Source organism: Mesoplodon densirostris, chromosome 12 (genome assembly GCF_025265405.1).
Source record: "Mesoplodon densirostris isolate mMesDen1 chromosome 12, mMesDen1 primary haplotype, whole genome shotgun sequence".
In the NCBI taxonomy this organism is placed as follows: domain Eukaryota; kingdom Metazoa; phylum Chordata; class Mammalia; order Artiodactyla; family Ziphiidae; genus Mesoplodon; species Mesoplodon densirostris.
The window spans coordinates 36147570-36291748 of NC_082672.1; the positions used below are offsets into that span (position 1 = coordinate 36147570).

At 35.6% G+C, this 144179-nt stretch overlaps 1 pseudogene; it reads left to right on the forward strand.

Moving 5' to 3' along the window:
• The first annotated feature begins 3311 nt into the window (after positions 1-3311).
• Positions 3312-113545, forward strand: LOC132499830 (vimentin-like; annotated as a pseudogene).
• Positions 113546-144179: the final 30634 nt, after the last annotated feature.

The window sequence follows — 144179 nt, forward strand, 5'->3', positions numbered from 1 at the left end:
GGCTTTGGACTGAGGCAAACTTTTTAGGTTAATAAAGGGCACAAACGTACATGTATAAACAGAGAAAAGGCAAAGCAGACAGAGAGAGAGGGAACTGCCTGCCTTTCTGTTCCCATCTCTATTGCTTCCTAGTTACATCCCCACCCCTTTCCTCTAAAACAGCAGGAAGTGATCAGATATCATTGTTTACATTTTGACTGAGCTTGATTCACACTGAGGTGTTATCTCTCTTAGGAGGTTGCATTACAACATTGATGTGTTACCTCCCTTACTTATTTGGCATTTGATCTCCATTTAAAAGGATTAGTTACTTTAAAGTGAAGCCACGGATAGATCTGCTTCAGCATTTTGGAGTGTCAAAGTGTTAATTCAGAAGGGACTTCAGAGGTACCTGGGGCGAGGGAGGCAGAGTGTCAGTTCCTTCTCCCCCTCTTCACACTCCTATCCTTTGGTCTTAATGTCTCTGAATATTCTGGCCACACACTTCCTCTGTGCTCAAAGTCAGATCCTTTCTTCTGATGTTCTCTCCCCTGGGCTCACCTTCCTGCTTGGTGTACTCCTCCCTATAGGATAAATGGCTCCCACTTCTGGCTCAATGTTTCTGCTAATGAAAATCACCAGAACTTATGGCACCCACCTCCGAATGAGCCTATGGAGGCAACAGCCCTCTTATTCTGGAGGATGAGAACCTGAAACAGGATTGCATAAGGGGTAGGAGAGGACAGAGGCATTTATTGGCAAGATTAGAGTTCATGGGGGTCTCAGGCTTGGAAAAGAGAGCAGGTGGCAAAATTGTGATAATGTGATGACGTACGTTTAGTTTGGTACTACGTGATACTGTGATAAGAAAAAGTACTGAACATCTTGAAATTGCCTCTAATACTTAGCCTCATAATGGTGTTGGGGTATTGAGGTGAGGTGCTCTATACTTGGTGGCTTATTCTCACCAGCAAGTGTACATACATAACCCATAACCTTAGGGGCAATGTCTACGTTGAATCAGTTTATGCTTCTGAAGAGGAAATATCAAATTGCTGGGAGTGCAATGCCTAGTGCTGATAGTGTGCTGGCTGAGATGAGGGAAACAAGTTCATGATGACCTGCTGTGAAAATAAGTCCTCTGCTGTACAAAGAAACTGATTGCCCCCCTCTGTCTTTAGTAACAGAGATTTCATGTAACTTGAATGAAAGACATGACTGTAGCATCTCTAAAAAGAAGTGATCAGGATCTTTCTAATAGCTAGCCCCTCTACTCACCAAGAATGCCACACAGGGCAGTCCGCAGTTCTCTTTTTTTATTTGTTTGTTATTGGTTGGTTGGTTAGTTTGTTGGTTGGTTGGTTGGTTTGAGTGGACTTTTTTCTCTTTATTTTTCTAAATTTTTTAGACCATTAGTATGTTGAGAGTTTTTGCCTAGTTGGGATTTGTGTTGTTTCTTCACTCTTGTTTTTACTGTTTGGTTGTTTTCTTTGTTCTAAGTTTCTGTGTGTTTATTTGATTTCATATCACACATCTTTCATTTATAAATGGAAATGGAAAGTAGTAGTCAGGAGAAGGCCACCTCCTGACTTCTAGGGTCAGAGGATAGATACTTGTTTTTCCCTTGGTGCCACCTTTCAGATGCCTAGTACTGACCTTAAAGGAGGCTTTCAATCTTTAATCAGTAAGCAAGGAAAAATGAACAGTGTTTGCTAAAGATCATGGATTTTAGAACTCAGAACAAATCAAGGTCAAATTACCAATGAAGAAAATCAATATGATTATCTCCAAAAGTAAATTTAAGAGAATCAGTTTTTCTTGCAAGATAACTAGGGGCTTCAATGAGAGAATACATAGTCCCCAGTACATACATTTCTTAATACTCTTCCTAAGGGATGACATACTAGTAGTTTAACCAATATGTTTGAGTGCAGTATATCAAGTTTAATGTTCAAGAAAAAGCAGCTTAGCTTGAAAAGGGTAAGATTAGCCAGGACATTTATATTCACCTCTTTTCCTTATTCACGTTTAAGACATTCAAAAAAGTAAGATAAATTGCCCGAGGCCTGATAACTAATAAATAAGAATTGGATCCGGTGTCAAAACTTGGCCTATATAATTCTAAAGCAATGCTCTTTCTGCCTTGATTCTGGTAGAAGAAGGTCTTGTAAATCTCTTTAAATCCCTGCTTTAAGAAGAACAAGGTACCATTAAGGCAGATTGGAAATTATTGATTTAAAGCTCTTGTGTTAATTTACCCACTTTCACTAAGCAATCTTCCAACCCATTGTTTAATAGACTACCCAACAAATAACTCTGTTCCATTGATCATCCCTATCTGATTGAACTTCCTAATATTAGGATTAGAAATAGTGTCAGATGCCTCTTGTGCTTCACTTCAGATCCCTTTAGCCTCACCTCTTGTTCCAGCCACTCTAGTCCACCATTACAGCACAGACTTTTCATCAGCTTCACAGGGGGCTTCCAGACACTTGCCTCATACAAAGCCTCCAGCTTCATGTTTCCTACACTCAGCGTATAACCAGACCTAAAGTAATTCTAGTGGCACATGTTCTCTTTCTTGATGGGATGGGCTACTTAGCCCCACTCTACAGTTGAGTGAAATTTAATCTTGTCAGCAGTATCTGGATTAGAATTATATCAGTGTATCACAGAAATCTATTCAAATTATAAACAATACAAGTAAAAATATTGAGGACTAACTGGTAAGATAAAAACCTGAATATTTTGTACAAATTTTAATCACTGTTTAAACGATTTTTCCTTTATGCTTTCTTCCTTGGCAATAAGAACAATGCATATCATTAAATGTGCATCACTTTAACTTAGTAATAAATTTTGTTGGTTTCAACAATAGATTCCATAATGTATATAATACTTTATGCTGAGAGGGCACTACCAGAGAATTATATGAAAAAAGTCAAGGGCTGAAAATACCTTCATTTGTCTATATAATTTCTTCTAATTTTCCAGTGTTTCAGTGACTATTGCTGTATAACAAACCACCTAAATCTGATGAAAAAGAGTCATTATGTTATGCTCACAAATTCTGTGGGTTAGAAATTCAGACTGGGAATAGCAGGAATGGCTGATCTTTGCTCCACAATGTTTGAGATCTCAGCTGGGTAGGCTTTAAGGCTGAAGTGATTCAATAGCTGGGACTAAGATCATCTGAAGGCATCTTCACTCACATGTCAGGTGGTTGGAGCTGGCTGTTGGTTGGAACCTCAGCTTGGCTGAGGACCAGAGTATCTCCATGTGGCTTCTTCATGTAATCTCTCTCTATGAGCTAGTGGGGGCTTCCTCACGGAATGGCGGTTGCTATGTCCCAAGAGAGCAAAGGGCAGGTGCGTGGCACTTTTATGATGTAGGCTCAAAATCACTTAGCGTCATTTCCCCCATACTCTATTAGTTGAGGCAGTCCAAAGGTCTGCCCAGTACAGGGAGAGGAAACATGAACTTCACCATTCAATGGGAAGAGTATCAAGGTTTTGAGGGCAGTTAGAAATGTGATCTGACTTTTGTCTGACTGCCATTGTGAGGAGAGCATGCAGGCCATCTTTGGAAAATACAGTATGTCACAGTCCAACCTCTGGCCATAAAATTTCACATCCCTCCTACGCTCGCACATGGCAGATGCACTCATCTCTTCCCTGAGACTTCTTAGTCTCATTCTATTTTGGCATCTGCTTAAAATCTAGTATTTCCTCATCTAAATCAGGTCCAGGTGCAAATGAGGCTCCTTGGGTGCAATTCCTCAAGTATAGCTTCATCACTAACACTCATCTTGACCTGAAGACTTGAGAATGAAAGAGTTGTGTTATCTGCTTCCCAAATACCCAATACTCAATAATGAGACAAATAAAGGATGGCCTTTTCTTCACACTCCCATTCAAAAAGGGGGAAACCAGGAGGCACACAGCAATTATAGATCCACAGATATTATTCTCACTTTACCTCTCCCCAACAGTTTCACCTGTACAAATACTGTAACAGTATTAATTTAGTAATATACTAATATTATATGAACATTTTTCACTTAAATACTAGCATTTGATCAAAGAAGCCAGAAATTAAATGCAGTAAACAATTTCTGTATTCTTCAATTATTGTATCAGATAGTCACTATGTTAGCCTGCAATGCTTCATTGTGCTACCCCTAAAATATCTTTCCCATAGATTCCATCAATTGTAAAATCATGTGACTTAATAATATACTCAAAAATTTGAGTATATACCCTCTGGATACATTCCTTCTTAATCTAATGTGATTTAAAAAATAGTGGAATAACTTTAGCTATCTCAATGTGGCAGGCTAAAATCTATGAGGGCCCCCAAGATTCCTGCTCTAATTACTAGGACTATGAAAAAAATGGATTTTACTCTAGTGATTAGGTTATATCATGTGGTGTGGTTGAATTTAAGAAAGGGAGACTATCTAAATGAGCCTTTACCAAATCATGTGAGCCTTTTAAAAACAGGGAGTGCTCTCTGGCTGGTAGAAGAGGAAAGAGACAAGCTGTGACTGGTCTGGCAAAAAGGAAACATCCATGTTGTGAACCATCTCTGGAGGCCATGTGTAAAGAACCTGAGAGGGACCTTGAGAAGCTGAGAGCAACCAGCACGGAAATGGGGACATCAGTCCTCCAACTGCAAGGGACTGAATTCTGCCAACAACATAAATAAACAGAAGGGGGCTTTTCCTGGAGCCTCCAGATAAGAATTCAGCATGGCCAGCACTTTGATTTCAGACTTGCAATACTCCAAGTAGGGAACCCAACCATGCCCTGCAAACTTCTGATCAACACAACTGTAAGCTAATAAATGGGTACTCTTTTAAGCTGTTAAGTTTATGGTAATTTGTTCTGAAGCAATGGAAACTAATACAGTCATCCAGGAAATGGGAGTCTTAACTGAACAAGGAGTTGAGGATGAGCTTGAGATAAGTAAAGGAGGTGATATGGGATAAAGCAGAACTCACACTGAACTAACTGTCCTTCCCTGCCCCTCTCTCCTCTTACATGTACAGGCAAATTCCTTCATAATGTCATCAGTGGAGCAGCGTGGGCTGTACTGAGCAGGATATTCATGGGCTTGGTTCTGTCAGACCTGGTGTCAAATGATGGCTTTTCCATGTGACCTCAAGTTAGTTACTTGACCTCTCTGGACCTCCATTTCTCCAAGTGTAAATGGAGAAAGCATCTCCTTAAAGGTGTATTTGGAGGGAATAAATCAGGTAACATGTGATAAACATTCAAATATTTATTTACTTAAAGGCATTCTGTGGAAGTTTCAACCATACAGCATTTAACACAAAAGAGATGCTTAGGGAGACCAGGATTCCCAAGCCATTTGGGGAGCAGCACTGTTGTGCCGCCTTCCTCCATTTTTATTTCCTAGGATTCCACTTGCTTAAAACATTGTGGAACGACAGGGAGAAAGTCTTCCCAATGAGCCAACATGTAGTAATAAGATTAAGCTCCTGGGAGAAGGGACCCATGTTTGTTGGGCAGTTAGAAATGTTATCTTTTATTTGACCTGAGTGAAGTGCCTAACACTAGATTTTTAAGAATCAAGTACAATTTCAGACGTTTATTAGTTCACCTGTTTTTAACAAGGAATTTTTGTTGTTGATGTTGGTGGTGGTAGTTGTACTTTGTATTTTAAATAAACATGACATTCTGTGTTACAACTCTCCCTTCATATACTAACTGTTAAAGAAGAGCTTATAATTCAGATAAAGAAGAGACCATCAATAGAAGGAAAATGCTAAACTTTGTCTGACTATGTCCTCTAGTTTAGATTATCTTATCTGTTAGAGTGAAAATTATATCCCTTGGCAAAAAAAAAAAAAAAGTAGAAGAAGAAGAGAAACATAAAAAGTGTAAATTGAACTTTTGCCTTGAGTTACATCTCTGCTGTTTACCAAAATCAATTTATTTCTGTTTGTTTTACTGTCTATCTGCTGAAAACATATCTGAATCCAACAAAATGTGAAACATGTGATTTAAAATAGTTTGAGAAAGGAAAAAGGAAGCATCCTGTTAAATGTTAAAAATGGGTTCTGTGGTAAATTGTATACATGCACCACATCAAAACTAAATCGAAGTTAAAATAAATAATGTTACACTGAAAGTTGAAAGAATATAGCAAATCATAAAGATGCTTGTATACTAATTGAGAGTATTTTAATTGTTAAAAGATTTAGAGGAATAAACATCTTAGATGGGAACACAGTGCTGAAAGATCAGTGCCGGTTCTGGTTTTCCTTTCTAGTGGCTTGGCACGGCAACTGTGCTGAGCTCCAGCCTTGCCTTCAGAAACAGAAGCAATGCTGTTCAAAGGATTAATCAGTGGCCCAGCCATAGGAGGCCTGGGGATATCCACATCCACAGTCCCAAAAACTGTTACAGAAAACTTGTGCCCTCAGCCCTTGCTGAGTTGCCTTTCCGTCAAGGCAGCAGTTCCTGGAAGGCGTGCCCTTTGGGGTTAGGCTTGGTTTGTTTCTGTCTCCCATGCCTGCAGTGCTATTGACCTCGTCAACTCCTCTGTTCCTCTCTTGTTTCTGTTGCTATGAGTCACAATGTAATACAGCAGTATGACATTCTCCAAACTGGTCTCTTTTCTTACTCATGCTGATCTATATTACATGGCTAACATGGCTCAAGAAAAAAATGTTGTCTTCAGGAAAGAAAGCATTTAGTTGTATATCCCTTTCTCCATTCTGTTGAATTCATATCAATTGAATTGAAGTGCATTTTGCAATATAATTTACTAATTTTTGAAGTATGTATAAAACTCTCCTGGGATTCAATGTAGATATATTAACATTGGTCAGGCTTTGGGTATTCTGGGAAACAAAAATATTTGGGTGTGTGTGTTTTCCAAATTTATATCATATTAATTTTGAATTCACATTCATTTTTTTCTTTCTTCAAAATTTATCTCATCTTCACCTTCAAGGGTCACGTTAATTGTTAAGTATAGTCAACTAAGACACCAGATCGAGAAAAAAGTCAAGTATTTGTTATATAAGTGGATAATCTATTAAATAAATAAACACCAACGGACATTTCTAACATCCACCTATGGTATGTCAAGAATTTCTCTAGGGTTTGCATATAATACCGTATTCAGTCCTTGAAGTAACACTATAAGATAAATACTAGTATCTCTATTTTATAAATTAAAAAATTAACTTTAGATGTATTAGTTCATTCGCTCATTTTTTTCCCCTAAAATATACGTTTTGAATATCTACTCTATGCCACACACTGGGCAAAGATTTGGGGATAAAATTGTAAGCAAAAATCCTCATGGTTCATTCTCTCATTGGATTTTCAAAACAAAGCAATAATAGTGTTACAGTTATTAGGTAGAAAATCTAATATTCAAGTCTAGTTCCTCTTGATGCCAGACCCAGGGATTCACCAGCTTTTCCTTATCAGCCTTTCTCACTAAAGGAGAATAAAACTGGTGTCAGAAGCAAATCAGGCATTTTACATATGACCCCCAGTTGTTCCAGATACAGTAGATCCCAAGAGGACAAAGAATGCTTTTTCCTCACTTAGGATCTAGTCCTAGATTCTTAGGAGCATGGGTTTAATATCATCTTCAATGGTCCCATTATCCAATGGAGTGGTTGTTTCAGTTCCAGTAATATCTTTAGTCAACCATTTAGTTACCAAGTAAATAGGTCCAACAGTATAGATTCTCAATGCACTCTGTAATTAAGGATACTGCTAACGAAAACACTTGTTAGGGTTAGTTTTTATATAAACAATTATTTTAGTTGTAGTTTCTTTTTTGGTCTGTTGACTACATTTTAAAAGATTGTTTACGAAAAGGATGGATTTTTTAAATAGGATCGTAAATCTAGAACTTTAGTGTGACCTGAGTCCTCTTCTGCACTTATTTTCCTGCCAAATAAATCAATAATCAATGTCAAACATAAGTCTAAGTCTAATTTAACAACATACCTTAAGAACTATTTTATCAGTTCTTCTGCACTCCACAACAAGTTCAGGATAGGGAAATAATTCCATCCCAGTTGTGGCACACACTGGTCAAAAGTCAGGAAACTCATATATTTTGGGGTGATATGATCATTTAGTCACCTATTCACAAGTAGGTTTAAAAAAACACACACAGCTAATAGCAAGTGACAAAGAGAAACCAGAAGGACCCAACTTTGATTATCAGAACCTACTTATTTTCTGTTCCTAATAAAGAATATGTCAATGCTTGCTAGAGGCCCTGATGACCACACCTCATTGGTTCAGGGATGATTGATTAGTGCAGTGTCTTGCTAACCCAACCCCCTACAAAGGAATACCTACCTTCCATTGATAATAGCCACCCTTAAATTTCCTTGGAGGTAAGCTGAAAACAGCACTGAAGGAACTTAGAAAATATTTATGCATGCAGTCTTTTGATTCCAGAGCTTGAATGGTTTTGTCTGGTTATTGAAAAGACCAAACATTCTGGAATGAAATTTTGGTGGTTACATGCATGTCAACTTACTTGCTGCAAATAAACCAAGCATATATTATAAGAGCTGTACATATCACGTACTGGTTCAGCTTGCTTTCCTTCCCAGAATTTCAAGAAATGCTGCTCCAGTCTCCACTGGTGCTCTGTTAGTGTAGTTGCAAGACTGAGAGCTACCCTCTCCCTCCAAGCCATGTCAATTACATCAACCTGTACCAGTAGATATGGCACCCCTGAGTGGTACAAAATGCCGCAGTGCTCTGAGAGTGCGTTTACAGCCAGGTTTGAACACATCATGAAATATACGCCTCTCCTCACTAATGAAAATGGAGCCACATTTGCCTGTTCCTTCAGCCAGATGGGGTTATGATTGGTGTGTGCTTGCCTTTTACATTAATATTTGATTCCATAATAAGAACCACATGAGACAATTTCAGTTTATTAGTTCTTAAGTTGCCAAAATGGCTTTTGTACAAGTAATAAAATAAATAAAAATATTTCCCCTATGTTTTTTCTTATAAAATACACTTGTTATGTAAAGGATAAGCACATACCAGTCAAAACCTGATCTGGCACAAGCAATATTGTCTTGCTTTTTCTTATTTAATAGAAAACAAAGGAGACATATTTATTAGTTTCCTAATAGCATGGTTGGCTCACACTGGCCTATATGTACACATCAGATATTGGAGGCATTTATTTAGAAAGAAATGGTTTATGCTGACATCTTGGTAAAAATTTCAAAACCTAGTTACTAATAAAAATACATTTCCAGGGAAAGCATAAAATGAAGGAAGTGAAAAAAGTGAAAAACTGCTTGTTCTCTTGGTAATTCAGCCACTATCTCCTTCAGGGTTCAACCCCTAAAAAAACATTGCTGGTGCTGGGCCTTCTCTGCTGCACCGAGAAGTCCAAAGTGAACAATGCTAGCATGCCTAAGGCCAGTGGTCTGCCATTCATTGAGCCTAGACTCAGATTTTAAGTTGAAATGCCCTCTTTTGAGTACAACTTGAACATAAGTCACACCACCCTCAAACTTGTCATTAGTCATCAGTTTACATAAGTCTTTCTTACTTGGAATATTTAAGAACCAATTCATAAATATTCCCCTTTAAAATATGAGTGCTCAACAGAGCAATAACATAGGAACAGATCTGTAATTGAAGCTGGTTGGCCATCTTCTTGGCCATCTTTCTGAGGAAGTACCTGTGAGCAAATGATATAAATGGGGAACCACTTACCTCTGCTAAGACATCACACTTCCATGAGCTGATATTGATCTTCCACCAAGCTTATGAAATCTATCACAGGTCTTGCTCCTTCATTTCTTATTTTCAGTATTCAGAGACCCTGACAAAGAGAGGGTTACAGGGAGTCTTCTGTAGTAAGGTTGGGCTTACTAAAGAAAACAAATGAGTGTTTGAGAAATGACTCTTTCCCCAAAACTGTTCGTTCTTGCAAAGAGGTTACACTACATAAGACTTGAATTATACTGCATAAGAATTGAATTTAATTAAATGGTTGCAAGAAATACTTTATAAAGCTAAACTTTACCCATCATTTTTAAAAGAATAAAACCTGTCCATGTTGTTTCAATAAATTTTGGTAAAGAAAATTCCGTTTGCTTAAACTCTTCCATTCCCTGGTTTGATCACTTTCTATCATTCTATGCTGACAAATACAGAAATATTTTGAAAACAAAAGCATTCTTCTACCTGGACCTTATAAAACCTAAATATCGTATAAGCATGAACATCTGTCTTAAAGGAAAAAAATAAGGATATGTACTCTTTAAAGAAGCCCAATAGATACTTTTATCATCATTGTCAGATTTGTAACTGGAAAGATATGGAATATATGAAAAATGATTAAGCAATGTAAGGGAAATGCAGTTTGTTGGCCTAACAAATATATTGCTTTAGCTTCAGTGTTTTGTGTTATGTACATACAAATATATATATATATATATAAATGCACACATATTTACATATGTATTTATTTGTTTATTTATTATTTAATGAGAATAGTGCAAGAGGTGGAAAAGATAGAGTGTACCTGAGTGAAATATCTTAGAAGAAAAGAGTTCTTTCCAATAGGTTTCAAGATTGAATAGAAGGGATAGAATTGATCTGAGTCATTTTCCCACTGCTTCATGGAGCAGACTCATAAAATGAGTTTGATGGGCACTGAGGATTAACTTTGACCTCTCCATGGCTTCAGAGAGTCCAGGTCAACTTGGAGAGACTAGAAGTGTTACTATGCAGGGGAGAGCAATGCGATACAGCCCCAGTGCTCCGTCTCACGCAGCCAGCCAACAACAGCCTTTCACAGTTATGTTGCTTCTCTTTCTATGTCAGGGTTAAGGTCATTTTTAGGGCATGGTGAGGAAATGTGGAGGCCGGGGCTGTCTGCACCACACCTGCGCTGTGAGAAACAGGAGGTTTCAATTTCCAGCCTCTGGATACCACACAGCCTAACCTTTACCTGCCTGTCCTCACCCCAGTACACAACAAATATAAAAATAAAATCAGACATTTCAGAGTAGTGCATTAGCAAGATCAAGGGTGGACATTCCTGAAACACAGTAAGGCTTTCAGAAAGAGGTAAGCAATAAAGGCAGAGCTTTTTTATTTAGCTACAGTCACGGTCTCCTATGTTTAGTTATTTTGGGGGGTGAGGGAGGGTTGGGGGTGAATGTGTAGAAACTGAATTTCAATTATTATTTTGGTACACATGGGGGCTGAAATATTGAGCTATTTACAAATATAAAAGTTACTGGGGACTGAATCTGCAAATATAAGCAGTTTCATATCAACTGTAGCTTATTCATGTTTTTTCCTTTATGAACGGCTCAGTCACTCTCCTGGAATACAAGATAGAAGCAATAAAACTGACATTGGAAGGGAAGTAAACAGAAGCAAGTATTTTACTTTAGGATTCTGGGCCTAGTGAACTCATTTCAGAGAACAGAAACCTAATAATCGAAATCACAGTTATGAAAATAGCATTAATAAAAGTTAGTGTTGACTGAACAGTTATTCTGTGCTGTGAGCTGCTTTTATGCTTTACATATAGTAGCTTGTCAATCTTCATTGCACACCTATGAGTCATTATTATTATTATTATTATTATTGCCATTTTAATATGATGAGAAAATTGAGATGGTTTTTTCATACTTCATATGATTTTCCTACACTTCACCCACAAAGTGGCTGAATATTCCTAAAGTGTTCATGGGGTTCGATAATAGCACGTGTTATTGCCCCTTTTACAATGAAGGGAATATGTTACTAGTGGTGTTTGTGAGACCATTGGACTTCTCTGAGATTTTGTAAATGTAAGTTCTTAGATTTACCATGCTATGCTAATGCAGAAGTCTATTTTTTTTTTTTTTTTTTTTTTTTTTTTTGTAGTACGTGGGCCTCTCACTATTGTGGCCTCTCCGTTGCGGCGCACAGGCTCCAGACGCGCAGGCTCAGCGGCCATGTTTCACGGGCCTAGCCGCTCTGCCGCATGTGGGATCTTCCCGGACCAGGGCACGAACCCGTGTCCCCTGCATCGGCAGGCAGACTCTCAACCACTGTGCCACCAGGGAAGCCCTCAGAAGTCTTTTGATTGGAAATAATAGAGAAGAACTAATTACCCTTTAGAAATACTCCATAGATTGGTGAGATCCATGCCACGTATAGGATAAGAAGACAGCTATCAATAAGGCATGGTTTCAGGGGCACTGGAAGGTTTGCTTACACTCAGAGATCTTCCTTCCAGAGCAAAGAGCTTAAGCTTTCAAATCAGACAAAGCTAGAATCAAACACTAATTTTATCATAGTTACTGTGACCCTGAGCTGAAGTTTCTTAATTCATCCAGGAGTTGTCATGAGGATGAAACAAGGCAATGAGTATCAGTGCTTTGAATGTGACGAGACTAATACATTTTGTTTTCCTTTGTCTTCCCCTTTCTTCTTTCTCTTTCCTATAATTTAACACGTTAGGAAGGTATTCTCATACTCTGAGTGAAAAAATATATGAAAGTCTTAGAAACTGCCCTTGAGGAACTCACAATCTAAAGTTATATTTTGTGACCTAGTAGAAAAGGCAATGTGAGCTCTGAAACATTTTGAGTATTTTTCCTGGATAACAATAGAAATAAAAACCTCAGGAATTGATACAAATATTTAACTTATACAAAATGGCACCTCATTTCACATTGTTTTAGAAAGGAGAAATTGCAATATCATAATATCAGTCGATGGTGTTTATTATCTCTTGGTCTTTTCCTGTTTCTCACCATGTTCTTATAAAGTTTCTGATAGTTAAAGAAAATTTGGAGTCTTAGAAACTGACTTTCATTTATAACCTGCTGATTCACCTAGATCAGGTTACTGGGAAGAAATCCAAGTTAGACCTCCTGACCTACCCGAAACAGCATGAAGTATGTCCTGCCACTAAATCCTGATTCCTGTGTACCTCACCCTGTCACTAAATATGATTTAGAGGAACCTTTAGAAAGTCAGGTATAAGGATTTAGTGCTTTACATGTAAGTTACAGCTGCTGGACTGGCTTTTATAGTAATGTAAGTAAGTAATTTATTAAATGGTTCAGTCATTAGATATACCAGACCTTGAAAACATTCTTGTGAGGGAGGCTACTTTGGGTAGTGAGAAGATTAGCATTTCTCAGCAGCAAGTATTTGTGACAAGATTAATGAGGCACAGGGCAGATGGATTTGTTTCCCTCTTTGTGTCTGCTCTCCTGGTTTCCTTGCCCTTTATTTGTCTTTTCCTCTGTGGCACCTGCTGTCAGTGACATGGATGAGATGCCAGAACAGCATTCCTTTACTTCAACACTCTTCACACCTTTTTCTCCCCTCTTCTTTCTCCATGGGAGGTATTCCTTTCTCCTCATCTGGGATTGGAAAAGGACATTATTTCAGTTTCTACAAGAAATGTCTGGCAGGCATTTTCACTTTAAAAGGAATCATAGAATTATGAACAAGATCAGAAACACTCTCAATGGTTTCTTTTATATAAGAAAAAGTTATGTTGGAGATCATTTAAAAATTACACATCTCTTCTAACGCAGCCTGTATTTTCCTTCAGAACTAACACCACCCTTATTGTGTCCATTTTGTCTTTTAGGAGGATATAACTTGCTTCACGTACTGACCATTTGATAGAATGTTTATGTTCCCATTTTCTTTTTCATGTTCTCAGGCTTGAGACAGACACTGTCTGCTTTGTGAGCTTACTTCTCTTCAAAAATATTTATATCATGTAGACTAATAACAAGTGTACTTTCTTTTAACAAAGCCTCCAACTTTGCTTCTGTTTGTTCTTCTTCCAGCTCAATTTCCCCTGATGTCTTCCAATAAGTTGCCATCCTTTTTATCCACAGAAGTCTCCTAAGTGTGTCCTTTACTTTGATAAAACACACTTTTCACATCTTATAAAAACTAATGCAACAGAATTTCCCATTTGTGTTTTTAGAATCTGCCAACAAATTTTTATGATGATCCCAAGCACTAGTTATTTTTAGGTCTAAAGTAATGGCCAAGATATTTAAGGGCTAAAGAGATGGCAAGATATGTGGCTGTCCAGTGGGCATTCCTGTGCCGGAGGAGGGCCTGGGAGTCTGGAGAGTTGGGAGATCAGCAAAAGGCACAGAAAATACCAGATTTCTACAGTTAATGAGGATGTTTAATGTATATTTTTACAATCTTCTAATTTTATAATTTTGAGTTAAAAATTTTTTACTGACTTTATCATTCTTGATTTGACTATAAGCCTTTTAATATAAGCAAAATTTATAAGTAAGAACCATGAATTCAAAGGAATAAGTTATTTAACTGTAGCAATTATGCAAAAAAAATCCAGTTTCTTAGAAAATTTCTTATTTACTAGGTACATCTATGTACCTCAAAGCATCTGCAGATGGGGTCATTCAGGGGGTGTTCAATTAGTACTTGGCTAAAACCACAAATGGGATTTGTTTACATGGTTATAGACTCAAGAATAGGAAAAAAAATAGCAAATAGATCAAGTAAAGTAAAAGTGGAGTTTTCTCATTTAAAATTACCAATGGGATGGGCTTCCCTGGTGGCTCAGCGGTTGAGAGTCCTCCTGACGATGCAGGGGACATGGGTTTGTGCCCCAGTCCAGGGGGATCCCACATGCCGCGGAGCAGCTGGGCCCGTGAGCCATGGGAACTGAGCCTGCGCGTCTGGAGCCTGTGCCCCGCAATGGGAGAGGCCACAACAGTGAGAGGCCCGCGTATCGAAAAAATAAAAATAAAAATAAAATTACCAATGGGGCCAAGGTGGTAAAAAGGGAAAGGTTCTAAAAGTTACAGAATTATCACTGCAATATATTGAATAATAAAGCCAGCACTGGAGTCAAATTTTGTAGCTAAATTGCTAGTCCTCTCAGATTTCTCCATCTCTAACTAATAGTATGAATCACTTTGTAAGGCTATTATAAATGTTGAATGAAATGATGTAGCTAAATCTCTTGGAACAATGATCGATAATAGTTAAATCATTAGCTATTATAATTAACTTAAAAACACTGATTTCTTTCTCAAGGAATATTTTACATGGATAAACATAACAAACACAAGAAAGGTAAATAATCACAGATAAGCAGAAGAGCAGGAAAATAATAGTGTTGGTAAGAATAAAGCCTGGAATGGGCTGAAAATCAGAAGAATGGAAGCACTTTAGAGCTACTGGGGCTCAAGGATTAAGAAAAGAAAGGAATAGACCGTTTGATTGAGATAGGAGGGTATGGTGTTTAAGAAATTGTGAGAAAACCAAAATTCTCAACTCCTATTTCACTCTGCCTTCCCTATGAAGGGAAGAATTTTTAGAATTATTATTCCTCATTTAAGAATTATTCTTAAATGAGAAAAGGAAGAATAAACATATTTAAGAGGAGGTGGAAATTCAAGATAAGTTAGAAGATTGGAAAAGATCCCCTAGCTGATTTTATGTTAATAAAACCTCTGGGTTCGTTCAAGATTTATATAAAAAATTTTATAATATACCTGACCCTTTCTCCTAACACAACTTGCTTCTCACACAGCTATGCCTTACACAGTATTTTGATTCACCTGGAATGCCTTTCCTTAATTTTTCATTTGGAAAATGCTATTGTTTTGACAAGAATTTCCCAGTTTCCCTTGGCAGATCTAATCACTCCCTGGCCACCATCCTGTCTGTGCATGTTTCTAACATCTGTGAGAATGTATTGCGGTGATAAGTTATACGTCGCTCAGTTCCTGCTGTCCCATTGGGATCTTCCTAAAATACAGACTGTTGAACCTTGTGTTCTAAGATCCTACCAGAGTATGGCTCATAGTCAGTATTCAGTATATGTTAATTTGACTTGATTTAACTTAAAGAAAAGGAACAGTTGCAAGAGCTAAGGACTCTTGATGAGAGAAGACTTTCAGGAATGGGATGGAATAATAACTATCTTCAATAAATAACAGGTCTTACATGAAAGGAGTAACTTTGGAGGACAGAACCATGATTAATGGGTCAAAGTTAAAATGAAATAACTTTTGACCCAGTATGAGGCTGAACTTCCTATCAGAGTTCTCAATCGGAAAGGGTTATCTTGTATGGTAGTGAGTCATCTGCTAGGAAATATGCTTGGGGTGGAAACTGAGTAATCTGTTTGGGACATGGTACAGCTAGTTCTTGCAGAAGATTAAGGTTGGATTTGAAAATCTTTAAGTTTCCTTATATAACGCTAAGATTCTATGATTAGCTTCATATTTATTAATGTCTCAGTTGGAGAGTCAGATATTGTAATAAAATTCTTCTTTCCCAGAGACTCTGCTTATCTCAGCAGTCACCTTCTCCCAGGTAATAATCTCTTCTACAAGTTTGTGAAACTTGTTCTTCACTGCAGGCCCTATTTTTATTAATGTTTCCCTCTCAAAAAAACCTGCCACACCACAGGTACCCGCTATGCAGACTCAGAAACTTGGCACCTCTGAAACCCTATTGCAAAGTTTCCCCTGCTTTGTTTTGCAGTCTTAGCTTAGCTGAAAAAAAAAAAAACTAATATGTTTAGAAGACTATTTGTATAAACCTGAATAATCAGAAAGGGGCTCAGTTCTGTAGACAACAATAATAATAATTAAAGTTGGCTTCTTTAGTGTCTGGAATTCCAACTGGGACAAGCTCAAAGCTTTGGTTTATCATCACAAAAGAGCCACAGAGCCCTCAAGAGCCCTTTCTGGGATTCCAAAGAAAATCTACCAAGGCAGAAACTTTTTCTTCAAGTTTTTTTTTTTATTAAAAACAACTAAAGGCAAACACAAACACATTCCAATACAGAAGCACTTCTGAAGAGCCACAAATCCACAAGGTTCCAAGCCTCTGGCTAGTCCAATCCGTTGCTGTAAAATGCTAGACATAATTTCAGCTAGCGTGGGTCTGCCCCATGCAATAATCAAAGAAGGAAACACTACCACAAAAATCAGGCTCTCTTCTACATTACCACCTACCTTTGTTTATGTCTGCAGAGTTTGTATTTTCTCCTTTGTAAAAATATTTTTTTATTGTTTCTTGCATGTTTCTTGTTAGATTTTTGAAGTTAATATTTTTATTCTATCTTCAGCTCTGAACTATAGCACATATGCTTTGTTTATCTGTATGGTGGCAAGACAATTTCATGATTTGCCCACAGCTTACAAACTGATCACTGGGGTCTGTCTCCATGGTGCCGTGACTAATGGACATCTGGAATTGTCAGTTGTGCCTTTGTGAGGTTGAGCCGTGACTTGAACTAAAGCTACAATGTGAGCAGTCATTTGAACTTCCCTGCCACTTGCTGGATAAAAAGGCAAGAAGGAGAGGATAATCTGTAGTATGAAGAAAATTTTCCATTCTATTAGCTTACATATCCCATCATCTGATGTAACGCTTTTACCAATTTTATGCATCTAGTAATGTAGGACATTATTATAATTAATTGCTTGAGTTATGTATTGTGCTGTATTCCAAGGTTTCTTCTGTTTTGTTGTAGTCTGGAAAATCATCAGAGTAAACTTTAAAGTGAATGTAGTAATACAACATAATTAATTATAGCAGTTTCTCTTCAAAGCATTATGTGTGTCTTTAAAAGAAATGGTATCAGAATACACTAACTCGAGGTAATATTAAGACAAGCAAATTTATCCACATGTATTTCTTTTTTGGAACTAATGTGACAGAATTAATAATGATAATATCTGACATGTATATTTACCATATACAGCACTATTACTTACTCATAATATATTAACCCATTTAATTTACACATGAAGTAAGTTCCACTACCATCCCATTTTATATATAAATAAACTGAGGTCTAGAGAGATTAAGTAATTTGCCCAGGAATAACTCAAATGAACTGGAGTCTGGATGTTTGGGTACTATTTTCATATCCAAAACTTCCTAACAAATGAAAGTAAGGATTCAGCTTGAGTTACACATGGGCTTCTACTACCAACTGCTGGGCTTCAGATATACCTGTCAAGCAATGAAACAGGCCTGTTGGAAATATAGTTGTACCCTCTGGAAAAAAATTCATACCTAATCTGTTGCTGTAGTTCAGACATACCAGTGGGTAGTATTGGTGGAGTGGCTTTCTCAAAGACTTAACACAAGATCCTGAGTAAGTTCCCTGGAAAGGATTCCCCCTGAGAGAAAGTCAGGCATGATGAACTTGACCCAGTGACTCATTTCAGTCACAGGAGAATAGACTTGTGAGTCTATCATGGGGGCTGATATTTGAACCCAAACAGAAGACACAAGGGCCCCTAATAACGCTGCTTTGGACCACATCAGAGATAAACACAAAGGAGAAAGGGCAGTTTTCCCAATTTGGCACCTACTGCCAGGTGGGCTCTGAAGAGGGGCCAGCAGAGAACTGTAGCATCTGAAAGAGCAGGTAGGAATAGGCTGCCCAGCACAGTAAGGTGGAGACTCTACAGTACTTTTTAGGTTTGGTGTGACAGCGCCTCAGATTTGTTGGGGATGGAATTGCTGGAAACACACTGGGGCCCCCAAGAATTGACAGGTAAGACTTTGATAGGATGTGATGGTTCTGCTCAAGCAGGTCTAGAGAAAGTGAGAAATCCTGTGTGAAAGGAGCTCAGGAAACACACTGGGTAGTGACCAGCCAGAAAGAGCCATGTTAGGAATTTGGAATTTCACATTTTAATAAAATAAAACAAATTTAATAAAATTAATCTGGAAACAAAAGTGTAGTACATATATAACCTCAAGATAAAGGATATCCTTTAAATTAAAATTTTAAATTAAAAATGTGAAAAACCTATTCCTTATGTCCTTATTTTACTGAAGACTGGTGAACACTTCATCACAGGCTTGTATAAGTTCACTGAGAGATGTTTGGAAGCAACTAATGTGATGGTAGTTCTGCTGGATCATTAGGTCCACCACAGTGAAACTTCAAAAGCTCATTATTACCAATGCCAAGGGATTATCAGATTTTGAGAGAATGAATCATGTTAAATTTAATACATGTAAGACTGGGGTGGATATCAAAATGCTGGTGTATCATTGCAGAACTCCGAGTCCTTTAGAGGGAGAAGGCATGCTTCCCTTTGTACAACTGTACAGATGAGAAATCTTTCCTGAAGCCCACCAGCAGACTGCCTTTATATCTCACATGCCAGGATTGCTTCTGGTCTAAAGAAGCCACTGCCAAGGGGAATGGGAATCAGTGACCAATGTAGACAGGATTCACTCCTTGCTTGGAGGCTGCTTCCAGCCTCTGAGAAGCTCATGATCACAAGCAAGAAGATAGATGCCTGAAAAAAATGTGGGGTATTATTAGGGAGGCAGTTGAGCAAAAGTGACTAAAACAGAAAGCTAAATAATGATCAGATATAATTTTATTGAATTCCCAGGTGCAACATTTGTAACAGGAATAAGAAATGTTTAATATGAGTGTGATCTCCCTGCACATTTCTATTAGACAGACACTTGCTTGGTGAACATGGGTATAAGCAATGTATTGTTTCATGGCTTCAGATTAAGCTAGGTAGATATGTCCATCTCACAGTGAGGATGGTATTGACAATGGGACCTAAAATCTGTTACAACTACCTACATTCATCTGAATCTTTAAAATATCTCTGCCATTAGAAATGGAAATATTCCAGGTAGAATAGCCAACTTCCATTTCCTTGGACTATCTTTGGATAGATGTTGCCAACATATACATCTGACACTCACCTCTTTCCTATGTGTCCAGGAGTGACAAATTCCTCTTTCTGAAATGTTCACTCTTTCCTTAGACATATTACCATATTCAGATAGGTTACCAGAGACTCTTACTTCACCTGACATACTTTTTGTACATTCTGTTGATTTGATAGTTTAATTCCGACAAATTTTTAAAATTCAGTTCCAAGCTCTTGAAGCTCACCTAATAAGATCCCAAGTTTTATTGTAGTCTCCTACAGTGGTAGACAATAGAAAAATATTGTAGAAACTTACAGAGAGTATTGTGATTATGATTATGGCAGGCAGGAATTGATAGGATGTTTGAGAAGAAACAGCAGAGCCAGGTAAAAGGCTCTTGTAATTCAAGTCATGAACCAATGAGAGTTTTGAATATGGAGGCATGAGTAATAATAAAAAGAGAAAAAAGGAAACACAAGGGAACACAGTGTCTATAAGGCTAAAAGTAGCTGCATAATAAAGATATTTCTTTTATAGATTTATACTAAATATCAGGAGTCACTGTTGTTCATTAGTTAGGATCCAAGGTCTCAGAATGGAGGACACACCAGTCAGAAACGTACCCCTCAAACACACAAGTTGGTATACAACTGACTAATAACCTACGTGGATGTAGTGCATTCCAGGATTCTCTGTACTATCAGGCATCCTCTAAGCCTATAGGAGCACCACCATAGGTTTCTGGAATGGATATATGTATTCCGGGGCAATCAGCAATATCCAGAAACTGGCTTAGGTGGGACGTGAAGAGAATGAAGAACATTCTTTCTTCACTAAGCTTAACTGTAGATTCTAGAATATTGCTCCTCATATAATGTCTATAGATGTCCAAAAGTTAGACTATGAACACTAACATTCACTACATATTTCAGAAGATCATAGCAGCCTAATAGTACAACAGTACCAAACAGCAGTGTTGAACACTTGCACAATCCAAACATTGGCAAAAGAATATTCTAAATGTGATCTCTTAATTTCTATCTCTTTTATGATAAGGTCAAATTTGTTCTCTAATTTGTTACAGTTTTGTCAAAATCCTCTAGTAGGAAGAAGAGGTTCTATTCCATTTTTTTGTACTAAAATGCTTACCAATCTGGTCCCATTATATGAAAATTAAAATTTTTCATTTTTAATGAAATTTTAACAAGGTCAGTTTTATTGAGGCTAAGAGTGGTTAATTGCTTTTATTCATTCATTCCCTCCTTTGACAAGTATTTGTTCACATCATACACCACATACAGTTCTTGCTCCAACTCACTCAGCTAGTGAATGCCTAAGTCAGATCTGCCTGACTCAAAAACCCATGCTCTTTCCATTCTACCATGTTATATTAAAATGGCACCTTTTAAAAAAATATAAAGTAGCACAATCAACTAAGTAAAACAGTAAAACGACTTACTATTTAAAAGAATGATATTCTCACAAAACCACATGCAAACAAAGTCCTGTTTGCCATACATTTATTTTACTCTCCTGCTGGCCAACACCACAGTCCTTCAGATTAGAAGATTTGGCTGCACTACAGAATACACACTGGAAGTCAAGCAACCCCAAGGCTCCATTAAGGTCATTATTCTTGTGGATTTCTTTTCCTCCCCCAGGGACAGGCATATCAATTTTTCTATATGTTTTGAAGAGCTTAGCCACATGATTTTAATCATTTCTCCCAGGTGGCTCTTAGAACTTGCATGGTGGCCCTATATATTATCCAACCAAGGACAGGTTCCAGTGCGGTTTGACGAATGAGCAGGAGACCAAAATCAGAGATCTGAAATTCTCTTCCCCAAGGAGTAATAGTTTTACCTTCTACTGCTTGGGGATCCTAGGAAACCTGAATATTGGTAAACAGTGTAATTTAAGGTTTTGAGCTGGGCCACAATTTGAGATCATCTAATATTTTTTAGCTATTTTTTTTACAAATGTTCTTGTTTGGGTAAAACCTAAGCTATGTTTTTCTAAGTATCTTTCCCTTCAATTTTTAAATATTCATATATTTTAATGGAAAGTTATATTAATTTGTTTACAGTAAACTCATCAAAGTGTATTTAGAAACATATTTCCCAATTGGCTTTACAATAATTTTTATAAACTTTAGAATGAATACACACACACACACACACACTCTCACGCATGACATGTTCTCTTCCCAGGAAACAAAACAAAAAGAAAACACACAGCACCAAAAAGTTCAGGTTGGGTTCAGATCTCAAAAGCCGCAGGTTCCAAATAATTCTAAACTTGGATGATGGTTTCTTCCATCCAAGAATGTGTCCCACATGTTATTGAATGGTGCAACCACATTAACCACAAGTTTAACCTAGTTCTCTTGTACTTTTTAATTGACTTCAGCCCCAAACTTTTCAAAGTGTAGACTTAATTGAACTTCTCTAAAATATTGCAATTAAAGGGCTTTTTTTTTTTCATCTAACCACTGGCATGGGAGGCAATGTCAATCATCTTTCCTGGGTATCGAAAAATCTCTCTGTCTTCCTATTCATTTCCAGGCAATAGAGCTAGGTGATTTTATTCTGGAATAATATTCTCTTATCTTTTCTAATAGATCTTCCTATCAGCACACTTTGATCACTACATATGTTACTTATCAAATATCTATTAAGCCCCTGTTAGAAGTAGAATGCTTATTTTAACAAAAGTTAATTCTACAAATACATACAAATTGTCTACTGTCTGCCAGCAAAGATAATTCACTGAATGATATGAAAGCAATTATAATGTCAAAGTTGAAAATCTGTGGTATTCATAATGCTGCATCTCCCTCCATGGCCATGATAGACATTTTTAATCAATCAGGTACACTTTCTTGTTGATCTTGTGCATGACATCTGAATTTTCCTCAACAGTGTTCCAGAAAGCCACCACTAAACTACTGGGGTTGGTACTGCAAATATAAACCTATCTCATCCTACATGCAATTACTCTGAGTGCTCTTCATCTCTTACCTGTGTGTGTATTGCTGGAGTGCAGTGATAATAATCCATATGAAATTATTTGTACTGTCTGGATGTTCCCATCATATACCTATACAGTCCTTCTCTTTGGTACATATTTCCTAAAAACTGTCATTGGCTGTACCCACCACTGCTTTTTTCTAGAGTTTCTTTTTCTCATTGTTAAGATTAGGAAAAGAAGAAACGGAAACAATACCTATCCAACGAAGTGAAAGTTTAAATCTGTCATATTTATATAAATAAAGAAAAACAGATGAGTATGAAAGACTATATATGAATATAGAAAGACTAAGGCATTAGGAGCCAGGAGATAAGTATCACTTACCCCTAATTCTCCACGTGTCGCCAGCTCTCTGACCTTCACTGAACCATTTTTCATTTGCTCATTCATCAGACTAATATTCAGAAGAAATCACTATGTGTCAGGCACTCTTCAAAGCCCTTTGTTGACTCATCTGAAAAATGAGGAACATACACTTCTCTCAGCTTAAGATGTAGACCAGACCAAGACTATTATAGTAGTTCTGCTTCTTGGTTCTTTGGAGGGGTTATTGTTTGGCACTGATCTAGAACCAGCAGATTAAGCCAATTAGGGAATTAGTCTTCATTATACTCCCAGGAATGTTTTGTAGTGATGATCTAAGGGAACATTCTGACCTTTTCAGTATTCAGTTCCTACTTTTTTTTTTCCTATTCTGTTTTAACATCCTCTTCTCACATTTGGATTTATTTCTCCTCTCCTGTGCTAACCTGGACTAAACTTCAGAAACACCAGGTCCTCTCCAATATTTTTCATCTTTTTTCCCCCCTCACCTATAAATAATTTATCATCTCTATTGTTCAAATTAACAAATCCTGTCAGCTAAACAGATTTGCATTGAGCTACATGATACCTCTCAGACTGCCAGTTATTGAGAGAAAAAAAATAAAGATCATATGTGCCCACAAGGCAAATTTCAGTGAATTAACAACTCAAAGATGATATCAAAGCTGAGTTACAGTAAAATCTACAGTTAATGAAATATGACATTTCAGAATACATGAGATATAGAAAAAGTAGTTAAGTACTTCTTACAATAATAAATAAAAAAAGAACAGAAATTAATGAATCAAGAATTTTGTTAAATAAAAATAGAAGAGTAACAAAAAATACTGGCCTATAAAATTTGAAAGAAAAATATACAGTAGGTTGAACACATCAATGAATGAATTAGAATAAAGAACATATCATGCCTAAAGTTAAAACACTAGAACTACACTGTCCAATATAGTACACTAGCCACATGTGGTTATTTAAATTAGTTAAAATTCAATACAATTAAATACTTAGTTTCCTCAGTCTCACTAGCCACATTTCAGGTACACAGTGGTTACATGTAGCTAGTGGCTACCATATTGTGCAGTACAAAATATGGAACATCTCCATCATTGCAGGAAGTTTTATGACAGTGCTGTTCTAAAATTTTAAAAAAGTGCAAAAGCACTTACTAACACAAGCATTAACTGTGTTCTGATCAATGAAATTAGAAAAGAAAAATAAAGAATATAAATTTTTTTCAGAAGTGAAATTGTATTGCATTAAGATATAAGGTCATAACTGAAAATTTCAAGACATTCACTCAGGAAACTATAACCAACAATAAGAGAATTCAGTAAGTTGGCTGAGTATAATATCAATATAACAAAATCAATAACCATCTTACATAAAAACAACTCTTTTATTATGCAAAACATAATAAAAGAGAAAAGAACCCACCATTATAAATGACAACAGAAAAGATGTAACACACTAAGAATAAACTTAGGAAGAAATGTGTAAGAAGAAGGGCTTCCCTGGTGGCGCAGTGGTTAAGAATCCACCTGCTAATGCAGGGTACATGGGTTCAAGCCCTGGCCCGGGAAGATTCCCACATGCCGTGGAGCAGCTAAGCCCCTGCACCACAACTACTGAGCCTGCACTCTAGAGTCTGCGAGCCACAACTACTGAAGCCTGTGTGCCACAACTACTGATGCCCACGTGCCCTAGAGCCCGTGCTCCGCAACAAGAGAAGCCACCTCAGTGAGAGGCTCGTGCACCACAACAAAGAGTAGCCTCTGCTTGCCACAGGTAGAGAAAGCCCGCACGCAGCAACAAAGACCCAACGCAGCCAAAAGAATAACCAAATAAATAAATTAATAAAAAACATAAAAAATAGAAGTATAAGAAGAAAACCTAAAATATTACTAAAGAAAAGTGTAAATATGTGTTCTGTTCTTTGATAGGGAGACCTTAAATGTGTATAAAATGTTTATACTTCCCCAAAAAAGTACCAAATTGATTATTTTAAATACATTTAAAAATTTATTTTCAAAAATGAATCTAAGTGATTCTACAGTTTTTAATGGCAAAATAAACAGGCAAAAATAGGTGGGTAATGTCTGACAGAGGAGAAATAAAGGCACAATGCTTTATCAGATAACAAACTATAATGGAAAGCTTTATTAATTAAAGTAGGATTCATACTGAAATATCAATATACATATCAATGTAATAGAATAGTGTGTCTTGATGTAGACCCAAATTTGTGTTGGCATTTCTAAAATGACATAGATGGTATTCACAATCTGTGGTCAGAAATGAATCATTGGGGGGAGGAATAGATTGGGAGTTTGGGATTGACATGTACACACTGCTATATTTAAAATAGATAGCCAATAGAGACCTACTGTATAGCACAGAGAACTCTGCTCAATATTCTGTAATAACTTAAATGGGAAAAGAATTTGCAAAAGAACAGATACATGTGTATGTATAACTGAATCACTTTGCTGCACACCTGAAACTAACACAACATTGTTAATCAATGATACTCCAAGATAAAATAAAAATTTAAAAAGAAATGTATCACTGAATCAATTTAGCTGGGAAAAATAGAAGCTATTGTAAGATACAATTATTCACTACCTCAAACCTTATGACAAATAAATTTCAGATGAATCCAGGAATTAAGCATAAAATTTGAAACTATAAAACTATTAGGTGTTGGGCTTCCCTGGTGGCGCAGTGGTTGAGAGTCCACCTGCCGATGCAGGGGACACGGGTTCGTGCCCCGGTCCGGGAAGATCCCACATGCCGTGGAGCGGCTGGGCCCGTGAGCCATGGCCACTGAGCCTGCGCGTCCGGAGCCTGTGCTCCGCAACGGGAGAGGTCACAACAGTGAGAGGCCCACGTACCGTGAAAACAAACAAACAAACAAAAAAACTATTAGGTCTCAATATGAGACTGATATCTCTAGTTGATATCCAACATACAGAATCCATAGATAAAAATATTGATGATTTATTTACATAAATTTAAAAAATACTGCATGAAATAAATGTGATACTAAAAGCAAAAGAAAAATGATGAACTGGGAAATATATGAAACATGCATAAGAGATAAAGGGCAGTTTACTTAGTATATAAATATATTCTATCATCAATAAAGTAAGACCCAATAATCCAATGGAAAATTAGGCAAAGTACCTGTGATGGTCAGTTTTATGTGTCAACTTGGCTAAAATCCCCAGTTATTCAGACACTAATCTGTGTTGCTGTAATGGTATATTGTAAATGTGATTAACATCTGCAACTAGCTGACTTTAAGTAAAGAAGATTACCCTCAATAGTCTAGGAGGGCCAGATCCAATCATTGGGAAGGCCTCCAGAGTAGAACTGAGGTTTTCCTGAGGAAGAAGAAATTCCACTTGTGGACTGAGGCTTCAACTTCTGCCCAAGAATTTCTAGCTTACCCTGCCTTATGGATTTTGGACTTGCCTAGTCAGCCCTTATAATCACATAAGCCAATATATAAACAAACAAACAAAAGGCAGGGGAATGGATGTGTCTCTTTTTCCTCCAAGTTTTGTTACTTTGATAGAATCCTGACTGATACATACTTACGAGTGGAATTTCTTGGTTGCAGGATATAATGTAGTTCAACTTCACTAACAGCACTGACTGTTTTCCACAGTAGTTCTTTCTATGTATTTGAAAAATTGGATAGTTTATAAAAATTATTTTAGGAGATTTTATATTTTAGATAATACTCCTTTGCTGGCAATGTGTGTTGTAACTATCTGTTTACATACTGTGCCTTTTTAACTTTTAGAGGTTTTGATCTAAAGGTCATAAGTTTACTATGGTCTGCCGTATCCATCTTTTCTTTTGTAGCTAGCACATTTAATACTTTGCTTAGGAAATTTTTCCCTATAGTGATGTTATAAAGACACTTTCCCTACACTTTCCTTAAAATTAAAAAAAAATTATCTCTTTAGTCAATCAGAAATTGATATTTGTGTATGGTTTGGGGTAGCATTCCGGTTTAATGCTTTCCATACGGATAATCAGCTATTCCAGCACTGGTATTTTTTTTAATTAATTAATTAATTAATTAATTAATTAATTAACTTTTGGCTGCATTGGGTCTTTGTTGCTGCACGCGGGCTTTCTCTAGTTGCAGCGAGCTGGGGCTACTCTTCGTCGAGGTGCGTGGGCTTCTCACTGTGGTGGCTTCTCTTGTTGTGGAGCATGGGCTCTAGGTGCGTGGGCTTCAGTAGTTGTGGCACGCTGTGGCACCCGGGCTCAGTAGTTGTGGCTTGCGGGCTCTAGAGCGCAGGCTCAGTAATTGTGGTGCACAGGTTTAATTGCTCCATGGCCTGTGGGATCTTCCCGGACCAGGGATCGAACCTGTGTCCCCTGCATTGGCAGGTGGATTCTTAACCACTGCACCACCAGGGAAGTCCCCAGCACTGGTATTTCATAGTCCCTCCTTTCCCCTGTCATTTGCAATGATGTCTCTGATATATATTCTTTTCCATATGTTAATGGGTCTATGTCTGGGGTCTTAATGCTAATTTATTCATCTTTTTTTTTTTTTTTTTTTTTTTTTTTTTTGTGGTACGCAGGCCTCTCACTGTTGTGGCTTCTCCCGTTGCGGAGCACAGGCTCCAGACGCGCAGGCTCAGTGGCCATGGCTCATGGGCCCAGCCGCTCCACAGCATGTGGGATCTTCCCGGACCGGGGCACGAACCCGCATCCCCTGCATCGGCAGGCGGACTCTCAACCACTGCACCACCAGGGAAGACCTATTCGTCATTTTAAAGCTTATTCCAATTCATGAGAATAAATCTTAATAGCTGGTTAGACAATTCCCCCAACATGATTACTCTGTTTCAGATATATCCTGACTATTCTTGGACCCTTGAACTTCTTCATAAGTTTTAAAATCTGTATGTCAAATTCTTCAAAAAAAAAAAAAAGAAAAAATCCAGTTTGGATTTTCTTCATAACTGCATTGACCACATGTACCAATTTGGGGAGGGCTGATATTTTTCAAGATGTTGAGTCTTTCTACTTATAAACATGGTAAAATTAGCTACTGATTTAAGTCCTCTTTAACATCTTAATCCTCACTGCTTGCTTTTTCTTTTGCCCTTGCTAATTTCCATTTTTTAGTGAGAAAATCCATAATTAAAAATTGTGTTTGTTATAATTAATGCAGTCTCTAGTTGCAGATAGGTTGGAAGGAACTTCAGAGTACCTAGTCTACTGTATCGCTGGAATAGAAAGTACAATTCTTATCTATCAGATTAACTCAAAAATCATGATCATTTGTTAGTAAATTTTTCTTTTAAAAATGGGAGGAAAGTGCTCCATGCCTTGACCTAGGACTTAATGATTAAAAACAAAAAATAAATAAATAAAAATAAGCATATCAGGCCCTGAAACAAAAGAACTGTGGAGAGGAATGAAACCTTCTAAGAAAAGCAAGGAGTCCTCCAGTTTAACCTCCCAATTGATATAATAATTCTTTTGACAGCATACTATAGATAGCCTTCCAACACTCCAAAAACATTTTACAGTGATGTTCAGTTTGAGTTCTAGAACCATATTGAAAAGGTTTTTTAAAAAATATTTGAACCATATTCCTTTTCCTGGTAAATTTATTGATGTAATCCAATTTTCCAAAATAAGTGAAAACACAACTGAACATTTGCCTGAACCTTCAGTACTACAATAATGATGACACCATAGAGATACCATGCCAACACAGTATATCATTTAAAAATCAGAGTACAACTGCATCTTATTTAAAAATTGGAAGATGCTTTCACATTTTTAGAAGTTATGTTTCAAATCAATCAACATATGAACAGTATACTTGGGACAAGCAACAGTCCTGAGCCTACTCTTCTTAGAGAACACTGCTTAGACCATAGAGAAATATAAACAAAAATAAATCTCTGATTTGGAAATGACTTGATATATTTTATATTAGGTGAGAAGAAATGGAAGTCCGAATTAGAAATGACATCTGTTTATTTAATAGTCTACATGAAGGGGAACTATGGACATACGTCTGGTGTTCCAGTGGCTGTATAATAATCAGTGTATCCTGACTCAGAAGAGAAACTGAAATTACAAACTTGAAAGAATAATATGATCCCTATTCTATCAACTAAACATCTCAGGCTTACAACCCTTCTGAAAGTGGTATGCTTGAGGAGCATTGCGGACTCTCTGATGCTCAACCAAATTCCATCTGCTTCCCATATTTCTTAGCCCCCTTTCAGTTCAGCACTAGCATGTGACCAGGCTTGAAATGAAAGAGAAAGAGAATGAAAGGAAATGAAAGAGAAAGGCATATATATATATATATATATATATATATATATATATATATATATATATATAAAGAGAAAGAGAAAGGTGTATATATATATATAATGAAAGAGAAAGAGAAAGGTGTGTGTATATATATATATATATATATAATGAAAGAGAAAGAGAAAGGTATATATATATATATATATCACTTTCAGGTGGAGGAGATGAAAACCCCATGAATGATTTTCCTGTATTTCTTTCCCTTCCCCAACAATAAACACCTGTATGTTTCAGAAGGTGCTGCTACAAAATGGGGGAGCCTCTGTAAACCTGGCATACTAAGTAAACCTATGCAGACTACAGTTCTGTTTATGTGAGTAACCATAAGATAAAGCACTGGGATTTGGGATTAATTTGTTATAATAGCAAAATCTAGCCTATTCTGATTAATATTGAACAACTACTAGATCCAATATTATTTTTTACAAATTAAAAAAGTTTTCAAAATTTATGGTGAGTCCCATAATGAGAAAAATACTTGAACTTTTTTCCTTTAAATATTTTTTCAAGGTGGATATAATTCTACATTACATAAAAAGGATTGAATTCTAATTTATGTGCTTTAATTCCACCAATGCTCAGATCCTCATTTAGTCTATTACATCTGCAAAATGGATATGGTAACTATTATTATTTGAGAATTATTGACTCATTGGGGAGCCAAAGACCCAAGTACGTAGCACAGTGAGCAAGGCAAGACAGAGGGGGGTCCTTGGGTGGAATGGTCCTTGGCAGTGCTCAGAGAAACTGAGAGGCAGTTTTTCTGTGCTGCTCTAGACTCTGCCCTGATGGTCTTATCCCTTTCACCTCTGCAGCTTCCCCTCTGACCCCTCTGGCTGTAGTCCCCATGTCCACACTTCCCCAGCCACTGTGGAATTTGGCACAGTCATTGCACTTAAGCCACAAAGGGACAATGTACACCTGTTACTGTAAGCCACTGCCCACTCATGAACGTCTTAGGAAAGATAAGGGGAGCCTGGAATAGTTATAGGCCTCAAAAAACAGGAGCCAATATAATTTTTAATATCAGAAACCCCAAATCAGAATACAAATAAGTGGAAATCAGCAAATATCAAGTGCAGCCATTCCTTCAACTAATACTAACTGAACATCCACAATATGCTAAACACCATGCTCAGCACTGAATATAAAGTAATAAACAAGACTGAATTGTTTATCATTCTCTGCTCTCCTAGAGGGCCTCAGAATCTAGTGGGCACAAAACAAACCAGAGATGAAGAGAAAAGAGAAAAGTTAAACAATCCATGTTGTCCTTCAGGGTAAATATTTATATTAATAGAAATGAATCATACCACTCTGTTAACTAAAATCTTTCAATGGCTTCTCATTGTACAAAAACAAAAGATGAATTATTTACCCCAAACTGTAAGTCACTTTGTGATTCAGTCCCTACCTATTTAACCTCTCTAAGCATCTGTTTCTTCATCTGTAACATGTTGATTATAGTATTTACTTCATAGAATTTTTGAGAGGATCAAGTGAGATAATCTATGCATTGTGTCTGGCAATAGAAAGCACACAATAAATGTTAGTCGATAATATTGTTATTATCTCTCCTACCTTATCCCATGACTTCCTTTCCTCTCACTGTACTTCACCCACACTGGCCTCTGAAAACTGTTAGACTAGGTCAAGTTCTTGTCTACATATGGACTTGACTTCTAGTCTCTGCCTGGCTCTTGGTCTGACAGGCTTCTTCTCATCCTTTACATTTCAACTTAAATTGTCACTTTCAAGACTCCACCTAAAGTGTTCTCCTGCCCCTGCTTGTCTCCATCATAGTACCCTGTTTATTTCATTGGACATTTAATTAACTGAATTTATTTCATTTATTTGAGAACTTACTCGCTTTATTGCATGTCTTGCCCAGTAAAATTAGGCTCCAAGAGGCAGGGAGCATTTGCCCTGACTTGTCTGTTGCTGTATCAAATATGCTTAGAGTAATGTCTTACACATAGAAGTTCTTTAGCAAATATTTACTGAATGAATTAATAAATTCACAAATAAATCAGAAGTTCTAATTAGAATAAGGTCTAGGAAGATGTTTTTAAAAGAGCTGAATTCCAAAAAAAGTACATAAATAGATAAAGCAACCTCAAAGTTTTGCCTTTCTCACTAAAGGATTGGTCAAGAAGTGGATCACACAAGGGTAATAGAACTTCTGCTGTCACTTGAACAAAATCTCACCCATAATATCCAGGTTCTGATTTGAGGTTTCAAATCATTAATATTAGTAGATACTTAAGTAATTATTTCTTACAGGTCAATTTAATAGGTACTGAGACTATGAAGAAGAATGAGAAATCACAAGGGGATTCTGATATAATAGAAAAGAAAAATATTTATTATAAAATCAGTAAAAGTATAGGGTGTTAAAATATAAGGTAGTCCTGTCTTAGGCAGTGAAGTACAGCGACGTGGAGATTGCAAGCTGAAAGATTTGACTTTTGCACGAACACTGAGTACTGAGGAAATGCAAAGGCTGGGCAGGACCCAGAAGGACATGTGCCTTTGTATGTGGAGAGAGAAAGAAGAGGCTGGGAGAAGAATGTGAGCAACCTGGGCATCCATATGATACATGAGGGATTATCAGTAGACAAATTAACCAATCTATCTGGTGTTAAAGCTGCACTGATTAAACACTTCCTATTAGACAGGAAGCACCCAAAACACCAGGGCACTTCAGTTGACATTACCTAATAAAATTGGTAATTCTTTTCATCAGGTATTTATTGAGTACATACTACATAAAATATTCTATGATTAAAATTGAATAATGTGCCATAGTTTTTAAAGTATTTTCATATCAATTATCTTAACTCACAATATACAGTTAAGAAGATCATCATTTTCTAGGTAGAAAAGCTAAGTCATTTTTCATTTCTCAAGGTCATCAGTTAGTAAATTGCAGACTTATGAGTGATCTAGGATATCATACTTTATCTAGTTCAGTGCTCTTTTGCTGTTTCATATCTGTCTCTCAATTGCAGTAAATATTTATTCCACTTCAAATACTGTAAGTACCTGTGTGCAGAATGAATGTATCAGTCACAGTATTTGCTTACACGATTTAAGTTTATATTTTCCAACCAGTTAAGCTGTTATTATAGCAGAAACATTGCCCTAAATCTTTACTAAATTTCTTAACTTAAGGAGTATGAAAGAAAAAAATATTTAACTTCAGCAGAAATATTTGTGATCAAAGGTTGAATTGCTAGAAATTAGGCGTTTCAGTTTTCACTAATTAAAAAAAGTACAAGGGGGGACTTCCCTGGTGGTCCAGTGGTTAAGAATCCGTCTTGCAATGCAGTGGACGCCGGTTCGATCCCTGGTCGGGGAACTAAGATCCCACATGCAAATGGGGCAACTAAGCCCATGCGCCACAACTACAGAGCCCATACATTCTGGAGCCCACATGCCGCAACTACTGAGCCAGCACACCACAGCTAGAAAGAAGCCTGTGCACTGCAATGAAGAGCCTGTGCGCCGCTATGAAAGATCCCACATCCCACAACTCAGACCCAACACAGCCAATAGATAAATAAATAAATTAATTAAATTAAATAAATTTAAAAAGTAAATAAATTTAAAAGGGTATGAATGCTAAACAACTGTGAATTTAATGAGGATAAGTAACTTAGGAATGTCATGTTACAAAGTTAGCCTATAAGAAACTGATTTGATGTCAAAAGTATAATTATACTAATTATACTAATACAAATGTATTATGCTATTTAGATTTTTTTTTAAGAAAAACTCAAGAGTTTAGAATTTCTACTGTTTTAGTTTTATTTTTGTTTTTATCACCCTGGACATTTACACATTCAATTTTACCAAATTTTCACTTGTATCCATCTTAAGGGTCATATTTTGCTCAATATTTTACTATTTGACATATGTATTATTATTAAGTCAAATCCCCTTATTTCCCATAGAAATCTATAAAATCAAGCAATTTTGAAGATTTTTAAACACAGGAAAATATAACAAATGGTAATTTCTATCAGTCACGATATGAAGATACAAAATAATTACAAATAGATACTGCTTTAATTGAATAGGGAGTTATCACAAATATTTATATTCCTGGTGACATTTACTCCCTAACAGTTTTCTAAAAATTATTACAGTGTCTTTTGTCCCAAAATTGGAAAAAACTGAAAAATTGACACATGCAAATTTCTTTATTGACTACTATTTTAATGCCAATGTGAACATTTTGTTTTATGCACAGCACTTTTCTTTAGGGTGCATTTAAAAAAAAAACTGAAGGATTCTGTATCTGTTTCACTGGTGATGACAAGTATGTTAATTGCTTGCAGATAACATCTGTTCTAGTGAAATCAAGATGCAGAAGCTGGGTTGGATCTGTGGTGCTAGCAGCTTTCTAAAGCTTTGTCTGGGAGACCCACTGCATGCATTTCACAGACTCTCCAGGCAGCTGGAGGGCTTTTGAGTTTTTTTGAGAAACTTCCAGCAATTGAAATAAAATCTGCCAGGAATCTTGGGTCATCGAAATGTCTCTCTTTGAGCAGTGGACTCACCTTTGAAGGTTCAAGATATCCACTGACCATGACGCCTAAGTGTGCTCTGGCTAAAGCAAGTTCAGGGTGAGCTGCCAACCTCCTGCATGCAAGAGCGGGCCTCTGACTTCCTTCTCTGTTTACAGAGCAGAGTGAAGGGCCCCTCTAGAGGGAATAGCAAGAGCCTAGTCAATATAATGTCAGATATAAAGGACCCTTATGCTCAACAGGCCACATTTACCATTTTACAGGGTTCATGGACTATAATTGCTTACCAGATGTGCCTATGGAGTTGCTAACCATGGCAACATAATGGCTCTGGTCCCAACCTTTTCCGGGCCCTGCATGTTTGCTTCTACTCTAAGCTCTGAGTTTGTGTAGACTCTGATGTACTATTACTAGAAAAGCCAATGATACTCACCAATGGATCAGACAGTCATGCTGCCTTGTGCTTTGCTGGAGACACATAGGGTCAGGCCTGGAATATCCTTTTCAGTATGCGCAGACCCAGAAGACTGTATCAACCAAAGCTATGAGGTTAGGGATCTCACTGGGTCTGCAGGTAGACTTATGGTGGTGTAGTTCAAGAAATTTTTAAAAATTTGTTACCGGTTATAGAGTTTAGAAAAAGGAGACTAGAGACATGGATGGAAAAACTGAAGAAAGTAAGCACATGAGACACCTGAGAAAGAGAATAGAGACAAAATCACAGGAGTAATAAAAGTGAATGCAATGAGAACAGAGATATTAAGAATATGATATGTTTACACTATGGTGGAAAAATTTATTTTAAAAATTTACTTCTAACATGGAATTCCTTATTGCCAATACAAGTTTTAAAAATATATTTTCAGTGTGCTTTAACACATCCCATTTGTATAAAAGTTAATGATGTAATAACTTAAGATAAATGCATTCTGACTTTGTAATCTAGGAGAAATAAGCTCTTTCCTCTAGTTCATTTGAGGAGCCTTCCCATGTAATAAGCAATAGAACAGCAAATTCATGGTGCAAAGTACATTTCCTCACAGGTAGAAACACTTCACTCTTGCATGTTTTCCTGTCATTGCTCTGAACTCCTTCAATGGATAAATAAAAGCAATCATTTTTACAAACTTAGTGACACTGAATAAGACATACCTATCTGTTAAAAGAAATATAGACATGAACATCAATATGGTTACCAATAGTGTTCTCAGGACTGTAGTTCCAGAACACTTACTACAGAACAAATTAAATTCATTGACTGGGAGGTGGCATAAAGGGTTTTTGTCTCTGCAGATGGAAGTGAAGGAGTCAGCTTTTGTTGGCTGTTTTGGCAGCCTACATTCTAGACTTCTACATCAAAAGTAAGCTTTATTCTTTCAAATAAATCCAGCATCAAACAATAAATTTTCAGCAATCGAATACTGTATTCATAAGAATTAACAGGAAGTTTGTTTTTTTAAATGAGTAATTTTTAAAAACTTCAGGCATTTATTTAAATTTAGAATTTTAAAACACTTCAGAAACCTAATTATAAATGTATCTGTTTTTACAAAAATATAGATTATATATGAACAAACACACACATACATGGTCATAGAATTTTATCTTTTGATTCTGGTTGGGTGATAGCAATCTCACATAAAACAGTTGTTAGTTTTTTAAAGAATATATTTATTTGTATTTTTCTAGATAAAATGCTTCAAAATGAGAAGGTTCAAAATAGGCATCAACGTTGCACCTAGCAAGAGAGATTGAAGCACTTGGAATTCTTGCCTTCATTATTCTATACTGCTTATTATCATTTCTCTACTTTGCTCATATAGTCAAGAGAAATTATTAAGTTTTTCAGGATGGTCATTTTCAATAGCAGAAGAGAAATTATGTGGTCTGTTTGTGCTATCATTTACTGATGACTCTTCAGTGGTTATACAGATAATATTCTTGTTCACTTCCTATCAATCACCAATTTTTTCTGACATTTTACTACTTATTTAGAAAGAGAATAAGAGCAGGAATAATTTGATAGCAATTTAAAATAGGTATATTTATGAAATATTACACATTGCAGTAATTGGATAATACAAGTTATTTTCTTTATAGCTAGATAAAATCATACTTGTTTTTCTTATCAACATAAATGAGTAAAAGCTTAGTGTTGGTATTTTTGTGAATTAGGGAGTGACTTTAAAGAAAAAGCAAAATTGCCAAAAATTTTAGACCAACAAACTAAATTGAAGCATAAAAATTAAAAAAGGAAAAGATAAATATTGACAATTATCATTGTCATTGAAATTATTCAGCAAGGATAGAGATGTTTTAAACTTAACAGAAATAGATTAAGTTGGGAAGCCCATATTACTGAAACCAAAACAGTTACAGATATTTATTTATCTCTAAAAAAATTACTAAGAAAAAAATCTTAATGTGTATGAGTATAAATCCAGTTTATAGTCTGATTTTTTAAAACCTTTAAGTTTTTTTGACAATTAGATTATTGTTCACAGCTCCTTAAACTGAGCCAATTGAAATGACTTTTAAGAAATCATCCATTTCAGACTTTTAAAATTAAAAATATTTTGAAAAGATAGTTTCATTTTAAAGATGGTCCATATAAACATAATTCATTTTTTTAAAAATAAAAGTTATAACCTTTTGTCCTCTAGAATTATGTAGGTCAGCAGGACTCACCAGGCATGTTAATCCTGCCAAGGTAGCTCTTACTTCTCCTTTGTAGAATTTATCCCTCTTCTAAGTAATAAACTATTTGCTCAGTAAGTGCTTTCCTAGTAGACAGTGAGCAGCATGAGGATAGGGACCTGGGGTGTTAATGAGTAAGTTCCTGGTCCAGAGTAGATATTCAACTACTATTTATTAAGGAGAGGAGAGATGGAGAGGGAGAAAGAGGTAGAAGCAGAGGAAAACAGATAGCCTGTGAATATTGTGTGTTAGATCAGTTTGGTATCAGGGATGCTCAGTCATCCATCGAGAGAAGAAAAGGGGAGAAGTGCCATTTTCCTTTGAAATCTGATGTGAAAGGCAATTCATTAAGACAGGAGAGAGAGGGAAAAAAAGATTCAGGGCATAACACCCTACAAAAGGAAAACTGGGCTGAAACACTTTAAAGGAAGAAACACGAAGGTTAGAACAGGTAAGACTCAACAGTAGGCAGACTGTGTACTACCATCAAGGCGAGAATGAATGTAGGAAAGAAGTAAAGAGTCACTTAGATCACTGGTCCATAGGCTAGTTCAGGCCCACATTTCTACCTCTCCATGAGGTAAGCACAGAATGTGAAAGTAAGCATTTATAAATGTTTATACAATTTGATGGAATAATTTTGTGCTTGTTGAATTCAGTGAAGACAGACTTGGGTTTATATCTGTACATTTTCTATTTGATTTTAGGGGAACTAATTTTAATTGTATGTTTAAAACCTGAAATGGTAAGTTGAAAATGTACAAAATAAATGTTTAAAAATAAAAAATTATAAAACATTTAAAATTTAACAGCTAGTCTTCACCAAAGACAGCCTGAGAAGCACTGACATAGACAAAATATTGGATTTTACTGCTTCTTTCCATTTTCTTTGAGGTTGTACTATTCTACTGTCTTAGAGCAAGTATTCTCACCATGAAAAAATAATCTTAAACATACTAATTGGGAATTATTTTAAAGAGCTTTCTAATTTGTGGCATGTGACAATATATGAAACTTCAAGTAGAATAAATACAGAGGTTTTTGGTTTAGTTTCAATACACAAAGTTGGGGCATTGTCACCACGTGGGCTTAAAACTCTTTTCTGCTCAATTGTTTCTATAAATATTTACATAGAACTATACCACTTTTCAAGCACTTGCAAACAGTGGCTTGCTATGTTATAGGTACATGAAATGTTTCTTTCAGAAAAAAACTTGCAAGCAGAAATATTGAGCTTTAAAAATCTACTTAAAGTTCTTTTCCAATTTTCCCCTTCTGTAACAGCACTCTGTATAATAAGTCCAGTTACACCCTTTATTTCCTTAAAAAACTTATAACATATTTCAGACAAGCAAAAATATATTAAGAATGGCATAATAAGCATCAATATATGTAATACTGAGCTGAATGAATTAAAGTTACAAGTGGAGTTTTGAAAGGGCCCAATAAGCAACATCCTTTCCCCCAGCTGAGTGCAGAGCCAAGTAAAAGACAAACACAGAAGTCAGACAGAAGCAGATGAAAAGGCCACCAGCTTTTGATCACTCCCCTGACTGGAACTTCTGACAAAAACAGAACCTGCTCCAACCAACTTACCTTGTGAAGGAGAGCAAACGGTCATTCTTTCTGAGACAGATCTTAAGAGAAAGGAGAGAGAGAGACTGAGCAAAGCAAGTACAACTCTCTCTTCTCAAATCACCAATCATATAACTAACTCCTATTCCCTTTGGGGAAAATGTGTGAGCAGGTAGAGAAAAGCAAGCAGTCAGCCTTACTCTAGAGGCCCCTAGACTTGAAATCTTAATGCCTGGGAATGGAAATTTCTCTTCAACATAAACAATGGCCCCCAAATTTTCTTCTACTTTTACTCTATACATAAGTATACCTAAGAAATATTGTGTACTGTCTTTGCACTTTTAAATTTATTTAATTTTAAACTATGTAAATTTAATAACTTAAATTGAAATACACACAATGGATTATGTATTTTATTTTGTTTTTTTCTGGCCACGCCACATGACATGCAGGATCTTAGTTCCCCGAACAGGGATTGAACCTGTGCCCCCTGCAGTGGAAGCACAGAGTCTTAACCACTGGATCGCTAGGGAAGTCCCTGGATTACGTATTTTTTACAGTGGGGTTCTGATACTGATTTCTTGTTTTTTTCTCACAGAAGAACTAAGAAAGTTTTCTTAGTTCTGGCCAAAATAATATTGTGAAGTGTGGTTTGTTTAGTGGTGCTCTCTTTTTGAATTTCCCAGTTTTAGCTCATTCATTTCTCTGTACCTTCCTCTATTTAAAAAAAATTAGCTTTGTTAAGATATAGTTCACATACCATATATTTCACCCACTTAAAGTGTATGATTTAATGGTTTTTAGTATATTCACAGATATGTACAGTCATCACCACGGTCAACTTGAGAACACTTTCATCACATCAGAAAGAAACACTGTACCCTTTACATATCATGTCCCTATTTCTCCACCCCACTCCCATTCCTAAGCAACCACTAATCTACTTTCTATCTCTGTAGATATCCCTATTCTGGATATTTCTTATAGATGGACTTATACAATATGTGTTTTTGGGGGCACCAGCTTCTTTCACTTAGCATATGTTTTTAAGGTTCATCCATGTTGTAGCACAGATCAGTAGTTCATTCTTTTTATGCTGAAAAATGCTTCATTGAATGGACATAACACATATTATATATCCATTTGTCAGTTAATAGATATGTAGGTTTTTTCTAGCATTTGACTGTTACGAATAATGCTGCTATAAACATTCATGTCTAAAATGTGTCTCCTACAAAGAATATATCATTGAATCTTGTTTTTTAAATTCAGTCGGACAATCTCTGGATTTTGATTCGTTTAATCCATTCACATTTAATGTTATTATTGATATAATTGGATTTACATCTGGCATTGTACTTTTGGTTTTCTATGTGTCTCATGTCTCATATTCCTTTGTTTCTCCTTTATTTCTTTCTTTTGTATTCAGTATATATTTTCTGATGAAACATTTAAATTTATTTACTGATGATTTTTAAATTACAGACACACATGTATATACACACACATACACACACATATTAGTGGTTGCTCTAGGACTTACCACATATATCTTAACTTACAGAATCAGCTTTAGCTTTATACTGGCTTGATTCTATGTCTTGAGATATAGAAATACATAACTCCTATATAATTCTATTCTCTTTCTTCCTTTTTTGTGGTATTATCATTAAGTCTATTAATGTTATATATTACATTGATTAATATTACAAACCCAGGGCTTCCCTGGCAGCGCAGTGGTTGAGAGTCCGCCTGCCGATGCAAGGGATGTGGGTTTGTGCCCCGGTCCGGGAAGATCCCACATGCCGCAGAGCAGCTGGGCCCGTGAGCCATGGCCACTGAGCCTGTGCGTCCGGAGCCTGTGCTCTGCAACAGGAGAGGCCACAACAGTGAGAGGCCCACGTACCACAAAAAAAAAAAAAAAAAAAAAGAATTACAAACCCAATAATACACTAAGCCAAATACAGCTTTGTTCCTATCCACCTCCTTTATGCTGTTATTGGCAAATATATTACATTTTTATATGTTATAGGTCCAACATTACATTATACACATATTATTTTATTTTTATTTTATTTTATTATTATTATTTTTGGCTGTGCTGCATGGCTTAGAGGATCTTAGTTCCCTGACCAGGGATTGAATCCAGGCTCCAGCAATGAAAGCACCAAGTCCTAACCACTGGACGGCCAGGGAATTTCCTATACATATTATTTTATACAATTGCTCTTTAAATCTGTTAAGAAAAGAAAGGAGAAAAATATGCCTTTATCCTGGCTTTAGTAATTACATAATTACCTTTACTGGTGTTCTTTGTTTTTTTGTGTGCGTGTAGATTGAAATTACCATCTAGAGTCACTTGCTTTTAGTCCAAAGAATTTTGTTATTTCCAGAAAGGCAGATCTATTAGTAACAAATTTTCTCAGTTTTTACATATCTGGGAATGTCTTTGACTTTTATTTTTGAAAGATAGCTTTGCTGGATATAGAATTCTTGGTTGACAGTTTTTCTTTGAGCGTTTTGAATATGTTATCCCACTGCCTTCTATCCTCCATTATTTCTGCTGAGAAGTCAGTATTAATCTTATCAGGGTTCCCTTTTAAATAGGGTGCAATTTTTCACTTGCTGCTTTCAAGATTTTCTCCTTGTGTTTGACATTCAGCACTTTTACTATGATGTGTTTGTTCGTGGATCTCTTTGAATTCAATCTATTTGGACTTCAGTGAGTTCCAGGATATGTAGGTTAGTATTTTTTTTTTTTTTTTTGATAAATTTGGGAAGATTTCAGCTGTATTTCTTCAAATATATTTTTCTGCTTCTTTTCATCTTTCCTCTCCTTCAGGTCCTCCCATTATATATATGTCAGTGTGGTTACCGGTAACCCACATTTTTCTGAGGCTCTGTTTATTTTTCTTCATTCTTTTTTCCTTTCTGTTCTTTTTCTGTTCTGTTCTGTCAATGTATACTCAAGTTCACAAATTCTTTATTCTGCCAATTCAAATCTACTTTTAAGCTCTTCCAGTGAATTATTCAGTCCAGTTCTTTTATTTTTCAACCCTAGAATTTCTCTTTGGTTCTTGTTTCCATTTGGTTCTTATATTTTCTATTTGATGCAACATTGTAAACATACCTTTTTTTTACATCTTTGATTGTGATTTTTTTTAGTTATTTGAGTATATTTGTAATGTCTACTTTGAAGTCTTTTCCTGTTATATTTGCTTTGTCAAAATTTCTCGGGGCTTGTGTCTTTTTTTTTTTTTTGGTTGGAAACTGGACATTTAAGATAATACATTGTAGCAACTCTGGATACTGTCACTCCACCTCCTGGTTATTAATATTTGGTTTTTTATTTGTTTAGTGACTGGCTGGATTATTTTAATGAAGTCTATTTCTTCCTTCACTGTGTCAAGTCTCTGTTGGTCCTCCTGAGGAAAGCACAGCTTTGGATATGTCCACAGCAATCCTCACATGACAGTGGTTTTTTCAGAGTTCATTTTCTCTTTTTCCCTGGCCACATCCAGATGTTTAGCTCTAGTAATTGTTGGCTGACTACTCTATTGTTTTCAACAATGCCCCGGGGCATAAATTGCTCTATATATGATTCCAGTCAAATATTTTTCTCCTCAGAAGGAGCAGTTTCCAAGGTCAGTCAGTGTGGAGATTTGTTCTGACTCCAGAAAGTTTCCTCTCTGTTCTCTTTCTCCAGTTTTTCTTTCCAGAAAATTGGCCAGGCTATAGTTTAGCCTGCATCTTCATTGAATCCATGAATCTCCTCCCAGTTGACTTTCACCACAAATGCCACTGTTTTTCAGAGCACCCTAAGGCTTGAACTTCTCCATGCTCTATTGCAAATGAAGTCAGTTTTTTGGGAAGAGATTATGAGCTACCTCTTGATTCTCCACCTCCCTCCAGGTAAAATCTCTGAGCCGGGCTTCTGGAGGTAGGGACAGTAGCACACTTCTCTCTGAATGATATCTCCCTTCTAAGAACTGAGAACTTGGAGATGGTGGGTGTTGTAGCCGCCTGCCTTGGCTTGCCTCTTCCAACATGGAACCATCACCTTATGGACCAAGGGAAGGTTGACTGGGGCTCCAGTATTCTCAGTGATATTTGGCCCACTCTGTTTCATGACTGGGGGCTGAGTAGAAGAAGGGAGCCCTTCCCTCTTAACCACACTGACCTGGAATTAAGCTTTAGCAATAGGATGACACATGCTGATGTCTTACCCCTCCTGGGAAAAAGTCCTCCATTTGGAAGCTGGTGGAAGAGGGAGCCCTGTGTTCTTGGCTGCACCAGTCTGGAGTGGAGTTTCTACCTCTCTGAGTTGAAATAGGGGAGGAAGAGATCAGTCTCAGTTCAAATACCACAGACTCTAGATTTTCTTAACAAATGTTTGTAGATTGCCTTGAATAGATGTTTCATTTGCTGTAAGCTCTTAGGAACATTTTCAGAAGCTGTAAATGGCTGTTTTGTTTTCTAATAATTCTCATCAGTGTCACTGGGGAGTGTGCTGCCAAACTCCTCATGTATGCCACTCCATTTTTAAACATTTTAATAATAGTATTATACTGTATGTATGCTTTCACAAGCAGATTTGTATCTTAATATTTTGTTTGATAGATTCACCCACATTGATTTTTGTTGCTTCATTTTAGTCATTATGATATTCCATTGAATGATTATAATACCACTGACTTATCTATTTTCCTTTTGATAGATGTTTAGGCTATTTCTATTTTCATGATTACAAACCATTCTGCAATTAACATTCTTGAACACATTTCCTTGTAATTTATATTAAAGTCTTATGATGCATATAACTAAGATTACAGTTTTGGGGTTTTAGAGAATATGTATACAGATATCACCAAACTGCTTTCTAAAACATTTATATCAATTCGCCCTTTCACCAGTAGTGATATTAGTTTTCATTTCTCCACATTCTCACTATCCCTTGGTGTCTTCAGAATTACAATTCTCATGTGAGTGAACTAATAATTCACTGTGGTTTTAATATTCATTTACCTGATTTCTAGTAAGGCTGAACATATTTTCATATTTTATTGACCATTTATGTTTCTTTTTTTGTATAACACATAATTTTTTATTGCTTAGCATATTAACTATATTGAAAACATTTTATGTGGACTTGAAAAATAAATGTGTATTTTGTTTTTGTTGGGGGTATGTCCTATATATGTTAGTTAGGTCAAGTTGGTTAATCAAATCTTCTATATCTTTCCTGAATTTCTGTATTATTATCATTATATAAATTACTAAGAGCAGATATTGAAATATTATCCAACTTTGCAATTCTGACAACCTTTAATTAATCATTGTTCTAGAATGCAGTTATTTGGAATAAGATTACTTCTTTTGAGACTTGCTTTCTAGCTTTGTTAAGTCAGATGTAAAAAAGCCTTAATCTATAGCTAATTTAGCCCAACTTCTGAGGTAAGATTCTTCTGAGGACTCCAGCTGATATCTTGTGTATCATGAAGTCTTTTCACTCTGATGAGTGGGAATAGAAACTATTCCCAGCCCTGTATGTGGTTGAGGATTGTTCTACTTCTCTCAGGCCATTCTTTGCATGAGCTCTATGTTTTCCCCACTGTAGCAAAACAGTACTCAGCCAAAGACTCAACGGGACCCTTTTGCAGTGCCCTGGAGTTCTCTTTCTCTCTGTCTGGATCTCTCTCTCTCTGATATTTTACCCTACAATTGCTAGCCACCTTGTCCTGCCTTTACTAAACTCTGTCTCCTCAATTCATTGAGACTCCTGAGTTCTCTTTGGGTTCCCATTCCTGCACAACTCCCTGGAAATATTCTACATAGTAATCTGAGATATTCATAGGATCCATCTTATTTGTTTGCCTGTTGTACAATGTCTGAGAAGCGTTGTATCATATCTGTTCCATTTGTCTTCCTTGTTAAGTTGGGAAGATAAATCTGGTTCCAGTTATTCTATTATAGCCAGAAATAGAAATCTCTTAAGTATCTCATTCTTAAATATACATGGAAAAGTATGAATTTGCAGACATCTAAAGAAAGTCTATAACATGAAAGAAAAATATAAAGAGAACAAAAAATAAAGACCTAGGAGTAAGCAGAATTAATGCAGGGTGAAAAACTTCAGAAAAAAATTATAAATCAATATACTTAGAATAATAAGGAAATGTAATGCACCTATAAAATATCTGAGAAAAAGGTAAAATGATCTAATTTAAAACATGCTAGTTTTTTTAAACTTTAGTACAAGAGTTAAAAAATAAAATCAGGGACTTCCCTGGTGGCACAGTGGTTAAGAATCCACCTGCCAGTGCAGGGGACACATGTTTGAGCCCTGGTCTGGGAAGATGCCACATGCTGCAGAACAACTAAGCCTGTGCACCACAACTACTGAGCCTGAGCTCTAGAGCCTGCGAGCCCCAAATACTGAGACCGCATGCTGCAACTACTGAAGCCCACGTGCCTAGAGCCCATGCTCTGCAACAAGAGAAGCCACCGCAATGAGAAGCCTGCACACCACAATGAAGAGTAGCCTCCACCCACCGCAACTAGAGAAAGCCTGCCCACAGCAACGAAGACCTAATGCAGCCAAAAATAAATAATAAAAATAAATTTAAAAAATAAAATAAAATAAACTACATTTTCCAGAAAACAAAGCAAACAAAGAGATAGGAAATTGGATGAAAATGGTAAAATATTTAGAAAAATCAATCCAGGATATCCACTATCAGGATAGTAGGTGTTCTAGAAAGGAAAAAGAGAAAATATAAGGAAGATAATTTCAAACATACAGAAAAAAATTCATATATGAGGGAAGTGATTACCCAATTTCTAATGACTTAGCTCAGTAAATGCAAAAAAAGTACCAAACTAATGCACATTTTTATGCAATATCACAAGACCAGTGATAAAGAGAAGGTCCAATAACTTCTGGAGAGAATAATGTGTTTCATATGAAGGACATATCAGAATGACATTTTTCCAGAACAAAACTTGGTACTATAGGATAATGAAGGATCTAAGGGAGTATTTGGAAACACTTAGGAATAGAAAAAGTTATATAAGTTAAACTTTTATGAATAGAAGAAAGTTATATAAGTTAAAAAATGAGACAATTATTAACTTTAGAGAAAAGAGGTCACAAGAGAGAAAATTCAATCATAGTATACTATGAGTTTACATATGCACAGTTATGAAACTACATTATTAACTAATAATTATGATATGCTATATTAGGAGGTGAGAATCAGCATGAAAGAGATTTAAATTCTTTTTCAAAATAATGAGAAATTTATGTCGGATGTTAAAGTTGATAAATCAAGGAAAAGAAGTACAGTAATGTTATTTAGGTTTTGAAAAATGGAGAAATAAAGGCTAATATCAAAAGATATAACTAAAAGAATTATTACCCCTTGTAGGTAGTCTATGGGAGGGCAATCCTGAGGACACTGATTTCAAAAAAATCCTCTGGTACTAAGTATGTGCATGAATTACTTTGAATAAAAATTAAGACATACATAATTTCAATAAAATATTTAAAAATATTGACTCTGTATCCTGTGTCTTTGGGGCAGATTTAATCCTCTCTGGAGATTTTAGCCAAGCCAATTCATGTACAATTCCTTGTCATTTTTTGTTCAGGGATTTATCTTTTGCTTTTAGCAGAGCTACTAAGAGATGAGACAATGTGTCTCCATATTCATTTTATTTATGGTGCTCTTAAAATACCAACTAAAGAAAGTATAGACACATGCCACACCCAAGATATTTTCAAGCATGCATTTTGTTGTTCACTTTTATTCACCACCCAACTCTCATCACCTCTACTCAATATCCCTTCCAAATTTCCTGGTTGCTCTCTTGAGATTGTATTAGTCAAGCCATTCCATTACTAGTTGCTGCACTCCTCGGTGTGAACAGGGCTCTGTGTCCAGTGCAATCAGGGCTTGTAACTAAAGAGCTCATTTGGACTCTGCTTCACTTGGTCCCCTTCCAGCTATGTTCTTGGCTTACTTTACTTTGGTGGTTGAGAAATTACAGGGACCATAACATTTATCTTTTCTTATCTTACCTGAATCTTCATATATCTTACTGACTAAGACATGTTCTTCTGATTTAGTACATCTTATTGCTATTAAAATAACAAAAAAATTTCCAAATATACCTAATCACATTATTATAACTTTCCTTCACACAATCTCTAACCAAACATATTTTATAAAAGTATTGCAAAACAAAATATAGTTTACTTTTGGCCAATATTATACATCACTAAGTAGTATGATAAATGAATAATTATCATCATCACAATATTATTATACAACATTTTTCATGGTTTAAATGCTTTCTATAGACCAGTTAAGAAATTTCTTTCTCTATGTTAACTAATTCATAAGCATTCTCACAATAGCCCTGTAATGTAAGTACTGTTCCTATCTTATAGATGAGAAAACTGAGATTTAGGGATATTAAATATCTTCCAAAGGTTACAGAGTAAGTCAGAGGTATAGCCAGGAGGTACAAATTCCTGTGGAATCATACAGACAGGAAAGAAAACCTATTCTGTCTGTTAGGAATAAACGTTTTGAAAACGAGTCCTTAAAAAAGGTGATACCTGAACTGAGTCCTGAAAATAAAGGTTGAATAAAATAATAAAATAAATAAAGAATAAATAAAGATTGGGAAGATAATGTGTGCCAGAAAAAGAGAACAGCAAGAGCCAACATGTAGAATATGGCAACTTAGGGAAGCCACAAAGAGATCAATATGACAAAAATATAGACTGTGTTGACAAAAGGGTGAAGTTTCATTGGAACCAGCCATACCTATTTGTTATGTGCTGTTCATGGCTGCTTTAACACTATAAAGGCAAAGTTGATTAATTGCAACAAAGTCCATTTGGCCCACAAAGCTAAAAAGTGTTTACTATCTGATCCTTTACAGAAAAAGTTTGCCAACCCCTATTTCAGAGAATCAGTTAAGTTTTAGAGCAATTAAAAGTAAGAAAAAAAATTATTTTTACCCTCCTTTCTCACTTTTACAGCAGCCTTTATTTATTTGTGTAGATCCAATTTTGATTGTCATATTCCTTCTGTCTGAAGATTTCTTTTAAGATTTCTTATAGTGCAGGTCTAGTAGAAGATCACTACTCTCCAGTGATGAGCTGGGTTACCAAAATGAGCACAGTCTCACCTGAACACCATGACTAAGGCTACCTCTGTTTGCTTTTATATACCTCTTATATCATAGCTCTCCAAAGTTTTTGCATGCCGTTTTAAAAAAACTTTTATTAAAAAATATTTAAACCTGCAAAGAAAGTTTAATAATAATACAATGAACTCTCATGTACACTCACCTACAGTGACCATTGTTAATATTATTTTGCCACACCTTCTTCTCTCTACACACAGACACACACACACGTTAAGTATCAGCTGAAACTTTTGAGAGCGTCACATATCATGACCTTTCACCCCAAAATAAAAAACAAATAGGACATTTTCTTACATAAATCATGGCACTAAGTTCAGAAAATTAAACATTAATACAAAATTATTTTACCTATTGTCTCAATGAAGTCCTTTATAGCATATTGTTTTTCTGATCAAGTATTCCAGTGCAGAATTATGCATGTGTTTACTTGTTATGTCTTTAATCTCCTTTAATCTACAAGTCCTCAGTCTTTCTTTGTGTAGTGCAAATGTCTGACATTAAGCTTTTGATTGCTGAGGCTTTCATTTCAAAGACATCCATCTTGAATAAACTATTGCCAGCTCTATGATGCAGCTATTAGCAAACACGTCTAGGTAAGGAATGAGGTTGATCCTATCCATGAACTTCCCCCTCTATAGAGTCCTGAGAAAGACAGATCATTGACGGCTTAAAGCCATCCCACTTTTTCCTTCTTGTGTCCTAATTTCCACTCTTATGCTTTAAATTCAGCAATAAAGAGCGAACCCATGAAACCCTAGCCACTCCATCCTTGCGACCCTAACACAGGCAGAGCCCCAGGTCCGTGTGCCCTCCCTCTCTCTCTGCCTGTGACCTCTCTGTGTGGCCCTCAGGCATGCCATGTACCCTCCAGGACCTGAGAGTAATAAATCTTGTTATTTAAAGTTCCCTGGTAGCTTTGCTGAGATGTGTCCTGTGGTCATAATAAGAAACACAAGGGCTAGTTCAGCCACAACACTGGCCTTGGTGGTGGGGGGCGGGTAATGTTTGTGGGACTTGCTAGAGTAAATACAGGGCCCGGGTGAGAGACTCAGGATTCCTAGCCAAGAACATCACTATCAACAGACTAGGAATGACACAACACTATGCCTTTCATAAAATGACTTTTTTAATGAATACATGCCAGATATTTTGTAGAAAGTTCCTCAATTTGAATTGTCTGATAGTTTTTTCATGATTAGATTCAGATTATGACTATTCTGGCAGGAATACTATATAAGTGATGCTGTGTCCTTCTTAACATATCATTTCAAGAGGCACACACTATTCATTTGCCCTGTTGTCGATGTTAATTTTAGTCACTTTGTTAAGATGGAGCCTGTCACATTTTTTTCACCATAGAGATATCCTTTTCCCTTTGTACCTACTAAACAATATGCGGGGAGATTTTTTTTGAGACTACTCCTCAAATATATTCATCTAATGATGAATGATCTATGAGAGACCTGGTTTCTGAACTTTTTGCCATACTCAGAACTGGTTAGCAAAAAGTGGCTGTAAATCCTCAGTGCCAATACACCATACTCTCTAAGGCTTTTGTTTCTTGCCTTTTCTGTCTTCAAGTCTGATTCCTAAGTCCCCTGAGACTACAATAGATTTCACACTGAATTTCAAAAGATTTTAGTTTAGATTTCAGCCTCTTACATAGTCTTAGAATATAGCAAATGTCTTTTGTGGAAAATGGTTATGTATCTGTGGACTTCAAACCTTCAATTTTGTCTCTCTATCCCCAAGTGACTTCTAAAGGCTACATTGGTTTCTCCTTCTTTTAACGGTTGCTCTCTGTCTGAGCCAAACCACAAACTTCAGCTCACACCAAGAACTGGCATATTCCCCCATATAAAAAATCAGCTGCTATTTATCTACTCACCTCTGAATGTTTTTCCTCTCTATATAATTTAGGACCATTTAGTCCTCATAGCTTCCACAGTTCCATGATGCATTTTCAAAAGTATTTATTGTAATTTATCCTTTTTCCTTGTTATGAACTGTGTGAGTATAGGCTTGACATAACTTTTAAATCCTACTGAGAAGTCCAAGAACAGTCAATTCTTACTTGCATCTGATAACTCCAATATCTGCATCTCCTGTGGTTCTGTTTCTATTGGCTGTTTTTCCTCTTTGTTCTTTTGTCATGTTTTCTGTCTTTATTTCTCCTTAGTAATATTTTGACTAAATGACAGACATTTTAAATAAAAAATTGTAGGGATAATTGGAAGTTCTAGATGATGTTGTCTTCTCCAAGAGAGGATTCATTTTGTTTTAGGCAAACAGGCTGAAGGCAGGTAACTTTAATAAGGAATTAAATCTTTTCTAAATTGGGCCTTATTCTTTAGGAGGGTTGGTCTAGTCTGTTTCTCCCTTACTTTTAGAGTACAGCCCAGTAGGAGTCTCATCTGGCAGCTTGGATTATATGTCAGATCCTTCTCTTTGGAAGGTCCTAAAGTCCAATTTTTGTTTCCACATTCTGAAAGGACTGCTGGAGACTGCTCAGTTTCTCAGTCTCTCAGCTGCAGCTCACAAACTGACAAATGTCAAGAGGAAAGGTAGTGTTTTTTTCTGTTATTCGACCCTTGAAAAATATTTTTTTCTGTCTTTATCACCCTTGTCCCTGGTATCTTTGACTCTCCCTGAGATCTTTATGCTTAGCTCCCTAGTATCTCAAAACAGGTTGGATACGTGTGTGTGTATGTGTGTGTATGTAATTCTTGCTCTTAACATTTATGCTCAAAGCAAAGATTGTTCTGTTACAAGCTACATTGCCATTTCTGATGGCATGAAATCCTTGCTTTTGTTTGTTTGCACTTGCCTGATATATATTGCCTATTTGCACACCTTTTATTTACATTTCTTTTAGCTTTTAGGTGTGTCTCATATACATAGCACAGAGTTAGGTTTTGCTTTGTGAACCAATCTAAAAGTCTTTTAAAAAATACTTTGTCTTTTCTTTTAAATTGTTTATATGTAATAGTTTGAATATATGTCTAGCCTTAGTTCTGACTGTACTTTGTTATTTTTTTCTATTTTTATAGTTTTTAAAAGGTCTTACAAAATGTAATCATTTTTCTTTGTGTGGTGTGTATATTTGTAATTACTAAAATACTAATTTTTTTTACATTATTATGTGGGTTACTTTTATAGCTTTATATCTTACTTTCAGCCCTGTATTTTTTTTTTTTATTTTACAAATTTAATCAGTTATACATATACATATGTTCCCATATCCCCTCCCTTTTGCGTCTCCCTCCCACCCTCCCTATCCCACCCCTCCAGGCGGTCACAAAGAACCGAGCTGATCTCCCTGTGCTATGCGGCTGCTTCCCACTAGCTCTCTACCTTACATTTGGTAGTGTATATATGTCCATGCCGCTCTTTCACTTTGTCACAGCTTACCCTTCCCCCTCCCCATATCCTCAAGTCCATGCTCTAGTAGGTCTGTGTCTTTATTCCTGTCTTACCCCTATGTTCTTGATGACATTTTTTTCTTAAATTCCATATATATGTGTCAGCATACAGTATTTGTCTTTCTCTTTCTGACTTACTTCACTCTGTATGACAGACTCTAGGTCCATCCACCTCATTACAAATAGCTCAATTTCATTTCTTTTTATTCAGCCCTGTATTTTTTTTAAATTTTTTATTTACCTATTTGCCTGCATTGCTTCTTCATTGCTGTGCATGGGCTTTCCCTAGTTGTGGGAGTGGGGGCTACTCTTCATTGCAGTGCACAGGCTTCTCATTGCGGTGGCTTCTCTTGTTACAGAGCACGGGCTCTAGGCACATGGGCTTCAGTAGATGTGGCTCACAGGCTCTAGAGCTCAGGCTTGGTAGTTGTGGTTCATGGGCTTATTTGCTCCATAGCATGTGGGATCTTCCTGGACCAGGGATTGAACCTATGTCCCCTGCATTGGCAGGTGGATTCTTAACCACTTCACCACCAAGGAAGTCCCTCAGCCCTGTATTTCAAAAATTGTGTGCATTGTACCCCATCACAATCAATATAACATTATCCTATTTCTTTTTCTTACCATCCCCTCATTCCATCATTCAAATTTAATCAATAAAGTTATCTTTCTTAGTGTTTACTTTTATATGGTTAAATCAATTTATGCTTCTGTTACTTGATTTATTCCAGTTTGAAATGAAGTCATTTGCTCCCCAGTATTTACATGAAGTAAACCTCAAACTTTCTCTAAGCCCCACTTTTAAATTATGAGGCTTATGTGTATATTGTGAAGGCATACCATATTTACATTTTCATTGTAATCCCAATACCTGCAATTAATATTTGTCAAGAATTTAGAACAGTGTCTGAGTACTGCAAAAGTGTTTTGCTATGTATTTTCATGGTAGTTCAACATTTAACTATATATAGTACATGGATTTTTTTGCTATAGTTTCTTTATTCATCATGTGGTGGGATGAACTTCACCCTCTAGTAGTTTTCTCAAAAAAACTCAAAAGAAATTTTGCATGTAAATAATTGTATGTTTTTTTGGTTTGTTTTTCTTTTTTACTACTTGAAGGATAGTTTGACTGGATATGAAATCTTTAGGTAAAATTTTATTTTATTGAATTTCCTAGATTTTATTCAACTGAATGTCATTGAATGTTGTGGGGGAAATCTGGGACAGTCTGATGCTTCCCCTATTACAGGTGATTTTTATTTCTTTTACTGCTGTGTAAAGGATTCTTTCTTTCTCTTTCACGTCCAATAATGTCTTAGCGTTGACCATTCTGGATCTTTTTTTTTTTTCACATGCATTGTTCATTTTAAATATTTAGTTTCAAGTATTCCTTTATTTCTTAAAATAAAACTATATTTAATTATAATTTTAATCATGGTCCTCTTTCTAAATTTTAGTTTTCTTTATTGAGGATCCCAACTCTGAATAGGTTGTGTCTCTTTGCTTTCTAAGTTTATCATGCTTTCTCTAACCCATTTTCTCTTTATTTTCCTTTTCTTTATGTAGCTCTACCTCACTGTTTCTTTGTAATTATAAATAAAAATTAAAATCCTTGTTAAGATAGCAAATGCTCTATAATTTAAAAAATTTTAAACTTCATAATTATATTTATGGTCAAAGTCACTGTATTTGCAAACTGATATATATATATATATATATATATATATATATATTTCAACTCAAGTCTTAATGGAATAAACCTGTGCAACCTGAGAAACATCAGGAAAACACTACATTTAATAAGTATAAATAAATATAAAAGGTGATGACATTTCATTTACCTATAATTTACGATATGTGAACACAAGAAGTAAAACCTAAGGAAGTCTATTAATTTGTCATGTCCGATTCATGTAGTAATTTCATTGTATTTATAGAGATTCAGATATACAAAACTAAGAGGAACCACCTATTGCACTTTCCTAATTTCATAGAAAAAAATTCTGGTATTCAGAGATCAGGTGACCTTTTCAAGACTTTACCAAAGAAAAATCTAAGTTCTCATAGTTTTCTAATACTGGCCATAAAAAAACAACACCTGATGTTGTTTCAACATCCCTACTATGACTTGTATTTTTCCTCTGACCTTTTAATTAGCTAAAAGTATTTGTGAAGATAAAGAGATGAAGTCTATAAATCGTATCATCTCATTGTCTTGGGGCTTTAAAAGCCCAGTGCAGGTACTCATTTTCAATTTCTACTTTGTATAGACTATGAACCAAATAAAAGTGAGATGTTAACAGTTTTGATCACTAGCATAGGCAGTAACTTCACTTAGAAACAGATATTCTTCACCAGCTTGCTTCAGGTGCCAACACAAATATTGAAGAGAAACTCTTCAGCAAAGGGCTGAAACTTACTGCCACAAAGCTCCCCACTTATGTGGAAAAGAAAAAATAATAATAACCACCCTTAGCCTTATTAATGTCATATACAAAGTGACCTGTTCAGTGTGTGGTAAATGATAGATCCATTATATGTAACTGTTAGTGTAAATTTACAGATTCAGAAACCAAGTCTCAGAGATAATAAGTGAACTTCTTAAGGTCAGTTAGTAGGAGGCAGAACTAAGATTCAAATACAGCTCTGTCCACTCTACCTCTCTCTGAAAATTTTTTCTATAATGATCTGGAATCTTCTTCAACACATTTGTCCCAGCTATAGCTTTCAAAACACTAAAAATATGTATAATCTCTCTTTAACATAACAGTTTAAAATATTTGAAGGTGGTTACCATATATCACAATAGTCTTTCCTTCTCTAAATTAATATTCTCTTTCTGGTAGTTCATCTTTAATATGACATGTGGCTGATTTTACAGTCCACTCATCAATCTGATTATTCCTTCTGGACATGTTCCCAATTGTCCATGCCTCCTTCTAAAATGTAACATCTAGAAATTATCAAAACAGTCCAGTTATGTTGTCAGTACTGAGTACAAAGTAGACCATTTAGAGGTCTAACTATTAACTGGGGATGATGAGGAATTGCTGTATCTTGGCTGAACTCAAGTACCAGGAAGAGAAAAAAAAAACTTAGAAAAAATATCTCCTTTCAGTTGGGTCATAATATTCTGCTTCTGACAGAAAATGGTCCAAAATAACCACCACTTTTACTGAATTCTGAAGATATAAATATGTTGGTTATTCTGCAAGAAGGCACCAATGTTGAACCCAGGAAGTTCATGGGACAGTCACTATGGAGAGCTTTTTTCTTGAATTTACAAATAAACCCGTTACTTCTACTAGGGACCCAGAATTACCTGCTGCATGCCTCCTATAGGTTAAGCACAAGTTACGCTATTTAATCCTAAACACAGTCCTAAGAGTTATGGATGATTGTGCCATTTTATGTATGTCGAACTGAGGGATGGTAGAGTATCTTAGTATACATTTATTTATCCTCAGAACAGAAATTGGAGATTTGCCCAAATTCATGCAGCTAGTAAGGTGTAGAGCCCAGATCCCACCTTAAGTCTGAGGGACTGTCCCTTGAATCCATGTGTTTTCCTACACGTCAGATTACTTCACAAGATGTGGTGTGTATTCTCTAAGATGCTCTCCAATGATTTTCTGCCTCCTGATATTTGTATTTGTGTTAAATTTCCTCCTTTTGGGTAGGGGCTGGCCCTTGAAAGGAATAGAAAATGGCAAAAGTGATGGAAAGTTAGTTCCAAAATTAAGTAATAAAGAGACAGTGTCTTCCATCTGGGGTACTCCTGCTCTTGCTCATTTAATCACACACTCTGAGGAAAGCTAACTGCCCTATTGTGAGTAGCCCTGTGGAAAGGCCCATGTGGCAAGGAGCTGATGTCTCAATGAAGAGCCAGTAAGGACTTGAGGCTAGCCAACAGCCATGTGAATGAGCTTGAAAGCAGATTCTCTCTCAGGGAACCTTTGAAATGAGTGTGGTCCCAGCCAACACTTTGACTGTAGCCTGTGAAAGGGGCTGAGCCAGAGATCTCCAACAAAGCCATGGCTTGATTCTGGACTCATTGGAATTATGAGATAATAAATGTTTGTTGCTTTAAGCTACTAAGTTTGGGGGTAATTTGTTACACAGCAATAGGTAACTAAGATACCATACTAAAGCAAAGAGAGTCAGTGGGAAAGAAGCAGAATTGCATGAAATCACTGACACCTGTCTTTCACCCACCAGGCATGGAGTATGCTCTAAACATTGTCCCAACTTTGTGATTCTTTCATAGCTGCTCTAACTACATTCCCAATGGAGTTGGGGCCCACTCTATATATGCATTAAGTTGTGCTGGTTCTAAAAGTTTTTTTTTTCTTAAACCTGATACCAAGGATAAACTTCTCATACTCTCTCGTTGCTATCGTTTACAAATATGGCTGTTAAAATGTAAATGTATTGTCTTAGTGACTATGGATTTTTCGATGCCTGTTTTATAAGAGAAAAAACGCTTGGATCACAAGCATTTTGAAGGCTGTTGTCATGGCTTTTATTCACCAATGTATTTCCAGTCCAGCTCACATGGTAAACACCTATGAATATTTACATAGAACACTATCTTACTGACAACTTAATTGTGTTTAGGATTAAAATTAATAAATATGAACCACAATCCAATTGTACTTTTCCTGTTCTTTCTTCTTGGAAGCAATGCTGCAAGAAATTGATGCATTCAGTTTGGCCAAAAGACTTGTCATAAGTATTCATGTGCCCTTGCCTCCACGAAACGGAGGTCTCCTCCCAAATTTCATGTACTAATACACAGTTTTCACATAGTACTTACAACTCTTCTTATGAAGAATAAACAAAAGAGAAGCAAATTAAAAATAGGCTAAATTTAGAATTTGATAAAAACTTAAGATGCTGTAATTAACTACAGAGGTAAATATTTTGAGTTGGAAAATGCGTGTGCTAGTTGAAATCTCATTTAGAAAACTTCATTGTAATGTATGAGATAAGCTGTTAACAAATTATGAATGACTATTAAACATGCCTAAAAACTCAGAAAGTTTTGACTGAGAATAACTTCCTCCCAGGGAATGTAAAGCTAACATAATTCCAATATACCAGCAAATTTAGAACAGTTATTTTTATCTTCAAAGAACAATGATGAGCATTATAAACAAACATGTTCTCCATTTAAACAAAAAATTCTAGCCTTTCCTTATTGGGAAACATACTGCTATTTGTCCCCCAATATCCATAGTCTCTTTATTCCTTGGAATCTCAATCCTTTACTGGGCCCATGGTTATTTGGAGAAACGGTAACATTTCTTAGCCTTTCTTGCAACATGGTGCAACCCTCAGTTTTGGCCAATGGGTTGTAAAGAGAAAGTTCAAACAATTAGGGAGTGTTCACCACTTTCTCCTTGCTTCTGATGGATAGAAAGGGTGTAGTTTCAAGAACCATCTTGAAACACGAGGGAAACGTTCTAGTTATTAGGATCTTTGGTACTGATTTTGTAGAACCCTGGACATGTAAGTAACATATTCTTCATTGCCACCACATCCAACACTAACCTCCCTCCAGTGAGTCTTGGGGAAGTGTGTCCATGGGAACTCTGCCTCTAATCCCCTGTGTCTATCTGCTGCTGTGCCACACTCCAAAATTGCTTTCCTAAAGGCCTGAAAGATAGTAAGTAACCAATTTACCCACTTACTGGGTGGATCTGAATTAGTAGATACTCATTTCAGTTTACCTGGGCACATGAGGTCAATATTCTAATCAAAGATTTGAACAGGATAGCAGAATAGCTTGGGAAAAACTCCCTAATATGTGAAAAGAAAAAAGAAACTTTAAATATATAAAATGGAGGGCTTCTCTGGGTAATAACATTTGAACTAAAGTGTAGTCAAACTCCTCAGCATGAAGATGAAAGTTTTGTGGGGTTTTTTTTCATGGTATTCAACTTGAGAAAGATGAACATAATTTTCCAGGGGCTTTTTAAGGCTTTTAAACAGTAATAGTTTATGACATAGTGTAAATACAGAGATAACTAAATAATAATTTCGTCTAATTTTGCTGAAAGTTTCTCCCAAAATTTTGAAGTGTTCTTAGAAAAAACCACATTATGTTTTCCTTTTTCAATATCTAAAGATTAAATATATGTTGATGGTTCTGTTTATTAAGCTTTATATTACCTTTAATATCCTTTCCATAAATCTCTTGTTGTATACTTATCTTCCATTTACACAAAATTGGACCTGGTTTTGTCCTTATTTTTTCTCTTATTTTTTTCATGTATCTGGAAATTATATAACAGCCCCATCCCAGGCAGCAAATCCTTCTGTCCTCTGGTAGAGACTGTGGCATTGCTTATGGGACTACTGAGCTAGTCTGTGTGTCTCCTGATATTATTCATCATAGAGCTTTGTGCCAGTTTTTGTCTCCTAGGCCTTTTCAGTTTACATTCCTCATTCAAAGAGATGCCAAAAAAACAGCAAGAAAGCATTTATTAAGTTGGACAGTGAGACATTACAGAAATGAAGGAACTGGATGGATGAGTATTTATCTTTACGAGGCCCCAGCAGCAAAGCTTGTTAGATGCCGGCAATTGCTTGGTTTCATTTGGTGTTCACACCACTTTCTTCCCCCTTCAGTGTGTTGCAATCCTCAGAGAACTAAAGAAAAGACTGTGAATGTATTATACACATGTAACCATTTCTGGGAATGAGTAAGTAGAGACAAAGTCATGCATTTTTTAAACTAAAATCATGACACAAATCTATGGAAGGAAGAAAAGAAAGTGCATTCTTGAATGTTTAGTAAATCAAAATTCATGGTTTACTAGAATATTTGGGTTTAATTCCTTACCACAAGTTGAGAACTGTATAAAAAATATTTCACATGGCTTCTGTAGCAGGGATGGAAGTAGAGCAGCAGTGTTAATGTTTCATGGTTTTGGTGGGCTTCCATGGCTCAGCTTCTTCTGATCCTCATCTGCCTGAGAAGCCAGAAGTCCCTTCTCATTGATATAGTAAATTCCAGGCTTCTGACACTGTCAGTAACTTCTTACTGGTTCACATTAGGAACAAAGTCATATTTTTTAAATTATAAAATGCAAATCTGTGTATCTTCAGCTATACTGAAGCTCCTGCACGTGGAAAGCAAAAGCTTCTTGGACTTTGAGATCTTTGACATCATTTCTGCTTTTCTAGTCCAAGCACATTAGCTGCCTGGAAAGCTAAAGTTAAGGAGCTCAGACAAGGAAATATATGGAGACAGGTGAAGAATGCTGCTTTTTTATCCTCTGACTTTTGTATATCTCCTGGGGCCACTGGGGAGGGATGTTTGATTTTTAAAAATATTTTGGTTGGTAATTTTGGGATTTCTTTGCAATGCTTACACTCAATCTCATTTCTGTAGTCAGGTAATTTGCAGACCTTGTGTACTTTGGCCTCAGGGAACTTGAGGGAAAATATCTTTAATTGGTACTGGCAGAAATTTCTGGCATGAGATTTCTTTAGTGTCAAAATTGAAGTATTTCCCAGGAACTCACAACTAGATTGAAAGCTGATGGAAGACAAGGGCTGAGTCTAATATAGTCTTATGTTACTCAAAATGTTTAGTATGTGCCTGGGTACGTTAGTTACTCATGAAATATGAGCCATATATGAGAAATTTATTGATAAAACATTATAACCAGAGTTTTTTTAAAGGGTAAAAAAATTTGCTTATTACTTGAGCATTCCTACTCAGAGCTGGTTCATCATTCATTCATTCAACAAAAATGTATTAACATCTTCTGATGTAAAAACAAAACAAAATTTTAAAGTGAGTATTAATTTAGAGAATGTCAGTTTAAAGAAGATAAGACATAGCCTCACTCTACACAGTTTTTAATTCCGTTAAAAGGTGACTATTTGGGTAAAATAGAAATTATATAAATACTGTAAAGCCTTGTGATCTATCAAAAAATTCTACTGGAAAAGATAAATAGCAGATAGTAGTCACAAATTTCCTACATCTAAATGATATTGGAACTATAAGTGCATACCAACCACAAGTTGTAAAATATTGATGTTTGGGATTAAATTTCCAATTGGAGTTGATTAAATAAGCCTTTGGCCTGATTTCAATGAGATGACTTCATGTGGAGCAATAGGGGTTAATTTTGAATAACAAATGTAACAAAAACCTGAAGAGAGAAAGAAAAAAATAAAAATTGGATACGTACAACTACAAGAGCTAAGGATTCCTCACAAAAGATAGAGATGGCGAGGCACCAGTTTTCAAGAGTTGAGCACCTTCATTGATCTGAAGCTAGTGAGCCCCACTGCCCATCTCTCCCTCCAGTGTGTTAGTGAAGAAGGCCCACACTTATGCACAGCCTCAAAGAGGTGGAAGTTAGACCCGAGGAAAGCTAGCACATTCCTTTTTTGAGGTTGTGGACACGACCCCAACTTTAATGGTTTTGGGGTCCAGTAGCTAATGAATATTTTCTGCCCTAACTGTGGGGGGGGGGCGGAAATGAGATTAATTATGAAAGAATAACAATTGATTCTTCCTCTTTTCTCCTTCTTTCTTTTACTGGCCTTTATCTTCTTTCACAGTGCAGTTCTTGCAGGCAGGTTGGGAAAGCAGCCTCTCATGAATGGGAAGGTAAAATATGATATATTTGTGTGTATAGATTCAGATAAAATAAAAGATGGGAGGGGAGAAGCATGTCAATATAGAAGCCCCTCTTGGTGTGCACAAATAACAAATTCAGTGCAAAAACATGAACAGCCATAGTGAGGATTCCCAGAAGAAATCACTTTCATTCCCACCATTCCCAATCCCTTTTCACCTCTCTATGAAAATACCCCTAATCTACATTCCAAGATACAAAATATTGTTACATTCAACAAAAATCCCCTCTTGCTTCATGCCATCAGACTGAGGATGGGAAAACGAGCTCAGGGAAATGCTTATGAAATTCTTTGGAATGCAGCTAAATATAGGAAAACATGAATTACACTGCTTGATGTAAGTAGTAATTCACTGGGGAAAAGAAATTGTGTCTGAGACCAAAAAGTAGTTGATGATTTTTAAATTTGGCAGTAGAACCATGAGATCCTAGGCCCTGATCTTTTTGGAGGATCACTATTACTGATATGAGGGTTAAAAGTCATTAGTTCCCTCAAGTTTACATGCAAAATTTTTCTTACACTTAATTTGGTTTAATTGACTATATCATTTTCAGAACCTTGAATTAATGTCAGTCACATATAGCAAGAAATAGATAACAATACCAGAAGTGGCGGGAAAAAGAAAGTTACTGAAGGATATGTACTCTGCCAGGTACAAAATCTTCTCTCTTCTCCTTCTTTCTTTTCTATTATCCATTATGGTATAAAGTAGCGTAATTGTGTGTGTGTGTGTGTGTGTGTGTGTGTGTGTATAACAAGGAAAACAAAAACGTTATCCCTTGTATTTTCACAGTTAGATAAAAATCTGCTTTCATGTTGGATTTGTTTCTTCAGATAATTAAAACATTCATAAAAGCAGGTGCTAAATCAGTCCTATTAGATCAGGGGCCCCCAATCCTTGGGCCGTGACAGTTACTGGTCCCTGGCCTACTAGGAACTGGACTGTATAGCGGGAGGTGAGTGGCCAGCGAGTGAGCGAAGCTTCATCTGCCGCTCCCCATTGCTCCCCATCGTTCGCATTACCACCTGAACCATCTCTCCCAACCCGTCTGTGGAAAAATTGCCTTCCACGAAACCCATCCCTGGTGTCAAAAAGGTTGGGGACTGCTGTATTAGATTATATACAATTTTACACCCAGCCTTGTACACTACAGTATGGTTATACCATCACTAATTATGTAGTATATAAATGGTCTGGAAGAAAAGCAGTCCATTTTTAAATCAGGTAGTGAGAGACAGAGTAACATGTATATTCTAGAGGAGATGCTATAGAAGAAGACAGGCTGATAAACCTGAAGTGGTGTTTGTTAGACCACAGTAAAAGAAGAGGGACATGGGAAAACAGCAGGCAGACAATAAGGTAAAAACAAAAAGGAGCAGAGAATGTTATTTATAATAAGGGTAGGGGTCGTCCTGGAGTGTTTAGGATTTGTATTGCTATAAAAGAGGGATTGAGCCTTCTAGCTCCAGAATGGATAAAATAAGGCCTGGAAGTGGAAGCAGACTGATGACTGAAAAAGAAGCTGCATGTTGGAGAGCAGTGAAAAAGAAGGCTGACTCACTAGGAAGACGCCAGATGACGGGTAATTGTGAAAGCCAGGCTGAGCAGATTCAACTTGATATAATAAGAAATGAGAAAGCATTGACACAGCATATAGGAAATTTTTTTTAAAAAAGGACTTTATAGATATACAGACCTTACCTATTTGATTTTGAACAAATTATCTAATCTCTCTGATACTCAATTTTTTTTCTTCCGTAAATAGCATAATACAGTTGACCCTCAAACAACTCCAGAGGTTGGGGCACTGACCCTCTGAGAAGTGGAAAATCCCAGGATAACTTTACAGCCTGCCCTCTGTATCCAAAGTTCTGCATTTGCAGATTCAACCAATTGTGGCTCAGGTAGTACTATGATATGTATTTAGTGAAAATAAATCTGCATATAAATGGACCCGGGCAGTTCAAACCTGTGTTGTTCAAGGGTCCACTGTCATCTGTAGTGTGTTGTTGTAAGGATTAAATATGCTTACTTAAGCAAAGCACATGGCTTATTTTAATAGGTGCACAATGATTATTAGTTCATCCTTCCTTTCCTCCTTCCTTTAACAGAGTGTTTTAGAAAGTGGAATATTAAGACAATTATTTAGTTAGTGAAGAATGTTAGAAATTGAATTTAATAGAAATAATCAGTAGATAAAAGTATAGAAAAGGTCAGTATTTTAATATGCCTATTGGTTAATGGACTTTTAAAAATACATTTACTTATTTATTTTTGTCTGTTTTGGGTCTTCTTTGCTGCGCGCGGGCTTTCTCTAGTTGCAGTGAAAGGGGGCTACTCTTCATTGCGTAATGGACATTGTTAATAATTTATCATTGTCTCTAAGACAGAACTTGATCATAACAACACAAAAAAGTTCCTGTTCATTTCAACCTTAACAGATAGTTCATTTATGTGAATGGTGTCCTTGTCATTTATTTGATCGGTATCCTTGTCCTTTTAGAAAACATAATAACAATGTTTGGTTTTAGGAATATTTGAGTGCTATAAATTATCCTTGCCAAGAACCATTTCTGTATTCTTCGAGCCTTAACAAATCTAGTAAAGAGAACTATTCCTGCTTTTAGCACAAAACATTTCACCATTAAAACGGTGACCTGCTTTTAATAAATACCAAAGTTATTGCTGGCTTTAAATTCTCTCTATTCTCTCTATACCTTTCTATTGTTACACTTTTGTTTAGCTAGGAGTGGAAATAGTATCAGAATTTCATTAATAGAAAATTGACTATCTATATTATAGGAAAGAATGCTGTTATCAACAACTCCAATATTTTAGAAATCTTAGAGTACCCTGGAAAAAAATAAACTGGTAGGTTAATTTTACTAAATTGATACCTTCCCTGGTATCTATTCAAGTGAATTTATATTGAATATTATTGAAAGAAATATTTTGATTTTCAACTTAACTTTTAGTGGTAGAATTAGGCTGATCTGTCTCTTGTCTTAAAATAAATGTTTGCATATTAAAGTAGAAATATTAAATCTGCCATTGAATTTTTTTCCACACCTCTTGTGGAGAGTCTGATACCAACCTTCCACAAAGTGGATATTAAAACATCCCTATTCTAGGCTGAAAGCCCAGTTCCTTGATTAAACCTGCAGGGTGTACATGACATAAGCTGAGATAACCATGTTCTTTCACCTGGGAATGTAAAAGTAGTACATAGAAACCACATTAAGTTAGTGGTAGGTGCCAGTCATAGAAGGTTATGGAGCCTCAGGTCATATTTCTGGGCAGCTATAAAGGATCATGTGAATGCAGTAAAACCAGTTCTGTGATCAGAGAAGCATGAAATAGATGCCCACATATATAAAGAGTTATATGGCCCCAGATAGAAAGAAGTCAAGAGATTAGCATCCTTGGTTCTTGAACAACACATCAGTCCCTCATTACAGAATCATTTTTGGCTCAGCTAACCCTCCTTCCATTTGGATTCCATGATGTTTTCTTGGTTTTCTACAATATATCTCATTTACCAAATGTAGCTTGAGAGATTTTTTTTCTTATGGTTTTATGATACCTGAGTAACATAAAGGCAATGAGTACCTCATAGATTTTCCATTTTTAATATGCTGCAGTATGGTGCAAAATAATGCTACATAAGGAAAAATTATAAAATTAACATAAAGGTCAAAATTTTACATAATGTCCTAAGCATTGCTTTTCATCAGTTCTCCTTCTCTGTCTCATCCCCTCACCAGCCCCCTGATTCCTACACAAAGACACATACACGTATATACACACACACCTAGATTCTAGGGAATTCAGGGACATTGAAACTAGGTGGTCCTGTCATAAGAGTCATGGAAAAGTCAATATAGTAGGCTATTGTCATTCCCAATAAAATAAACACTGGGGCCTTGGGAGAAACAGCAGGTTTCATCCATCAATTTATTCCACTCTAGACAACACAAGAGAGTCCAATGTGCATTCAAACTTCGGGACATGCCAGAAATCTTATGACTGCGTCAGTTCCAATCTCTGGGATCTCTCTAACCCACACTCTAGTTTAAGAAATCAATTGTGCTGTGTGGGAGAAACACAAAGTGAGTAAAGTTTGTAAATCTAATGAAAATGAAATTACAAGTACACTTTTTTCCAGAATTTTTTTTCTAAAATTCATAAACTAAAGAAAAGAATGATTGAAATTCCATAAAGTAATAAACAAGGCATACAACTCCAGCATCACACATTGCACGTTATGAAGCATTCATAGATGAACATATTTTATATCCTGTATTATGGCTCCAAAATCTTCCAAACTTTGGAGTTCCTAGTCCTCATGTTTTATCTCCAAACATGACTTACACTATTAGAAAACTGTTTACCTTTCACCCATTCGGGAATGAAGGCTTTGTTATTGTATTAATGTCATAGAATCACAAGAGGTCTCGTGGTTACTGAAAATTATTGTGATTGCCTTGTAATAGGAAAATTTCCAAAGTTCTCTCTTAATGTGGTTGCAATTTTGAATATTTGATGTGAGAGAGTTAGTGTGGTAAAGATACAAAATACTTAGATTTCTTTACTAGAATAAAGACCTGTAGGAAGCGTCTTGAGTTGTGCAAACAATTTGTCTTGGTTGGTGCTTAGAAGCTTTATACAAATGTAGAAACACTAAGAAGAGATCATTTTCCTCGTCTTTTGAATGTAAAATATTGGAAGGGAGTTTTGTTTGGCTAAATCTTCAAAAAGCGAGTATCACTTGTGTGTAAACAATACCAATCCAACAGAGGGAGCTAAAGGCACACAGGGATTGAGGAGATGGCAAAGACAATTAGGAAATTATAGTCAGGTACATATTTTAATACCTAAATCTCAGCCTAGTCCTCCCTCAGAAGGACCCAATGACATGAGCAGAAATGGACAATTGTTTCAGAAGCCAACTGCCTTGCCTTCCCTTATTACTAAATCTTTTTTCTTCTCCTCCTTTTTATCCTACTATTCCATTTGCTTCTCCTGCTTTCTTGATGCAGTTTCTCTCTCTCTCTATTTTTCTTACTTTTCCTACCTACTAGGTCTGACAAAAGCTTCCATGGCTACTATTTATGGTCATTATTAGTGTTTGGGTTGTAGTATAAGTGCTCTTGTGCCCATTAACTGTCCATATTCCATTCAATTCCAATTTTTGTTCTCAGTTTGCAGTCTATATTGCAGACTCCATGAGTGAAGAATGCAAGGATGAGAAAGGTATCCTAAAGTTATTGGCAACTTAAGGCTACTCAAACAAATGCAAAAGGATTGACAATCAGAGTAGCCCTGTTTAATAAGAGGCTGTGGATCAAAGATTCCAAAATAAACTAAAATATATCTGATTAAAAACATACTTTTGAGCATGATGCTATATTTCAAATTTCACCTATTTGTATCATTTCCATTTTTATAGTATTGAAATCTGATCATCAAAAGAGAAAATATGACACCTGCTCTCAAACACTGTACAATCTATATAAGTATAGGCACCTCTTTTCAAGACCCTTTTAAATAGAAGCTTACATATAAACATATATATATGCATAAGAATATAATTTTGGCATCGAGGTAAGTCCTGGATAATTATAAAGAAGATAGTTATATGGGTTTATGTATTAATTAGTATTTTATCAACATACTTCTTTAAGGAATTTTTAAATTTTACTCTCACCCCCAGGGGACTGTGTCATTATCAAGGCATTGCAAAATCCATAGTGAGGGAAGTCTGGCCATTACTAAAAGCACTTTATTTGCTACCCTCTGTGGATAAAGGCTGAGAATGAACTGTTACAAATGAACTTTAAATAGGTTTTAATAGAGGTAATTGGATTCAAGTGTGGCAAATACCTAGAAGCAGATTTTAAGAATCAAAAATAAGGTAATTGTGATTATCATACTACTCTTCATGCCTGGATCACTAAACAGAAAGGTTTTAACTACAGGGATCTTTGGCAGTAGCTAATTGATCACTGGGACTCTAGGAATAAATGTAAAGCCTGTCTTCAGTCCTCATAATGGATAGTTACATCCTCTTAACCCTGCTTCATGATTTGATCCAGGCTGTAAACCCAGAATTCTTTAATTGATAGGTAGACCAGATACTCTTGAGGAAAAAACCCACATTGTGCATTGTTATATTCTTTTTTTCCCCCAGCTTTATTGAGGAGTAATTGAAGAATATAATTGCATATATCTAAAGTGTACAATATGATCATTTGATATATATATATATAAATTGTGGAATAATTACCAAGGTCAAGAAAATTAACATATCTATTGCCTAATATCTCACATAGTTAACTCTTGTGTGCGTTTGGGATGGGAGAGTTGAGAATGCTTAAGATTTACTATCAGCAACTTTCAAGTATAACAATGCCATATTACTAAAATCATCATGCTGCACATTAGATCCTCAGAACTTCTGACAACTGAAAGTTTGTATGCTTTGATGTACATCTCCCCATTTCTCCTTCCCCTAAGCCTGGCAACAACCATTCTATTCTGTTTCTATGCAATCAACTATTTTCTTTTACATTCCACATATAAATGACATAAATACAGCATTTGCCTTTTTCTGTCTGGCATATTTCACTTAGCATAATGCCCTCCAGTTTCATCCATGTTGTCCAAATGACAGGATTTCCCAGATATCTCTTTGAGACACTGATTTCTTTTCTTTCAGATATATACCTGAGATTCAGATCATATGGTAGTTGTATTTTTATTTTTTTGAGGAACCACCATATATTTTCCATAATGGCTAACACAATTTATATTCCCACCAATCGAGTATAAAGGTCCTCTTTTCTCCAAATTCTCACCAACATTTATCTCTTTTCTTTTTGATAATAGCCATCCTAAAAGGTATGAGATGATTCTTCTTGTTCTGATTTCATAACCCTGATGATTAGTGATATTGAGCATCTTTTCACATACATATAGGCCATTTGGATGTCTTCTTTGGAAAAATGTCTATTTTTCCTCATTTTTAAATTTAATTTTTCCCCATTTTTAATTGAATTATTTGGGGTTTTTTTTTGCTATTGAGTTGTATTAGTTCTTTCTATATTTTGGATTCAGATATATGGTTTGCAAATATTTTCTCTCATTCCATAAGTTAGCTTTTTACTCTGTTGATTGTTTTCACTGCTGTGCAAAAGTGTTTTAGTTTGATGTAGTCCCACTTGTCTATTTTACTTTTGTTTCCTGGGCTTTTGGTGTCAAATTCAAAAAAATTATTGAGAAGACCAATGTCAAGGAGCTTATCTGCTGTGTTTTCTTCTAGGAGTTGTACTTAAAGATTAGGTCTTTAATCCATTTTGAGTTAATTTTTATGAGTGGTGAAAAATAAGGGTCCAGTCTGATTCTTTGGCATGTGGATACCCAGTTTTTCCAACAAAATTTATTGAAGAAACTATCCTTTCCCAATTGTGTGTTCTTGGTTCCTTGTCAAAAATTAATCAACTGTATATGTGTGGGTATATTTCTGGGATCTCTATTCTGTTCCACTGGTCCATGTACCTGTTTTTATGCCAGTACCATACTGTTTTGATTGCTATAGTTTTTTAATATAGTTTGAAATTAGGACATGTGGTGCCTCCAACATTTTCTCCTTTCTTAAGATTGCTTTGGCTATTCAGGGTCTTTTGTGATTCCATAAAAACTATAGGATAGCTTTTTCTATTTCTGTGAAAAATGTCATTGGATTTTTTTTTTTTTTTTTTTTTTTTTTGCGGTATGCGGGCCTCTCACTGTTGTGGCCTCCCCCGTTGCGGAGCACAGGCTCCGGACGCGCAGGCTTCGGACGCGCAGGCTCAGCGGCCATGGCTCACGGGCCCAGCCGCTCCGTGGCATATGGGATCCTCCCAGACCGGGGCACGAACCCGTATCCCCTGCATCGGCAGGCGGACTCTCAACCACTTGCGCCACCAGGGAGGCCCTCATTGGAATTTTGATAGAAATTACATTGAGTCTGTAAATAGCTTTAAGTAGTATGGACATTTTCACAATATTAGTTCCTCCAATCCAGGAACGTTGGATATCTTTCCATTTATTAGTGTGTATTCTTCTTTACTCTTCAGCTGACTTTGCCTTACATGCCAAACAGATTCCTACTGAATCTGAATAAGATTTCTTATTCTTATTTGAACTTCCCTCTCTACCTTCTGTAGCTAAATTCTATCCATCCTTAAAAAGACAACTTAAGTTTTATTTCTTCCATGAATCTTCCAATTACTCTAACTCACAATGCCTGTGCTTCTCAGAAGCTCTTTTTCCACTCATATTTTCTGAGTTATCCCATGCCTTTCGAACTTGACCATGTAGATACCCAACTGGCAATCTAGAGATCTTAGAAACCACAGGATATACTTATATACTTTCATGGAAGTTATTTTTTCTCTAAGACTTTGAGGACAGAAAAACAACAGAAAAAAACTATTGGACATATTGTAGACTGCAACTGTCACATGATATTTCAAGACAAACCTGGGGTTTCAAAGACATTTCATTCTACTTAATGGCCACTTCTGGCCACATTGCCTGAGGATGTCTATTCTGTTTCCCTTTGCCATTTGTAAAGGTTCAATAAAAATTTGTTGAATCCTGGGATTCTTTTACTCTCTTGTCCTTGTCTGCAGAAAGTTCTTTTCCCATTCCTTTTTCAAAAGGACACTGAAACCCTAGAATCTCTACAGGATTGTAGAATGCTAATATGAGAGGAGCAAAAATAACTGACTATTGCATTATATGAGGAAAAGCAGGCGTCTACTATTGAACTCTCATTAAAAGTCAGATCAAGTTAGGTGTTTTATATTAAGTTGAAACATGTGAAGATGTTATATTTGTAGGTCAAAAATGTTAAATTATCAGCAGATAAATTATATAGTTCAACCCAAAGGTTTTCTTTCTCTTTTCATAATGCCTGAAGTCTGACAGAAATTTTAATAGAAGAAAACTAGTTGCATCAAGTCTATGAATCTTTCACATACTCTCAATTTCTTTCACGTTTCCTTTCTCTTCTCTCTCTCCCCTATTCCTCTACTTTATATCAGCATTAAAAATTTTTCACTTTCATCAATCAACCATCAGGGCAGGGTTAATCGTGGGTTTTCACTTTCCATTTAAATATATTAATGTGCAGTCTACAATGGAACTCAAAACTTATGACATCTACTAACTCAACACATCAGCTCACCCTTAGCTTACTTTCAATGGCACCACATTTGTTCTCTGAACCAAATCAAAATTTGATATCCAGTCCTCTAGGATAATACCATGAATATTACCTTTTTGTACAATTAATACAAACCACTTTTTTTTTTTTTTTTTGCGTTATGCGGGCCTCTCACTGTTGTGGCCTCTCCCGTTGCGGAGCACAGGCTCTGGACGTGCAGGCTCAGTGGCCATGGCTCACGGGCCCAGCCACTCCACAGCATGTGGGATCTTCCTGGACTGGGGCACGAACCTGTGTTCCCTGCATCGGCAGGCGGACTCTCAACCACTGCATCACCAGGGAAGCCCAAAAACCACATTTTATTAATATGATTTACATAAGAGTCAAGGTGAGGAATCATGTTGTTATCCATTATGAATCTCTTTATCATGAGGTATTAGGCTGTCTACATATTTAATATCAAAATAGAGAATAGCCTCTCAGTCCATTCCACCAACCACGAAAAAATAGCTTAAATTTGCTGACAGGCAAGACATTTAATACTTTCAAATCCAAGTGAAATATTTTTCCATAGCGTTTTTTTCAGCATTTACAGTACGTTTGAGAGAGTATTTCTCAGATAAGTTCTATATTCCTTTTTCAATGTAAACCCCACAAATTTTAAATTAAATAACATCATATGTCAAATTATTATGACACTACTATTATTTTCAGACTTTTTATCCAAGTAATGATAGATTTATTAAAATTCTCATAGATTAAAATTTCCCATCATGCAAGTTTTTATTAAGGTTTTCATTAAAAAATTTAGCAAAAAGAATCATAACATTAAAATTAACCTTAAAGAAATCAGGGAGTAAATTTCGGTTATTTGAGTTTGGGTCAGAGATCTAGGAGGTTTCTTAAATTATATTATTTATTTATTCTATAATACACTAACATATTTAGACAATTTAAAAAGCTAGATTACTTTGTACATTTCATATTATGCAAGTATGTTATTATTATTAATCTTAAAATAAATATATGATAAATTAGTTCACATAATTTTTATTTTAAAAAGCAGTATACAACAAAATTTGGGGTGTCAAAATTTACCCAGAGAAGTTTTTTTCTAAATGTATTTTGTCACTCCCATATTAGTCCAATGTTAGCAACTTAATATACTTTTGAACATTTATCATATGCAGGATTTATAAGAAAAAACATTTTTTTCATGAATTCCTAGAAAATCATTTGCTGAATTTTAGAAACTGTGTGCATTTAACACATTTGGAAAATTAAGTATTTTGTGTGCATAACCAACCCAAACTTCTGGTCTTTTGAGAACTGACTATGTCTAAAACAAATTGTCTATTTTCTCTTAAGAAAATATGAAGGCCAATCATAAGTGACAATTCACCAGGAAGAAACCAGATTTCCATTTATTTTCCAAAAACTCACCATGACTTTTCAGTGATCTTAAATGACCAAAAGATCTAGGAAAATTTGGTTTGTGAAAAAAATAATACACTAGAAAGAATCAGTAACAGAATAACTGAGACAGAAGAACGAATAAGTGAGCTGCAAGACAGAATGGTGGAAATAACTGCTGAGGAGCAGAATAAAGAAAAAAGAATGAAAAGAATCGAAGACGATCTCAGAGACTTCTGGGACAACACTAAATGCACCAACATTCAAATTATAGGGGTCCCAGAAAAAGAAGAGAAAAAGAAAGCATTTGAGAAAATATTTGAAGAGATTATAGTGGAAAACTTCCCTAACATGGGAAAGGAAATAGTCACCCAAGTCCAGGAAGCACAAAGAGTTCCCATATAGGATAAACCTTAGGAGGAACACACAAAGACAAATATTAATCAAACTAACAAAAATTAAATTCAAAGAAAAAATATTAAAAGCAGCAAGTGAAAAGCAAAAACAAACAAACAAACAAACATACAAAGGAATCCCCATAATGTTATCAGCTGATTTTTCAGCAGAAAATCTGCAAGCCAGAAGGGAGTGGCAGGATATAATTTAAGTGATGAAAGAGTAAAACCTACAACCAAGATTACTCTACCCAGCAAGGATCTCATCAGATTTGAAGGAGAATTCAAAAGCTTTTCAGACAAGCAAAAGCTAAGAGAATTCAGCACCACCAAAGCAGCTTTACAACAAACGCTAAAAGAACTTCTCTAGGTGGGAAACACAAGACAAGAAAAAGACCCACAAAAACAAACCCAAAACAATTAAGAAAATGGTAATAGGAACATACATATTGATAATAACCTTGAATGTAAATTGATTAAATGCTCTAACCAAAAGACACAGACTGGCTGAATGGTTACAAAAACAAGACCCATATATATGCTATATACAAGAGACCCACTTCAGACCTAGGGACACATACAGACTGAAAGTGAAGGGATGGAAAAAGATATTCCATGTTAATGGAAATCAAAAGAAAGCTGTAGTAGCAATACTCGTATCAGATAAAATAGACTTTAATATAAAGACTGTTACAAGAGATAAGGAAGGACACTACATAATGATCAAGGGATCAATATAAGAAGAAAATATAACAATTATAAATATTTTTGCACCCAACATAGGAGCACCTCATACATAAGGCGAATACTAACAATGATAAAAGGAGAAATCGACAGTAACACAATAATAGTAGGGGACTTTAACACCCCACTTTCACCAGTGGACAGATCATCCAAACAGAAAATAAATAGGAAACACAAGCTTTAAATGACACAACATACCAGATAGATTTAATTGATAGTTATAGGACATTCCACTTGAAAGTGGCAGAAAACAATTTCTCCTCAAGTGCACAAGAAACATTCTCCAGGAGAGAACACATCTTGGGTCACAAATCAAGCCTAGGTAAATTTAAGAAAATTGAAATCATATCAAGCATCTTTTCTGACCACAACGTTATGAGATTGGAAACCAATTACAGGAAAAAGAACCTGTAAAAAACACAAATACATGGAGGCTAAACAGTGCACTACAAAATAAACAAAAGATCACTGAAGAAGTCAAGGAAGAAGTAAAAAATACATAGAAACAAATGACAATGAAAACATGACAACCCAAAACCCATGGGATGCAGCAAAAGCAGTTCTAATAGGGAAGTTTATAGCACTTAAATCTCACCTCAAGAAACAAGAAAAATCTCAGATAAATAATCTAACCTTACATCTAAAGGAACGAGAGAAAGAAGAACAAAGAAAACCCAAAGTCAGTAGAATGAAAGAAATCATAAAGATCACAGCAGAAATAAATGAAATAGAAATGAAGAAAACAATAGCAAAGATCAATGAAACTAAAAGGTGGTCCTTTAAGAAGATGAAAACAATTGATAAACCTTTAGCCAGACTCACCAAAAAAAAAAAAAAAAAAAAGAGAGAGGATGCAAATCAATAAAGTTAGAAATGAAAAGGAGAAATCACAACAGATGCCACAGAAATACAAAGGATTATAAGAGACTATTAAAAACAACTATATGCCAATAAAATGGACAACAAGTAAGAAATGGAAAATTCCTGGAAAGGTACAGTTTTCCAAGACTGAACCAGGAAGAATTAGAAAATATAAACAGACTTATCACAAGTAATGAAATTGAAACTGTAATTTAAAATCTTCCAACAAACAAAAATCCAGAACCAGATGGTTTCACAGGTGAATTCTATCAAACATTTAGAGCAAAGCTAACACCGATCCTTCCCAAATTCTTCCAAAAAATTGTAGAGGGAGGAACACTCCCAAATTCGATCTATGAACCTACCATCACCCTGATACTAAACCCAGACAAAGATATCACAAAAAAAGAAAATTACAGACCAATATCACTGATGAACATAGATGCAAAAATCCTGAACAAAATATTAGCAAACAAAATCCAACAATACATCAAAAGGATCATACACCATGATCAAGTGGGATTAATCTCTGGAATGCAAGGATTCCTCAATATACACAAATCAATCAATCTGATACAACATATTAACAAATTAAGGAATAAAAACCATATGATCATCTCAATAGATGCAGAAAAAGCTTTTGACAAAATTCAACACGAATTTGTGATAAAAACTCTCCAGAAAATGGGCATAGAGGGAACCTACCTCAACATAATAAAGGCCATATATGACAAACCCACAGCAAACATCATACGCAATGGTGAAAAACTGAAAGCATTTCCACTAAGATCAGGAACAAGACAAGGATGTCGACTCTCACCACTCTTATTTGACATAGTTTTGGAAGTTCTAGCCATGGTAATCAGAGAAGAAAAAGAAATAAAAGGAATACAAAATGGAAAAGAAGAGGTAAAACTGCCACTGTTTGCAGATGACATGATACTATACATAGAAAATCCTAAAGATGACACCAGAAAACTACTAGAACTAATCAATGAATTTGGTAAGGTTGCAGGATACAAAAGTAATGCACAGAAATCTCTGGTATTCCTATACACTAACAATGAAAAATCAGAAAGAGAAATTAAGGAAACAATCCCATTTACTATCACAACAAAGGAATAAAATACTTAGGAATAAATCTACCTAAGGAGGCAAAAGACTTGTACTCAGTAAACTATAAATCACTGATGAAAGAAATCAAAAATGACATAAACAGATGGAGAAATGTACCATGTTCTTGGATTGCAAGAATCAATATTGTGAAAATGACTATACTACTTAAGCAATCTACAGATTCAGTGCAATCCCTATCAAACTACCAATGGCATTCTTCACAGAATTAGAACAAAAAAATTCACAATTTATATGGAAACATAAAAGACCCCGAATAGCCAAAGCAATTTTGAGAAAGAAAAATGGAGCTGGAGGAATCAGGCTCCTGGATTTCAGACTATACTACAAAGCTACAGTAATCAAGAAAATATGGTACTGGCACAAAAGCAGAAATATAGATCAATGGAACAGGATAGAAAGCCCAGAGATAAACGCACACACATATGGTCACCTAATTTATGACAAAGGAGGTAAGAACATACAATGGAGAAAAGACAGCCTCTTCTGTAAATGATGCTGGGAAAACTGGACAGTTACATGTAAAAGAACGAAATTAGAACACTTCCTAACACCAGACATAAAAATAAAATAAAAATGGATTAAAGACCTAAATGTAAGACTGAACACTCTAAAACTCTTAGAGGAAAACATGGCAAAAACTCTTTTTGACATAAACCACAGCAAGATCTTTTTTGACCCACCTCCTAGAGTAATGGAAATAAAAACAAAAATAAACAAATGGGACCTAATGAAACTTCAAAGCTTTTGCACAGCAAAGGAAACCATAAACAAGACAAAAAGACAACCCTCAGAATGGGAGAAAATATTTGCAAATGAAGCAACAGACAAAGGATTAATCTCCAAAATATACAAACAGCTCATGCAGCTCAATATCAAAAAAACAAACAACCCAATTAAAAAATGGGAAGAAGACCTATATAGACATTTCACCAAAGAAGACATACGAATGGCCAAGAGGCACATGAAAAGATGCTCAACATCATTAATTATTAGAGAAATGCAAATCAAAACTACAATGAGGTATCACCTCACACTGGTCAGAATGTCATCATCAAAAAATCTACAGGGATTCCCTGGTGGTGCAGTGGTTGACAGTCCACCTGCCGATGCAGGGGACGCGGGTTCGTGCCCAGGTCTGGGAAGATCCCACATGCCGCAGAGCGGCTGGGACCGTGAGCCATGGCCACTGAGCCTACACGTCCGGAGCCTGTGCTCCACAATGGGAGAAGCCACAGCAGTGAGAGGCCCGTGTACCACACACACAAAAAAAATCTACAAACAATAAATATTGGAGAGGGTGTGGAGAAAATGGAACCCTTCTGCACTGTTGGTGGGAATGCAAATTGATACCACCACTATGGAGAACAGTATGGAGGTTCCTTAAAAAACTAAAAATAGAACTACCATATGACCCAGCAATCCCACCACTGGGCATATACTCTGAGAAAACCATAATTCATAAGGACACATGTACCACAATATTCATTGCAGCACTATTTACAATAGCCAGGACATGGAAACAACCTAAATGTCCAATGATAGATAATAGGATAAAGAAGAAGTGATACATATATATAATGGAATATTACTCAGCCATAAAAAGGAATGAAATTGGGTCATTTGTAGAGACGTGGATGGACCTAGGGTCTGTCATACAGAGTGAAGTAAGTCAGAAATAGAAAAACAAATATCGTATGTTAATGCATATATGTGAAATCTAGAAGAATGGTACAGATGAACCTATTTGTAGGGCAGGAATAGAGATGTAGACATAGAGTAGGGACATGTGGACACAGTGGGGGAAGGAGAGGTTGGGAGAAATTGGGAGATTAGGTTTGACATAAATATACTACCGTGTGTAAACTAGATAGCTAGTGGGAACCTGCTGTATACACAGCGAGTTCAGCTCAGTGCTCTGTGATGACCTAGATGGGCAGGATGGGGGGTGGGGTGGGAGGGAGGTCAGAGAGGGAGGGGATATAGGTATACATATAGCTGATTCACTTCATTGTACAGCAGAAACTAACACAACATTGTAAAGAAATTTTCCTCCAATAAAAAAAAATAAGAAAAATAAAAGCCTGGAGTCACAATTTGGGAAAGCAGAAAAAAATTTAAAAAGTCAGTTTGACATGATGAGGAAAATTTCTGTATTGGAAGTATTGACAGTGGGAAGGAGACATTAAAATTAACCAAGCCAAATCCTGAGAGAGCATGGTCAAGGGACAAAGATTGAGAAGACTCAGCATGCAATACTGAAGAGAGAAATGCTTATTTTTTGATAAGCACTAGCAAAAGTAGCTTCTTTAAATAATTAAATTAACTGTTAAGTCTGAACATAAAATGACAACCATTTTAATTTAATGATGAATAATCTCAGAATATTAACATGCCTTTTTTTGTCTTTAATTTTATTTTAGAAAGCTTTGTAGCATGTCATAGACTCTTCACCCCACATTTAAAATTTTTATAAGAATTAAAATCAGGGCTTCCCTGGTGGTGCAGTGGTTGAGAGTCCACCTGCCGATGCAGGGGACATGGGTTCGTGCCCCAGTCTGGGAAGATCCCACGTGCCACGGAGTGGCTGGGCCCGTGAGCCATGGCCGCTGAGCCTGCGCGTCCGGAGCCTGTGCTCTGCAATGGGAGAGGCCACAACAGTGAGGGGCCCGTGTACCGCAAAAAAAAAAAAAAAAAAAAAAAAAGAATTAAAATCAGTTTTCTAGAGTAGTTAATTGTCCATATATAAAAAAGGAATACAAAGAAAGACAGTAGATATCATTCAAACCTTTAATAAATTTCACAAAATGAAATCCAGCTCTTGATAAGAACACATATACATTCATATTTGAGAATGTTGTGAGAATCAATATTATAAAATTTGCTATTATTCATCTATATTGATTTATTTTCTTATGTATCATCTCACTTAATTGAAGTAGAGTGATGGCTTCTAATACAGTATATTAGAATAGTACTTTAGACTGCATTTCAATTTTATGAGCTATTAATGTCTGTTCATTGTAAACTGATATATTAGAGACATATTATATATACACTGGTATTTGGCTTAAATTTTTTCTTCAAACTTTATCCATATGTGGAAATAAACAATTATCTACAAAGAGATTAAATTTTTAAAGAGGAGAGAGTGAACAAAATTCCACCCTTGAAAAGAACCTTCAAAGGTAGCTTTTTTTTTCTGTTTTTAAAGGATAAGACTAGTTACTTAAGTTAAAAATTTCCTGATCATTCTTCTTTTTTTTCTGTTTTTACTCTTTTTCCTCTGTCTTTATTCATTAAATGTGTTTCTTAGTGACAAGTCTTTGCTGTATAATAATTTTCAAGTTTGCTACAAACTCTGTTTTAATTTGCTAGTAATCTGAGAAGACAACCACAGCTGCAATTTTGAGGCAGACAGTGATTCCTGATACTGACAGTTTTCCACAAAAAAAAAAGGAAAAGTAACTATTCCCACAAGTTTACCACAAATAGTAAGCCTGTGGCAAATGCTAAAATTTGCATACAATTACCATTAAGTTGAACAAAAACATAATTATCCCTAACAATAGCTGTCTTAAAGTGCTAAAATAGGAAAATTTAGCCAAGTCCAGATGCATAACATTTTATGAAATATTTTAATGAGAAGACTTTAATGGAAATCAACAAATAAGCCCAGTGTTCCTCAAACTGGGGTCTGTGGATTCTTCAGGGAAATATAACTACATTCTTAGCACTCATGAGTCCTCGAGTTTGAGAACCACTTATCTGAATCAGTTAGTGAACAGTTCTGACATTTATGAAATTTCTTAAAATTGCATTCTTTAAAGAATAAATCATATTTAATCTTCTACCATAATACCAACAATGTACTCAGCCAGTATTTAAAAGTTAATAATTTAATGATAAAACTGTATATTTAGCATTTTGAGGGACTGCTTAAAATATGGTTTTAACATGTGAGTAATTTCTACCAAAGTAGAGCAACTAAATAATACTAGATAATTGAGCCAATGTTTATTTTGAAAAATTACTGATTCCAGGTAAAAATGCCTGGATAAAGACCAAATTCACAGGGTTAGAAGGTCTCTCACTAAGAGGAATGTGAGAGGTGACATCGACAAAATGGCAGAATAGGATGTCCCAGTCTACATATCTCACAGAAACACTGATTTAACAACAGTATATGGATCAAATACCTTTATGTGAGAAACAGATTCCAGTTAAGAAGCTGCTGTTCCCAAGATGAGTACAAAACTAAGAACAGCTGAATTGAAATGGGTAAAAAAAGCAGTTTCACTTTACCTGTGCCAACCTCTCCCACAAGCCTGTACAGCTCATACCAAGAGAGATCAATTTGGCCCACAGTTTTGCCCTGGAGGGAAAGAGAGAATGAAGTGTGCATTCAGTATCCTAGGCTTTTTAGTCAACTGACTAAGGACCAGTTTCTGTCTTACTTCACACAGAGCACTGACCTAACTGGCAAGTCCAGATGTCTGGAGGAGCTAAGGGCAAAAAAATGGGGAGGACAGCTTACTCCTGCCAGCAGAGCTCTGTGAGATTGCAAGAAGATGCACAACTCTAAATATTTCCCCTGTGAGTGAAGGAAAGGAGTGAAGTGTGAGCATCCACAGATAAGGTTTGAGAGGCTCCCAGAATTTCTAGCTAGGCTGAGTGGTGAAGGTCTTTATCTATCAAAGCCAGCCCTTAAAGATGAGGGAAAGATGGCTGTTTCCTTATATGTGCAGACTCCAATGTAAAGTTACAAGGAACATGAAGAATCTGGGAAATATGATACAACCAAAAAACAATAACAAAGCAAAATAACAAAATAAATCTTCACTAATTGACTCTAAAGCAATGGGAATCTATGAATGACCAAACAGAGAATTCAAAATAATTGTCTTAAAGAAGCTCAGTGAGATACAAGAGAGCATAGACAACTAAATAAAATCAGGAAATGAGAATATGAACAAAATGAGAATATCAACAGAACCAAACAGACATTCTAGAGCTAAAGAATGCAATAACTGAACTGTAAAATTCAATAATTTCAACAGTAGGTTAGTTTAAGCAGAAAAAAAAATCAGCTACCTCAAATACAGTTCATTTGAAATTATTCAGACAGAGAACAAAAAGTAAAAAGAATGAAAAAGAGTGAAGAAAGCCTATGGAACTTATGGAAACCATCAAGTAAAATAAGGACCTCATTATGGGAGTCCCAGAAGGAGAAGGGGGGGGAGAGAGAGAGAGAGAGAGAGGGAGAGAGAATGGGACAGAAAGATTACTTAAATAAATAATGGCTAAAAACTTCTTAAATAGGATGAACTTAAAGAAACTGCCATTAGGACACAATCAAATTGTCAAAAGTCAAAGGCAAAGAGAGAATCTTGAAAGCATCAAGAAAAAAGTGACTCTTCACATACAAGGGAACCCCCATGAGATCTTCAGTGGATTTTACAGACGAAACTTCACAGAAGAAAATGGGATGATATATTCAAAGTGCTGAAAGCCAAAAAAAAAAAAACCAAAACTTCCAACCAAGAATATTATATCCAACAAAACTGTCCTTCAAAAATGGAGAGATAAATACTTTTCCAGACAAACAAATCTGACGAAGTTCATCACCACTAGACCACTAGACTTGTCTTACAAGAAATGCTAAAGGTAGTTCTCCATGTTGAAATTAAAGGACACTAATGAGCAATATGAAAAAAAATGAAAGTATAAAGCACATATAAAAGTAAATATATAGACAAAGAATACTGTAATCCTGTAATGGTGGTATGTAAATCAATTTATTTTTAGTGTAAAAATTAAACCAAAAGATTAATATAACTATAACTACAAATATTTGTTAATGAATATAAAAGATGTAAATTGTGATATTAATAACATAAAGTGTGTGAGGGGGTATAAAAGTCAAGAGTTTTTGTATGCAAGTTAAATAGTTATCTGCTTAAAATAGGCTGTTATAGCTATAACATGTTTTATGTAAATCCCATGGTAACCATAAGGAAAATACCTTTAGAAGATACACAAAAGAAAAAGGGAAAATAATCAAAGCATATCATTACAAAAAAAATCAATGAATAAATGAAAAAATAGAGAGAAAAGAAAAGGGGAATAAAAGAACTACAAGACAGACAGAAAAAATTTAACAAGACGGCCAAAGTAAGCACTCTTCTATCAATAATTACTTTAAACACAAATAGATTAAACTTCCCTTAAAATCAAAAAACAGAGTGGCTGGATGGACAAAAGGAAAAAACTCAACATATCCTGTCTACAAGGGATTCACTTTAGATTTAAAGACACAAAAAGGCTGAAAGTGAAGGGAGAGAAAAGGATATTCCATGAAAATGGTAATTAATAAAGAGCAGGGCTGGCTATACTTATATTAAAAAATGATTTAAGTGAAAAACTGTGACTAGGGACACAGTAGGACATTATATAGTGATAAACGGATCAATTCATCAGAAAGATGTAACAATTAAACATATATATGCACCCTATATCAGAGCACCTAAAATAGAAAGCAAACATTTACAGAACTAAAGGGAGAAATAAACAGCAATACAATAGTAGTAGCAACTTTTTAACACTCCAGTTTCAATAGTGGATGGAACATAAAGGCAGAAAATCAATAAGGAATCAGATAACTTGAACAACACTATATATCAAATGTACCTAATAGACATATATAGAACATTCCACAAACAGAATAAACATTCTTCTCAAGCACACATGGAATATTTTCCAGGATAGATCACATATTACGTCACAAGAGAAGTCTTAACAAATTAAAGATTGGTATTATACCAAATATCTTTTCCAAGCACAGTGGAATAAAACTAGAAATCAACAGTAGAAGACAAATTAGAAAATTGACAAATATGTGGAAATTAACACATTATTGAAAAGTCAACATATTTTAAATTTCAGTCATAGAAAGAGAGGATTGATAGTAGAGGAAGGCAATATCCAAGGAGTTAGTGACAGAATTTTTCAAAATTTCAACACACTTCCTCAGAATAAATAAATGATTAATTAATAAAATGATTCTCAACATAATAAATAAAAATAAAGTCAAACTATATCAGTCATCTTAAGCTAAATTATACTGCAGTAACAAATGACTAATAAAAATTAGTATCTTACAACAACAAAGGTATATTTCTTGCTCATGTAACATGTCCATTATGGGTTTACTGTGCCTCAGGTTCATGATGCACTCCAAAATCTAAATTGCTGGGCATTTCTTCCATGGGGCATTGTTGGTCTTGTCACAAAGGGAAAAGAAAATAGTGTAAAAGCATATAATGACTCAAAGTTTCCACTAAGCTATTGCACATGTCACTTCTGCTCCCATTTCACTGGCTGAAGCAAGTCACATGGCTAATACTGATTTCAATGGGACAGGGATGTATAATCTTCCCACATTAATATAATCTACTCTGTTCTCATCTAGAGTGTATTAATTAGTATCTATTTGGGAAAACAGAAACAAAACTATTTCAAACAGAAATATATAATATAAAAAATTGTTTACAATGTGTTTGAAAGCTAGAGGAGCAAAAGGGAAGGTAGTGTTATCTAGGTGTTTCTGTTTCTGTTTCTGCTGGTACCACTAAGCTACAACCATATTGCAAGAATCCAACAGCTCATACTCCTAAGGACACTGAAATATCTGGGAGCCCACATTCCTACTGTTGGTGCTGCTAAATCCATGCTACAATTGTTGCCTGCTACTCTTACTGCTAGAGATTGGCTCCTGAGGCTGCTAGACAGCAGACGCTGCCATTGTTGGAACCAGAAGTCTGAGGTACTGAGTTCATCAGAGTGTTGCTGCAAACACGGCCAGGACAAGAAACAGAAGAATGAAAATCAAAGACAAAGAGGATATCATAAAAGCAGTCAGAGAGAAAAGGCACACAAAGGAACACTTACATGAGAGCAGACTTCTGAGAACCACAATGGAAGCCAGAGACAATGCAATAACATCTTTAAAGTGCTGAGGAAATATAAGTATTAACTTAGAATTCTACACAAAGCTAAACTCATTCAAATGTGAAGCTTAAATCAATATATTATCAGGAAAAGAAAAGCTAAAAGAAAATTAAATATTGCAGACCTCACTGTACTGTAGGATGAATTCTAGTAAGAAGAAATTAAAACCAGAAGAAAGATTACAAAAAGACATTTGTAAAAATATTGGCATGATTTGACCAATAAATGCAACAATAACAGTCACTATAGATAGATTAAAAATAAGATGGCAGGCAAGAATTCTACCACTGAACCACCAATGCCACTGCTAGAAGCCCACGTACCACAGTGAAGAGTAGCCCCCACTTGCCACAACTGGAGAAAGCCCGCGCACAGCAACGAAGACCCAATGCAGCCAAAAAACCCCAAAAAACCAATTGTTTTTTAAAAAATCACATATTTGGGAGATGAGAAAGAATAATGAGGGTAACAGACACTAAAACATCCCAAGTTTATTATATACATAGAAATGTGGAGATAGCAATATTTTTAACCTATATTTAAACCAATTGTTTCCTAAAACTTTAAGAGTAACAAATGAAGAATCAAAAATAAATGTACAGTTTCAAAAACAATAGAGAAAAGTAGGTGAGGTTACCACCTAATAGAAATTAGGATAGGAGGGAAAAAAAGATATCAATTTTGTTGTATTTGGCTCCATTTAAAACCCATGTACAGTGACTTAAAATAGATTATTTTTCTCACATAACAAGAAAACAAGAGGTAGGCAGCCACTAAGTACTGTTCTAAGGCTAACCATGTGTCTACTATTCTTTTGGTTATAAGATAGCTGCTGTAGCTACAGCTAGCACATCCGCATTTCAGTAAAAAATTAAAAATATTTGGAGCTACATAATATTTTATTTAATAAATAAAATGTTTAAAAAAACACTACAAATGAAAACATTTGAGTGCAGTTAAAGCAGTGCTCAGGACAAGTGTATGGCCTTGCTTCTTTTAGAAAAGGATGGGAGCTGAAAATTAGCTAAGCATTTAAATATGGAAGTTTAAAATTAAAAAAAATCAAAGTAGTAGAAGGAAATAATGAAGATAAGAGAAGAAATTAATAAAATATAAAAATAAAGCCATAAATTTTTATAGAAAAATTAATAAAACTCTGGGAAAACTGATTTAAAAAGGTACATACACACAATATTGAACATAAAAAGTGAGAAATAATAACTACAGGTAAGAAACAGGTAATAGAATACTACAAACAGATTATGGCAGTAAATTTTAAAACGTATAAAAGGATCAAGTTCCTAGAAAAGTATAATTTATCAAATTGACACAAGTGTAAATAGAAAACACAAAGTATTGCTAACAATTAAAGTAAGTGAAACTAGAAATTCTTCCTCTAGGACGTCATTTCCACAAAATGTTCTGATAGATCTCAAGAGCTAAGAATATTTTCTGCACAGAGATGATATGTAAAATAGAATTATAAAAGTTTTACACCACACAAACAGAATTATTTTTAAAAGCAAAAAACTGAAAACAACCTAAATGCTCAACAACAAGCATATAATTAAGAAATTCTGGATTATTTTCCTCAATAAAATATTAAGTAGCCTTTTAAATATTGCAAGTTTTTCTTTCCTTCTTACATTGCATTTTCTGGTAACCCTTAAATTCTGACAACTTTTATTACCTGTTAATTGTCTGGTATTTCTTATTTGAGAAATTTAGCATGTGTTCATTCTTGAGGTGTGGCAGTTAGGACAGAATTAATGCAGGCTGGAAATTCTGAGTATAAGGTGATAAGAGAAAGCAAAAGTTGGGTAGCAGCCTAGAGTGGATAGAGCATTAATGTGACAATCGACAACCAGGATGCATGGGAGAACATATGAACATTCCTCCTGGACCCCAGAACTACCTGGGGAATGGAGCCTGCTCAAAGATTTGCTGCTAATTGAAAAATGTGAGATTCTGGGCTATTAATACTTGGATATTAATGTTAGAATCTGGAAACCTCTCTTTTACACATGAAAAATGCTTGCAACTTAGTCCTAAATGAAAAATCAATCTGATACTAATAATGATCATATGTTTTTGTATTGATCTGATATCATCATGATCATGTTTTTAAAGCCTATATACAAAAGGACTTTATTGGAAGGAGATAACATCAACATGGTAACAATACTTGCATGTGTGTGGTCAAATTGACACTTTTCTTCCTTCTTTTGATTTTCTTTATTATTCCAGGTTTTTAAAATCAGCACATAAAACAATACTCATTAGAAAAATTTCAAAATGATCCCATTGCCCAAAGTGGGCAAAAGAAAGGAAAAACCCTCATAGAATGGTGCCTGACCAGGCACCCTTCCCAAAAGTGAATGCTCTACACTATGCAGCCTTTTACCTTTGACCTAAAGAAATAAACAAAAAATCAGTTTGTGCTGAACCAGTTTTACTTTTAACTTAGTCTTAAGCATGATCCGTGCTGCTGGCTGTTTGCCTCTTATAATGCATTTTCTGAAATAGTCACAAAAATATGTAACACAAACATTATTTTTCAGAACCCATCATTCATAAGATAACCATAATGAATTCCTCTGTAACAGACTCTCAAGGAACATTAAATTTTCACTCTGAAGTAAAATAGAAGCTTGTGTTACAACAGCCTGGCAATTTTCTGACTGCATTCTGGTGGTTGCCAACAACTTTCTTATCCTGGGCTCTGAATTCAGGACCAAATGCAAACCACAGAGAACTACAGAGACCCCAAGCTGCACTGCTCTTGGTGGCAAAAGAAAAACTTGACTGTTGGCAATTAATAGAACAGAGGGATGTCACATTCTCACCACTCCCACATCATGACCAAGCAACGCGACTCTGCATTTAGAGTATTGGCTGGAATTGTAACAATGGCAAATATTGACATGGCTTAGTGCTTCCCACAGAAGTATCTGGCAGAGTTAAAATATTGGTTATTGTTGTCTATTTAGGCCACCAAGCCTTTGATTTTTCGAGCTAATGTTATTCAGTAGAGAGGAACTGGTCTACATGATACTTAATCAAAAACAGCAGCTACTGAAATACTGACCTTAAAACACCCCTAGTAATAGCATCTCTCTTGCTCTAGTTCTGTGTGTAGGTGACTGTTAAGAAGAACTCTTGTTCAATTGCTCCAGAGGAAAATCATTGATAGATATATATGAACTTAAATCATACCTAGTTTTATACAAATATGCTACTTTCTCTCCATCTGGAGAACAGTTCCATAGATTTCCTTAAAATTAGATATTCCATTGACATAGAGCAGGTATGTTTTGAAACAACTAACTTAATCCCTGAACAACCTTTAAAAAACACAGAACTGTCTTTGGTGTGGAGCAAAATATCCTTACATTTGAAATATATAACTTTTAGTTGTTTTAAAATTAATTGGAATTTGAAATAAACTATTAAAGTGTTATTACAGGGAACCACATTAATGGGTAGATAAGAATATATATCAAGCTCTATATTTATTTTTTAATTTATTTTATTGAACTATAGTTGTTTTACAATGTTATGTTAGTGTCTGCTGTAAAACAGTGATTCAGTTATATATATATATATATATATATATGATATATATATATAAAATATAGAGCTTGACATATAATATAATATATATATATATTCTTTTCCATTATGGTTTATACAGGATATTGAATATAGTTCCCTATGCTATACAGTAGGACCTTGTTGTTTATCCATTCTATATATAATAGTTTGCATCTTATCAAACTCTATATTTAAATGGACACTTCTAAATTGTTTGAAGAGCTCTTTCTGAAAATATTTTCTTTTGCCTAGCAAAACCTTTTTTTTTAACTGATAATGTAAAGGTAATTTTTTCCTATCTAAATTACAGGTATTTCAAATTTGCAACAGTTTTTCTTGCAGGGTCTTTCATGTTCTGTAATCCTACAATCGCAGTGAATCTCTTCCATGTGGCCTTATTTAAAAAGAGGTTACTGAGGTCACAGATGACCACCAAATATTTGTCAAATAATAATTGTAATTCTCCAGCCATTTGTTTCTATGATGACTTCTAATTTCAGTGAATCCATGCTATACTCCCTGAATTTAGGAACAGTAATCTAGTAAAATATTAAAACTCATGATTTTAGAATGAATACTTTTCCAGCTCTCCCAAACCCCATATACCTTATTGCTTAAAGAGGGGTGAAAAAATATTTTACTCTACTTCTGAGTATTCTGTTGCCTGAAAGTATCTGAAGTGCAAAAGCTCTAAGTGCCTCATGTCTGCTTCGGAGCAGAAACATTTTCAGTACAGTCTGTTTCATACCCAGGCTTAATACTTAACAGATTGCCTGGTATTGCAATCACCCTGCTGCTTGCAGAAAACCAAAAGGTTCCAATGACATGAATGACACTGTAAATCTACACAGCTATTCATTTCATACTGACTTTCAGTGCTCTTAACCTCATCAGAGAGCCTGATAATCCTCAAATAATTTTGTTGCCTTTTTGCACTGTTGCCTGGTAATGAAAACAGAGCCCTCCTTCCAGCCATCAGCGTTCACATCACCCTTTGGGAACACACACACATACACACACACACATATTCATACACATACTAGATATGTTAATATGACTCAGTGTTTATTTGTGGGCCTTGATTAACTTTTCAGATCAAATCAGATCATCTCTTTGGGTCCTTTCCCTTTGAGTTCAATAAGCTAACTTAACAAATCACATATTTGCTTAAGTCTTTTTTTAATGAAAAGAAAATGATATGGAAAAAGTTGACTTTTTAATATCATTAATCTATAGCTAACTCAGCTTGCTGTCTTATGCAATACCACGAGAAACAGCTGGGCCCCACTAACCAGAAAGCACTTTTATGGTTTCTCTTAAGGGCCATTAAATCAATGTGATGAGAGCACAGCTGGACTGGATCCTGAAAAATTTATCAGATCCCACACAATACATAAAGGAAGCACGCCGTGCTATTGCAGACTCGGCATCAGCCCTCTTGCTTAGACTGCAGGTGGAACTTAACAGAAAAAGCAAATTCCCCTATTGAGCCCTTGAAAATCTGATTTTTCCCTGTACCTCTCCCCTCTGTGTGGGTGTCTTCTTAAAATACCAGTTACTCATGCAACTATTAAAAAGAATTTTCTGGCTGGATTTATTGGCATGACTAGGACGTACAAGGACCTGCTTGGCTGTCCCAATACAGCTTTCAACACCAAGAGTGATGTTTTTTTCTTAATAAATTTTAGCACATGGTGGGTCCAAAACTACAGCTTTTATGAAAATTTAGAGAGCACAGTAACTGAATAAAGGCTTTCAGTTAAGGGCCAATGCACGAGTAACAACTTTTACCTTATCAAACTGAAGCATAGGACAACTGCCAAAAATATGCATCAATTTTTTTTCTTTTCTAATTTTAACTCAATTTTCTCCAATGCTCTATGTATACTGAATGAAATTTTTAAAAATCATTGTTGTGTAAAGGGTATGGAAAGATTTTGTAATGGACCAACAAACACATATTAGGTAAGACAGTGAGAGAATTTAAAAATAGAAACTAGACCACACAAATCTGTTGACAATTAGGCATAACTGCTTAAGGGGTCCAACCCCATGGTCTCTGTTCTCTTAATCTATATCTTGAGAAAGACAGAAGCATTATATAGCATGAATTTAAATCTAAACTATGAAATCATATTGCCAATTTTATAACCCTAAGCAATGTATTTAATCTTTGGAACCTCAGTTTCCTCAACTCTAAAAAGAAAATGATTAGATAGAGTCTCTCTCATCTGAGAATTAGAAGGAAAAAGTTAAATAATGCATGTGAAGTATTTAGTTCAGTGATTGGTATATAGTTATTGCCTGCTATATCTTCTTCTCTTTCTATCTTTCCCTCTTCCTCTTCCTTTTCATTATCATCATCATCATCCCTACCATCAATTTTCACTGTAGCACTCATCACACCCACAAGATTGTGAACTCCTTGACTGTAGATAAAGTATCTTACTTATTTCTACATCTCTCATAACACATTTAATGTTTAATGTATGAAAGCATTATTTAATCAAGCCTTGAATAACAGATCACTTGTGGTGCTCTACTGGATGAAAATGTCCCTCAACTTAACATCAAATCTCATCCCTAACATATGGCTTGAGAATTTTCCATGCTATAGAATTGACAAGTTCCTTTTAAAATCCACACTTGTCAAAATATAAATTCTTATGCTATACTTAATAGTGATTATCATATATCATGGATGTCCATAAGGACATATTTTTAGCAAAAGATCAGATAGTAAATGCTACATCATGACATGATTAAATCAACTGTTCTTATGTAACATAGCCATACTAATCGTGGCCACACTCATATCTGTATGGTTTGAGGAATGCGCTCTAGGGAAATTTATTGTCAGAACGGAGGTATCACATGAAATATAAAATAAGAAATAGCAGCTAAAAATCAATCAGGAAAAATCAGACAAATAACTTAGCAAGATTATCTTCCAGAAAACACTAATGATATTTTGCCTATTATGGGCAGTTTAGGAACATAGATTTTTTTTCTTCTTCTTTTTTTTCCTTCTTATATTAAGATCAAAAGTACACTCCTACTTCCTTTCCTCTCATAGTTATTTTAAGCTTAGCCAGATATAATAAGGACACCCTCAAGCAATAACAATGAACAAACTTAAATTTCAGAGGTTTACATTTTTTATTCAAGTTCAATTTTCTTCAGCAACTTCCAGACAACTCAAGTTAAAACTACTTACATTGAACTTTTCATGCCTTCTTTTATAATACTCTCCCACCACCCTCCCGACACACAAACATATCATATGGCAGCTAGAATACTAGAGGTAAGATACATATCTTGTGACCTTATAACCTCTACAAATGAAGGTCCAGCAATCACAATGTTCTTGCATATAACATGAAGATTTCTTTTATTTATAGTATAGTTTTGAATCATACAAACTCTGGTTTTAACCATCTGAGTACTAATCATTCATGTATGATTTTTATGTTTATAACATAGTTTACCCTATTTAAGTTTGGCACAAAATGAAGGATAAAACCAAGGCCTGTTTCCAATTTCAATCTAGTTAGTGTCTCAGAGTACTCTGAGTTTGGGTCTTCCTATGATTTTCTCATTTCATGCTATAGCATTTTATGTGAATTCTATATTCTGTTGCCATCATAGCTCAACAGCTAAGGAACAGTTGAGGAAAAGAAAGAAGTAATTGAGTTATAGTATAGGAATTAAAATCATTAAATAAAAATTTAGCTGAATTTTCTCAAATTTACCACCCTACAACAAAAGGGCTCTGTCAGTACTTTGATGTGGGTAATAACTAAGCATCTGATCCAGACCAAAATAATATTATGAATAATCAGTATCACTGTCTTCTTTTTCACTTGAATTAATCCACCAAAGTCCCCATCAAACCCAAGTCTGGACAATTTAATAGATTTGCTATTTTAACTAAGATCTTGTTGGCAGTTAGAACATTATTAAAAAGTAATGGGCAGTGCCATTCATCTCCTTCTGTCAGACTGGGGTACTTTGGAAGAAGTGCTCCTCTCAGTTAAGGGATGTGGAACTAAAGAAGGAAAAAAGTTATGTATCTGAATCAGCAGCAGCTGACACAGCCAAGGGTTCTCACTTCCACCTCCTTTCTGGTTCAACATGCAGAATTTTTGAGACTAATGTAGAGGAATAATTAAAGGCAATACTGAGCTTCCAAATGGGCCCCCTTTGGAACTACATAAGCCTCCAGAATCCCTGTCTAAGCCATGAAGGCCATACCACGTTTCTAGTAAGCCAGTACTGCAGTAGGGTTCGCAAGATGTCTCAGCTCTTTCCTCTCCACTTGATTAAAGCCCAGCGTTATTTCTCCTGGGATACCTCTTCACTGAAGTAGTCTCCAACGAGGCAGCTGTACCAACTGCTCTGTATCTTCATCAATCTTCATTTGAGATCCCTAATTAAGGACCTCTGCCAACAAGCTGGGAGATGGCCAAGATACCTTCTGGCCTGCAAGACCACACACTGATCCACAGAGGGCCTACCTCCAGACAGATGCAGACCCTCCTTAGAGCCATGGCTAAAGGAGCACAGACTGTATTCAGCCCCCATTGTCATCCTCAGCCCAGTGCCCTTGGGCAGAGAACAAGCTCCACAAGTGACTGCAGAGGCCCTGCTGCCCAGAGGTAATTTTAATCCAATCCATTAGAAAACAATGCCACAGGACTTCAGATGGGCCATGCTTTCTTGGAGGAATATTACAATCACTGTCAGTGCACCATGCAGCAAAACGGTGCACTAAACTTAGCCTGGGTTAAGTAAATGCAGTAAACTTAGCCTGGGTTACTAACCAGAGCATCAGATGGAGTGTGCTCCTGAAACAACCACCCTATTTGCTCCCCAGTAGAGTGGAGCAACTCCCACAAAGAGCAGAAGTCTGTAATGATAGAAGATAGAGTGGGAAAAGCTGCAAAGGAAGCACCAAAAAAGTACCTCTGTAAGCATTTTGTAATATTAATCTAAGTTCAGCACATTCTCCAAATATTGAGAATTTGCTTTTTGGATACAGCCACTAATAATGAAACAAGATGGTGGCACTAAAAATCTCATATCTTAGCCTGGAGTTGCTTAGGAGCTGAGAACAATAATTACCAATAGCTCTCCTCCTTTTCTTCACTCTGGAGATGAGAGTCCAAGAAACTCAGCATGAACAGCTACTATGTCTCTAGAATTCCCTGTCACTTTCTGAATAGTGTTGATGAAATAGATATGGTAAGAACATCAAACAAAGCATCATACCTCATGGAAGATCTGCTTCCCGAACTATCCTGAAGCTAATCCTGGGACAAATATGGATATTAGAACACTGAAAGAAGATTACATGAATACAGAAGGAGAGAAATATGTCAAATCTGCAAGAATTGTGTCTTCTGCCACCAAACTAGATAAAGAAAACCTTAATTTAACATCCTCAAGAAGACTACATTCTAAATTGGTGAAGAATCTAAGGAGTTACAATATCAGCACCTGAATTCTTGAACAAGGTAATTCTTGACATCTGCCTGAAGGCAAAGGGAGTGAGGGAGGGAGGGAGAGTAGGAGGGATGGGGGGAAAGGGAGAGAGAGGGCAGGGAGAGAGAAATCCTCAGCAAGTTGTTTAGATTTAATATTTTGGTCTCTTTTTGATGTTGTTATTGCTGCTGCTGACAATATATTACTGACTTCTTTCATAGTTGCTGTAAATGAACAAACAAATTAACCAATTAACCTTAACCTCTTTCTTCTGCTGTTTTAACTACTGCTCCTTTAGGTGGCTCAGGAAAAGAGCACATTTGGATAATAACTGCCATTCATTTTGCCTTTTTGTGGCCACGTAATATTTTAATGAAATGCTCAGACTTGGAATATTTTAAGTGTAACTAAGGTAGCACACAAAAGACATGCATGCATCTAGATTACCTGAGTTTGATAATAACTTTGGCATTCATAATATTATGAAGTTGGAAGGAAACTTAAAGGTCAAGTATGTTTTGAAACATAGTTGGTCTTCCCGTTTAACTTGAATATGCCTTGAATTCTCTCAAAATCTACTGGCAGCATTCCAGTATGGGCCACCATTAACTCTCACATGGACTATTCTCTCTTGCCATCCTGCAATTCAATTGCTGCCTCCTCTCAGCACCTTTCCACTGTCATTTTCTCTCCCTGATACATCACTCACCCTTCAGGATTAAACTTAAATATTATCTCCTTTAAGTTTTCCTGACCTTCCCTCTCACTCCTCCGCTCTATAGCACTTGTCCTCAATTTTAGCCTATCATTCACTGGTGTGTTGGAGCCAAATCATTCTAGTTCGCCACACTCAATTGTGAACATTTATTCTCAATTTCATGTTCAGTAACCACACATTGGCAGCTTGAAACTGGCCAATGTGGAAGTATTTAAATCACATAAATTGGAAAATGTTACAAGTTAAAGCTTCTTCCCTGCCTCCCTCCTTCTCCACTGGTCCTATTGTTCCTATTACATATTCACAAAAGAGCTTTTAATTATTCATTATTATATATTTTATTGTGTGATCTTTGTTGAATATTTTTTCTGCCTTCTCCTTAGATGGTAAATTTCACAATATTACAGACCTTATCCCTTACTGCTAATTCCAAGCCAGTGCCTAGAAAATAGTATATGGTCAATAAGTGTTTAATAAAAGACAAGTCACTATTCACATAAAATACTTATAAAGTATTTATTCCAAAATTAATAACTTATTGTAAAAATATTGGAAAATACCACATATGGCAAATAAAGTAAAAAAAATGCAGAGCCTACCACAGAAGCAATCACTGTTTAGATTTTGGTGAACATCATTTAAGACTTTTTCTTATTTACAAATATATAGTATGGATATATGTGTGTATTTTATGATTTTTACACAAATTATTATATTTTAAAATACATTATGAATGGTTCTATGTGTTGTGAATATCTTTCTATGTTTATCTATCATCTGTTTATCTATGTGTATATATATATTTACATTACCAATTTAATGTCTTTTGGTTTTTGTGGGTTTTTTTAATTTAATTTATTTTTTATACAGCTGGTTCCTATTAGTCATCAATTTTATACACATCAGTGTATACATGTCAATCCCAATCGCCCAATTCATCACACCACCATCCCCACACCCCTGCCGCTTTTCCCCCTTGGTGTCCATACGTTTGTTCTCTACATCTGTGGCTCAACTTCTGCCCTGCAAACCAGTTCATCTGTACCATTTTTCTAGGTTCCACATACATGCGTTAATATACGATATTTGTTTTTCTCTTTCTGACTTACCTCACTCTGTATGACAGTCTCTAGATCCATCCATGTCTCAACAAATGGCCCAATTTTGTTCCTTTTTATGGCTGAGTAATATTCCATTGTATATAGGTACCACATCTTCTTTATCCATTCGTCTGTCGATGGGCATCTAGGTTGCTTCCATGACCTGGCTATTGTAAATAGTGCTGCAATGAACATTGGGGTGCATGTGTCTTTTTGAATTATGGTTTTCTCTGGGTATATGCCCAGGAGTGGGATTGCTGGGTCATATGGTAATTCTATTTTTAGTTTTTTAAGGAACCTCCATACTGTTCTCCATAGTGGCTGTATCAATTTGCATTCCCACCAACAGTGCAAGAGGGTACCCTTTTCTCCACACCCTCTCCAGCATTTGTTGTTTGTAGATTTTCTGATGATGGCCATTCTGACTGGTGTGAGGTGATACCTCATTGTAGTTTTGATTTGCATTTCTCTAACAATTAGGGATGATGAGCAGGTTTTCATGTGCTTCTTGGCCATCTGTATGTCTTCTTTGGAGAAATGTCTATTTAGGTCTTTTGCCCATTTTTGGATTGGGTTGTTTGTTTTTTAATATTGAGCTGCATGAGCTGTTTGTATATTTTACAGATTAATCCTTTGTCCATTGATTCGTTTGCAAATATTTTCTCCCATTCTGAGGGTTGTCTTTTCGTCTTGTTTATGGTTTCCTTTGCTGTGCAAAAGCTTTTAAGTTTCATTAGGTCCCATTTGTATATTTTTGTTTTTATTTCCATTACTCTAGGAGGTGGATCAAAAAAGATCTTGCTGTGATTTCTGTCAAAGAGTGTTCTCCCTATGTTTTCCTCTAAGAGTTTTACAGTGTCCGGTCTTACATTTAGGTCTCTAATCCATTTTGAGTTTATTTTTGTGCATGGTGTTAGGGAGTCTTCTAATTTCATTCTTTTACATGTAGATGTCCAGTTTTCCCAGAACCACTTATTGAAGAGACTGTCTTTTCTCCATTGTATATCCTTGACTCCTTTGTCATAGATTAGTTGACCAGAGGTGCATGGGTTTATCTCTAGGCTTTCTATCTTGTTCCATTGATCTATGTTTCTGCTTTTGTGCCAGTACCATAGTCTCTTGATGACTGTAGCTTTGTAGTATAGTCTGAAGTCAGGGAGTATAATTCCTCCAGCTCCGTTTTTTTCCCTCAAGACTGCTTTGTCTATTCGGGGTAGACAAAAAATAGACAAAGACTGCTTTGTCTGTTTGTCTTTTGTGTCTCCATACAAATTTTAAGATTTTTTGTTCTAGTTCCATAAAAGATGCCATTGGTAATTTGATAGGGATTGCATTGAACCTGTAGATTGCTTTGGGTAGTATAGTAATTTTCACAGTATTGATTCTTCCAATCCAAGAACATGGTATATCTCTCCAACTGTTGGTATCATATTTAATTTCTTTCATCATTGTCTTATAGTTTTCTGCATACAGGTGTTTTGTCTCCTTAGGTTTATTCCTAGGTATTTTATTCTTTTTGTTGCAATGGTAAAAGGGAGTGTTTCCTTAATTTCTCTTCCAGATTTTTCATCATTAGTGTATAGGAATGCAAGAGATTTCTGTGAAGTCATTTTGTAACCTGCAAATTTACCAAATTCATTGATTAGCTCTAGTAGTTTTCTGCTGGCATCTTTAGGATTCTCTAGGTATAGTATCATGTCATCTGCAAACAGTGACCGTTCTACTTCTACTTTTCCAATTTGTATTCCTTTTATTTCTGTTTCTTCTCTGATTGCCATGGCTAGGACTTCCAAAACTATGTTGAATAATAGTGGTGAGAGTGGACATTCTTGTCTTGTTCCTGATCTTAGAGGAAATGCTTTCAGTTTTTCATGATTGAGAATGGTGTTTGCTGTGGGATTGTCGTATATGGCCTTTATTATGTTGAGGTAGGTTCTCTCTATGCCCACTTTCTGGAGAGTTTTTATCATTAATGGGTGTTGAGTTTTGTCAAAAGCTTTTTCTGCATCTATTGACATGATCATATGATTTTTATTCTTCAATTTGTTAATATGGTTTATCACATTGATTGATTTGCATATATTGAAGAATCCTTGCATCCCTGGGATAAATCCCACTTGATCATGGTGTATGATCCTTTAAATGTGTTGTTGGATTCTGTTTGCTAGTATTTTGTTGAGGATTTTTGCATCTATATTCATCAGTGATATTGGCCTGTAATTTTCTTTTTTTGTAGTATCTTTTTCTGGTTTTGGTATCAGGGTGATGGTGAGCTCATAGAATGAGTTTGGAAGTGTTCCTTCCTCTGCAATTTTTTGGAAGAGTTTGAGAAGGATCCGTGTTAGCTCTTCTCTAAGTGTTTGATAGAATTCACCTGTGAAGCCATCTGGTCCTGGACTTTGTTGGAAGATTTTTAATCACAGTTTCAATTTCATTACTTGTGATTGGTCTGTTCATATTTTCTATTTCTTCCTGGTTCAGTGTTGGAAGCTTATACCTTTCTAAGAATTTGTCCATTTCTTCCAGGTTGTCCATTTTATTGGCATAGAGTTGCTTGCAGTAGTCTCTTAGGATGCTTTGTATTTCTGTGGAGTCTGTTGTAACTTCTCCTTTTTCATTTCTAATTTTATTGATTTGAGTCCTCTCCCTCTTTTTCTTGATGAATCTGGCTAATGGTTTATCAATTTTGTTTATCTTCTCAAAGAACCAGTTTTTAGTTTTACTGCTCTGTGCTATTGTTTTCTTTGTCACTATTTCATTCATTTCTGCTCTGATCTTTATGATTTCTTTCCTTCTGCTAACTTTGGGTTTTGTTTGTTCTTCTTTCTCTAGTTCCTTTAGGTGTAAGGTTAGATTGTTTATTTGAGATTTTTCTTGTTTCTTGAGGTAGGCTTATATAGCTATAAACTTCCCTCTTAGAACTGCTTTTGCTGCATCCCATAGGTATTGGATCATCGTGTTTTCCTTGTCATTTGTCTCTAGGTATTTTTTGATTTCCTCTTTGATTTCTGCAGTGATCTCTTGGTTATTTAGTAACGTATCATTTAGCACACATGTGTTTGTGTTTTTTACGGATTTTCCCCTGTAATTTATTTCTAATATCATACTGTTGTGGGCAGAAAAGATGCTTGATATGATTTCAATATTCTTAACTTTACTGAGGCTTGGTTTGTGACCCAAGATATGATCAGTCCTGGAGAATGTTCCGTGTGCACTTGAGAAGAAAGTGTAATCTGCTGTTTCTGGATGGAATGTCCTATAAATATCAATTAAATCTGTCTGGTCTATTGTGTCATTTAAAGCTTCTGTTTCCTTATTTATTTTCATTTTGGATCATCTGTCCATTGGTCTAAGTGAGGTGTTAAAGTCCCCCATTACTATCGTGTTACTGTCGACTTCCACTTTTATAGCTGTTAGCAGTTGCCTTATGTATTGAGGTGCTCCTATATTGGTTGTATATATATTTATAATTGTTATATCTTCTTCTTGGATTGACCCCTTGATCATTATGTAGTGTCCTGCCTTGTCTCTTGCAACATTCTTTATTTTAATGTCTATTTTATCTGATATGAGTATTGCTACTCCAGCTTTCTTTTGATTTCCATTTGCATGGAACATCTTTTTCCATCCCCTCTGTTTCAGTCTGTATGTGTCCTTAGATCTGAAGTGGGTCTCTTGTAGACAGCATATAGATGGTCTTGTTTTTGTATCCATTCAGCAAGCCTGTGTGTTTTGGTTGGAGCATTTAATCCTTTCACGTTTAAGGTAATTATCAATATGTATGTTCCTAAGACCATTTTCTTAATTGTTTTGGATTTGTTTTTGTAGGTCCTTTTCTTCTCTTGTGCTTTCACTTAGAGAAGTTCCTTTGGCATTTGTTGTTGAGCTGGTTTGGTGGTGCTGAATTCTTTTAGCTTTTGCTTGTCTGTAAAGCTTTTGATTTCTCCACTGAATCTGAATGAAATCCTTGTCAGGTAGAGTAATCTTGGTTGTAGGTTCTTCCCTTTCATCACTTTAAGTATATCATGCCACTCCCTTCTGGCTTTTAGAGTTTCTTCTGAGAAATCAGCTGTTAACCTTATGGGAGTTCCCTTGTATGTTATTTGTCATTTTTCCCTTGCTGCTTTCAATAATTTTTCTTTGTCTTTAATTTTTGCCAATTTGATTACTATGTGTCTCGGTGTGTTTCTCATTGGGTTTATCCTGTATGGGACTCTCTGCACTTCTGGACTTGGGTAGCTATTTCCTTTCCCATGTTAGGGAAGTTTTTGACTATAATCTCTTCAAATATTTTCTCAGGTCCTTTCTCTCTCTCTTCTCCTTCTGGGACCCCTATAATGTGAATGTTGTTGCATTTAATGTCCCAGAGGTCTCTTAATCTGTCTTCATTTCTTTTCATTCTTTCCTTACTCTATTCTGCAGCAGTGAATTCCACCATTCTGTCTTCCAGGTAACTTATCCGTTCTTCTGCCTCAGTTATTCTGCTATTGATTCCTTCTATTGTATTTTTCATTTCAGTTATTGTATTGTTCATCTCTGTTTGTTTGTTCTTTAATTCTTCTAGGTCTTTTTTAAACATTTCTTGCATCTTCTCGATCTTTGCCTCCATTCTTTTTTCAAGGTCCTGGATCTTCTTCACTATCATTATTCTGAATTCTTTTTCTGGAAGTTTGCCTATCTCCACTTCATTTAGTTGTTTTTCTGGGGTTTTATCTTGTTCCTTCATCTGGTACATAGCCCTCTGCCTTTTCATCTTGTCTCTCTTTCTGTGAATGTGGTTTTTGTTCCACAGGCTGCAGGATTGTAGTTCTTCTTGCTTCTGGTGTCTGCCCTCTCAATTTAATGTCTTTTGAATGTACCATATAATTTTACCAGTACTTCGTTTGGGAAGAATTTGAATTTTTAGATATAATCAATAAATTTGTAATCAATATTCATATCTGTCTTTTCTTTTATAATTCTTTGATAATTTCCTTAACATGGAGTACAGTAATTAATGGCTTAAATAGGTTTTTTAAATATGAATTTCCAAATTACCTTCTAGAAATTAGATTATTAACTTCATTGCACATAAGGGTTTTTTTTTCTTCAAACCATCTCAGTCACTAGATATCGCCTGCATGTCTCCCATAGAGAGGAACCAAAAATAAATCTAGCTTTAATTTACATTTCTTTAATTTGAAGTAAGGTTGAGTACATGTTTCAAATTAAAAAATTATAACCTAAAATAATAGAAAACCCCAGAAGATAACCCATCCTGTTATTTGGAGACTATACTCTTTATATCCCCAAATAAGTCTGCTAAATTCTTTGGAGGCAAGTCACTCTGTCAAAATCAGTTCTGAAGATCTGTTTCTGCAATTTTGATGAGAAAAACAAACTTGATGAGAAATAATACGTTAAATGGGAATGATAATTTACTCCTTAGTGACTAAGTAGAGCATGTTCAGAGAATTTCATCAACTAGGAGGAACCAATGGCAACCTCCATAAGATGTAGACTTTAGGGCTACTGCCATCTCTGGGAGCTATCCAGGGTACTGGATTGAAGTTCTGTCTGACCTAAAGGAGCAGAGCTCTGGGTCTCTATGATTATAACCTCTGTTGTAGTTCCACCTTGACTTCCCAAATTCCAGCTACCACTCCAAAACCAAAGATATTCTGTACAGAAGTAAATTTAAAAAATCAACCAACTGATTTTCTCAATTGTGTCTAAGGAGATTTTGCCTAATTGTTTTGTTTACTTGCCTACTACTTGTTCCTATAACCTGTCATTTATGCCCCCACATAGACAGCCTGATCCCCTAGCTGAGTATCTGAAACAAGGACTTTAGTAGTGACTGCCATTTTCAATGGAAACCTTCATCTACCCATTGTTCACATCTACTTGTCAGGAAAATTTGAGAACTCTGAGCAAGTTTACAAAGACCAGAAAAACTACCATTGCCACATGGGTCTTCTTTTTTCCTATTTCACCATCAGCAAATTATTTCCCTATGACTTCAATTATTGATATTATGTTCCCTTCCTTTTTATCCAACATATTTCCTTACTGCCTTCAAGCTTGCCTTCTCTGGCTCTTTTAAGAAATATTCTTTGTATTATATCAGCATTTCAAAAGTCTCCTTAAATATTAGTCTTCTTCTGAAAACTGGATAGAAGGAGGAGCATATGAAGTGTGGTGAACCCATGGGTTGAAATAGTTGTGAACATATTTCACATATTAAATAGCTAAGAAGACTTATGGCACCTCTAGAAATTTGGGTCTTTCACTTAACAATGGCAGTGAATTGGTCCACAAAGACGGTTGAAGCCATTGTTTCAGGTAACAAGACATTTTTTTGCTTTGTTTTGTTCTTTAAACTAACTGTAGAATGCCTGTCTTGACCTTTTTTAAGGGCAACTCCCGAAAAAGGAGAGGAAAATAAATACACTCATTGTGTACTCTTTTATATGAAGACCACAGCAGCTATATTTTTACTTCTAGCAAATAACCTAAGAGAATAGATCTCTTTACTATGTCATGCAGGAATCCCCCACATAGCCAGCACCCCACTCAATCATGCCAAAGCAAAGCCCACCAACTAAAATGTCTAACAACATATATGGAACCCATAATCAGCTTATAAAATCTTACTCTTGCAAAACTGAAAAGACAAAAATGTATAATAAAAAAGCTGAGAAAACCTAGAATAAAAAGCATAGAAGAGGATCCTGGAAGACAAAATTCCTCTCATTAGGATAATATTGCATTCATAGAAAGGAATGACATAAATAGCAGGATATGAAGAGATTAAGAAGGACTTTTAAAAATTTAAAGCATTTACAAAAATAAAACTTTCAAAAATAAATAAATACATAAATAAAAGATTTTTTAAAAACATGACATTTCAGAATATTAAAGACAAAGAAAAGATGTTAAATTCTTGCAGGAATGGTTAATGAGGAATTTTTTAAAAGGTATCAGCCAATTAGTAAGTTACTGTAAAGACTTTTGGGACAAGTAAGGAGCCAGAAAACCATCATTGCATAAGAAGGTGCTTGAAAATACATACCATCAAAATGAGACGGTTGACAATAAAAGAGAATGACATAAGATTCATGAAACAATGAATTCAGCCTAAAAAAGCCATCAAAAGAAATCACAGGATGACAACTGCATCAGTCCTTGATACTAATTGGTTCAGACTGGAGCAAGTTGACGGATGTATCTGGGAAAAAGTCTTGGAATACAAGGCTACTTAACAGATTATATGATATAATGAAGTTCTAAAATTAAAAAATGGATGAAATCTGACTCAAAGGCATGTATATTTTAAAGGTATCTATACATATTTCCACAGTTGTGCCAATTTACAGCTTAAATTATAATGTAGATGGGTTCCAATTTGTCACACACATGCCCATATCCTGGGTATTACTAATTTAAAATACACATTTAAAAGCCTGAAATTTTAAAAATAGCCACAAACTAAAACTAAATTAAAATTAAAAGGAAAGTACAAGGTCATTTAAAAACCAAGAAAATAAAGTACAATTAAATTGGAGATTAAACTAGGAGAAGATAATTCTTCGTGACCAGATAATTGTTTGTTGCAGGGGGCTGTCCTGTGTATCATAAGATGTTTAGCAGCATCCCTGATGTCTACCCACTAGATGCCAGTAGCACCCTCCTTGAGATGTGGTGACCAAAAATGTCTCCTGACATTGCTCATGTCCTCTGGGGGGCAAAGTCATCCCTGGTTAAGAATCATTTTATCTTCATCATCTCTCTATCTAAACAAAAGTTACAATTTATAACACATTTATTTGAAAGAATTTAATTAGTAAGGTTATACATCTATTTGACAATATTTTAAAAGCTTTCATTTTTTTAGCCACATTGCATACTCCTACTAATCCAAACTGATCTTGTACTCAATTTGTTTTAATTAAAGCCCTTGCCTGTGTTTATAGAGGTTAATCCTTCAATGCAGAGAGGCAATGTTGTAAAGCTGAGTATAACTCTGCTAAAAAATATTTTCCGTATACCTTAACTAGCTCTTAGTTATGATATTTGGATAGACATGGTTTTTAAGATATATTTAGAGACTATAAAATATTTAGTTATTAATTTTAGTCTCACATTACACTATTAGATTAAAAAAAAGAATTCACAGTCAAGGTCTCAGGTGCTGGGCTGGCTTAAAAAAGATTTTTTTTTAACTTCAGAAGTAGCATGTGCTGCTTCCAACAAGAGGTGTGTGTGTGTGTACGTATTTCCCTTCTCCCTATTCCAAACTCTTTCTTTCTTTGGAAAATCACCATTAATAGTTTGGTATGACCATTTCCAAACAATTTTCTATGCACAAAGACATAGGTATCTTAATAGCGCCCACGTAGGAGAATTATGAAAAATTTCAAACACTTTCTATGCTTTCCCTGTGCATAGTTTTCTCTATTAGACAAACATATAGATTCTAAAAATAATTGTATTCTCCTCTTGCCACTCCAAATTTCTCTTCTTGGGAAAAAAAGAGTGGAAAGAAATTCAAGAAAACCTTAACACAATCATGTTTGAAAACCGGTGCTGTGGCTGATTGTTTTTTCCTGTTTTTCTACTGTTCCACACTACATTTCAAATGAAAACCTAAACATTTTTAATATGAAAACATTACAAGTCCTCTCTAAAAGAACTGTCAAATAGTAAAAAGAAAATACAAAAAGAAAAATAAAAGAAAGCTAGCCACATATTCTACAGTAAATTTTTTAGTGTTTTACTTAATGAAATATATTTGTAGCCAATTAAAAACTATCACTTTAAACCTCTCCATAATATTTTTTGACCTGAGTTGTATATGCCAGAAATCTGAAGCCAAAAGCAATGGAGCCAATCCAAAGATAGACATTTACAGACAGCTCTTGTCAACACAGTGTTTCATTTTGTTTTCCCCACACACATGCACCTCTAATAAGCTTTACAAACGCATGCTAATTCCCCTGTGCAGAATTAAAGCAACAATCACATTCCCATATCTTAGGAAAAGGAAAGTTTTTCTAGTACTGCTACCCAGTGGTGATTCATAAAGTTTCTAAGAAAACAGGTATTTAATCTCATATCTTCCTTTCCACTTCCCTGCATATTCTCTTCCCTGTTCTCAATCAACTTTATAACCATAACCTTGTCTTCATATGTCTTACCTCACCCTTTAAAATCCAGCCTTCTGTAGACTGCCCATCCACAAAAGATTTTCTCTCCTCTGCATTCCTGAAAAACTATGATTTTTTATAATACTAATCCAGAATTAAGTTCTATTATGATATTAATTATTGTTTTAATATTAGATTTCCCTCTTCAACTTGATTATAAGTTCCTGTAAGTAAGACTCTGTTAGGTTCTTCATTGTTTCTCCCACTACATTCTCTCACAACATTGCAAAACATCCAGATTCTGCTAAGAAAAGTCTATGTGGAAACTTCCATTTTTTTCGAAAGTAACTTTCTTGTCTCTTTCTGGCGTCTCAGTGCCTCTCCCTCCTTTCTTTGCAAAAATTGACCCCTAGTTTCTTCTTGGAAGTTGCTTTGCTGTTTGCTTTCATCTGATCAAATAGAAAGGCTGTAAGAGGTAGTCAGCAGGATAGGGTGGGTAGGACTTCTCAGATGTCTGCATTTTACTTTCTATGAATGTGGATCCATTTTTCAGGAGGATCACTTAGAGGGCGTTCACTAGAAGAGCTATGCAAGAACATGCCACATTGATTAACCTCTCTAATATTCAGTTTCCTATACTTTGAAATAATAATAATAATACCTATCTTCCTTAGCTGTCAGGAAGATTAATGCAATAACAATATTTAAAAGAATTCAGCAGAGTGAATGGCCCAGAGTTAGCATTATTACCACCGACACTACCATCATCATTATCGCCATCACAAAATCATAAAATAGCCACTGCTCTGTCTTTGCTGTGAAATGGTTTTTAAAACAATATTCTCTATACTTAGTGTCTTCTATGTTCCTCTTATATAATTATGTTTTCTAAGAATAGACTCCAAATGTAATTTTCCCAGATGTCTCTCCAAAAGAATTGTAGGAAGGTCTTAGTTAAACGTACCATAGCCTAGAAAAAATGTCAAGTCACTTACCCAGAAGGTCTAGTGTTTTCCTGGGATTGCAATGTGAGTTGTCGGGACTGAGTATTAGGTTGTCTAATTCACAGAACACATTTTCTATGTGTGGGAAGAAAGCTGAAGGAATAGGAGTGAGTTTAAAGCACTGCCAAAACAGTAAAAAATGAATCTGCTTGTCCAAAAATTAAGAGGTAGAAAAAAGTACTTTTGAAAAGCAAAGAATTATACTTGGAATATCTATTAAGTAATATATACAATTACATTAATTTTCTATTTTAAATAAAATTAAGAATTAGTGAGAAAATATCACATCCAATAAAATTGTTTCAAATGAAAATAACGAGCAGAAATTCAAGAAAATATTCCAAAGTTTTGAAAACGGCTAAAGCGATTAAAAAGACCTAGCATGGTGAAGAGACTCAGCTGATACTTTCACAAATTAATATTATAGTTATACAAAGCAATTTTTCACATTTTAATAGGCTAAAATTATCAGAGTGACATGCATATATGTTAGGTGTACAATTCAATAAGTTTGAACAAATGTATACATCTGTGTAACCAATCAAGACACAGAACATTGTTATCACCTCAGAAAGTTTCCTCCTGGCCCCTTGTACTTAATCTCCATTCTGATAAACACAACTCTTCTGATTTCCATTATCATATATTAGACATGCTGGTTCTTGAATTTAATGGAAATGAGATCATACAATATGTACTCAACAAAAGAATTTTTAAACTTGACCTTAAAAGAAATCAAACCAGTTCAAGTAACTGTATTGTGGCAGTGTTATTATGATATGTGAAATGTAATGTTTGACCTATCACAAATACATTTCACTAATATTTGTTTGTACATTGCCCCAGATTATGCCATATTATTTTCTTAATTCTATTACTTGCATTAGGGTAGGAATAGCTAAACAAATAAAGGTTAATATAATACAATGCTGCAATTTAGAGAGTTCAGTGGAAAATCATCCTCACTGCTACAGAATATATGAATCATGGTAGCCACTTTCAAAAGTACCTAAATTTGTATAATGCCATAAAAGGCATTAGGCAAAAATGAGTATTTGCTAAACAAGTAACCTGAGGAACCTCACTTGTGTAATGACTATAAAAGTGTCAACAAAAAGACACAAAAAGTGTACGAAGCTTAATGCACAACATGCAAACTCAAGTAAAGTGGGAATGGCGTAGCACTAGGAATGGAGCCCAGTAGGGAATGAGGGTGGGGCAGTAGGGAGAACTCCATAATAAGGAATACAAATGGATGCTGACAGTCCTCAAAGAACCCAAGTCACTCTTCCTAACCTGTCACCGTACCCTTTCCTAAAATGAAGGCACACAGAGAAATCTTTGCAGAGGAAGAAGGAAAAATATCAGAGACTCCTAGAACTGGGGTGGTGGTTTTGGTAGAAGAACCATTGTAATCAGAAAGTATGTCAATAAGTTAGATGGTTAATACAGGGCTTAGTCCCTGGGAGTGCACATTGGTCATGAAGCAGAGAATAGCCCTGTAATCAAGAATACAACTGTCCACCCTTATCCTCGGGGGATATGTTCCAAGACCCCCAGTGGACACCTGAAACTGTGTATAGTACCAAACCCTATGTACACTATGTTTTTTCTTATACATACACACCTATGATAAAGTGTAATTTATAAATTAAACTTTAGTCACAGTAAGAGATTAACAGCAATAACTAATAATAAAATAGAATGATTATAACAACATACTATAATAAAAGTTATGTGAATGTGCTCTCTTTTTCTCTCTGAGAATATCTTATTGTACAAATTTAATGCCTTTTCCATCTTAACTAAGCACTTTTCACACACTGTAGCCTTAACTTTCCCAGTTTGAGGTTTGACAGGAAAACTAGCACAAATTTCTTTTTCCTTCCTCACAAATTTCATGGATAGAAGATTCATTCTTACTATAGATCTTAGCAAACTCAGCATATATATATTTTTTCTTTCCATATTGAATTGAGAAGTTTCACCTTTTCACTTAAAGAAATAACTTCACGGCTTCTCTTTGGCCTATCTAAATTGCCAGCATCACTACTCTTGTGCTTTGGTGTCATTATTAAGTAATATAAGGGTGACTTGAAAAAAAGCACTGAGATACTGCAACAGTCTATCTGATAACTGAGGTGGCTACTAAGTAGTGACTAACAGGCAGGATATGCTGGACAAAGGAATGATTCACATCCCAGGTGGGACAGAGCAGGATGGGTTAGATTTCATCACACTACTCAGAACTGTGATCAATTTAAAACTTATGAATGGTTTATTTCTGAGATTTTCCATTTAATATTTTCAGACCACAGTTGAATGTGGATAACTGAAACCTTGGAAAGCAAAACTGCAGATAAGGGAGGACTTACTGCACTGACCTTCCAGATTCTAGGATGGCGAACACCATCCTCCACTCCTCTCATATCCCCATTCAGTTTGGTTTTCATGCCAATGCCAATGAACTATATATATATATATATATATATATATATATATATATATATATATATATATACTTAGTATACAACTAGTAAGAAATGAACGTTTTAGCAGAATTTTAGTATTCTCAGATTTAATGTTCATTCTACATATTACATTATGTTCTTTCTCAAGAAATTAAACTTGATTACCAAGACCAATACCAGTGCTAGCCAGCAATGCTAGCAAGCTACACTTTGCAGCAGCAGTTTCTAGGAGTCCTATGGTTTGTGTTTGGGTGATGGTGTGGGAGTGAGGACAAGCAAGGGTAGAAGCAGCAGTGGGTAGGGAGTGGATTAGGCTAAAAGGGTTATTGCTAAACAAGTAACCTGGGGAGCCTCATGGGAAGATTATGACTGTCAAACATGGTACATAAATTTGGTTCATTTATATGCTAGGACATCTTAGAATTACAAAAGCTTTGCTAGCCTAAACTTCTCTAAGGTAAGACCGTAAAAATAAACATCAATATTTCTTGTTTCTAACTCATCATTAATTATAGCTAGTTCAAAAAATATAAGCACCTGTAAGTGTAATTTAAAACTTGAAGTACCCCTCATTCACTTTCTAATTTACACACCTAAGCAAAGATTCAATTTAAACAAGAAAAATAATCTCAACATAACTTCATAACAGCATGGAGATCAAAGATATTTATAGAATCATTAATATTGCAAATATCGTAAACTGCATAACACTTAAAGTTAATACAATTTTGGAAATGTCTTAAATGTGGTTTCACTGCTCTTCTCTTTACTGGATAGGAGCCATTTTGGTGCTGACTTCTGAAATCAAAAGACAAATATTCTACATTCAAGAGTTTTACATTCAAGAGGAAAACAGAATGATCTTTTGTTTAAACAGCCTTTGATCCTTTCTTTAGAAAACCTTATACTACAAAATAAAAATCCCATTACCAAACACCCCAGAGATTGGTTTGTAGCCCCCTGCAAAGCTACCATACAGGGGAAATGGAATTTGAAACTGTTTTGTCCTTTTCTTTCTCAGATGTAGATCACAAGGACCCTTAGAAGGCAGCAAGCAAAAGCATTTTGAAATTAAACGACTCGTTTTATTAAAGCAAATTTTACTGTGAACTGACAGACATTCTTAGCCACAAACTCTCACATAACACCTCACTGTTTATTTGTTTGAGAAGGAAAGTAGAAGTTTCACCTTCTTGAAAGCTAAACTGTGTACAGCAGGAAAGCTGCTTTCTTTAAAACAACCATGACACAAAGTTTATAAGAAAGATATTTTTCTAACGTTTAGTACATGGTAGCAGAATTTATCTCAGGGTGGAATTGTGTTTATTTATTTTTAATGGTGTGTACTGCACTGCATCTGACCTCTCCTCCACTAGAAAGAATTCTCCCTGTTGCTCACAGATATACCACTTTCAAAGAGGTAGCTGCTAGCTTGGAGCAGCCCGGAAGAGAGTGTGCAGAGTACTGCTGCCATGAATGGGGTTCCCGAAAGCCCCTGTGCATGGGCCACTTTCATCCCAGAGGCTGGACTGTTTTAAGAACTTCACTTAATATGTATGTTACCCAAAGGGCTTATTAAAAGAAAAAAATTGTCCAGAAATTTTGGACAATCTAAATTGAAATTTCATGTGATTAATAGTACTCTTGCTGCTTTCTGCTCCCAGTTTAAGGCTTTAGCACTAGATATGGTCCCCAAATCTAAAATAATGATAAAGTTGATGATATTGATTGGATCTCTATTACAAAGTAAGATGACCCAGGCTGAATTTAATGGTAACCTACTCTGCTATAAGCCAGTGTCTCTGTGTGTGTGTGCATGTGCACAAATGAGGAAAATAAATATTGCTTAAGGCCCAATTCTCATCTGGGTTTGTCCACTTTGTATACTAAAAACCTCACTGAAATGAACAGGTAGAATGTACTTAGTCCAGAATTCTAGAAATGATGGTGACTCTTACCTTAAGACCTTATGAATAAAATCAAATAAATCATTGAGAATGACAAATCCAAATTACAAGATCAAGAAAATATACAAATTTTACTGTACTATTTCAGAATAAATATACCAAACAATGCCTGAAAGCTATACAGTAGAGTTCTGACATAAAGTTCCTTCTTCACTACAAATCTGGAGAAAAATTTTACACAGTGTGGCTAAGTGAATAATCTCTCTTCTGGTCCAGGTTGTATTTCTTTTTTCTAAGATTTGGCTAATACTCATCGATGTACTGCATGAAATTGTAGCAGGACACTTCCTGCTTTATATTAAGCCTCCAGTTTCATTACTGCTTTATGAACTTGTTCAAAGTTCACCTTAAGTACAGCTTTATCACTTGATTTTCAAGCCATCTAGCTTTCTCCTTTGGGCTCTGAAAAATACCAGTTTTTCTCTGTATAACGAGGGACATTAGCACTCCTCTGTTCTCTGCCAGGATGTAGAAATGGGGAGGCTTGCATTCCACTTCTTTTGTCGGAAGAGTAACTCTCTGGGAAGTTCATCCAGAAATGTTAATATTCTATTTTGACCTTTCGAATTACTATCATGTCACTCATAAACACATCACATAGGACCAAATAATAAATCCAACAGAAATAGTGGTTTTGCCTAGAAGATTATGTCACAGTGGCCATTTTTCATTTACCAAAACTAGATTACTTAAATGGGCTCAGCATTTGTATGTTAATGTAATTTAGGTAATCATAAGCAGCAAAATGAAAGCTGGATTTGAAATGGCACATCTAAAGCATTTTGCTCTGGTAGCTATTTTGCTTTACACTGATAGGATTTTACAAAGTGCCATTAATTAAGATTCATAGTTAAAACCATTGGTGGTATTTGTAAAGTTAAAATAACAAAGTGATATTCAACCAAACCATCCTGGGAGAACTTTTGATACTATTATATACTTCCATTTTTGTTTTTACTTACAGTGTAATGTTCAGGTTGGTCTTGCTTTAAATAACATTTATTTTCTAGAGAATATTCATTTAAAAAAAGAAAAATGTATAGCATACTATGAAAGAACACTTACTTGATATTTTTTGCTATGGTGAAGCTTGTTTTTATTACAGCTATAGTCACATCAGTACGAAAAGAGAATAGTAAGGAAGGTAACGCTGAGGTCTTTGGCCCACATGGCTATTGCTAAACCATCTGCTTTATCCATGAGTCACCACAGGTCCATACTACCATATCTTTAGATGAATGTTTCACCCAATGAAATAGGGTCTAAACTTATTATTTTAAATATCTAAAAAACAACTGGCTCCTACAAATCAACTTAATTTCCTGATCCAATTATAACTTTGATACCACTGAACATACTTCCACTTCCAACAAAAACAAGTTTCCCAATAATACAAAAGTAAATAATAATAATAAATAAATAATAAATAAATATATTTTTGCTGTCATTGTAATACTTTTTTGTGGGCTAATAATTTTAAGACCATATTTAGAATAGAACATGTGTATGTTGGCTAAAAACAGAAAGTTTGATGTATAAGCTTGAAATAAGTACAAAATATACAAAAGATTTTTTAAAAACCTTAAAATCCTTGATTTTTGCAATAGAGAGTTATTATTGAGACTCCTAATAAGGAACATGATAGTGAAGATGACAGCAACCCCCTAACCCAATCAGGGAGTCTTTGGTAAGCAGCCAATCTAAGGGGCATAATATATAGATGACTATTTACAATATTAACTAATCTTAACTGAATAAAGCTGAGTAATGCCTTTAAGAAATCATCACTCTGACAACCACATTTAAAAATCCAGTCACGGGCATTTAAAATTATTTTTTACAACTAAAGAGAAAAGTCTTTGTTAAAGGCAATTCTATAAAAAGAATACTCAAATCAGTACTTGTTTTCCAATTGCTTGAGGCTTCCATAAAAACCAGTTTCAAAATAGGAAAGTAAAATTTCTACAATACGATGAAGATTGATGACCCAGAGGATGGAATCAGCTTTTGGTCTAAAAGAAAACTTCATGCTCAAAAAGGTATACTTACTGGGTGTGTCAAACATTTTAATATACTTATATACTATTCCATTACTTAGTTCTTTTACCTTAGAGTTAGAGAAAATCATGGGGAACCAATAATTTGGACATTTAATTGTTCTTTGATTAAAGAAGTTTGAATTCCTTTTTCACCTCAATAATTTTAAAAAATACTTAAATAGTTGGTTTATTTAGTAGATATTATATTGGGACAAGACAAAGATAATTTAAAAATACATGGTAAAATTTTAAATGTTTTGCTTTTCTCCTTCCATTAAAAATATGTTAAGAGAAATGGAATTTGAACATTGGATGAAGAGAGTTCATTATGAGAATGAGTGGTTTGAAATTTATTTTAATTTATATGAGATGGAAGTGACAGCATTATGGGTAAAATAAAGACTATCACTAACCACCAGCAAATTGTCCTTTCTCTGAGTCCCTGTCAATCTACAGTATTATGCAACTGCTGAACCTCTCAGGAAGAAGACAAAGTTATCAATACTTCTATCCAAATAGGTGAAAAATGTTCTACAGCACATTTGCAGCACTGGTCTCAGTGCATTGTTTCACTGACTGTCTCTGCAAGGTATCGAGAAGAGAAAAAGTAAGTTGCCATCTGAATTTGTATATTTATATGAAAGACTGTGCTCTCAACAGATTATGACACCCAGACCAAAAAGCAAGTAGAAGTTGCTCAGTGTTGAACCTGAAGTGAGTGTCAGTTCTCTCCAATTCAACCCAAATGTCTGAAGTTGACAGATCCAATGAAGAAAGAATCCTATTCATTAGCCAAGAAGTATAGTAAAAAAAAAAAATTTCCTATTGGTAATTATTTTAAAATACTGCTTTCTCTTAAAACACACACACACACACACACACACACACACACACTCTATGAAATATGATGCAATTTCTATATGAATTCACAGAAATTTCTTGGGGTATGTATTAGTCAGGGTTCTTCAGAGAAACAGAAGCAATAGGAAATATGTAAGGGAGAGATTTATTATAAGGAATTGAGCTATACAATTATGGATGTGGGTAAATCCCATGACCTGAAGGGTGAGCCAGCAAACTGGAAACCCAGGAAAGATTGAAGAGAGGCAATTTAATGGATAATTCTAAGGCTCAAAAAAGAGACCTAGACTCTAGATAAAAAATTTTGAATCAATATATGGAAATTATTTGAAGGCACAGGAAAGAATGAGATTACATAGGCAGAGAAGGTACAGGGTGAAGCTTACCCATTCTCTAATATCTGGAGCTGGGATAGACAGAGGAGGAACTAGTAAAGATTTCTGAGCAGTGGTAGTGAGGGAGGGAAGCCAAGAATGTCAGAAGCCTGGAGAGGTATGTGTTTTATCAAAGAGGCAGGGTCAGCCTTTACAGGTGCTTCTGGGAAGTGAAGGAAGTTGAGGATTAAAAAAATTGCTGACTCTGGCAAAATATAAATAGTCACCTTGATGAGAGCTATTTCAAGGCAGCAGGGAGAATAAAAGCTTTATTGGAGCTCTGACACTTTCACTTCGGGGTCCCTGCGCCAGAGATGTACTAGGGCTCCCGCTGTCCACGCCTCTCTTCCCAGAGCCAGTAGGCACTGCCACCCTCTGCAGCCAACTCCATCATATCAAGGCCCTAGTCTTCCGATTTCAGGAGCTAGGTGACCCCAGCACCCTGAGCTGATTCGGCTCCAGCCAGAGCGCAATGACTACATTCTATCTGGCCAGCACACTGCACCCCAGCGCCAGCCGCAGCCCCACGCCTTTCCCCTGGAGCAGCGTGTACACCACACCCTCCTTGGCCTTTACCTCAACAATGAGTTCAAGAACACTGGCACCAAGGAGAAGGTGCAGCTGCAGGAGCTGAATGACTGCATCTCCTAACCTACGTCGACAAGGTGCACTTCACGGTACAACAGAATGTGGGTCCAGCTCAAGGGCTAGGGACGTCATGCCTAGGGATCTCTATAGAAAGGAGATGCAGGAGCTGGGCCAGAGGTGAACCTGTTTACCAACGACAGGTAGGCACAGCACGGCAACCTGCCCAAAGAGGTCATGCAGCTCTGGAAGAAGTTGCAAGAGGAGATGCTTCAGAGAGGACCTCTGAGGGAAGAAACTCAGAGAACTCTGTAAACTTTCACACAGGAGGTTGACAATACTTCTTTGGCACTCCTTGACCTTGAACATAAAGTGGCTTCCTTGCAAGAAGAGATTGACTTTTTAAGAAAACTGTGCAATGATGAAAGCTGTGAGCTGCAGGCCCAGATTTAGGGTAGCATGGGCAAATTGGGGTGCATGTTTCCAAGCCAGAACTCACGGCTGCTCTGTGTGATATGTGGCAGGAGAATGAAAGTGTGGTTGCCAAGAACCTTTGGGAGGTTGAAGAATGGTACAAGTCCAAGTTTGCTATCTCTGTGAGGCTGCTGATTGAACTAAAGCAATTATGCCCTGTGGCAGGTGCAGCAGGGGCCAAAAGGGTACCAAAGCCAGGTTCAGTCTCTTACCTGGCAAGTGCATGGCTTATACTACCCAAAGCAATCTACAGATTTAATGTGATCCCTATCAAATTACCCATGACATTTAACAATAGAATAAATAACCCTAACATTTATATGGAACCATAAAAGACCCAGAATTGCCAAAGCAATCCTAAAGAAAAAGAACAAAGCAGGAGGCATAACCCTCCCAGACTTCAGACAATACTACAAAGTTACAGTAATCAAAACAGCATGGTACTGGCACAAAAACAGACATATGGAACAATGGAACAGAATACAGAGCCCAGAAATAAATCCACCCACCTATAGTCAATAAACTTTTGACAAAGGAGGCAAGCATATAAAATGGAAAAAAGTCTCTTCAGCAAGTGATGTTGGGAAAGTTGGACAGCCTAAGGTAAATCAAAGAAGTTAGAACACACCCTCACACCATACACAAAAATAAACTCAAAATGGCTTAAAGACTTAAACATAAGACATAACAGCATAAAACTCCAAGAAGATATCATAGGCAAAACATTCTCTGACATAACTATTACCCATGTTTTCTTAGGTCAGTCTCCCAAGGTAATAGAAATAAAAACAAAAATAAACAAATGGGACCTAATCAAACTTACAAGCTTTTGAACAGCAAAGGACCATTAAAAAAAATGAAAAGACAACCTACAGAATGGGAGAAAATATTTGCAAATGATGTGACCGACAAGAGCTTAATTTCCAAAATATACAAATAGCTCATACAACTCAACAACAAAAATACAAACAACCCAACTGAAAAATGGGCAGAAAATCTAAATAGACATTTCTCCAAAGAATAAGTACAAATGGCCAATAGGCACATGAAAAGATGCTCAACATCACTAATTATTAGAGAAATGCAAATCAAAACTACAATGAGGTAACACTTCACACTAGTCAGAATGGCCATAATTAAAAAGTCTACAAATAACAAATGCTGGAGACGGTGTGGAGAAAAGGGAACCCTGCTACACTCTTGGTGTGAATGTAAGTTGGTGCGGCCACTATGGAAAACTGTATGGAGTTTCCTCAGAAAACTAAAAGTAGAATTACCCACATGATCCAGCAATCCCACTCCTGGGCATATATCCACACAAAACTATAATTCTAAAAGATACATGCACCCCTATGTTCATAGCAGCACTATTTACAATATCCAAGACATGGAAGCAATCTAAATGTCCACAGACAGATAAATGGATAAAGAAGATGTGGTACATATATACAATGGAATACTACTCAGCCATAAAAAAGAATGAAATAATGCCATTTGCAGCAACTTGGATGCAACTAGAGATTATACTAAGTGAAATGACTCAGAAAGAGAAAGACAAATACCATATGATATCACTTATACATGGAATCTAAATATGACACAAATGAACCTATCTACGAAACAGAAACAGACTCATGGACATAGAGACAGACTTGTGGATGCCAAGGGAGAGGAGGCTGGGGGAGGGATGGAGTGGGAGGTTGAGATTAGCAGATGTAAACTATTACATAGAGAATGGATAAACAACAAGGTCCTACTGTATAGCACAGGGAACTAACTACATTTAATATCCTATGATAAACCATAATGGAAAAGAATATTTTAAAAATGTATATATGTATAACTGAATCATTTTACTATATAGCAGAAATTAACACAACATTGTAAATCAACTATACTTCAATTTTTTTTTTAAAGTGCATGATTTAAAAGAATTAATAGGCCTCTGGAGCTCCACATGCATGAAATGGAAGAGAATTTTGCTGTGGAAGGTGTTAACTACCGAGACACTCTTGGCCTCCTACAGAATGAGATTTTCCTGTTCTTCAGAACAGGAGAGAAGATATTCCTTGCCACCTCTGAGAATATCAGGACCTGCAAGATGTTAACACGACTTTGATTTTCAGATCATCACCAAAAAGGAAACTGCTGGAAGGCAAGGAGAACAGAGTTTCTCTACCTCTCCCAAACTTTTCTTCTCTGAACCTGAGAGAAACCATTCTGGATTCACTCCTTCTGATTGACAGCCACTCAAAATGGACAATTCTGATTAAAAAGGTTAAAACTAGAGATAGATTCTCAAGGAAATTTCACAGCATCGTGGTGATATTGATGAAAATCGCACAGACTCAAGGCAGCAATATATTTCCAGCAAGAATAAAAAAAGAAATCCATAACTTACAGAAACAGCTTTCTAATACCCTTATGCCATTTTTCAGTAGCACAAGATAGATTAGGAAGAAAAATAAGCCCTAGTTCTTAAGAACCAACACTCTCAAAGAATTTAGAAAAAACGTTTACAACATAATCTAGTTTACAAAGAAAGCTGGTGCTACACTATCTCTTAAAAAATACTTTGAATACCATTGAAACTTCTTTTTTTTCCCATCAAGTATTCAACCAACTTGTTTCTGTTTCAATACATCTTTGGAAAAACAAACCAGCAAACAAGAAGAAAAAAAAAAAGATTTTACTGGAATGGGTTGAAGAGAGAATGGAAAGGAAGACAGTGGAGACAGCAAGAATAAGTTCACTTTTTGAGGAGTTTTATTGTTAAGAAGAGACTCCCAGAGCAGTAGCTGGGAGAGAATGTGGGGTCCAGAGATGAGCTTGGTTTTTGTTTCTGTTTTTTAAAGATGAGTGATATCAAGATGTGTGTGAGCTAATCCTATATTGGGAGAGAAATTGGTGATGTAGTTGAAAGGGGGGTGGGTGAAATAATTGCAGGAGAAAAGCCCTTGAGGAGAAAGGGGATGAGGTCCAGGGTCTAAGGTGGGGGAGATGGCCTGAGGAGCAGAGACACTTTCTCTTTCATAACAGGATAGAGAGCTGAGTAGGTAAGTGCAAGTGAAGGCACATTTTCAGAACTGGTGGTGGAAACATGAGATATTGTTTTCATCAGCTTACATTTGTTTTCTCTGTGAATGTTCTGAGAAGTCATCATATGAATGTTAAAAGGGAAGAGCTTATTAAAGATTTGAAGAGAAAAAAACCTAGAAGGTGAATTTACGAGGAGAGTATAGTGTTATTCTGTAAGTGTTGTAGCATTCCTTCAAGATTTAGATTAAGTCCAGTTTGAGCACTTCTGTGCTTTTCTTTAGCCAAGTTTTGCTGTTCAAGTGTACTTAGAAAGTAAACAGAAAATGTGTTTCATCAGCCCCAGGTTTTGTCAGATAGGTATGATGACTATGGAATCTAAGAGTAGAAGGATAAAGGTGAGATCATAAAGAAGCAAAATATCCGTACCTGAGTATTTGATAATTGACTTTATTTTCTCTCTGCTGTCACACATGTATTTTCTAAAAATACTACAAAGCTGGTTCAGATGTTAAAAAATAAGCAAGTTAGTACACATGGCCTTAAATCTTATTCCAATTCAAACTTTGCCTCAAGTTATTTGAGCATAGACTTTGAATATCAAGATAAATAGCCTATATACTTTGTGCTAAACCATTTAGAACACAGATCATACAGATCAATTGAAGAATGCATTTATAAATAAAACTGTTTAAACAATGAAAATTGGAAGGAAGAAGCTAGAAGAATGCCAAAAAAGATAATACAAAAGCAATTAGAGCAGATTCAATAAAAGGAGAAAAAAAGGAGACAAAGGCTATGTCTAAATAATGCCAAAACAAATAGTTGATGAGAGAAATATCTAGTCAATCAGCTGGATGTTTTGTCTACAGGGAACCTAGCAACTGACTTGACATTTTTTTTTTTCACTGAATTGACTGAATTAAGTGGTTGTTTTGGAAGCATGTTGACATACACATAATGACAGAGGCAGAGAAGAAAAATAAAGGCTGTATTTGGAAAAGAAAAAATCCCTGGGACTCTAAATGATAGGTGATTAGGTGAAAATTGAAAAGACAACAGATTTGGGGGAGAATGAATTTAGTTCCATAAATTTGAATTTGAACTATAACAAACAGTAACTTATTTTCCAAAATTACAGGAGACTCATTTGTGAAACAATGGAAATATTTTAAAACTAAAAAGATAAAGTTAGAGATTGTAAAGTCTCTACTTTTCATCTCTTGCACTGAATCCTTCTACATTTATTACTTGTATTTCCTTAAAGTGTAATTTATCCTCATTGAGTTATAATTCAATTTACTATTACAATAGGGTTCATTTTCCCACCCTTCCTACTTTTAAATATAGATGTTTGAGCTGTTCCCCCTAATACTATACGACTATACTAACACTGATAGGGATAAAATAGGATACAGGTAGTTGTAGAAGTCTCAGTAGGGGATTATAGATACAGAGGGAAAGTTAGGAAACTTTGGGAGACCACTGTAAAATAATGATCACTCAAGAAAGCTATTGCAACGTTGTGGAATGAAGCAGTCTTGCTTAACTATAAAGCCATAAATAAAAGCATGAGATATGCCCCAGGTCATTAAGTGAAAGAAAAATGTTACCACTCTTCTACTGATTTTAATAAGTGCTATGACAGTCCTAGTTTGACTTCATAGGGTCAGACACTCATCCGCCTGATAAGAAGGAGCTAGTGATGTAAGCCTGACGTCCAATCGAACAAGGCGGCCTTTTCCCCCCTTCCCCACTTTACTTTGATTATAAAATTGTAGCCCACTTAATCCTTGGGGCAGAGCCTCCTCACCTGCCCGCTTGCATCTCTCACGAGTGTCCTATATTAATATATCTACTTCTTGCCTATCACTTTGCCTCTTGCTGAATTCCTTCTGTGCTGAGACACAAAGAACCTGAGCCTCAGCAAGTCCAGACACCAGGTGAGTGATTTTAATTAAAAGACCGTGGGTTTGGGGCTTCCCTGGTGGTGCAGTGGTTGTGAGTCCGCCTGCCGATGCAGGGGGCACGGGTTCGTGCCCCGATCCGGGAGGATCCCGCATGCCGCGGAGCGGCAGGGCCCGTGAGCCATGGCCGCTGGGCCTGCATGTCCAGAGCCTGTGCTCCGCAACGGGAAAGGCCACAAAAGTGAGAGGCCCAAGTACCGCAAAAAAAAAAAAAAAGACCGTGGGTTCAAGTCCCAATCTGGGTTTTGGCTGATTTTGAGTCCTGGCCGTGTGGGTTTTAGTCCCAATCTGAGGTACACAGTTTCAGCACAGCCATCAGAGCCAATATATGTAATTTTTATTTTGTCAAGTGGGTGTATGGGAAGACATCTTACAAACTAGCATGAAATTTTAAAATATCAACTCATAAGTTTTCCAATGGCAAGATTACCCCTGAGAAAGCAATTTCTATTTAGGAAGAGATACAAGTCATATTATGCATTATTTTTCATATATTCTATTTGAGAAGTGGCAAATTACTAAAGGAGGTGCACCACCCTCTTAGGTCACATGAATAGTAAGGAGAATGGAGAAAGATGCTCAACACAGTAAAATACTTTAAAAGAAATACTCTTTTACAACATCAATATTTACATATAAATGAAGTTTAGACACACACACAAGTATTTTTTCCTTCTTCAAATCTATAAAATCTGAGATCAGAAACTCTTTATGTATATTAGATGAAAATTTACAGAATTTACAGGAAATAATATATCACTCAATTGACTCTGTAGTACAAGGGAGGCCAACACTATGTTAAACTTTTGCTGCTGTTAATGGTTTATCTTCCTGAATATTTTATTCTAGATTCTCTTAAAATGGCTCATTTCCAATCATTTTTTAGACCCCATCAAAGAATTATAAGGAAATAACTTGACAACAGGCATCAAACACATCAATCCTGAACTGTTTTTCCAGTGATCATTCGTTGGCCTCTGCCTCCTAAGGATCTGTTCTGTGAGGTTCTGAGGCACTGTCTGCATGTCACCCAGAGAAGGTTCTCTTTCAGAATTCCCTTCTGTCCCACTCTGTAACCAATATCCTCTTACCTCCTGGGAGGCCATGTGGCCTGTTGGGAAGAGCACTGACTTGAAAGACACACAGATTCTGATTTTAATCCTGGTCTTGCCATTTAATAGCTTTATGATTTTGGAGAAGTTGCCTAAATTTTCTCTTTGGAGTCAGATAGATGATTGATGGGTTAAATGGGATAGCATATAGAAAGCAGCCAGTACTTGCCTGATTTTTCTTACGGCTTTTACTTTGCATCTTTAGACCATGACAGATTTCAAAATCCATTTTATAAAGTACTCCACTAAAATGTAAGCTGTTTCTTTATTCATAAAATAATTATGTCAAATTTGTTAACAAGAAATCCCTACGTATGTCTTACAAAGAATAAATTCATGTTTAGTAACAGAAACTGGAGTTCAACCCCATCTTCCTCCCCAAAAATAGACTCATATTTTTTTTGCCCCAAGTGCCCCTATTCAGATTTCCCAGGTTGGTTTTTTTTTAATAATCTTCAGGTAAGTAGTTGCACTTATCATTCAAAAGTGTAATAGAGACTAATACTTTGAGCTCAATACATTTTGAATCATCATGTCTAAATTATTTACTCCTCAAACTTTGAATCCAAACAGATATTGCAATTTCAATCTCTGAAAGCTTCCCGGCTTCCCAGCCTTGTACAAAATATAAGATTTTTCACTAACTCTTATACAAAATATATGAGTAATTAGGGAATCATTTCTACTTTCTTAATCAGATGCTTAACTAAAAGTTTGTACCAAATATGATATAAATGACATAAATACTTATTTAAATAAAGGGAATATCATTTTAAGAAGAAAAAATCAAAAATCTTTATAAATTTTTTTCTTTTTTGAGACAATTTTTAAGTACTAACTTTTTCAAAAGATTTGAAATGATTTTAGAAGCAATAGAAATGTTTTCTTGTCTGTCAATTTGCTAGATCTCCCTTCAAACTCTCTCTGTTTTCCGAAGTATTGATCATAAGTAACACCTTCCATCCATCACAGGCTGTCATTTGAGGAGGAAAAACAAGGAATGTTCCAAGTTTGTTTTGAGAGTACTGTGGAAACAAGTTGTTTAGACAGAGTAAGAGGTGTTAAATAGGAAAAGCAGCCAATCTTGAAAGAGAGGTGTTGCCTGTGCATTAGGGCAAAAAAAAATAATAATAAACAAACCAAAAACTCCTTCAGAATCTATCCTGCTCCTAATAAAAAAGTAAAAATTAATTGAAAAATTGAATGAAATTCTTACCTCATCAATCAGGTGAAAAAGTTCAAAGTTAAATAAACTTTTGGACATTTCTCTCCTTCAGGCAAGAGAAAAATATGACGACAATTTGGCCACACTCTTTTAGGAACAGAAAGGTATGTGCTCAGGAATGGGATATTACAAAAAATAAATTCATTCCCAAATTTTGTAACCACCAAAAAGTACTATGGATTTGGGTCAGATTAAGAAAAGCCATCAGATAACATTTGTATAAGATCTACTAAACAGAGACAGAAATCCCTACTACCCTCTACTCCCCACCACTTCACATAAACAAAAGACTAGACATATTTGAGGAGATTCCTTATGTATGTACACACATACATAATTGAGCTACAATAAAAAAATCATCTAATTTTTCAGCTGAAAATCTACTTTTGCAACAAAGTTGCTAGTCTGCATCTGTCCATTTGAAGTTGGGGAGAAATTCAGGAAGGGTAGAGAATTTGAGTATATGGCAGAATAGAGAGACAAGGCAGTATATAGAGAGAAATTCAATGAAGCATCCTGCACTCTCCTTTCTTTGGTTGGCAGTAAATATGTGCTTCAATGATCAGATGAACAATATGGAAGGTAACTGAAATTTACTTTGGTGTTCCACCAAGAGATCCTCGTGAGAGTTTAGGGATAAGTAGCCAGAAATGAGATGATCTAAGAAATTGTACAGAAGAGATCAAGCCAGAACATAATCTTTCTCATCTCTGAATGATGAAATGAAGAATTTCCCAAAGGTACCTCCAAAGAACCAACTCATGAGACACTTAAGAGACCGTCATTTAAATGCCTGCCACAAAGAGGGCTTCAAAGGAGGAGCAGGACAATCAACAAAGAGGGGAGTGTGCTTTTCTCCCTAAACTATTCCTCTCTATGTCTGGATAAAAATGGACCCAAAAGAGGGAGAGAAGGTTGAAGTAAAAAAAGAGCCCTTACTGGTACCACCACTGGTTCTTGGCCCAGGGTCTAGTATTAATTTAGGGAGAAAAGGATATGAATTTGAAGTTCTAAACTGGATTAATTACACTGAACTAGATTTTTTTTTATACTTTAAAATGACCAGAAACCTATGGGATCCATTCAAGATATCATTGAGAGATGGGAAAAGGGGAATTGTCCTCCTATGGTAGAAGGTAAAAATTGGAGGGAAAAGAATCCTGCTTCATGTTTGCACCCACAAGTTTAGACTGTTCAATAAAATGGTTACTTTAGTTGAGTAGTCAAATTTAATTCTACTCCAAAAAATTTGCTCTTCTAAATTCAAGTTTATATATTAGATTGCTGACTAAGGCTTTTTTGCTTCTCTTAAAACATTTAATAGAGAAGCCCTAATAACAAAAACCAGTGAAATAAAAATCCATGTCCTGATTCCATTTGTATTTCATATTATTCCACATGAAATTGGTCCCTTGGTCACTGACTTTCTCATACTGGTTTTTTGATGATAGGTCACATATATTTGCATTAATGTCTTTTAAAAAATTCCATGGAATTTGTTTGTTGTTCTTATTAATGTTTTTATTTTGAGTCATTTTATCAAAATGTGCTTACATAAAAGAAGAACAAGTATAATACACTTATGTAATTCAAATTAAAAATTATTTTTAAATTGAGTGTATTTTTGAGGGTTCATAAAAGAAATTGTAGTTTAGGAAGAAGAAAAGGCTTAACTAAAGTTCAATGCATTGTGTAATATAAGTATTTTATTAATGAGTAATTATTAAAAACTTCACAATTTCCATTTTTACTTTAAAAATTAATTGAAATTAGATAAAGGGGTATCTCATGTGATTTTCAACTAAATTTTTACAGATTGGGAAGGTTTTATAAAACTATATAAAGTTCTATCTATTGTCTGAAACTAGTCTGCTGTTACATAATTTTGTAGCTTGCTATTAACAATCCTTTATCCAGAAAAGTGTCCTAAGATAATGTAGCAGAGCAAAACCATATGATACCAAAACTGTATTGATCGGTTCAAAGGAAGTGAGATAAGAATGCCCCAGAAACAATTCTGGACACGAATTCTGCTCAGAGAAGTTTGGTTCTGATTGACATTTTTCGGTAATGAGAAAGAGAATTACTGTTTCTTTAGTTTTCTAAATTCCCTGGACTGGATCTACCCTCAGATAGAGAGGTATATAGACAATGTAGATAGGTAAAGAGATAGATAGAGATAGAACTACAAACACAGATACAGATATAGAAGCTATAGATATAGATATGGATATAGATATAGATAGGTATAGGTGACTGACACTAATGATCAATGGAACATGTCCAATTTTTTTAAATAACGTCCAATTTTGAAGATAGTTTTTGCTTCTAGATATGCTGTGTTTATTGACTAATTCATTGATCAAATTTGTAAAAATCAAGTGTTTGTGAAACAAATGGCCATTTTAATTGAAGTCATAGTATGAGCATATATATGGGAAACAGTATCTCAGAACATAGAAAAAAGATTATGTAAACACTACATAATAAAAGAGTTTTATTGCAAAGATATGGATCTTAATTTTTCATTGGTATTTTTGACATATAGAATATCAGGATTTTTCTATTTAAAAAAAAGAAGATTTACAACATTCATTCAATCAGCCAACAAATATTCATTGAGTGCCTACTAGATACAAGTTGATATCTGAGGGCTTGATATATCAGAGGGGAAAAAATAGACAAAGATCCCTGCCCTCATAAGACTTACATTCTAATAAAAGGAGTCTGACAATAAGTAAGTTAGCTACAAAATAAGTAAATGATACAGTATGTTAGATGACGCTGAAGCCAGGCATGGGAGTCAGGAGTGTGGCAAGTGGGAGAAGGCAGGTAGCACTATTCAATAGCATGGTGAAGGTAGGCCTTACTAAGCAGGTATAATTCAAAGAAGGTAAGGGAGTCAGTGAAGAAGATATCTGGTGGAAAGAGGATTCTAGGCTGAAGGAACAGCTAGGGCAAAAGTCCTGATGCAGGAGAAGGACTAACTCGTTGAAGGTAGAAGTCTAGTGGAATTGAAGCAGAGTTAACAGGAGGATGGTTAAGAGATGAATTGATACAGCTAAGGGCTTCATAGGTCATTGGAAAGACTTTATTGAAAGGGGGAGCCATTTCACAATTTTGAGCAGAGGAATGACATTATATGACTTCAATTTTAAAAGATTCACTTGTTTAAAACTCCTGGGTTGATGACAGATAGTAGAAGGACAAGAGCAAAAGCAGGGAGACCTGCTTAGAGGTTATGGCAGTGATCCAGGTAAGAGATGATTTGGACCAGGATGGACATGGTGAATGTGATGAGAAATCACTAGATTATATTCAGAATATAGAGCTAAAGGTGTTTGCTAATGTGAAGTCTGAGAGTGAGGAAGCAAGAATGAATCCCAAGGCATTTGGCCTGCACCTGGAAGGACTGAGTCACCACTTACTGAGAAAGGAAAGACTGAGTGGAGCAGATTTAGGGGAAGATCAAAAGCTCAGTGCTAGGTTTGAAATGTCTGTTAAAATCCACTGGAGATTATAAATGGGCAGTTGGATATGAAATCCAGAGTTTGGGACAGAGACCATGCTGGAGATAAACTACTGGGATTTGTCAGCATATAGATGGTGTTTTAAACCAAGGGAATAGATGAGTGTACAAAGATAATGAAAGAAGACAGAGAAGTCAAAAGGACTGAGACTAGGACACTGCAAAATGAAGAGGTCAGAAAGAGGAATCAGCAAAGAACAATGAGAAAGAGCCAACGATGAGGAAGGAGGAATCCTAAAACAGTCAGATGTCCTTAACCACACACTTGGGAAAGTACTAAAACTTATAATGAATTAATTTAAATCCCCAAACCCTATATTTAAAAGTAACGAATTTAAAACAGAAAAATTATGAGAAAACAATATAGTATTTCTCTTTGGATATTATTCTAAATAAAAAAGCACTTTATCAGCTAACTTTTTTTTCCAGTTAAATCCAAACATAGCATGTGCTGGTTTTATGTGATTTTATCTATCGCTGTTACCAATAGCCTGAATATGGGGGCAATTTCCAGTGAGTTAGAATGTTTAGCCTTCATTATAAAAGCTAGGGAGGAAAACCCAATACATGCATTCAAGAAAGAAAAATAAAATTTTCAAGCATCTCTAACTAAAAACCATGAATCAAAAGGGAATAAAATAATAGAACTGTAGCCTTGGACTGAAAGAGCCAGTGCACAAAAAAAAAAAGAAGGGAAAAAAAGCAATTCAAGTCAAAAGGACAGTTTAGACTCAAGAAATCTGAAATACCATTTATTAAGTATGTGCAATATCTATTAAATGTTAATTAAGTATGTGTTACTATGTCAAGTAAATGTTAAATGTTAAGTATGTGCCATACCTATTAAATGTACTAGGCAAAAAAAAATGTACTGGGCAACAAAATTTTAATTAATCAACACAACAACTTTATGAAATTTGTTCTATACTCCATATTTTACAAATAAATTCATTGAAAAACAGACACAATAAGTAACTTTTGAAGGATCCACAGTTAAAATGGCACATTCAGGATTTACTCCAAAAGCACCCAAGCTATTTGATTCAGGCAAAGACGACGGTTTCCTATTTGCTATGTTGTTTAATTTTGTGTTTCCATATGAAAGACCAGAGAACTTCCTATGCAGAATATAACTGGAGTACTTGGTACACTGAGTTATAAATCAACCGAGTGTTCTTAGTAGAAGAGCCCAATGAATAGGAATAGCACTTACTCCTTGAGAAAAATCAGATTAGACTAACACCTCACTACACTGCAGGATTACTATTAACATCCCTAAACCAGAAGAATATACATTGTGGTTTCTCTGTTATGATTCCTACACAGTTAAAGAGAAGCGGGGGGGGGGGGGGGGGGCGGGGAAGGAGGGAAGGAAGGAAGAGAAAACTACTTTAAGGAACAAGTGGATGCTATTTATTTTTTTAATTTTTCATTAGAGAAAAAAAAATTGGCTCCCACAGATTACTACAACTTCCTGCACTCCATGTTTTATTTACAGGTATGATAATGCACCCAATTTTGTTTCCCAACACAGTAAGTTCCAGAATAACACCAAATAACAAAAATTCAGTTTTTTTCATAATTTACAGACACTCTTCAGTTTTATATATACATGTATATTGCATATATATACATATTTATGTACATGTATATATGTGTATATATATATATATTTATATGTAATTTATATTTATATAACATTTGCAACCAAGGAACATGGATTTGTGGTTAAAAACAGAAAGACTGAAGCACAAGTTCAAAATGAGGAAAAGTAAACATGATAATCAGGGTAATTCAGAAAAATCTATGATCACCAAGTATTGTGACAAAAGCAAGGTTGGTCCTGAGGCTACCCACTGTATACTTGACTGCAGCAAGGATGACATCACTATCCCAGCCACAGCTAGGGAGTTAGGAGAAAGCAGCAGCCCTCAGTCTTTGAAATAGACTATGTATATAGATGCTAGTGTAAAATGTGGACATTATTATTGAGGAGATGCAAATGAGCACTAACTTTGCTCAAGAAGAACCTGAGCAATAGCTGGATAAAATAATTACATATATTGAAAAGCAAAACTTCCATCATACAAGTTAAGTTCTAGAGATCTGTTGTATAGCACCATGCCTATAGTTAACAATACTGTATTATACACTTAAAAATTTGTTAAATGTGTAGATCTCATATTAAATCTTATTATAATATAAGATTACATCTATAATCCTATTTAATATCCCATCATGCACATATAGAAGGAAAATAGCCAGAATTTCCTAGACTCTTAATCTCCTTTGCTGCTTCTTTTTCTCTTTTACTGTATGATACTGTATTGGAGTGCCCAGGACTTATTCTTCAGGCTTCATTACTTTTCTCTCCATTGGTCATCTCATCCAGTCTCATAGCTTTAAATATACATAGTATTTAAATTCCAAATTTATATTCTCTATCTAAATCTTTCTCATGAACACATGCTTTAGCAAAGCATTGCACTAAAATTTATAAGACCTGGACTCTAGACATCATGTTTTAGAAACAAGAATAATTCTAAACAACAAAGCATAGTTTGCTCCTTCTTTAACTAAAATCATTCAATGACTGCTAATTAACTAAAGGTTTAGGTTCAAATTTCTTGGCATCACCTATAGTTTCTTTTAAAATCTGACCTATGTCTACCTTACTAACCCTGTCTACCAATTTATATAACAGGTATCCATTGCTCAGGTCTTCACAACACACTTAGTTTCCTAACATTATCACACTCTTTCCTTCCTGCTTACCTCTGCATGTACTGTGTCCCCTCCTTAAAACTCTCTCTCCCAATTGGTTCTCGCAGGAATCGTGGAAGTGAAAATAATTAAAACTTTTCTTCTTTATAATTCTTTATCCAAATTTTGTACTGTGAATCAAATTAATTTTATAGTTCATAAAAACATTTTGTAGGCTCAAGTAACTTAGCATCTCCTCCATGAAGCATAAAATTTTCTTTCTCCCCTTATTATAGTACTTAGCATTTTTTATGTGATTATTTCCTTATCTATGTTTTTAGTAGACTGAATATCCTTAAGGTAAGGGATCTTGTTCCATTATTAGTTCCTGCTTAATAGGTTCCTGGTTGCCATTCTATACCAATCATTTTAACTAGGTCTTTGTTTAAAAATTTATCCACTATAGATTTGAAACTATTAATTATCTTAAAGAATTCCTCTAGTATCTTGAGTTTTGTCTTGAGTTTTGATTAGTGGGAACAAAAAAGTATTCTGAGTATCTCTTTTTTTTCTTTTTCTTCTTGTCATATTCCTTATACTCTATTCTTTACTTGGAAAGAAGACAATTTATTATGAATATTATTGTATTTGATTTTGAGTTATTCTTTTTAATGAAATTTTGAGGTAGAAATGTTAACATTCAGCTTTTAATTCATCCACACATGATACAAAGCAATCTCAAATAAAACTTTTCTTGGTTGGCTCATAGACAAAAAAAGGAATTAAACAATTAAAAATTAAAACCACTTCTTAATGATTACTCTAATGTTATACATAGGACTACACAAACAACTTTTATAAGAATAGAATTATACCATAACCCCATATCTATTATTCTGTCTCATATTATAATATAAGTTTTAATATTTTTGGCATAAATATGATATTATGTTCTTCCTTAAACTATATGGCTAATACTCCCTGTCTTATCCTTTGTCCTATCAACTGATTTTCACATTTATTTAACTTTTTATCAGTTTTTAATAATTGCTTTTATAGATACATTTAATAGCTTTAATAATCATCAGTAACCATCTGTACCAGTTTTTCTTTGCACTAATAAATAATATTTACAATTGTACCAAATGATAAAATTTCAACATATAAAGCACAGAGAGAAACTTACAGAGCATGATGACAGAATAGGAAGCCCTGAACTCTCCTTTCCCCCATGGATACACCAATTCAATGACAATACATAGACAAATTCTCTTTGTAAGAAATCTAGAAACTAGTTGAGAGTCTCATTTAGTCACCCTAGGTGACAAGAAGACAAAAAGGAAGACAGCAAGAGAGAAAAAAATGGGAGAAAAGAACTCCTAGAGAGGCAGAAAACATTCAATGAGATGGATAATTACTTTAAGTGTAAATGGATTAAACTTTCTAATCAAAAGACATACAGTGGCTAAATGGATTAAAAATCAAGATCCAACTACATGCTGCCTACAAGACAATCACTTCATATTTAAGGATACACACAGGATGAAAGTGAAGAGAGGGAAAAAGATATTCCATGCAAATGGTAACCAAAAGAGAGCAGGGGTGGCTCTACTAATATCAAACAAAATAGACTTTAAGTCAAAAAAATGTCACAAGAGACAAAGAGGACATTAAATATTGATAAAAGTATCAATTCATCAGGAAGATATACCAATTATAAATTATATACCCACCCAACTTCAGAACATCTAAATATATAAACAAACATTGACATAACTGAAGGGGTAAAAAGATAGCAATACAATAACAGTAGGAGACTTCAACATTCCACTTTAAATATTGGATAGGACATCCAGATAGAAAATCAGTAAGTAAACAGTGGACCTGAACATTATAGAGCAAGACTAAAAGACATATGCAGAACATTTCACCCAACAGCAAGAGAATAAACATTGTTCTTAAGCACATATGAAACATTCTCCAAGATAGAAAACATATTAGGTCATAAAACAAGTCTTAATAAATTTAAGAAGATTCAAATCATACCAAGTATCTTTTCCAATGAAAACAGAATGAAATTGAAATCAATAGCAAAAGAAATCCTGGAAAATTCACAAATATGTATAAATTAAACAGCACAGTCCTGAACTAATTTCTTCAAAGAAGAAATTGAAAGGGAAATCAGAAAATATCTTGAGACAAATGAAAATGAAAACACGCACACCAAAACATATGGGATGTAGCAAAACCAATACGAAGAGGGAAGTTGATAGTAATAAAATTTCTACATTAAAAAAGAAGAAAGATCCCTGGACTTGCCTGGTGGCACAGTGGTTAAGAATCCGCCTGACAATGCAGGGGACGTGGGTTCGAGTCCTGCTCCAGGAAGATCCCACATGCCACAGAGCAACTAAGCCCGTGAGCCACAAATACTGAGCCTGAGCTTTAGAGCCTGCGAGCCACAACTACTGAGCCCATGTGCCTAGAGCCCATGCTCCACAACAAGAGAAGCCACTGCAATGAGAAGCCGGTGCACTGCAATGAAGAGTAGCCACCACTCGCTGCAACTAGAGAAAACCTGCGCATAGCAACAAAGACCCAACACAGCTAAAAATAAATAAAATAAAATAAAATAAAATAAAATAAAATAAAGATCTCAAATAAACAACCTAATTTTACACCCTGAGGAAACAGAAAAAGAACAAACTAAGCCTAAGTTTAGAAGAAAAGATATAATAAATATTGGAGCAGAAATAGTATAGGGAGTAGAACAACAATAGAACAAAATCAAAAAAACTAATTATTGGCTTTTTGAAAAGATCAACAAAATTGACAAACCTTCAGCTAGACTAAGAAAAAAAAATCAGAAATTAAAAGAGGCATTCCAACTAATGCCACAAAAATTTAAAAAATGTTCATAAGAAACTACTATGAACAATTATACATCAACAAATTTAATAACCTAGAATAAATGGATAAATTTTTAGAAACATACAACCAACTAAAACTGAATCAAGAAGAAATAGGAAAATTTAAATGACCAATAGCAGATAAGGAGATCTAATCAGTAATCAAAACCTCCCCAGAAAGAAAACTGCAGGACCAGATGGTTTCGCTGGTGAATTCTACCAAATATTCAAAGAAGAATTCATGTTGGTCTGTCTCAAACTCTTCCAAAAAATTAAAGAGGAAGGAACACTTTCTAATTCATTTTATGATGCCAACATTACCCTGATACTAAAGCCAAAGACACCACAAGAAAAAAAAAAAAAGCTACATGCCATTATCCCTGATTAATATAGATGCAAAAATCCACTACCAAATACTAGCAAACCAAATTCAACAACACATTAGAAGGTTCATACATCATGACCAAGTGAGATATGTTGTTGGGATGCAAGGATAGTCCAACATATGCAAATCAGTAAATGTGATACACCACATTAACAGAATGAAGGATAAAAATCAAATGATCATCTCAAAAGATGAAAAAAAGCATTGAAAAAATTCAACACCCTTTCAATAAAAACTCTCAACAAACTATACGTTGAAGGAAATCACATCAACATAATAAAGTCATGTATGAAACACCCACAGTTAGCATTATACTCAATGGTGAAAATGAAAGCTTTTCCTTTAAGATCAGGAAAAGGAAAGGAAGTGCCATATTTTCAGATGACATGATCTTATATGTAGAAAACCCAAAATATTGCCTCAAAAAACTTTTAGAACAAATAAATAAATTCAGTAAAGTTGCTGAATAAAAAAATCAACATACAAAAATCAGTTACACTTCTATACACTAAAAGTGAATTATCTAAAGTGGAAATTAGGAAAACAATGCCATTTTCAATAGCATCAAAGATAATAACATATTTAGGAATAAACGTAACTAAGAAGGTGAAAGATTTGTATGCTGAAAACCACAAAACAGTGATGAAAAAATTAAAGAATAGACAAATAAGTGAAAATGTATCCTATGTTCATGGATTGGAAGGATAAATATTGTTAAAATGTTCATACTACACAAAGTGATCTACAGATTCAATGCAATCTCTATCAAAATCTAAAGGCATTTTTTTACAGAAATAGAGAAACAATCCCAAAGTTCAAGAACTACAAATGACTGAATAGCCAAAACAAATTTGAGAAAGGCAAAAAAAGCTGGAGACACCTTAAGTCCCAATTTCAAAATATACTACAAAGCTATAGTAATCAAAGCAGTATGGTACTGGCATAAAGATAGATGTATAGACCAATGGAACAGAATAAAAAACCCCAAAATAAACTCATGAATATGTAATTAACTGACGTGTGACATGGGTGCCAATAATACACAACAGGGAAAGAACAGTATCTTCAACAAATTGTGTTGGCAAAACTGGATAACCACATAGAGAAGAATGAAATTCAACCTTTATGTTATACCATACACAAAAATTAGCTCAATGGATTAAAGACTTAAAGATAAGACATGAAACTGTAAAACTCCTTAAAGAAAATATAAGACAAAGCTTTGCGACAATGACATGGTCTTGGCCTTAGCAATGATTTCTTGGATATGACACCAAAAGCACAGAAAATAAAAGCAAAATTAGACAGTTGAGGCTACATCAAACTAAAATGCTTCTGCACAGCAGAGGAAATAATTAACAGTGTCAAAGGCAACCTACAGAATGAGAGAAAATATCTGCAAACCATATATTTGATAAGGGGTAAGTATCCAAAATATATAAAGAACTCATACAACTCAATAGCAAAACAAAACAAAACAAATCATGTTAATTAAAAAATGGGCAAAGGACCTTAACAAACATTTCTTCAAAGAAGATATACAAAAGGCCAACAGGTACCTGAAAAGATGCTTAATATCACCAGTCATTAGGGAAATGCAGATTAAAACTACAGTGAGATACCACCTTACACCTGTTAGAGTGATCACCATAAAAAAGACAAGAGATAACAAATGCTGGCAAGGATGTGGAGAAAAGGAAATCCTTGTGCACTGTTGGTGGGACTGTAAATTGGTACGCTCACTGTGGAAAACAGTATGGAGGATCCTCAAAAAATTAAAAATAGAACTACCATATGATCCAGCAATTTCCTTTCTGGGAATATATTCAAAAGAAACAAAAACACTAACTCGAAAAGATAGCTGCACCCTCATGTTCATAGCAGTATTATTTACAATAGCCAGGACATGGAAACAATTTAAGTGTCCATCAATGGATACAGAAGTTGTGACACATATACACAATGATTATTAGTCATGCACTAAAAAAAACCAAGCAAACCACAACAACGAGGAAATCCTACCATTTGCAACAACATGGAGAGACTTCGAAGGCATTATGCCAAATGAAATAACTCAGACAGAGAAAGACAAATATTGTATGATCTCATTTATACAGGAAATCTAAAAAAGAACAAAACAAACAAACTCATAGAAAAAGTGATCAGACTTGTGGTTACCAGAGGCAGAGGGTGGTGGGGAGGGGAGATTGGAGGAAGATGGTAAAAAAATACAAACTTCCAGTTATATGGTAAATAAGTACTAGGAATGTAACATACAACATGATGACTGCAGGTAGTGAGATATCTGTGGATCACACTGCAGGGGTCCACAGAAAACAGGCTGGAAACACTGAAAAGGAACGTGGAAAGAGTACTGGACCCGGAAACAGAAAATCTGGGTTTTCAACCCACCACTGAGCAGCAGTGTGACCTTAGGTGAGTCACTAAATCTTTCTGAGTTCTCCTTGTCAACAAAAAGAAGAAAATGATACCTGTCCAGCCTACCTCACAGAGTAATAATACACACCAAATAATAGAAATGTATGTTGAAGTGCTTCATCAATGTTAGTACACTATCTGAATGCAATCTCTAATTATTATTATTATTATTATTTTATTTTATTTTATTTATTTATTTATTTATTTTTGCTGTATGCAGGCCTCTCACTGCTGTGGCCTCTCCCCCTGCGGAGCACAGGCTCCGGACACGCAGGCTCAGCAGCCATGGTTCACAGGCCCAGCCACTACGCGGCACGTGGGATCTTCCCGGACTGGGGCACGAACCCACGTCCCCTGCATTGGCAGGCGGACTCTCAACCACTGCGCCACCAGGGAAGCCCGCAATCTCTAATTATTATCATGAATATGTTTTGGTGTCACAAAATAATGTATCACACTTTCAGTGTTTCTATGAGAAGACAACAAAAATACCATCATTTACTGAAGAACACCTGAGGTAAAAAATATGAGCTGACAACATCTAAGAGAAAATAAAGGAAAATATCAAGTAACAATCAGAGAAATACATTGTATTTTGGCCAAAATCCTGACTGCAAGACTGTCAATATTAAGATAATTGCCTCAATTTTCCAATTAGTTTTGTGAGTGAAGACTCAATTTGGGTTTGCTAAAATGACAACATCAACAAAAAATAGCCCCCAAAATGCTAACAGAAAATAAAATGTTGACTATCAAAAATCAAGATGAAACCCAATATAATGCCTGGTCCACGTTCACCTATAGTTCATACTGAAGTAGAATGTTAGATTGACTCTTCACTACAAAGTGATATCTGATATTAAGAAAGTAGCACATATACTACCTCTGTCAATCTTAAGGCTTTGTCATCTAAAGTACTATAGTGTTCAACATAAGGATATTCATTGCTGGTAGTGGAGAGGCCACAAACATTGGCCTCCCCTCCCTGCTCTACCCTTACAGTTACTTTCCCTCTCCCCACTTTCTTCCTGGCTCCTGGGGACCATAATGGAGACTATGATGCTTCCCAGCCAACTCTAGCTCTTGCTCCTTATTTATTTATTTATTTTTGCGGTATGCAGGCCTCTCACTGTTGTGGCCTCTCCCGTTGCGGACCACAGGCTCCGGACGTGTAGGCTCAGCGGCCATGGCTCACGGGCCCAGCTGCTCCGCGGCATGTGGGATCTTCCCGAACCGGGGCACGAACCCGTGTCCCCTGCATCGGCAGGCGGACTCTCAACCACTGCGCCACCTAGAAAGCCCTCTTGCTCCTTATTGATATTTTGGTATGCTTGGTGTAGGCTGGCAATAGCAAAGTCGATGGAGACAAGGGAGAAAGGAAAAGAAAGGCAAATGCAAGCAGTATTTTTCTTTTCTTAGTCTCTACCCCAAATCCATTGAACTCCCTCGTCATTCCTCTGTACCCCCATCATATTTCACACACATGCCACATAGCACATCCTCCCCAATTTCTATCTAACTTCACATACAAACTCCCTCAGTTTTCAAGGCATCATTTTGTCTTCCCTGAGATCCTCACCCTCTTTTTCCATGGAACAAGTGTCTTAATCTGTATTCACCAGAATTGTACAGCAAAATGTCTTTTCAACTTTTATTATGTGGCAAGTCATGCAGGTTATTTAATTCAGCAGCAAGTAACTTAATACACATTTCAGCTCTTACAAATATGCTGTGAGGAAATTATTATTACATTTATTTTTACAGATGATAAATACGTTAAATAACTTGCTCAAATTGAAGAGTTGGAGAGTTGAGTTAAATTTGAACCTGGGTATGTATCATTCTAATATGTTTGCTTTTCCCCAGTGCCTCCCAGTATTTTACTTCTTGGTACAAATTAAACAGTTTTCTGCAGACTGCCTGGAAACCTACCCACTGAGTGTAACACTGTTTCTATGGGAAAATACATTCAAAGTTTCAAATCACCAATTTACAAATGATAGTTTAGCCCACAATCAGTTCTTAAACTGTGGATTGCCTGAGCTACCAGAGTGTACAGAAATATGCTCTTAATCCAAATGATGAATCTTGTGGCTAAGAACTGGTCTAGGAAGTAAGCACAAATTTTCTCTGACCTTTGGGTCTCTACCTTCTTCTGCTCTGCTGGTGAACCCTTGTTTTTCTACAAAATATAAGTTCATTACTCCCTAAGGTCTCATTTCCCTTTTGAAATAGGGCAAGCTGAAAAAAAAGTAAATAAGTTGTATCAGCTCTACAAATTTTGCCACAAACTAACTTGATAAGAAAGGTTTGAGAGTTGAGTAGGAAATTTGACTATCTCCTCCAATGAAAATAAAGTTGAAAGCCTTGATTTTCAAACTTTAGTGCATACAGATCAACTAGGGATCCAGTTAATATGTGGATTCTGATTCAGTAGATCTGGGATAATGTCTCATTTATGTTTTTTTCATTTCTAACAAGCTCCCAGATGATTTCATGTGAAGATTTTTCTGATTTAAACTATCAATATAGTAGCTGTCAATTAATATTTGTTGGTTTTAATTAAGTAAAAATATTACACCTAACATAAAAATCATATATAATTGAGACATACCACTCCAGCTGACTTACTATAGTCTTTTAATGAGTACAGTGTCCCTGGATAACCATGTAATGATATTTCCCAGCCCACTCAACTTGATGATGTATATACATTTCTAACTTGCTTGCTCAGAATTTTTTTCTCCTTAAAGAAAGAAAAAAAAAACCCTGTGTTTTGATACTTTCTGGATTATATGTAAGTTATCAAATGGAAGTTTCTTCTTGGAGAAGAAGGCATGAGAAACATGCTGGGAAAGAAAACTGCTGACTATAATATCTCAATGCCTATGTGAAACATAAATGCTTAATCTACATATATGTCAACTCAAAAACCCACATTTCTTATGTGGCCCCATAGGGCTTTATTGATGCCTACTCAGTTTTTTATTGCTACTGAATAAAGTCTTTCTGACATAAGTATTTGACCTCTGACACTATCAAGACTCTGTCTTGGTGGTCATGAGAACATAAATTCTCTCACACTTCAGTAGATGATGTAGAATTTATTATTTGGCAGAAACAGACAGCAAAAGTAGTTGGTGGAGATGGATATTGTATGGACTCTACATGTGACTTGATTAAAGTTCATAGAATTGAATTTCTTTTATAATTTCAGCAAGTTATGCAAGTAAAGAAAGACTGTCCTGAATGTCTTTAGCAATATGTAAGTTTTTGCTCTACATTTGATGATGGCTTCTAATTCTTGAATACAAATTAATGCCAACTGATTATGAATACCTGCATTGATACCAGCATATAATTCATTTACTCCTGGTTCTGTTAAATTTGGGGGAAGCCTTATTTTTCTTATTTTTGTGGCCAGGTTAACAATGTCTTCTTTAAAATGTGACCAAATAGTCCACATAGAAACTAAAGTATTTACTTTGAAAGTATACATCTTTTACTACAGGTTGTCTCTACAATTATAATCCATAATTTTAAGGCTTGAAATAATAATAATACCTTACATTTGTGTTTACATGTCCCCACATCAGTTTTTCATCCATTACCTTATTTATCCTAGATTTTTACTATAGATTTACAACAGCTAGGAAAGCTTGTTATTGTTTCCTCTCACACTAATGGCATTTCACCCACCCATTAGTGAAACATTAGGCAAATCAGTTGGAAAAAGGAATCTCCTATTGTCCGAACCTATCCTCTGTTACCAAAATACCAAAGATCCTGTTTCTCTCCAGTTTTATTTACACATTAAAGGTAGGAGCCAAAGGTTAAAAGGAGGTCAGTTACTATGATCTATTCTCACATTATGAACATTGATATCTATCTGCTTTTGTTTTTTCAAAGGAGAATCACTGTCATAAACCAATAGTAAATAAAACGATAATTAGTAAATAGCAGAAAAAGATAAAAGAAATGCCTAATATCCTAAGCAGTCAGTGGTCTCACCTTGTTATCTACTTGTCTCTGGTTGTTGTTATTTTAATAGGAACATTTGATTTCTTTTTTTTTCTAGTTTCTGCTTTATAACAAAGTGAATCAGTCATACATATACATCTGTTCCCCCATCCCTTCCCTCTTGCGTCTCCCTCCCTCCCACCCTCCCTATCCCACCCCTCCAGGCGGTCACAAAGCACCGAGCTGATCTCCCTGTGCTGTGCGGCTGCTTCCCACTATCTATCTACCTTACGTTTGGTACTGTATATATGTCCATGCCTCTCTTTCGCTTTGTCACAGCTTACCCTTCCCCCTCCCCAGGAACCTTTGATTTCTGATGAAGAAAAAGGTACTGTAATGCCAATTGCTAATGTTTAAAATTATTACTTAGAAGAAGTTGTAATATAAAATAGTTTATTAGGTCCTGTTTTTCGAGTTGTCATTTTAACTGCTTTCACGTATTTGAAAATGCTATTTATTGACATTTCATCTGTATTATTTCCCTAAAAGCCATTCATTACCTCTTTTATTTTTCCTTAATGGTCTTATTTTTAAACTCTTTCATATTCTATTCTCTATCCTTCAGATTCAGGATCAGATTAAAAAACAGAAGAATCACCTAATGTCTTTCTCTCTCTTGATATAAAACAAAAGATATTATAAGAGACCTTTGGAGATGTAGTAAGCTTTAGATTCTAAAACTAGATAAAAACAAAAATAAGGCAGGGGGGCAGGGAGGTTCAAATTGGTAAATCAATCTTCCTAAGAATTTGGTAAAGTTCTTTGGATGATATCTTTACAGTATTTCTAAGATTTAAATAAACTTGTATCTAAAATATAATAAATAAAATTATCATACTAGTCAAAGTAAGAAAATAAATATTGTATACTTTCAAAATATTTTATCAGTGATTTACTTAGAAATTTTTAAATGTTCCCAGGAAATGGCTTTTAAAATTTCATATCAAACGCTGCAAATAGGAACCAATAATGTTGAGGCTCTGATAAAGCTAAATGATGAAGGGCAGAACATCAGATCAAGAAGGCAGCAGATGAGCACTGAGCTTAATTTCATAACTCCTCCACAAGAATCAGTATGAAGGTTTCTACTTCTGCTACCCTCTGGTCAAGGGGACCCTCTTGGGGACTTTATATATTCAGTGATAGATGTTCCTCTCTGTCTATAGTAAGAATGCATAACAGAGAACTAAAACAATTTTAAGTCTAAATCAAGCCTATTTTTCCCCCTATTATGTTACTATTACCTAAAATAATTCCAAGAGTGGAGTGATAAGCTAGGACACATGCAGATACTTGATTTGCATTAATTAAGATCACTGTCTCCACAGGCCTCCTTGGTGGCAGAGTGATTAAGAATCCACCTGCCAAAGCAGGGGACACGGGTTTGAGCCCCGGTCGGAGAAGATCCCACATGCCGCAGAGCAAGTAAGCCCGTGTGCCACAACTACTGAGCCTGTGCTCTAGAGCCCAACAGCCACAACTACTGAGCCCACGTGCTACAACTACTGAAGCCCGCGCGCCTAGAGCCTGTGCTGTGCAACAAGAGAAGCCACCACAATAAGCCCATGCACTGCAACAAAGAGTAGTCCCCACTCGCTGCGAGAAAGCCTGTGCACAGCAACAAAGACCCAACACAGCCAAAAATAAATAAATTTATTAAAAAAAAAAAAATCAGTGTCTCCCAGACTAGATTTGAATCTTCTAGGAAAGTGCTCTATGCCTGTTTGGGGTCATAGATATCTTTGATAATCTGATGAAATCTATATGTCTTAAATGCAAATGTCCTAAAAATTAACTACTGAACATTTCAGTAACAGTTCTAGATTCCCAAAGACCATGATACACAGACTGTGGATCAAGGAGAGCTGGAAATAGAAAGGAGACAAAGGGTTCATTTAAATATCTTTGATATTTTATTTATGAATCTTTGCCTTGAATATAACTTTCTTCTCAGATATGGTATATTTTCTAGCACAAATCATAGTTTGTCCAAATAGATTCTTCATAAAATGGATAGCCCATTCATAAGTCTCATACATTCTTTTATTTTTTTAAAAATAGATCTTTATTGGAGTATAATTGCTTCACAATACTGTTAGTTTCTGTTGTACAACAAAGTGAATCAGCCATATGCATACATATGTCCCCACACCCCCTGACTCTTGAGCCTCCCTCTCACCCTCCCTATCCCATGCCTCTAAGTCATTGCAAAGCCCTGAGCTGATCTCCTTGTGCTATGCTGCTGCTTCCCATTAGCTAACTATTTTACATTTGGTAGTGCATATAGGTCTATGCTACTCTCACTTCACCCCAGCTTCCCTCTCCCCCTCGTGTGCTCAAGTCCATGCTCTATGTCTACATCTTTATTCCTGCCCTGCCGCTAGGTTCATCAGTACCATTTTTTTTTAATATTCTATATATATGCGTTAGCATGCGGTATTTGTTTTTCTCTTTCTGACTCACTTCACTCTGTATGACAGACTCTAGGTCCATCCACCTCACTACAAATAACTCAATTTCATTTCTTTTTATGGCTGAGTGATATTCCATTGTATATATGTGCCGCATCTTCTTTATCCATTCACCTTTTGATGGACACTTAGGTTGCTTCCATGTCCTGGCTATTGTAAATAGTGCTGCAATGAACATTGTGGTACATGACTCTTTTTGAATTATGGTTTTCTCAGGGTATATGCCCAGTAGTGTAGTTGCTGGGTCATATGGTAGTTCTATTTTTAGTTTTTTAAGGAACCTCCATACTGTTCTCCATAGTAACTGTATCAATTTACATTCCTACCAACAGTGCAGGAGGGTTCCCTTTTCACCACACCCTTTCCATCATTTGAGCTCAATATCAAAAAAAGAAACAATCCAATTTAAAAATGGGCAGAAGACCTAAATAGACATTTCACCAAAGAAGACATACAAATGGCCAAGAGGCACATGAAAAGATGCTCAACATCACCAATTATTAGAGAAATGCAAATCAAAACTACAATGAGGTATCACTTCACACTGGTCAGAGTGGCCATTATCAAAAAGTCTAGAAACAATAAAAGTTTCATACATTCTTATTAGACTGTATGGGAAGTCTAATATGTATGGGAAGGACCTTAGACTGGTCCTGCTGGGAAGCTTACTATCTGGGAAGTTGAAGTTCAACTCATGCAGTCACACAGGTTTTGTTTTTATTTTTAACTACTTAATTCTTTTTGTGAGAAAACAAGCAAAACCCAGAGCTATAAAGTAGGGAGCTTAGGGCTTCCCTGGTGGTGCAGTGGTTGAGAGTCCGCCTGCCAATGCAGGGGACACGGGTTCGTGCCCCAGTCCAGAAAGATCCCACATGCTGCGGAGTGGCTGGGCCCGTGAGCCATGGCTGCTGAGCCTGCACGTCCGGAGCCTGTGCTCCGCAATGGGAGAGGCCACAATAGTGAGAGGCCCGCATACCACACACACACACAAAAAAAGTAGGGAGCTTAAACTTGCGAATAAATAAAACTAATAAAACAAACCTTTATAAGATTAAAGAGGAAAAATCATATGACTATCTCAATAGATACAAACAAGTATATATCTCACATATATTCATGAGTTTTAAAATACTCTCAGCAAACTAGGAATAAAAGGAACTGAATCTGCAAACCCTGCAGCTACCATGATACTTAGTGGTTAAATGGTAAAATATTTACTCTAAATTGGGAACAATGAAAGAAAAGCACTCACATCATTTCTATTCAGTGTTGCATGTGAGGGTCTACTCAAAGAAATAAGGCAAGAAAAAGAAACAAAAGACATAAATATCGGAAAAAATAAGTAAAATTATATTTATAGATGATATAATTGTATGTATACAAAATCCAAAGGAATCTTCAGGACAAACAAAATTCCTACTAAATGCAGTAAGTGAATTCATCAAGGTCTCAGAATATATAGTAAAATACAAAAATCTGAGTATTTCTATATACAAGCAACAAACAAATAAAACATAATTAAAAAACTATTTCCATCTAGAATAACATTAAAAATAAATAAATAAAGTTTACTTTATTTTAGCAAAAGATACAAAAGAATTGTTTAGAAGATTCAATATTGTTGGAAAATTCAATATTATAAAGATGTCAATTCTTCCTAAATTATTCACAGTGCAACTCCGATCAAAATCTCAACAGGCTTATTTGTAGATACTGACAAGATTATTCTAAAATTTATATGAAAATCTAATGATCTCAAGTAGTCAAAACAATCTTGAAAATGAAGAACAAAGTTGAAAAACTTGTGCTACCTGATTTCAAGATGTTATAAAGTTATAGCAATCAATACAATGTGTCATAAGGATAGATAGGTAAATACAGCAGTAGAACAAAATAGAGATGAAATAGAAGCATACATATGTAGTCAAATAATTTTTTTTACAAAACTTCCTATGTAATTCAATAGAAAAAAAGAATTTTTTAAATGAGTGGCACTGGACCACTGGAAACTAGACAAAGAAAAAATTGAAACTTGATTCATACTTAATACCATAGCCCAAATTTGGGATGGATTACAGACCTAACTGTAAAAGCTAAAAATACCAAGCTTCTAAATGAAAACATGGGAAAATAGTTTTATATCCTGGAGATAAGCAAAGATTTCCTAGACACACAAAAACATCAATAACCAGAAATGAAAAAAATTATAAACTAGACTTCATCAAAATAAAAACTGCTGTTCAATAAAAGACACCATGAAGAAAGTGAAAAAGCAAGTATGAGGCTGGAAGAAAATATTTGTGACATGTGTTCTGAAAAATGACTCATATCATGATTATATAAAGAACTCATAAAAAATAATAAAAAGACAAGCCATCAAATACCAAGATTGGAAAAAGTTTTGGACAGACACTACACTTCACACACACACACACACACACACACACACACACACACACACACACAGTATAAACAAACAGCCAATAAACACACATAAAGATGTCCAACATTGTTAGTCATCAGGGAACTACAAATAAAGCCATAGCTAGTTACCACTACATGCTCAAGAGAATGGCTAAAATTAAAACAATAATTTAAAAAAATTTGCAACACCAAATTCTGGAGAAGATACAGAGCAGTTGGATCTCTCATTCACTGTTGGCAGGAGTACAAAATGGTACAACCACTGTGGAAAATTGGTACTTTCTTCAAGTTAAGTATACAACTACTCCATGACCCAACAGTTTCACTCTTAGCTATGAAGAGTGAAAATAAAATTAAAAAACATGTCCATGGACACCTGTACTAAAATGTTATTGGAGGTTTATTCATATTAACAAAAATTGGAGAAAAGCCAAGCCAACAGGAGAATGGATACACAAGTGTGGGTTATACTGTATACCCATACAATGGAATACAACTTAGCAATAAAGAGGAGAAAACTACTGATGCACAGATGAATCTCAGAAACATTACGTTGAGGGAAACAAGCCAGAACAAAAGGGTACATACTGTGTGATTCCATTTTTATGAAGTTCATGGCCAAAACTAATCTATGGAATGGAAATTAAAACACTTCTTGTCTGTAGTTGGGAAGGGCAAAGAACGAAAAGGGACACTAGGAACATTCTAGTTGATGGCAATGCTCTATATTCAATTGGTGTGTGGGTTACATGAGTATATACTTTGTCAAAATTCGCAGAACTCTGCACTTAAGATCTGTGCATTTACTGTATAGTTATACTTAATTTTTTTTACATGAAGTTAAAACTCTAGGGTAGCAAAGAAGAGCTTCTTGCACCTGGTTATTTTTTTCTCCCGAAGTGGTAAAATTGGCAGCTGTGGGTCCTTGTGGGGAATTTTGGAAAGCCTAGGAAGACTATAACTCAGTAGTTCTTAAATTGGCTGTGATTTGGAATCACCTGGGGAGTTTTAAAGAGCAGCGGTGTCTGGGTCTACCCCCAGAGGTTCTTATTTAATTGGTTTTCGGGGTGGCCTAGGCATTAGGATTTTTAAAAGCTCCCCAGGTAATTCTAATGTGCAGCCAAGATTGAGAATCACTACTAAAACTGATACTGGAAGCACGCTGCACTGCCTCTTGCTTCAGGTAAACATTTCCAAACAGATGACAGTATTCTTTGTCATTAAAAAGTCTCATGTAAACCACGTCAATTAGCATATTCCTGTTCATCATATTACTATGTCACTGTGATTCCCATGTACATGTAAAACCAAAAGAACACAAACAATAACAAAAAAAGAGGTAGCACTTGATTTCATAATATCAGTAAGCTGGAATCCCCTGGCCTATGTTTTGCCCCTTGACAACTACTCCCATAGCATCCTAAATTTTTCCATTCATAGTATTGATACCTATTAGACTTGTAATATGTTTCTTCCACCATCTTGAAACTTTTAAAAAAGAAGTGGCCATACGTATCTTTTTAACCACTGTATCCACAGTACCTGACATAGTATGGAGGTTCAACACATATACATTGAGTGACAGAATAACCTCCACTCACTTGTCACTAAGCTGCTCATTGGAATGATGAGTGTTTCTCTCATCTCCTGCTCATGATACAGTAGAAAATAAAGACATGCCAAGCTATTCTCCGTTTTACTCAGGTCCATGGTGAAGAAGTAAGAATGTGGTAGGAGAAATCTGTTTCTACACCTGTACAAGACTCTATGTTGTCTTAGGGATATGTGAACCACCAATACTACAAGTCATGGCTGAGTGGAAAGAAAAAGACTGTGGGGTCTGTGAAAGGGGCAAGTGGGGAAGGTAGATTGTTTGGACTGCTGTTAATTGTGATTTACTATGCAGCGGCTATTGACAGGGCACAAGCAGCTCACTTCCCAGAAAGATAGGCATGCAGGCCATTCTTAGATTTCATAAATTGCCCAAGAACAACACAGCACATCAGCATTTCATGGGGAGAGCTCTTAGAACAGACAGCATAATTTAATGCCAGCAAATAGAAATGTCTAGCACAGTTTAACACTCTTTAACCTTCACCTCATTAGACAGCTGTCCTGCCATTTATTGTTCTTTCTATTTTCTTGGTGTTGTATTACTAGTAGTAACTAAAGAATGAGTGCTGATGCTGCATTATGGATCTACTTCCAATCATGCAGACTGGGACAAAGCCACTGCAGCATTGTAAGTAAAATGCTCCAGGAATCAATGCTGGGACACATTTTCTGGGGTGGGAGATGTAAACATTTGCAGCTTTTCAGCTCTTCAGCTTTTCCCATACTGCACATTGTGAATGCTTTGGTACCAGTAATCATGATGGCTGGATGAAATACCTGGCTTAGCTCAATCCATCCCTCCCACACCATTCTCAGCCAAAATGGCAATCAAAGACTGCAGAGAAATTGAAATTTTTATTTTAGTACATACCAAATATTTCCTTTCACTCAAACTAATGTCTTAATTATTATTATTAAGACTAGCTCCTTGAAAGAAATGTCAGAATGCTACCCATGTTATTTATCGTTGATAGTTTCAGTTAGTTTCTTGGCATTTTCTGGAGTTAACATACACCTTCTTAGAAATAACAAGATAGAGTCAAGGGATGATTATTTCTAAGACTAAAAATCTATGCTGTGGTGATATACATGGGGTTTTGGGGGTTGTTTTTTTTTTGGTATGTGTTTTATTTTGTTCTTAGAAAAATTCTAAAGTAATGAGCCATTTCAGAAGCATTACATATATTCCACTGGCTATAGTACAAAGAAAAGCATCCCATATTTCTAATATATAGTACATACTGTGGTCTGGGTCTATCCCAAGAAAAAGAAAGGTCAAATAATTTATAAGTCAAGAAGGACTCAAAAGAGTGAAGAAGGCATTCAGTGTCTGTTTATAAGACTTGTATTGAAATAACCATGATATAATGGTTAGAATAACATGGAAACTGTGACCACATTTTTCTAAACATAAGAGTAGGATTTTTGCTTTAAATCCATCATCACATAAAACATAATGAAATTTTAAGCAATAATAACACCTTAGTAAATGGCATGATTATTGTTATTGAGAAACACATTGAAGCAGTTAGTAGACTGTTGGTTGACCTGAAACATTTTCTATGTAAAATGAAAACGTGGAGGCAGTGACCAAATTTAATTTAATAAGACTAAACCATTTTAATAGAAAGTGAATACTTCTGTGCCAGATTCTAACCTGAATAGTTAGGCCAGTTGTATTAGTTATTTATTGCTGCATAACAAATTACCCTAAAACTTAGCAGCTTAAAAATAAGAAACACTTATTGGCTCAGTTTCTGTGCATCAGATATCCAGGAGCAGATTACCTGGGTGTTCCTCTGGCTCAGAGTCTCTTATTCTCATGAGCTTGCATTCAGGAGTCTGCAGGGACTACAGTCATCTGAAGGTTTGATTGAGGAAAGAAATCCACTTCCAAGCGGTCACTCACATGCCTGGCAAGTTAGTGCTGGTTGTTGGCAAGAGACCTCAGGACATAAACCTCTTCATAGGGTTTCTTAAGTGTCCTCATGACATGGTATTTGACTTTTCTCAAAGCAAATGATCCAAAAGGAGCAAAACATAAGCCACAGTGTCTTTCATGACCAGCCTCAAAAATCACAAATCCCTCATTTCTTCAGTATCCTTTTAGTTACATAAGACAGCCATATATCATGTGGGAAGAGGCAACACAAGGGTGTGAATATCAGGAAGCATTCAGAATCATTGGTGGCAATTTGCAGATGTTTAGTAGAATTCCTATCCTCTACAGACTAGATCCTAATAGCAACTTCTCCCCTGTATCCCAGTTTTGACAACCAGAAATGTCTACAGACATTGCCAAATGTCCCCTGGGAAAGAAGCCACCCTGAACTGAGTACTACTGGGCTAGAATAATGAAATGAATCTAACAAAATGAAACTTACCTAATATAAATACTTCATGAAGTAAAGAATGCACTGTCTTTCTGGTTTAAATTTTTATGTCCCGTGCTGTTGAATGAATAAATAAATGAATGAGTAAATAAATTATTAAAAACCCAGTTCTGAACTTATATTTAAAAAATAGAATAACATCTCTTCCAGATGAAGAAAATCCAACTGAACAAAAAATGTTTTGTGTAAAAGACAAAATTCGGTTCAACATGAGTCGATATTAATATCACTCCTGAAAACCAAAACCAAAGCAAACAAACAAAATGAATGCAATGTTAGGATGCATTAATAGAAGTGGAATATCCAGAACAAGTGACATGATATTACACTGACTAAAGTATGGCATTCATTTCTGTGACACACAAAGAATAACACACATCTCAAGAAAATAACATATTAGAATGATTCTAGGAGTAACTACAGATGAAGTTTCTGAAAAACATGTCATAAGATGAATGGTTGAAATAAATAAGTTAGTTTAGCTTAAAAAAATATGATGCTGGGGAACAGGAAAATTTCAGAGATCTGAAAAATAATCATGTGATTAATAAATTCTGTGTATTCCAGAAGACTGAATTAGAATAAATGTACCAAGTTTTAAAGAGAGGTTTGGATTCACAGGAAATAAGGACCTTTTAAAGATAGAGCTTTTTCAGAAATGCAGTGGTCTATCTCAAAACCTCATGACTAGCGTCTATTTCTGAGACTCCATGAGTCTTTAATGATCACATTAATAATATCCTCAAATTACTTTGATATTCAAATAATGATGATATCCACATAGCTATATTAACTGTACTATGATCAAAATAAAATATTCAAAAGATATCTAGATTCAAAATTCATTTGCTGTATTTT